Here is a 115058-nt window from a genome sequence, read left to right on the forward strand (position 1 = left end):
TGGTGGGTACATGCCCCTCTCGGTGGGTACATCTATCCTCTGCTAACACGTGCCCCCCTGGGAAACGGTTTTGGTAGGAGCAGCCTCCGGTTTGCTGCTCGTCACGGTTTCCATCAAAGCTGTCTCCTGGGAGTTGGCGTCCCTTTCAGCTCCCCGTGGTGTCGGGGAAAACGCAGCTGGCTTTTTCCTCGAGCGAGGGCGGACGGCATCGTGACGCTACCGCTGCCGGCCAGGGGACCCTGCAGTGGGAAGGCATGAGCCTCTCTGCACAGTACACACGGTCCAGCCTGGCTACGGAGCCCTTAAAAAGAATTAAGTCACCATCAGGTGGGCACCAAAGGCGTTTCTGCCTGTAGGAGGAGGGAGTTTGGTCCTGTGACTCCAGTGCTAACTCCTGCATGAACTGGGACCGGCCCAACTCGGTATCGCTGCGGCAGATCCAGGTTTGATCCGCTGTTTCTCCTGCCCAAACACGCAGGCAGCGGGAAGGGAAGCTACAGGCTCTAAACAAGCAACTTGGGGCATCTGCTCACCCGTTTTGTCACTGATGATGGGGCGTAGGGAAAATTGTGCTTCCACCTAAATGGGAGGATTGTGGCTGGTGGTGGGAGTCAGGTCCCTGCCGGAGACGCGTCTCTATGCATTTCGGGGTGGAGGAAAAGCCCCCGGGGAACTCCCTGCTGCCCCGGGCACTGCTGACCCAGCCTGTGGAGCTCGGCACCGCGCGGTGGCTGCAGGGGCTGGTTCAGGGAGCGGGCAGAGGGCAGGGTCCCAGCCGGCCTTCCACCGAGAGCTTCCCCTACACCCAATCCTCCCGGGACAGAGACTCTGTTCCCATCACGGAACTGGGTTTAATCCTGCAAAAGGACCGTTCTTCTGCGCTGCTCCGAAAGCCCCCGGCCGGGCTGGGCCGGGAGCGCTCGCCTGCTCTGGAATTTTGCATTCCCCACGAGCGGGAGAGGCTCGTCCCTGACATCGCTGGATCCATTATTCAGGATTAATGCCCATTTGCTTGTTGCACCTTCTGTTGCGGAAATAATGCTGCAGCTCTGACTTGCTTCCAGCAGGGCAATGGGGAAAGCAGAGTTAATATTGTGTCAGAGCGGAGAGAAGAGAGGAGCGGTTTTTCTTGGAGGCGGTAATGTATGCAAGGAGCTTGTGTCACCTAAAGCCCATTCAACATCGTGCGTCGCCTTCCTTGCTATTGCGTGTGAATTTAATAAAGTGGCTGTGACTCATTCGCTCTCGGTAGTGGAGCTGACATAAGTAAATACGCAGGCTGTAACCTAGCTGGAGATTTTATACCATCTGTATTTACAACATGAATATTTCAGCAAATTTGACATTTTGGAGACTTCTCTCTTCCAGGTTTAGTGACGACGAGTATCTGGGTCAGGAGTGCTGCAGGTTCACAAGCAGCATCCTGTCAATAATTTAATGCTCCGAGTGCTAAGCAGCGCTAGCAGGACGCGCGCCGGCACTGCAGGGTTTGTTGGCTCATTGAGCCGACACCGCTCTGAAGCAACATAAAAACAGTTTTTGATCTCTTGCTGCTGGCCTCTGCCTGAAAAGCATAAAGCAGGAGGCAACCCTGTGGCAGCTATTCTGCTAATGTCACCGTAATATGGATGCTGTTTTACTGTCACTTTTAAGACGAAAACAGCAATACATGGGGCAGGGTAGCACAAGGCATTTCTCAGCCCTTTTTCTGCTGCCCAGGTATGTGAGCTGCTGCTGCCATGGAGGGACAGGGCACCCGCTGGAACATGCTGCACGGCCACGTCCCCCCATAAACCCGAGGGGCTCGTGCTCGGGCAGCCCCCGCCCTGGCACAAGCGCGGTGGTGTGGGCGAGCAGCCGCCTGGGCTCTCTGCTCCAGGCACTGCCAGGGCCCGAGCTGGCGCTGCCAGGGAGCAGCAGGCCCCCATCCGCCGGGCGCCCCGAGGACCTCACAGGGTTTTGTCTCTGATTAGTTCAGATGGTTTTTACAGACACAGGGTCAGAGTCTGCAGTCACTGTGTCACCGGAGAGGGCGGGCAGGGTGCCCCGAGCATGGCTATAACTGGGGTTCCTTTGGCGGGCTGTCACAGCAACACCTGACAGCTTCTGTCCTGCTGAGAACAGGCGCAGCTCATCACACCTGTGGGACATGACAGTGTTTTCCTGGGGAGCTCCACCTGGAGTGTGGGGCACTAATTGCCCTAATGGCCCTGACTAGCCCCACCTGGGCCCCCCATGCTCCTGCCCTGGGCCCAGGAGCCCATTTAAGCTCAGCTCTGGGCCCCCAGCCCCCCCGAGCTGTGCTGTGTGGGGCTCAGGCCCCACGGGCCCTGTGGTCCAGCCCCTGACCAGCAGACCGGCTGGGCTTTGGCCAGCCCTGTCCCCACAGACCTGCCCAGCAGCCACTGGGCCCAACCTGTGGGTCACCTTCCCGGCGTGGCCTCGGACCTGCCCCATCCCATGGACTTGCCGGGGGGTGTATGGGGGGTGACCATGGCATGGCCAGCCCTGCTCGCATCGCTGCGGTGCCGTGAGGGAGCCGGTGGACAGGGTCCCTGCCTGGCTGCCTCAGCAGAGCCCCAGGACCTCCGCACGCTCGTGCGCTTGCCCATGTGGCTCGCGCTTGCCCAAGCACTTGCAGTGCTGCTGCAGCCCCGAGCTCTGCGCCGTTGCCGGGGGCAGAGGGACCTGCTCCCCACCCAGCCGGGCCCCGGGAAGGGGCTTGTTGATGCCTGTCATGGGCGCGCAGCCGAGGTGCCCATTCCTCCCTTCTCGCAGGGCAGGGTGGCACCAGTGAGAGAAACGGAACAGCCAAGAGATGAAATACGAGAGAAGTTACTGTAATAAATCCCACGAGACAGAGGGAGCAGAGTGTCCTGCAACAAGGTCTCTGACAGAAAAAGAAGAAACTCTGTGAATGGGCTTTCCTCTTAAACTCAGGTGAGGTTTTTCCTCTTTTGTCTCTTATAAAACACTGTTCTTAAAGTATTTACATTGAAAAAATGCACCGCTTTCCATATAAAAGCTATGCTTGGCACAAGCATCCTCTCGGCTAGAAAGGAGCTGGAAGCTTCTCTTTCTAATGTCAGCTCATTATCGCGTTGTTGAGGTGTATTACACCCCCAAAGGAAAGCCGCTCTCCTCTCTGCTGAACCTCCCTTTGGTTAGCAAGGAACTGATGATTTCGGCAGCAGGGGAGCGGTCCCGCCTCAGAAGTGTCTGTGCGCTCAGGATGTGCTTTGAGGGAACTGCAGGCCTGTAATTGTGGAACAAAAACCTTAAAACTTACGTAGGAGTAAAAGCAAAGCTGGAAAGAAAATAAAATGGGATGTCAAATTATGTATTCAAAGAATGGCTTCTCATTAGTGATGCTGGGTGATCTGTAAATTCTCCCATCACACGATACCCGTCCTCTTGTACTTCCCAGAGATGCAGAAATCTCTCTGAGGGAACTGGCTGATGCGCTTCAGTTTGGTTTTGTCTCTCTCCTTGTAAGGATTAAGTGTGTTTTGCTAAAGGGATCCTACAGACGTGATGCTTCAGGTATCACTAAAGCTGGGAGGACATTAAAGCCTCTTCCCTGCTGCCGCTGCCGGCACGGGGCTCTGCCTGTGCTCGTGCTGCAGTGGGGCTCAGCGGAGCTGGAGCTTCTGCTTCGACCGCTGGCCACGACGGGTTTAGGTTTCCCCATGGAGACCCCATTTCTGAGCTCGTACCCCCATTTCTGGTCCTGAGCCTCAGCCGCGAAATTCAGTTGGCAGGATCCTACCTTCGCCTGAGGGTGCTGTGATGCCCTTGGGGGGTGACCTTGTGTTTGGGGACAGCCAGGCGAGGCTGGGGAGGCTCTCACTGCTCCCGCTGGCGCTTCATTAAGGATATTTGGATTGCAGTTTTTCTGATCTCCCAGTGATACTGTAATTGTCCAGTTACGACCGACTTTGGCATCATTATCCACACTGAGTCCTGTCAGACGGATGAGAAACTCGCTGGGGTGCTAATATGCACAAGCTGCAGTAGCCAAGAAGCCAAGCAGGAGTGTCTAATGCTGCCAGCTGGCCTGGGAATTGCGGCGGAGGGAGCCGATGTGCTCTTGCAGGAGGGGACGGGGCCTGCGGTGTTACCCGATGCTGCTGCTCCTGTGCGCGCTGCACAGTGGGACGTGGGGCAGGAACAGGGGGCATTAATTCTCCGGTTGTGGCACTCTAACCAGTATGTTAGTTATTTATTTCTGTTTAAGAGGAGTGAAGGGTGCTGGCTGTGGCCCTGCTTTGGCGAGTTTGAAGACCAGAGCTGTGTTTCTGGGGTCCCGTGTGGCTAAATGGAGAAGGGGCATTAGTAAGTCCTGCAAAGGCAGCTGAACCGTGACCAGCTTCCCAGCACTGCCTGCAAAATGGTCACCTATTAACTTGCTGGCTGGCATTCCTTCATGCAAGCACCCGGTCATCTGAATGCCATTTGCTGCTGGCGTGTCCCTGGGACAGCAGTGTCTGGGCCCAGACAGCTGCTGTCCGAGGATTTTTCCCCCAGGGGCGGCTGTGGCGAGGCGGTGAGTGGGGTCTGCCCACTCCAGCTCCCGCTTCCCTGCCGGCAGCGCCACAGGACGGTGCCCGCCGTGAGTGGGAAAGCAAGGCAAGCCGTAGCGTTTCATCAGAGGAGGCCTGCAAAGAAAACATTATTTCCCCAAATGTGTTCATCATTCAAAATTATTCAAGCAAAGGTTTCCGTCTCACTGTGGCTATTATTCATAATCTGAGGAGCTGGATGTGTGGTGCTCCTTGGTAATTAAGCCGCATGGCGGTCTTTCTGCCCTCTCTTTGGGGGTAGCAGCAGTTGTGCCTCAGTCCTGGGGTGTCTCTGCAGAACAAACAGGGCCGGTCCTGCCTGCAAGGCCTCAAAGCTGGGCTCACGGATTTGGATTTCAGCCTCCTGCCATTAAACGGTGCCACCTCGGGGCAGTGGCTCCCTGTGACCCCAGCAGGTCACAGGATGCTTCGGGCCCTGGTTTCCCTGTGGTGGGAGGGAGCTGGTGAGAGTCCCTCCTCCGGGACCATCTCTGCAGCTGAGGAATGCCTTCAGCTTCCCTATGGGGTGTTAGGGTTCGAGGGACTCACAAAAATTTATTGTGGTTTAGACAATTATTCTGTCACCCAATAAGCCCTCCCCACCCAGGAGAGGGAATTAGGAAAAACCAAGGAAACCTGAGGGTTGAAATATAACCGGATTTACTAAATAATACTAAATAATTAATGTTAATAATACTAAAGAACCAGTATTGATCCTGGTACTAATGTACGATACACAAGGAGTATACCCAGCCCATTCCCGCAGCAGGAGCCGCACACTCCCTGCAGGGACAGCCAATGTGGGACACTGCCAACGCTGCGGCTTTGGGAGGAAGGGAAGGGCTCTGGGCTCCAGCACAGGAGCAAGGAGTTCCCTGGACCGACGCTATCAAGGGAGAGAGAACACTACACAGCAAACTTTCTAATTTATATGGAATGTGCTGTTCATGGTATGAAATAACCCTGTTGGCCAGACTGGGTCAAGTGCCCAGGTCTCGCTCCTCCTCGTCCCTGCACCTGGTGAGCGTGAAAACACTGAGACCTTGAAACCTGCACAGCAGACCTGGCTATAAAGTAAATATTTTCACAAATTCAGACACTAGAGTCTTCTAAAAATGCAGTTTTCCAAAGCATTAGAAGAGACCTTACTGAAAAGTAAAATTACTGAAAGATAAATTAACGCTGTGTTGGTCAATCCAGGACGGGGGTAAGGCTGAACGTCTGCCCTGGCCGGAGCAGTCACCGGGTGCTCGGGCAATCACAATTATCATTAGCAGCGGTCTTGTGTACATCATAACTGAAACAGGGAATGTAATACAAATATGAGGGCTTACCTATACAGCATCAGGGCTATTTAGTAACAACTATGGGGTAGGAAAGTGAACAGGAAATAAATAAAGAAATAGTGCCTTTTGCAGATCGCTTCATCTGTTCCAGAGTGCATCCCTGAAACAACAGCTCAGAGCAATTTTCCACAAAGGCTATTTTAGTAATTTTCCAGGCGTTGCTCACTCGTGTCCTGTGAGTGCGATGCTCCAGGTAGCGAATGCAAACAATATTTTCCAAGTGCTGTGTGGTGGGAATGGAGGAAGTCGGTTGCCAGCCGGAGCTGGGTCCTGGGAATGTGCTTGCAGGGACCAGCAGGAACCAACCTGCGCACGTGGGTAAGTGCCTCCCCTGCCCCACAGCGAGTGTATTTTGGGGTGTCCGATGATCCCCCCCCTTAGGGAGAGGAGTCAGGGCTGGTGGCCCGGGACCCTGCTCGCCTCAACCCCGTGCCCACCGGGCTCTGAACCCACCCAGCGCTGAGGGTGCAGGCATTGTCTAAGAGCGCCTAGCCCCACGGCCATGTGCCCCACAGGGAGGGACTTGCCCTCCTGCAGAGCCTGGCAGAGCAGGGACGCGGTGGCGGCCTCGCCGCTCCTGTTGGGGCTGTTTGACTGCAGCCAGCAGACACAGGCTCCTTCCTTGGGGGCTGCCATTGAGTCACTGACCCCGCAGCCGTCCCTCTAATTCAGGGGCTGGTTAAGCACGTGCTTGAGACTGCTGGTTTTAGTGCTTGGCTGACCCGGGGCTAAGTGAGGAGCTGATAACACTAAATACGGCATTTTTCTTCTGTATGCAGGCTCCCGCGTGAGCTGCTGCCTATCCTCAGGACTCAGCAATAGCTGCTGCAGGAGCTGCAACACCAGCGCAGGGGAGTGAGCCCTCCGTTCTGCTGGGGTCTACCCACCATCAAGGGCTGAGGTGGTGCTCCTGCCCCCGGGACACCTTGTCTGCCAGGTAGGACTGAAGTTGGAACAGAAACAGGGATGAGGACTCATCACTCAGCGAGCAGGGCGTTATTTTCTCCGTGCTGATGTCCCATCTGGATGAGCCATACTCCAGAGTGGGGCCGGGGTCTGCCCAAGCGTGCCCCAGGCCAGGCGGGAGGGACCCAGCCCCAGGCTCCCCCCCAGCACCCACCCACCACTGCGGTCCCAAGCTCCTTATCCCCAGGGTGTGGCCAGTGCCGGCATCGCCTGCAGTGGCAGGAGGGGGACAGGCAGCACCCACCAGTGTGGGGGCCTCAAGGTGGGGTTTGCCACTGTCGGGAAATTTATGAACAATTCATAAATGTGTTTTACAGACAGCTGTTAGTATGTGCTGAGCAATACTCATTCTGTCAAGGAAAACTAGTTACAGGGTTATAGCCAGGCCACTTAAATATTACGACCCATAATATATAAATAGTGGGCCGAGCACTGCTGCTTTGTGCTGTAAAGAGCATGCTGCAATCCGGCACCAGCTGAAGGTGTCTGCAAGCCGTGGGCTCACACAGACACTGGGCACTGCTAAAAACCCCTTTCCACCCCATCCTGGGGTCACGCAGCACGCTCGCTAATGAAGCTGTGGCTGGAGGGGGGTGAGGTGGGCGGTGGGAGAGACTGTGGGGTAGGCAGCAGAGCTGGGAGTTGTGCCACCTGGCTGGGAACAGCCCACGGCCTGCCACATGAGAATTGTGTGCGTTGCCCCAAAACTAAAGATGTGGTGATGCTGTGTGCCACTTCACTCTTCAGCTCAAATTCAGAAATGATGTCTTTTAACCATGGCTGAACGAGCTTCCTCAGCGTGGTGCCCAGACCCAACGGAAAGGGACAGAGGACAGGGTCAGAGCAGACGTGGCAGGGAAGAAACGCGCAGCTCGAGGTGAGGTGGGTGCCTGGTCCCGCCGGTGAGGAGCTGGGCTTGGGCTGCAGCCTGGCTGCCAGTGGGGACGTGCACCGCCCGGTGTCAGACAGCCAAAAATGAGGACTGCAGTAGTAAAATAGTGAGCGATTTTCCCTGCAGGAAATACTACACAGCCTTGCTGAACAAGAACAAAAGATTAAACTCAAAGTAAAATGAAATGCAAAAATGCTGTGAAACCTGGTGGGTGGTCTAGGGGTTTCTGGCTACAGCGAGCTCCCAAAATACCCCCGCATCTCTTCTCAGGATCGTGTTGCTACCTGAAAGGCTTTGGGATCTCTTTATTAAAAAGCAACCCCATGCATCCCAGGAGAAAGCAGGTGCCCACTGTAGAGTTTGCAGGTCTTTAAAAACCTTCCAAGTGCCTTGTTTGCTTTAGTTAAGAACTTACCCCTATTGTAAAAGTGGGGTTTAGTTCTGCTGTTGTTGATCTCCTGGGGCAGGGCTGGGCTCTGGGTAATGCTGAGGACAGGCGGAGGGAAGTTCGGTAACTCTCAGGGTTTCTGGCCACCCCTGCCTGGGTATCGCTAGAGACAAAACCACCCAGAGCCCTCCCAGGGCACACCTGGTCGGCAGCTGCACGCTTCCCACCTTCTCCCTGCCGGGGTCTGTGCTGAGGGACGCTTTGGTGACCGGGGCTGGACGTACAGGGACAGCCACTGCCTTCCCACTCACAGAGGGGCCCGAACTAAAACGTGCACAGGAGATAAGAGGACTCTTTTGTTCCTTTCAGAATAATCAAGATTTAAAACAGAAATATAGAAGGGAAGTTGTAGCTGCAAAGAGACATTTTGATGTGCTAAGTTAGAGGCAGCAGGTTAAACCTACCTCCAAGAAACCTTAACACCAGGCAGCGGCTGAGCCAGTACCTGCAGCCGCTCCAGCAGGAAACTAAACTCTGGGCTGATTTTCCCCTAAAGGCAGGCACGGGGAAAAAGGTAAATGCAGCATTACGTTAAATGTGGCTACAGAGAGAGATGAACTCTCTGTAAAGGATTTCAAACAAACAAGGGCTCGAGCTTACAGTCAGGATGAGGATGCAGGATCCTTCACAGTTGGTCGGAGTGTTTCCCCCTGCAAACTGGGATGTTTTTTGATGGTGAAACCTGACTGGTGGTTGCCCTTGGGAGCCAGGGACCGTGAAGCAGCGTTGGGCCAGTGCCCCCGTATCCAGCAGTGCTGCGCGTCCCCGTCCTGGCACCAGTGCTGCTGCCCAGCGAAGCCGTGCTGCTGCCGTCGGACGGAGCCGGGTAATGCAAACAGAGCAAGTCGTGCACAGCTGACAAACCCGGCTAGCAGGCACGTTTATTGGGAACGGTGTTCTGGAGGATGCAAATGTTGGCGTTCATCCACTCAAGGATGTGTGAGCCCTGTTTGTTCAGCCACAGCTCCGGCGTCGCAGCCAGGACTGACTTAAATTCCTCCTATTCAGCGTCCTGAAAACAAGACACTGGTACGAACTGGACAGCATGTACGTGACTGCAGAACTCGTGAGAAAAGACATGCTCTGAATAAACAGAAGTAAATAAATGCATTTTGGAAAAGATTTATGTAAAATATTCAGAGGAAAACATTATACTTGCAAATACTTATGCTTTTGAGTAACTTTACACTGGTAGATTAACCGACTCCAGTATAGTTATTCATGTACCTAATACCGAGTGTGCAAGTATTTGCTGACGCAGAGCCGTGCTTATGCTCTGGGAGAGAGAACAATGGTGCCTTTTCCTGGCATCCCGACTCTGCCAGGGTTTAAAGGTCCAGGCAGGGAGAAGTGCCCAAGCTGTCCCTGCTCTGTGCAGCCCCCTGGGCGCAGCAGCGGCTCCGGGCGGCTTCTCCGAGGGTAACACTGAGGCAGCAGCTTCACTGTGCTGGGAAGTGACTGTCCCTTTGGAAAAAAATGTTATTGCCGATCGCACCACAGACACGTTGGGATATATCTTTGCAGTGTATCTTAGAATATTTCGTGGATACTAAGCAGCAATTAGAGTCTTCCTTTGGAATCAATTCATTTCCTACCGCTGTGGTAGCAGGGAGGATCTTATTGAAACTCTAGGATTTTTAATATTATTACACTAAAGACTCTCTCAGTATCAGCATCTCCGTGGGGGAGCATTAGCACACTGTAATGTGTAACAACTTCTCCAGTTCAGGAAATCTTGTTGTATTTGTAATAGGGCATTTGGGGCATATATTATGTATGGGACATATATTTCTCATTTCCACCAGGCATCATCTTTCCTTCTCTCTAAATTACTCTCCAAATCAAAAAAAAAATGCATTGTATTCCTTATCACTCAAAATATATATTTATTTTTTTTTTTAATCTTTGGACCCAGCAGCCACTACCAGCCATCAGGGCTGTGTGCGGTGGAAGCCAGAAAGCCTCGGTCAAGCAGCGAGGGAATAGGGCCGTAGTTCAGAATACCCAGTTATTACCCGGTTCAGCAAGCACTGGTCTAACATGCTTTACTAGAGAGAAGCACCAGCCAGGACAGGAGGAAGGTTTACTCCCAGCCCAGGGTTGTCTCCAGGAGTAAGTGGGACACCAGGAATCAGCTGTTGCTCAGTTCAGCCTGGCTAAAGGGAGGTACACGGACAGAGAGTCCAAACAGGATGGAAGAAGCAAACTGTTATCCGGATGGGAAAAGAACAGACTAAACAGAGTTCCTCAAAAGATGACCAAATCTGAGCAAAAAGAAAATCAGGACTTTTTGGGAATTAGTGGTGTAGTTAAAGGCAGGATATCAGACAAGGATTCGCCCAGTAACAGAGATGGACCATCCGTTAAACGTGCCACCTCTTCAGATGATACCTGATTTTGTCAGGGCAAAAGAGAAGTGGGAGGAAATTTGGGTGACATCATCTCTCTACAGAGGCCACATTTCCAGCACAAAGGAAACCGTGGCTCCGAGCAGGCAGCATGTCATGGAAAACAGAGGAAAGCAGCTCAAGGAAAAGACATCCTGCCTGGTCCCTGCCCTGAGGGGACAACTGAGTGATGTCTGATAAGTGCTTTCAGGAGGGCTTTCAACTTGACCAGTGATAAAAACCCCTCCGAGCTGTGCTTCGCTGTCTTTGCTATTGTGAAGTTTGCCACCTTACCTTTGTGGAATCTCTCGCTGCACTTCACACCCACCACTTCTCAGACTAGCCACAAAGGACAGGAGAACAGGTCACTGCCTTCCTCTTTAATTCACCTATAAATTAACATTTTTTCCTCACTCCTTTATTTTATTCTTCACCCCAGGATTTTTTCATTAGCAGCTCCAGCTCCTTCAGTCTTGCATCAAAGGCCATTGATGTTAACCCTTACACCAATCCTGCTGCTCTCCACGTTATGGTTGAGGACCTTCCTTGAGGTAAGGTGCTCAAAACCAAACGCAGGACAGCTGCAGCATTAGTTCGTTTGATTATGGCTACAGGCCATGCTACTGCTCCAGGTTATGCTGTGATTTGCATTATCTGCCAATTTACTAAGCGTGTTCTCAATTTCGTCGCTGGCATGTGGTAATACTGAGCAGCACCAGACCGCTGCAGACCGTCAGGTTAGGCAGGATGTGTTCTGAGCTGCTCGTAGCTTCTGGCTACCTGACCAGCCTGGCAAATGCTGACCTCTCTGGACCATGCTTGTTATTCAGGCCACGGTGAGAGAGAGCATCGCATATCTTACTGAAGTCGAGGTAGCTCCCAAGGCTGCTTATCCCCTAACCCCAGGGACTGTTTACTCAAGAAGAAGAAAACTAGCTTGGTTTGACACCATTTGCCCTTCATCAGCACAGAGCAGCTGCTGCCCATCTCCTAGATGTAGTCTGTTTGCGGAGGAAGACTGAGGTTACGCTGACCACATTACGGTTATTCAGCTCTTTCCACCTGGTACGGCCCATCTCCCAAAGGCTGAAGGACGACAGCTCGCGCGGAGGGAGACCACCAGCCAGGAGAAGCTGCCGAGGAGCTTTCCCCCAAGCAGAGGTCAGTGGATGAATCGTTTTCTCCATGAAGTTTAATTTTCAGTGGCGTGGGGCTCGCTGACCCTGGGGCCCCGAGCCTGCTGGCACCGGCAGGGAGCAGGCCGGGCCAGCTGCCCGGGGGTGCTGGGGTCCAGAGCCCCGCCGAGCCGGGGGTGGGGCCGGGCCGGGCGCGGCGGCGGCCTGCGGGGCCGGTTGCGCCGTGGGCCGTGCCCGGGCGGTGTGAGGCAGCGCCGGTGAGTGGGTGCCCCGTGGGCCGGGGGGGTTGGGGCGGCCGGGGTCGCGGTGCAGGGCGGGCCCTGGGCCCCGCGCGCCGCGCTCCGGCCGCCGGTGGGCGCGGAGCGGCGGGGGCCTGCGCGGCGGCGGCGGGGGAAGCCCGAGCTGCGCCGCTGCGGCCCCAGCCTCGCCGCTCCGCGGGGCCCGGCACGGCGCGCTCCGCCGGGCGAGGGCTGGGCGTGGGGCCGGGCCGCGGCCTGCCCGCCGCTCCCCGCCCCGCTCCGCTCCGCCCGGGCCCGCAGGCCGCTCCCCCGCCGCCGCCGCTCCTCCCGCCGGGCCGCGCCGCGCCGGCCCCGCCGGGCGATGAGGAGCTGCTTCTGCCTGCGACGGGGGAGCCGCGACCCGCCGCCCGCCGCCCGGGCAACAGTTAAGTGTCCCCCGACCCGCCGCGGCCCCTCGGCGCGGCCCGGCCCGGCGCGGCCGCCGCGCTCCCGGGCGGGGGGCCGGGCGCCCGGGGCTTCTGCGGGGCGGCGCGTTCGAGAGCGGGGCCCGGCCCGGCCGCCCCCCCCCTCCGGCCCCGCGGGGACCCGGCGGAGACGCTCGCACGGCCGGGCCCCGGGCGAGGCGGGCGGGCCGGCCGAGACCCCCACCCGCTCGGGCGGCCCAGGGCCCCGCTCTGCGGGCCGGGCAGAGCCCCCTGGGTGCCCGCGGCGGAGGGGCGGCGGGAGCCCCCCGGGCCGGGGCCTGCAGGCGCTCCGCGTCACGGAGGGGCCGCGCTGCCCGCCCGGCGAGCGGGTGTCCGGGCCGGGGTCTGGTCCGGAGCTGCCGGTGCCCCCAGGGAAGGTGGAAGGGCTCTGCTGGGGCTGGCGTCGGTAGCAGGGTCGGCGTCGGTGACCAGCGCTGGGGCAAAGCCCTGGTGACCTTGACGTGCTCAGGAGTCTACTGCAAGATATTAGTGACTGCTTAGAGAAAATAACAAAAACCCTGTGTTTTGCGTGGTCTTTTGCTGCAAGTGCTTACAGCGTGGGCTTAGTTGACTGCCCGCTTTTCTCACCAGTTCTCGGGTTTCTGCATATCTGGAGGTGATAATGTGGACACTCTCCTTGCAGTGCTGGCCGGAGCAGTGATACTGAGCTGCCTGTGTTTTATGTACTCGCCTCTTGTGTTATTGAGGCTTGTGAGCTTTCACTGTGGTTTCTGCAGAGGTTCTCAAAGATCCACCAAGCTTCAGTGTTTTCTCTGCTTTCTCTGAGGTAGGACATTGACAGTTTGGTCATGGCAATGCAAGCAGAGTCCTTTGCTGACACAAGACGGGCTGGGCTTCAGCAGGTGTGCAGCTGGTCAGGCTAAAATGCAGGTTTCTCCATCTTGTGTTTTATTTTAACTGAGTGAGAACGTGCTCACGTATACCTTAGTGGAGTCTGCGCATCATGTGGCAGGCTGGCAGTGTTGTCTCTGTAATTTTTAGCTGAGATAGCCTTACCCAGTAGATTTCCTCACCATATTGGGACAAAGGCTTAGTTTGAGCTTCTGGAGGTGTGAAGTAAAACATACAACGTTTCGGTCTTGTAGGGCGTGCTGCTCTGACAAAGTGAATCCCAGGCTCAAGGGTTCCTGTGGCCACCAGGGACTTATTCACACATGTGCCAAGATAGAAATAACTGAACTGAATGTTATTCAAATTTTGCTGCCCTGGTGCAAGGTCATCTGTCTACAGAAACCTATTTTGGTTTGAAATAGGACACTCTTCACAAATGTGTGTCCATAGTTAGAAGTACTGTGAAGCAGTACAAGTTCTCGATTTTGCTCGTTCCATGACTTAAGTTCCTGTTTCCATGCAGTTTGGTCACAAATTGTAGAGATTCTGCAGCTGATATGGGACAGCTGTCTTGAAGATGGGAACCTGGGTGCAGGGGTGATTCCAGACATACCTTCATTTGGGGCGAAATGTGAAAGTGAAATCCTGCCTGCTTGTGATGGAGGCCTCCAGGGCCCTGACCCTGCATCCTGCCACGATCTCCTGTTTTTCTGATTGAAACTATGTCCTATTCCATGAACAGAAATAGAAAATTGGCTGGGGTTGTGTCCTGTTCCCGGACGCGGTGGGAGGACCGGGCATGCGGAGGAGTACGTCAGTGTAACTTCTAAGCAACCCGCGTTGTGCCAGCAGTACCTACCGCCTTTTCAAAATGATGGAGCGATAACCCGAGCATGTGAGCGAGGGTTTTAGAAGTGTGTCTGCTTTGGTTTGATGGGATTATTTCCTGCAGGGTGCAGGAACTCAGTGAGGTAGTTGATAATTTTTTTCCAGTTTTGCCTTAGCTCATACTTTTCTGCCTGTGGGAAGAGCAAGTCCGTGTCAAAGTGCAGGGCTTCTAGTTGAAGGAAGAAACAATAAGACCATTCTCTCTCCAAGTCACTTGCTATTTAACTTCAGAACTTGACCCGCTTTGCTGGCAGCGTGAAGCTTCTGTGGCAAATACATCATCAGGCCTGATCTGATCATGTACCCACCAGCTCTTGAACTTGCCTAACTTGTTGAAAAGGACCACCGAAAGGGAAAAATACTGTCCAAACTGTCAGTAATACATTTATTTCTGAAAACATGTTCCTTTGCTATATATGTGTCCCAGCCAAAGCCCAGCAGTGTGTGTGGTCAGTCACCTCAGTGGAATACTTGAAACGGACAGTGAAGCCAGCAGAAAAGTATGCCTAGGATAAACTAATAAAAGCGGAGATGAGCTAGTGAGAGAATGGGTGAGAGCGAGTGAAAGGGACGTGAACAGTCAGTTGTGGGGGTGCTGGGAGAAAGGGAGGCGTGTGGCTGCAGGACAGCCCCCTTGGGGGTGATGAGCTCCCCTGGGCTTTGCCGTCTCGGCAGGGTGCGGGACTCGGGGTGCTGAGGCAGCTGCCTGGAGCTGCGTTGCCAGGGCAGCACGGGCCCGTGTTGCACATCTAGGGAGCAGATGCGCTGTGCGGGTTAAAGGAGGTGCTGGAGGACCCAGAGCGGAGCACCAATGAGTGTTGTGTGGTGGGGGATCAAACTGAGACCCTGGCTGGACTGTACGTGTGTGGCTTTGTGACTAAATGTCACTGCCTGCTGCCTGTGCTCTTCTCCCCTGCCCGTACCTGGTGGCTTGCTGTGCAGACTGGCAGCCTCTGGAGTCAGGGATGGCAGGGCAGGACAGTGCCGCTTGGTCTGATGTGTGTAAAAGGCCATCAGCCCGCTGGCTTCAAACTCCCTGGTGCAAAGGCTTCTGGAAGCCTGGTCGGCAGCTCTGCCTGCTGCAGGGCACCCCAGCACTGGTCTCTGCTGCCGCTCCGTGTGCTGCGGCCCGTGGAGCCATCGCTGCTGGGCTGGAGCAGGGGGCCTTGCTGCGCTGCTGAGAGAGCAGGATGGGGGCTGTGCCAGGGGCCTTTTGGGGCCAGTCTGGGTCTGCCACATGAAGCAAGTGGTTCCCCCAAACCCTGGGCGGGAGGAGGCAAAGAAGGTAAAGCAGGGCCTTGGCTGACGGCAGAGGGAAGAAGGCTGTGGGAGAGGCTGGCAGGGTCCCTGAAGGCCTCTGCTGCAGCCGGGCATCAAGATCCTTGAGACCCTTGTGCCTCCTGCCCCATGGCACGGCCGGTTTGAGGGGGCGGGAAGCGGGGAAGCGTTTGTGATAAAGCCAGCAGCGTGGCGGCTGCGTGCCAAGAGCCCGTTCTCTGCATCTCATCCTGCGGCCATCCTGCCCCGCTCTGCCATGTGCTGCTTGGGTCCGGTGCCAGCAGGATGCAGGGTGACTTTCTCTGGTGGAGGCACATCCTTTCCCTGCTGGCTTTGTCCAAGCAGTTCTGAAGCTTCTTCCTGCCCCAGGGCTCGCATCCGGCTTCTCTTTGCTGCCCGGGCGTGCTGGGGGCTGGATGTGGCCCCGCTTGAGAATGACCTCCAGGGAGCATGTTCCCTACTAATGGGAAAAATGTTCTTCTAATTGTTTTGGGCTGTTCCCAGAATAACCCCGCAGTGGGTGGAGTGGCTGAGGCCCTTCTGCAGAGCTCGGCAAAGGCCGCTTAGCACTGGATGGTGAAAGGCCGTCTCCTGGTCAGCTGGTTTGAGTTCTTGGCCACCATGATGTTAGGCGGGTGTATAGGTCAAATGTGTGTCGTTTAAAGAGAACTTTATTAAAATAACAAGCTGCCTAATAGGAGTATTTATAGAATCCTGCTCCTTAATTTAATCAGTTCTTTCAGTGTTTGTTTTATATTTTTAAGTTCAAAGGCGGGATAGAAAAGAAACCAAACTTTGCAGGCACCCTGGGGGAGAAGGGCAATGTAACCGATCGTCTGTATGATTGCCTGGCCTGAGACTCCCCTCTGACCTGTGCAGAGTTCACAAAAACATTTATCGGAGTGCACAAACTGATTGCTGCTGCTCCGTATCTGTTCCAGATGCCTCCTTGGTGCCACCCTCCTGGGCGGAAGCTCCCCTGAGTGGGGCCCAGGCGCGGCAAAGCCGTGCAGTGCGGCAGTGGCCGGGCAGGATGTGCCCACCAGCTCCTTTCCTGGGCGGATGCTCTGCCGGCTGTGGGCATGGTCCGAGCTCTGGGCAGAGGGTGCTGGCTGCGTGGAGCTCGCTGGGCCCTTGCTGTAGCAGGGTGCTGCTGCGGGCCCTGTGCCGGTGCTGCATGGCGTCTCACCCCGTGGCTTCCGCCTCCCGCCCTCCCGAGGCGGAAAGCCCCGTTCTCTGTGCTCGGCTGCTGCCGCCGCCGCCATACAGGGTCTTTGTGTGAGCCGGCACAAAGTGGGGATTGATGCTGTGTCCCCTCCCCCTGCTGCGCTGAGTGGGACCGCAAAGGCCTCCGACAAAGGCACCCTTCTTCCTCCTGCCAGGCCGGGGGTCCCAGCCCAGCAGCACCAGGCCATGGGTAGAGGCACACTCCCCCCCTCCCCTCCCGACCTTGCAGTGGGGCTGGGGACCCCCAGGGCCTTGTCCCAGCTTTCCCCAGGCCAACATTGCTGCTTGGGGTCCTGCTGGGCTTCCCCGCAGCAGGCCCAGTGTGGCCAGCCGGACCATGGGCAGCATTTGGCAGCAGGTCCCCGGCCTGTGTTAATCCCGTCCCTGCCATCGCCACTGCGGAAGAGGAGGGAGTGTTGGGGCTGCCTGGCCACCAGGGCTTTGAGGGGGCTCAGCCCCTCTGCTTCCTCCCCTGAGGTGAGGTGTTGGTGCCATCCCGGCCATCCTTGCCTCTGCAGAGCAGCTGGCACTTAGGGCAGGTTTGGTGGAGGCCAGAGGTGCCGGGGAGGTGGATCTGTTTCCCCTTGGTGCAGCTGTGCTGGAACCTGCTGTGCGGTGCTCTTAGTGTGCTGGGGAGTGTCCTCACTTACCTGGATTTCAGTTCAAAATGGCCTAAGAGAAGCTCCTATCAGCATTCATTATCTCCCAGCTCCTCCCGATGTGTAATAACAAGTCATTGCATTATTGAGAGTGACTTGGAAAAGTTTCAGAAAACGTGCATCTGTATGAAGAACAGATTGTGAGTTCTTCCTTAAATTCACATTATGTTTGCTTGATACTGCGCGTTTAAGGCAATGGGTTCTGGATTATTTGCAAGGTATCTGGCCGAGCCGGTGGAGCAGTGCAGGCAGCGGTGCGAGCTTTTTTGGGCTGTGCCGGTGCCGCTGGCGTTGCTGTGGCAGGGTCCTCGGCTCCTTGCCCGCCCTGAGGACAGGGAGCCCTCTGGGAGGGGAGGGTGAGCCCCTGCGACTCGGTGTGCGCTTCTAGTCATGCTTCGGAGGCTTCAACTGCGTAGGGAGCAAAGTGGGACTGCATTGCTCTGTGCCTGCTGGGTGCTTGTCTAGGTGCCGAAGCAAAGCTCTCTCCTGGGTTTGGTTCACCGGCAATAGTGTTTTCCCCATTACTGGTCACTAGCTTCTGTTGCTTTGGACTCCTCAGGTAGTCTGGCTGTTCGTGTGACATTGTTATTATTTACATAGGGCCCAGACTTGCTCTTTTTTATTGCCTGCAGCACGATGTTTGTTCTGACTGGGCATTGTGAAGTGTAAACCCAGGTCCCACTGGCACCAGCACTCACCTCTGCCTTTTCTAGAAGCAGTAAGTAACAAGCTGTCTACATGGCCTAGAAATGCTGGGGTTTAATTGCTCTGAGGAGGGAATTGAATTAGGTAGCTCTGGTTCACGGCTTGTCTGGCTGCGCAGCAGTGACGCTTGTTTACACAAAGCACTGCCCTTTTATCTCGGGGTGCGTGGGGGGCGGTTTCCTGGGGCATTCCTGCCTGAAAGCCAGAGAAGACTTGCCCTAACTGGCTGCCTCTGCAGGAGACCACATGCTCAGGCAGTGGCACCTTTCCCCGTTCTCCTCCTCAGCGAGTTGTATGAGCAGCTCTCTTGTTCTCTCCTCCTGCTTCCTGCCACAGCATCTCTCCGGAATTAGTTGGTCTTACCTGCTTCTATCCCCCTGTGCATATCCCCCTCCCCTGAAGTACTTGGTGATGGCTCCCTTCTCCTGGAAGATGCTCAGGCTTCTTCAAGGCCTCTGTCTGCTTTGCATCAGAGCATCCCGTGCTGCTTCATCTGTGTTCCCCTGGTGTTGAGGCTCTCTGCAGCAAGTGCGGTTTCGCATACAGCGCCAGATACATCTGTGCTGCTACATGAAAATGGTCTGGTTCAGGAGGGTGCGATGGGACTGACAACTCGCAGGGGAACCCCCAGCGTGTCTAACACCCGCAGTGGATGGGCAACCTCCCAATGAAGGCATTAGGAGCAGATTTCTTGCTGCTTAAAATGGCAGAGCTGCTTCAACCAGCCTGACTCAGGGATGAAATTTGCTCTCTGTTTGGGAGGAAAGGGAATGAGCTTGGGTTTTCCCATCGTTGCTAGATGGAAACCAGCCCATGCTAAGTATCCTGGAAACATCAAAATTAATCTCAGAAGGGGCTGCTGGCCCAAATTCCAAACCTATTGGGCATTGCACAAATGTACCCTCTTATCAAAAGCAAATGAAAGTGCAGAAGGTGTGTCTGGCCTAATCCTCTGTTTGACTTGGCAGTCTGTGGTGTGTCAGCACAGGCACTGTGGCATGCATGTAGGCTCTCGGTGCTCTCTGTCTTCTGCTGCGGTATGCTGCCAAGCAGCCCGTTAATTCTAGTCCTTTCTTTCAGGATCAGTCCATAATGCCTGAAGTGCGAGACCTCTCAGATGCCTTGCCCGACTTGCCAATGGATCCCATCACGGGTGTTGGTGTGGTCGCATCCCGGAACCGAGCACCGACGGGTTATGATGTAGTAAGTAGAGCTGTTTCAGCTGCTGTTGCTAATGCTTTGGTTCTGCACTAATGAGGCTTTACTTCGCTGGGAACAGCATCTCTTCCAGGGAGGGCTTGCCTTCAGATGTGTACTTTAAGAAGTAATTTGATATCCAGCTGCCCACCTCTCAGCCCGCAGCACTTAGTGCTTTCCCTCAGTGGAGGTTTGTGGGTACAATCGTGCTACTTCATCTGTGCCACTCCAGAGGAGTGTAATTACCTGGAGGAGGGGTTTTCAGAAACAGCTGGCCACTGTGGCATGCAAATTTAATAATCCTAGTAACATTCATCCTGGAGGAGTCCTAAGTATTGCACAAATTATATCTCTGAATAAATGGATCCCGCATCAGCTGTTTAATCCCACATATCAGCGCTGCACAATGATGATGAGAAGCTCCAGAGTGGGAAGCAAAGGGTTTTGTATCCAGCTGAAACTGCAAAGATGATTTTGATTGACAGGATGCAAACCTCTAAACTAGGCTTTGGCAGGAGGCTGGGAAACAGGAAAAAGCAGCTGGATACAGCAGAGCTGACTATGTGAATGGATAAAGGGAGGTCACTGTTTAGCAGCTGCTTGTTCCTTGGAATAATTGTGGTGTAACCAACAGCGAGATTTTTCTCCCCATAGACTAGTGTCCCAAACAGTGAAATATCATAAATACTGACCTTGCAGAGCTCTATATAGAAAGATTTGGCCCGTAGTCCATCTGCTCACCTCTCTCTGTATCCTGTTCCAACTGTGTGACATCACATCTTGGTTTTCCAGAGTCACACAGCTTGCGTGGGTGGGAGTGGAAACCAGTTGACCTGGGGCTTTGCTCACACCTTTTCAGCTCTGGATCGTTGCATACCCTGTTCAGTGTGAGAAGGAAGAAAATGGATCAGGCTGAAGTAAGGACATGAGGGAGGGAATTGTGAAAAGGCTCCTTAAAGACCTGGAAGGTTTCTGCATTTACTGCATTTTTCTGAGCGTTGATTACCTGTGTGAGCCAGGCTGTGTAATTAGCTGCTTGGCCTGATAAAGGAGCATGGGACAATGTGAGAGTTGTGATAACAGAATTGCATTCTGCCTAAATGACTGGGCAGAGAGAGCGCTCACCCCAGATAGCCTGTCTGTGGTTTAATAGGGAGCTTCAGCGCTAACGCAGTTTAAACTAAACAAGATAAAAGAGTCTTCCTGTGGCTTAATCCAATTATGGTGGTGTTGTAATAATGCTTGTGAATGTGGGTCGCTCTCTCCTAGGGGGCATGGGGAGGAGGCTGCCTTTCCTCTGGTTCTTCTGCCTTCCTCTCAGTTTACAAGGAGCTTGTAAACTGCATTTGGCTTACCCCAAGCATGGCTTCCACACGCTTACTCCTTCAGCCTCGTGTACAGCAAATCAGCAGTCCGGCTCTGCGCCTGGATGCTGTGAGCTGCGATTGGGGTCCTTTCCATACACGGCACCTGCAGTGATGGGGCCGCTCTGAGTGCCAGCCTCATGCGACAGGGTGTCCTGGTGCCCAAACCCACGGGGCAGTGGCTTACAGGGCTGTGCTCTCCCTGCCTGGGTGTCTGGGAAGGTGGCTCCTCTGCGTGAGTCAGGGCTCTGGAACAGCATGTGTTATGTGGGGTTGCCACTGCCCTGTGACTTCTCTGGAAGCCAGGTGTAAGTTGAATGCCCAGGGAATGTCCTGCTCCGTTTTCCAGGTTCTCATGGAGCCCTGGCGTTCGGCATACCGCCCGGCTGGAGTTGGTGTTGCAGCAGAGCCCAGGGTAGCAGACCTGGGGGAATCTTGGTGAATGGGTCGGAGATCTTCTTCCCCTCAGTAGTTTTTTAATTACTCAGAAACCTCCATTGCCTTTGTGTCTGCTTAGGAAACAGCTACTGATGGTTGTAATGACTAGCCAGGTCTTTTAACAGCTGAAGCACCAAAGACTTGATTTTGCCAAAATGTACAGAGTGTGTCTGAACTTAGATTCCTGAAAATCTGCCCAAACTGGCAAGACTGAGCGCATGGGTGGGGAGGAAAGGGAGGAGAGGTAGGAGGCAGGCAGCCTGGGGTAGGAGAGAGGTGTGGCTGCTGTGCAGTCGCGTTCCTTGCTGTGAGCTGAACACCAGCTCCATGCTGGGGTTTGCTCTGGGGCGAGCGCCGAGCGTGCTGCTCACCCAGGGCCGGCCCCGTGCTCCACCAGTGGGGCAGACCCATGCCATGGGGCAGGTGGTTTAGTGGGTCCGTTTGCCAAAGGCCTGTTCTGCATTAGCAGTAACCCCATACTGACTGCTGCGCAGCAGGTAGATCACCCCACACTTGGAGGGTCACCTTCTTACTGGATGTCACTCCATCGAGTCCATCTGTTTGTGGCACATGCTTGAGGAGTGTCTTCCCCCAGCTCCATGAGGAGAAGGACCATTCCTTGTGCCTGGGGCACTGGGTGCCCAGTGTCGGGTCCTCCATCCCTCACGTTCCTTGCCTGTTTGCCAGGTGAAGGAGGCAGTGAGCCAGGGCTGCACAGCACCCGTCCTGCTGGGCAGGTCTCTGGACCTCTCCAGGTCGGCTCCTTTCCATGTTGCCCCACCGAGGGCACGCTGCCATCCTGTGCTGCTCAGGCTCTGGTTCGAGAGTGGTGGGGATCCTCCTTGCCTGCAGGAGCCCAGCAGATGATGTAAGAAGTTCCTGTTTATATTGCTCTGTTTTCTTTCCGCATGAGTTTTCTGACAAGTTAATGCATGCTTACATTCTGCAGGCTTGGAAAAAGTCTTCAGCAGGATGATGCGGAGGCACAGTGCTCAGGGTTAATTGCTGGGGACATCGCCTGTGACTGTTGCATCTCGACAGAAACAGAAATGGTTTTGCTGGTGTTCCCGCAGGGCCCTGGGGCTGGTGAGCCCTTACCCCCGGCTGCTTTTTGCTCCGGTGCTCCAGGGGCATGGTGCGACCTGCGTGGGGCTGTCGGGGCAGGCAGCTGGGCAGCGACCGGCAGCTCAGCTGGAGGGGCCCGAGCGGCTGCTCGGCAGGGACCCTGTCCCCAAGGGGCAGCGCTTTGGGCCAGGCCTGGCGCTGCCGGGAGCCGAGGACCCGGGTCCTGCCATTGGGTGCCGGCGGTGCCCGGCTCCCACACTGCCCAGGCCAGCCATCGGGCAGAGGCAGGAGCAGGAAGGGGACTGCTGCGTCTCCCTGGAGATGGGTCGGGTGCCTCACTGCTGTGTCTCCCTGCAGAACCATCTTGGGTCTTTTTACTAGATATTTGATGGTTTAGAATGGCAGGGTTGTTCCTAACAGGATGTGTGGTGTGTGTTGGAGTTTTGGGGGTTTTTTCATCGTTAAGTCAGAGTAAAGCAGTGCCAGGCCTCCCTTCCTCTAGAGGGGCAGCAGTGTCAGCGTGGGGGCCTTTCGAAGGTCTCGGCCAGCTGTGATCCAGCTGTGCCCTGGGCAGTGGGTTGTAGAGGAGATGATATCAACTGAAGTGATGTACTTCCACCTCAGAAATTATTTGGTATTGTTGTTAGTAGTGTAAACTTCCTAAAGCTTACAGAGGTTAGATAAAAAGCACACTTGACAGCAACTTGCATAGCACCAATTTTACAGCTGCAGGGTCTATTGCTGCCTGTTGAGTTTTGAGCATCTTTAATGTGGGAACAAAGAAAACAAAACTGACTAACACAAGAAAAACTGAAACATAGAACTCAAATCTTATTAATTAACAAAGTGATTAAATCTGATTGTATTCCCTCAAACTGTTTCTGACAAGGGCTGGAGTTCAAGCTAAGTGTCCCTATATGCTAACAGTTTTTCTAAGCAGTCTGTTTTCTGAATATCTTTTCACTTACCCATAGTGGAGGGAGATGCATGTGGATTTTATATAAACTAACACCTAAGGAAAGTTGAATTCAAGGAATAATAAAGAAACCCACCAAAATCCTTAAAATTTTACTGTTTAAAAATAATGCATGTTTTTTGCAGAAGCCTGACTGCAAAAGCTGTGTGTGCTTGAGCTGAGCAGGGGCTTGTGGACAGCAGTTGCTGAAATGTGAAGAGCAGCCAATGCACTTCGCTTCCTTTGCTGATCAGACCATAAACATGCTTTTCTCTCCCGCACTTTGGATAATTGGAGGGTCTTGTCAGCACACATCTCTTGCTTCCTGTGCCCTGCGCAGGGTCTCTGCTCGACAAAACATGGGTGCAAACAGCAACAACAAATGTCAGCTCTTTGTTATCAGGCTGCTCTGGGGCCGAGGTCTTACTCGACTCAGTAAGATTAGACTTGGAAGAGCTGCAGTGGGGCCGTTTGCCCCCATCTGAGAGGCGTTAGGCAGAAGTTCAGCTGTGCTTCTGCGTAGCTTCAGACCACACTAGTCTTCTGTTGGGAGCCATCAGTCGGGCACTAGTCTGGTGGGGCGATGTTATTTCTGCTACCCTCCTCCTTGTGTTTTCCCTCTTGTTTCCTCTCTTATTCAACAACAAACCTTTTGGAGCAGAGGCTTGTAGAGCTCACACCTTGCAGGGCGAGTGCCCAGCTGCGGACAGAGCAGAGCCTTTTCCCTGGGCGCGGGGCTGCCTCGTGCCCACCGCTTGAGTCAGCTCGAAGGTGAGATCTTCTGCCGCTCTCTTCCTGCTCGTGCCTGCGTCTCTTCAGTGGAGGGCTCAGGGTCTGTTTCCTTTGCCCTCCGTGAGGTGTGCGCCACTGATTCACTCGTGGGGTTGCATTGGAGAGGGACATTCGCAGGGTGCATCCTCGCACATGGCACTGCTGCTCAGTCTGCGCCTGAGCAGGGCTTTCCCCAGCTGCTGGAAGCAGCTTTTGGGCCTGGGAGATGGAATTCCTCAGTGGCTTTTCTGTGAAGAAAATACTGAGACTGGGCAGTTTCTGTGCTTTGTCTACACAGAGCCCTCCTCTTCTCAGCCTGCCCCAGTGTGCCCTCGCGTGTAGGGTGGTAATGAGAGCCTCGATATGCTGACTTTTCCAAACTGTTGTTTAGAGCCTGTAACCAAAGTTGCTGTTGCCTCATTAGAATAGCCTTTGTCAGAGCATCTTTAATCAACGGCCTCCCGAGAGGCAGCTTTTTTAGAACTTCTTTTTATACCTCCTCTTGGAAGTTCTTTGCACTGCACCTCGTGAAGAAACTAATGAGATGCTGTGAGAGTTCGGGCTACCGTTAATTAGAAGAGGTCTGAGGAAGAAGTACTGCACATATATTAACTTTATCTTGGCTCACATGTCTCCTCTCTCCCTCTGTCTCTTCTTTGCAGGTTGCACAAACAGCAGATGGCTTGGATGCTGACCTCTGGAAAGATGGCTTATTTAAATCCAAGGTCACACGATACCTGTGCTTCACGAGATCATTTTCAAAAGAAAATGTAAGTGTGTTTGCTGAGTGCCTGCATGATTTGCATCTGTGCCTGGTATGCTCTTACCCATAAGATGATTCATTTTATGGAGCCAATTATAATTCAAGCAGGCATTTCACTGAATTTGGGTGAGTCAGGAGGCAAACTGCAATGGCTAGGTATTTGCATTTTGTCTATGTTCTTCATGGAAAGAAATTGCTGGCAAAATCGGCAATAAAAGCAGAAGAAAAGGGAATGCTTGCATTTCAGCAACCCCCTCACGACAGCATTTCCTGATACAGCAATGGGCACTTCATGCTCATCCTCCTGACGAGTTTCTAACTCTACCTAGAGAGGCAAATGCTGCAGGTAGTGTTGATGAAGGAAATGTTAGTCTCTGAATCCAGGGGCATCACAGATATTTTCTGTAGGGTTAGCATTTCTTTTTATGTTGTTTTTTGGTGCTGAGTCTTGAGAACTTGCCCATGTTGTGCATTTGCTACCACGCTCTTGTAATCTTCCAGTGTGGCTATTAAGCATAAGTTAATTTCTGATTAGTGGCGCTTGTCTGCCCACATGTTCTGGAGGAGAGGAGGCCATGTGCAGTGAGAGCCTGATGCCTTCTACTGTGTTTTTGGTTGAGGCTAGTGTGAAAACTTCCTCTTTTCTGGAGGAACTATTTAATTCTACAATGAATGCACTCCATCTAGTGGGTAATCCTGCTTTTCGTCGTGTTTTGGTTATTCACAGTGACTCAGTTGTCAGGGTACGGAGATACCACTTTGTACTCGTGCTTTCACCAATGACAAGAACAGAAAAGCAACTGCGACTTCAGAGGCTGATCGTGGGTCCTGACAGGAAAGCCAGGGGCTGCCAATTTGCAGCATTTGACCTTTATTCCATCCGCTTCCCTGCTTGCCTCTAGATTAAAATAAAGCTCCAGAGCTATGGGAAATATCACTTCCTGGGGTGAATGGACAATAATTGTGCTTTTCATCCTGGAGTACCTGCAATAGCAGGAATAATAGCCCCAGAATAGGCAGGGAGGGTATTAAACAGAAAGATTTGTGATGGTTTGAGTATTAAGTTTATCTGTGGCTACCTTAAATGTGAGGTTGTCAGAAATAATTACAGGATAGTAGCAACTGCTGGCTACCAAAGACAATGCAAAAACCCTCCGTGGGTGCCTGTTGGGCTTTTGGCACGAATCCTCTGCTCGGCACGGTTTGGGAATATGTTCCTCATATTGATGAGGAGTGAATTAAAAGGAGTGTGGTGGAGCACTGCCGGTCCCAGCTGCCCAGCAGCCTGGTGTGTGAGCTGTGCTGCGTGTCGCTGCGTCCCGCACGCGGGTTCTTTCAAGCCCTGCATCACTGGCACACTAGACCCACGGGCGCTTCTGGCAGCGCTCCTGGGCAGCAGCCTGCGGGCACCGCTGCCTGTGTTCGGTTCACTGTGTGGTTCACCGTGGGCCATACCCAATGGATAGCAGTGGGCTGATGGGCTGGGAGAAGGAGGGGACCAGACCAGGGGGGAACAGCCTTCTCCCCTTGTGCAGGGAGCAGCATCCTTGTCCCCAGTTAGCCCAGCAAGAGCTTTCCCTCCCCTCCCAGTCCTCTCCAGCCACGCAGGGGCACAATGTGCTGCCTGAGTGGGGACCTCAGTGGGTTAAAAGGCCTTTGTCCTCTCCAGTAGCAGTGACCTCATCCAGGACGGAGAGGCTCCTCTCACCTGGGCACTGATGTGGTGCTGTGCTTTCAGTTGGAAGTTTTACTGCTCAGAGTTTTTTTGTTTTTAACAAAACACTGGGAACTATTTGTCCTAAAGAACACATTGTAGTTAGCAGAGTTAACGCACCTCAGGTTTATAACGGAGACGGTCTGTAGTGTGTCTTTATCAGAATCATCATTCTCAACAGCTTCCAGTATTTGACAGATTATGAGGACGTTGCTGGTGTTTGAGTGTCATGGTGAGAAGACCCAGAGTGGTGCATCTCTCAAACAGGGAGGCTTTGTGCCCTTTTCTCCTGGGTGTGTGGCAGAGCATCGGTGCTGACTCCCCGCGTTTCCGCAGCTAACGAACTTATCAGAGGCATCTCTCCTACCTGTCTGCTGTTGATGGAGGAATGATGGTTGGTTCAGCTGGAAGTTGCACGCTGATGTAACACAGCCAGACAGTTTGGATAAATAAAACACGAAAGATGATTCAGCAGCGACCACTTCTTCTACTATTTGCTGTGCCAGGACCACGTTAACTGATACATTCAGGCTTTGCAGCATCCAGCGTTGCTCGCTCTGAGCTGCCCTGGCCAAAGTGGGGGCTGAGGCATGTGGGGGCTGCCTGGCCTTGGCCACTTTGCACGAGTGGGACAACTCCTTGCCAGGAGGGCGTGAAATGCAGAACCTCCAAAAAATCAACTCAGACCTGATCTCCCCTGCAAATTTAAATATGTTTTAAGATAGTTCAGTGTAATAATCAGAGAGTGGAGGTTTGCCTGAAATACTCTGCCAGATAAAAAACTAAAGGAGATACTTAACAACCAGTAACAGTAAAACACGCTGATGTGGTTTGATGGCTTAGGATGAAATTTTAATTGTTCTGTATTGCATTTCTGTTTATAAAGGCTGTGCAGTAACTACAGTGTTTTTCTTCCATACGTGAATCCAGATTATTGGCAGCAATGCTGGCTTTAACGAGAACTGCAAAGAAAATCTGGTCTCTAAACAATTGTGGAGGCTGTCATTCTGAATTGTGTTTTGAGCTCTTCAAGCCTTGATTAATAGGACGAGGCATCAGTTCAGAATTCATATGGACTCCAAATGAAGTTCTTTGTTCCAAATGGCCTGCTCTTCTGGAGCGTGCCTGCGTTTGGAGCTAGAACCATGTCTATTCAGTACTAATTAGCTAATGCATGTAATAACTTTGGCTGTGTCTGCATGAACCGTCTTCCCGTAATGCTTTCTGCTGTTACTGTCACGGAAATGTCATGTTGCTATTGTAGATGTAAAGTGTGTGAGAACTCAGGTGACCTGCTTAGTGGGTGAGTTGGTGGAGGTAATACTTTGAACTGCCATGTTTTCAAAGAGAGGAATTTGCTTGTGCTTCCGAGGATCCAGAAGTATGGCAGCGGATGAGGTGTGAGAATCTGTAAATGCTGAAAGCTGTCCGGTATCTCCTAGTCAATCATCATGTAGTTCCTGCAGAGAGGACAATTGCAAGTGTTGGCTTGGTACCTCCTTACCATTTTTTAAGTTGGTGGCCAGATACAATGACAAGGTGTCTTGGGGCTCAGCGGGTGAGAAAAGCTGGGTTTGAATTTGGTGAAATTGTCATAGTCACCTATTTATTTTTTCTCTCCAAAGAGTCATTTAGGCAACGTCTTGGTTGATATGAAGCTCATCGATATCAAGGACACTTTACCTGTGGGCTTCATCCCCATCCAGGAGACCATCGATACTCGTAAGCTGGCGTCTGTTCTCCAGTCCCGTGCCTTGGGAGCAGCTGCTCCATGGGTGCCTGTGGGTTGGGTGGTGGAGGGCTGTGTCCCGGGCAGAGGGATGCTCTCAGCCCTGCTGCTCTCTGGGGTTCCGTGTGCATGGCTGGGGGCAGCTCTGGGCTGCAATGAAACAGCAGGGAATGGCTGCGCTTGCTGAGAGAAGGCACAAGTGGAATGTCCAGGGAAAATACCATCCTCATTTCTGTGAGGCAGAAATGGCTTTGCTGCAACATCTAAGCCAGCAGTTCCCAAACAGTGTATTCGGATCCCCTGAGACTCACGGCAGCTGGAGCCAGGTCTGGTGCAGCACTCTGCTGTCAGCAGGCGTGCAGGGCTCTGGGCTTGCGGCATGGAGGAGGCTGGGGACGAGCCCCTGGAGCTGCGTGTGGAAGGGCGGCAGCACACCACGCGCGGGTGCTGAGTCTACAGCTGCTGCTCAAGAGCAGGGCCAGTACCAGGGCTCGTCAGTAATGAAATCCAGCTTAGTTGTGAGTGGAAAGGAGTTATACGAGCCTGCTTTGCAGGGAATAAGTCATCTGGGTCTGCAGCAAATGAGGATGGTTTTTCAGTCACTACTGACCTGGTTCTGATTTGAACCGTGAACTAGAAGTGAGAGGCTCTGCAGCCCGTTTCCCACTCCCCCGGGTCCCCCCCTTTCCCTGCAGAATTCCTGGGCGCGTGTGGTGCAGGGAGGAGTTGTCAGAAAATCCTGCTCGCCCTTGGGAGTGGTGGACACTTACCGTGTCCTGCTGCAATTCTTGTGAAAGTCCTGGTGGAAAGGTGGAATGAAACTTCATAACTAATTTAAAATGCATTGGATTGCGACCCATACAATCTCTAAAGCAGAGGCATTGTCTGTATTAGTGAAGTGGTGCGTATACCTGCCTCTGTTAGGATGAATGAACACATTTCGATTGACTGTTTATAATACGTTTACTTAAAATTAACTCTGGTTAAGCATGTGTAATTAATGAATCCAGCTCCTAAACCAAGTTTGCTACAGACTGCAGACTCTAGCCAAGTGTGGAAGAGACAAACGCAAACAGCCAGCTTTGCGCTTACTGTGAAAGTCAAATAAGAGGCACTGATTTTGTTCGGGGTAAAATTTGTGGTTGTATGTGTTTCCGTGATCTAATCTAAGTGACAGTTGACTTGTAGTAAGTATATTAAATATAGTAATCCTTACTAGGTTTTGACAAAATTTTCAAATGTGGAAGCCTTAAATGCTGGGCTCCTAAAATCAGTTTTAGGCACTTCAGATAAAAGTCCTAGCTTTCCAAAGCAGGAGAAGACTAGACTTCAGGGGTGCAGGTATTTACCATCTCTAAAAAGCAGCACTGTAGCTGCAAAGCTGCATGCACAGATGCTGTATTGTGACACACCTCGCGCTGCCTGTACATTTACTGGTGCTGGTGTGACAGCAGATTTCAGAGGCCGGGATGGATTGCTTTCTCCGACGTGTGGATTACAAAGCAGGAGGAGCCTATAGAGACAGGGCTGCTTGCCATCTGTTGAAGTGAGAGCACATTTTTAAACTGGAGGATATTTTTTCATATTAAACTGATGGGGTTTTATTTTGCAGGCATTTGTTTTGTACTTGTTGGTTGTTTCCAGATTTTCATTCAGTATCTGCACTTTAGATTTTCAGTTTATCAATAGACTTCTGTCGTGCCTTTCAAGTGCCTGCGCTCACAAATAGAAACCTCACCTTGCTCCCCTTGAGACTCTCGCAGACTCTCTAGGGTGAGGTAGAGCAATGGTTTCCAAGCCCCACAAATCTGTCTGTGTGCCAGCACCACCCGTCGTCGTGCGGCTGACCCATAGCTGGATGTGGATTGTATCTGCATGCAGGCAGACAGCGTGCATATGCATGAATTCATTATACAGATAAGCCTGAACTCTGATGGGCTTGAGTTTTTCTTGATGGATAACATGGACGCAAGTGAAATTGCTGTGAGGTGCACAGCAGGAAAGGGCCGTGCAGCAGGTTCACCCACCCTCTGAACACAGGGCAGTGCAGCACACGTGCCCCGTAGGAGGTCCTAGCAATTACTGCTTTGTAAATCTGGTTTATTCCTACAAAGATACCAGGGCAAACACGGCGGGAGTATCATTTCAGTGCTCGCTGAGTCAGGAGAGGTCATTAGCGCTTAATATGCATGCGATTTGGGCAGAGAGCTTTTACTGTTAGCCCCTCTGCACGTCAGTCTGCTTTTCTGCCTGTTCCTCCTCTCGGTTTGGTTGGCTGTTTGGAAGCACTTGGCAGAATAAACTGACCGGTTGTGTCAGCAGCTTCCAGGAATGTTCCTAGAGGTGATGCTTGTGGGAGGAATATTTAGATACGACTATCCAGGCTGGTAAGGCAAACGTTACCTTGGAAAGAGAAAGTGAACGTGAGAAGTACGTGGAAGCGGAAGAATCACCTGCCGTGTCTGTTCTGTGGCGCAGTACGCTGTGGCATACGTGATGTCTTATCTTCTCTGCAGAGGGTAGTAGGGAGTATTGGTTTATCGCAGTGCCTAATAACAAATCTCACACAGTGTGCAGAGAGCTCCTGATAGGAAATTTCTCCAGTCACTGACTGGCACTGCACTGTCTGGTTTGCTGACATATATCTGTTCTTTGGCTCCAGTTCCTGCCATAATTACCTGCCTAATATCTGGAGAGACAATAAATAACACTTATACCCTAATCTTGCATAAAAACCACCCTCTGTCCTGGGTTGTTTTTGCAGAAGAAATAGCTTTCAGAAAGAAGAGGCTGTGCATTAAATTCATCCCTCGAGATTCTACAGAGGCAGCGATCTGCGATATCCGAATCCTGGGTAGATCTAAACAAGCCCCTCCTCAGTACACCTTCATAGGGTAAGTGCCCCTCGCTCCAGAAGCTGTTGTCATGAATTCAGTTGTGCAAAGGCTCGGCACCCTGTTTTTCTGTAATTACGAAGTAGTAGGTTGTAAGAGCTGAAGCTTGTCATTAGAAAAGTCTACATAAGTACAAGTGTTTACTGAGTTTGAGATAGAAATTAACTACCCCCCCCTTTTTTTTTTTCCTCCAATTAGACTGGTTCTCACTAACCAAGGTGTTTGTGAAACACGTCAGTGCTTAATACTTGTGTACTGTGCAGCATTTGCTTGGAGCATTAATGTCTTCTGTGTTGATTGCACAGGGAGTTGAACAACATGGGCATTTGGTACCGGATGGGCAAAGTTCCACGCAACCATGAATCTTCACAGCCTGCAACTCCTCCTTCCCAAGTACCATCTTCGACACCAGCTCCCAACCTGCCGAGGTAAGCTTTCTGCTTTCCAGCCCCTTCTGCCTGGTGCTGTGTGCTGTGTTGTTACTAACCTCACCCATCAGAATCAAGAGCAGGGTACCGCTTCACTAGGAATGATTACATGGCATGAGCTGATAGTGAGGGAGTGTGTTGTTCTTTCAAGTATTTGCCTGCTGGAAGTTCCTTTGGCTGTCGTTGCATAAAGACATATGGGTGAACAAGTCAGAAGAAAGAAAAAGCCCGCAGAGGAAGGGAAACAGCAAACCACACCTTTTCTTTGCTTTGAACTCTGCAGGATGTTGTAGTTTTCAACAAGTACACATGGGTTGTCCCTGGAGGATGGGGCAGAACTGTAGCCAAGTCGATTTCTCTCCTTGACCACAGGGAGGGAGAAGCACTCATGCAGATTTTAATGTATAGGGAGACAAGTTTTGCTTGTTCTTCAGAGTCAGCCCACTCGTGGTGTGAAGTACTGGCCTTGTTTTTTCTTTTCTTGGACCCAACTGACCCTGAGTGTGCAGAGCAGACCGCTCGTCCTGCGGTGACTGACAGGAGCAGCACTTTGGCCAGCGTCTGCCCAAATTGTTTTTCCTGTGTTATAGACAATATTTGTGTGTGTGTGTATTAATGTATGCACTTGTGTGTATACTGGCATGTAACAGTAGTCCTGTATTGACAGCTTACTTGCTGGATTTCTCTGGACAGAGTGGTGTTAAGCAACAGACTAACCCAGACAGAGGTTAAAGTGAGTGCTTTATACTGCTGGCATTTGCGATGAGAGCACAGCATCCAGAGAGACGGGCTCCCACTGCTGAGGCTCGTGGACTGAGCTCTGGGCCGCGCGATTGCCAGGGCACAGCACGCTCTCTATGGGTCCCTTTGGGCTTTTGCTTAATTAAGCGAACATGTATTCTTGCACCAGGCATTTGGTACACTGCAGATACAGTTTACAGGATTACAGTAACTGTTGAGAGCTAGAATTTTGAAGGAGACAGCGGAGAGGAATTCCAAGGGGATTGGTTTGTATACAAAGGGTATTGTATTGTATGGATGGAAAATACTCATGTCCTTTGGAGTCTTGATTTACAGGTCATTTCAGAGAGCGACGCTTTTGAACTGCTGTAAACTGTTCCCGAAAAAGCTATCAGATATCTTTGTAAGGCAGGCGTGTACATTTGAGCCTTCACCTATGACCCAGGCTTAAATCTACTGTCTTGTGGTGGCTCTGTGAACTCTCCAAAGCATTTGGGCGTTTCTCTCACTGAGAGTTTTGCTCGGTCGCCTGCCACGCCACGGCACTCTGCTTGCTGTCCTGTGCTGTCAGGTGTGCTGCAGGCAGAGATGCTGTCTTGCTTCTCAAACACAAATGGAGGCAAAAGAGATGAAAAGCCAGCAGTCTGCTGGAGACTTCAGCCTGTCCCACTGGGACCTGGTACGCTGTTTTGAAGCTCCGCTGGCCATAAGCTACATGCTGGCACAGGCCATGTGAGATCAGAGGAAAAGATGTCTTGATTTTAGGGCACAGATCTTCATTTTCTGTCTGCAAGAAATTCCTGCCTGGGCAGATTTCCACAATAAAGAGAAAAAATTATCATAGCAAGAGAATGTCAATAGCGGTCCTTAATCACTAAGTGCGGAAGGGTCACTTTATGGCTGAGCAGGGAAGGCTGCAGAGCAGCGTCAGAGCTGTTGGGAACGGGGCCAAAATTAGAGCTCAGAGCATCAGCGACAGTCTGAAAAGAAGTGTTTACAAGGCTTATATATTTTATAACCTCTTGTTGTACAGTTTATGGTTTACAATGGCTGCAAGGAAATTGGATCAGTTTTGTTTTACTTGCCAAATAAAGCAAATGTCAAAATAGTCAATATAAAATGTATTCTAATTTGGCTGAGTTAAAACAGCCAGTATGCAGTGGAATAATTGAATGTTACATTAATGCCTCCTAGTAAAAACCACCTGTCTGTAGCCAGCTCCACTCTCATGCCCTGCGCGTGATTTACAGGTAACTTTTACACCACCAGCCTGATCATTCAAAGCATCTTTCATGTCTCTTTTTTTACTCTGATTATTTATTATCCAATATATTTTTTAAGAAATAGAAATGTATATAAAGGTACATCCTGCAAATATTTCATTATTACGGGGAACACATACTGCTTGAGAGCCTTTTCTAATACTTTATCAGCAATGTGGTAAGTTACTCAACACTTAATATTTTGTGGAAGACTGTAGTCACAAGTAACCTCTTATTTTTACATCACCATAGAGAGATGAGATTACGCTGGTAGCCACTTTGTGGTTTTATTCCGTGTGGATATATCCTGACAGGAACAGCAGTGAGTTATTCTGATGCTGCCATGAATGCTAAGAGAAAATCGGTGAGCAGTGCCGAATGGAGAGCGCTATGGAGATTCTGCCGTTAGGCTGTTCTCTTCAGTTGCTGTCTACCACTATAAAATAATTTTAAATCAAGAGTGTATGCTTGGGTGCTCCGGAACAATTGCTAACACTGGATATAAACTAAACCGGTAAAACACACCAGTGAGCTTCTGCACAGCAAAACCTTCCTAAATTGAAGACTTTTTACTGTGGGAGATGCTTATTTCTGCACCAGCCACGTTTTCGCCTCTGCTCCATGATGTCAGTTACTGATGGCAGCGGATGGCGGCACATCAGAGTTGTGTCATGTGTCAGGGGTTTGACCTCCATAGCTTGCTGCACGTCAGCAATGCTGCTTCCGCAGCTCGTGTCGCGGGGTTACGGCTCGCAGTCAGAGCTGCGCAAGGGGAGGCTTTGTTTGATATTCGTGCTGGACTGCATATGTTGTTTTTCAGCCATTTCTTCTCCTTGGTCTTTCCTACTGCAGGCATCTGGCTTATTGGTCTCTCACGGCAGCCCTTGCTCGTCCCGGTGAGGATGGCATGCTGTGCTGTGGAGCACAACCGTGCCATTGTGCAAGGCATCAAGCTGCTTTACTGTCTTTTCTCTCCAAATCCTGCGACAGCTTCTTGGCACTTTTGGCAGCCTGGAGAAATGCACTTGCAGTTTCCCATCCTAGAAGGCTGCTTCTAAAGAACTGCTTTTGTTGACTTGAGTCACCAGTGGGAGTTTAATGTGACTTTCCTCGGTGCCTCTGCTCCGTGTTCAAGGCCTGCGCTCTTGGGTCCTGCGTGGTGACATGGCTTTGGGGAGCAAGAAGGTAATCCTTCCCCAAAAGAGGTGCTAGTAATGGGTAACTCGCCTGGCCCTCTTCATGCTTTTGCTTCACCCAGCCCTTGGATCGGTGGTTGCCAGTGCATGGCTGGACTTGGAGAAAAGTTCATGTCAGGGGCATTTGAGCAGCGTCTTGTGGCTCAGCCCCTGGGTGCCTCAAGCTCTGTTGCAGTAGGCTAGAGCACGGGTTGTGTGTGACGGTCTCCTCTCTCGTGAGTCCAGTTCCAGCCTTTTGGGAGCAGGTCCCTGACTTCTGTGAATGTACCCCGAGCCAACCGCGAACCATTTTGCCTTGTGGCTGCCTACGCGATGGCTTCCGTCACAGCCACGGAGCTTTGTGAGCCCCTGTGGCTTCTGTGGTTGGGGAGTGTGTTTCGCATCCCTTCCCAAGGTGCTGCAGGAGTCTCTACCACCGTCATTCAAACAGCCCTCTCACAATTTGTCAGCTGCAAGCAAGATGTCAGTCAGTACTGCTGAAGTGTGTTTTACAGTGACAGACATAATTGCACTTAACTTTTTGCGTGGATGTTATCAATCTGTGACGGATACTTTGGGAAACGGAGCACTCTGATTGCAGATGATGTGTCACAGGCGTTTAATCTTCCTCTCGGAAAGACTGGGATTCAGTCACAACTTTTACTTGTTGATGTCAGGTTTTGAAAATGTAGATTCGTGCTGACCCCGGGAATCGTTCAGTCATTTAGTTTGCAGGGCTGTCATCGGAAAGGTTAATGGCTTACCAGGGAGAAGGAAGATCTTGCTGCAGTCCGCTTGTATTCATATCATGCGTTAGTGTGGCTGAGCACTCGGTCTCTCCGTTCAGAAGGACAGAACCCCTCTGGTTGCTTTCCTGGGATGCCTGTGGCACTTCTCTATGGCTGTTCTAATTGAGAACCAGAGCGGTGGGGCAGGGGAGAGGGCAGGTGAGCCCCAGCCGCAGGTCTCAGTGGGGCTTGTGGTGCCTGCCGCTGTCTGGGAGGCAGAGCCACGAGTCAACCAGAAAGGCACACGGGTGAGAAAACCGTGTCAGCCCTGAGTGCCGCACCTCCAAGTGTGCCCGGTGCCCAGGAGAGGCGGCAGGGCTGGCAGGACACCTGGCCCGGCCAGGAGAGGCCAGCGGTGCGGGCATGCTGCAGCTCGGGAGGGAGTTGCCGTCCTGGTGGGTGGCAGTCAGGAACGCTGAGTGGCTTGGTCAGGTCTCTGCACATGGAGCTCCTGGTGCAGCCAGGCACGAACTGTCATGGGCACCCGCAGAAGGAGGCAGCGGTTTGCAGAGCCAGATGGAGGATGGGGAGAGGGGTGACCGCTTCCCCGAGAGCCTCATGGCGCTGGTGCCGTGTGGCTCCCGTGCACACAGCCACAGGGACAGCTGGAGCTGGCACAAGCCTGCCGGATCTAAGGGGCACGGTTTTCTCCTGGCTAAACCACGACAGGCAAGCTGGAGCACGGCAGCCGGTCACAGTCGGGGGGAAGCAGGCAAGGCCTCCTGGGTGCAGGGGGTTTGTGTCCAGCCAGGCAGTACAAAATGCCTGCCGTGGGCAGGCGAGAGACTGGGCTGCCGGTGCTGGAGGTGGGGCCCAGCTGGAAAAGGCAGTGGGTGCTCTGTACTGCCCTGGCTGGGGGGGGCCACAGGTGGGGTACTGGCGCCTACGGCAGCACCAGTGTGGCCACAGGGCTGCTCTGTCCCAGAGGAGGTGACAGTCCCTCCGGACTTTGCCTGCAGCAGCTCTGCCCCGGCCCAGGAGCGATGCCCAGGGCCAGCAGCATCGCACCTCTCCCTGCCTCCTGCCCGGTGTCTGGGCTGCGTGCCATGCCAGAGCCGGGACCCCAGCATACGGCTGCTGTGCTTGTAACTCCTGCCTGATCCGCATGGCTAATAAGGTACAGAACCAGCTCGTTTCTGCTGTAGCTCACATCCCTCACAGCTGTGGGTCTGCAGCGTGGCTGGCAGCCGTTCCTCCCCGCACCCTCTCCGACCTCTGAGCGTGGTCAGTCTGTGCCACCAAGTGCTCGGGTCTTGAAATACTGATCTGGCAGGAGTATTGCACCGGGGAAGTGCTGCTCTGGCTTTGATAAGAAGATAGCAACTGCCCTACTTAAACCCCTGAAATAAGAGTAGGATGTGTAAGTTTTCCTCCCGTGCTCCCAATTACCTTTTAAATAGCCATGCTACCCCTCCTTAGAAAAGGGAAATGATTTGCTCCTGGTCCTCAGCTCCCAGTGGAGCTTAATGTTAAGGAATGTAAGAATTTCCTTTCTAGGCAGAGAAGTCTGATTTTTCAAATTGATTTATTAATGGTGTTTGGACTTTGTCGTGTGAGCTTGGAAAGTGATCAGTGTGTGGCTTTTTGCTGGAGGCTGACGATGTGCAATAGGTGGCACCTAATAAAGCAGCTCCACCAGCCCGGTGTGCTGGAGACCTGAACTCTCGCTGACGACCAGCCAGCCTTACTCTGTGCACTGGGTTAATTGAAGGGAAGTGGGAAGCCTTTTACCTTCCCTATTTTTTAAGTAGCAGCAATATTATTTATAAATAACAATCTTAATTTTTTTCTTTAAGACATTTAAAATAGATTTTATGGAGAGTCTGTGGAGGAAGAGGTTCCAGGGTTTCAATGCTTTTCTGCTCTGGCGGGGAACAAAGCCAAGACTTGAGCAGGCTGCCATGGGCTGGAGGCAGACACCGCGGGTAGCCTGATGGCCAGGATGCTTTCGCAGCGTGGTGGGGGTCTACCTTCAAGGCCTTCATCTGAAGCAGATGCTGCCAAGTCAGGAGTACTTTGGGATGGATGTTTCTGGTTTGCCAGTGGGATCTTCTGACAGTCTCATCCTTTCTACCAAATGCACCCTTTTTGGTGGAGTTATGTTTTCTAATTTGTTTCATCAAAAGAGCTCTAAAGTAAAACTACCTTCTGATCTACAACTAATAAAACAGATTCCTTGGCTTGAACGCTCAGATCACTTGTGCAATACAGCACAATATTCCTAGTTTTTAAACTGTGTACCCTACAAGAGGACAAGGATGGTACAAGGGATGGGTTCACATCACAGTAGCTATGGATTAAAAAACCCAATGAGGTTGAAATAATAAGTTAAAGCTTGGAGGAAGTGTTTCCGTAGACCCATTCCAGTGGGCCGGTAAGAAGCACAATTTAAGGATGAAATGTCCGTGATGCGTGTACGCTGTGCAAATCTGAACAGGATGGTTGGAGTGGGTATGGGGTGCTGGCATCCATTTATCCAGGGCCTGTTTCCCATAAGGAATTTGTTATGAAACGGCACTGACCGTATGGCTCGCGTCCAACTCAGCTGGATGAAGACGTGCAAAAATTGGTCACAGTCCAGTATATTTTAGTGGTAGAAAATGATGATTAGGAAAAAATGTTTAAACAATATGAGTGGTTTCCAGGCACAAGAACCCCTTGCAGCAGCCGAGAGAGAGAGACATTAACTGTAGTTAGAAGAAGTTTGATTGATTTAGCTGATTTTGAGGATGCATTGAAAAATTTGTGGAGTGCTCTGAGTGAAGAGGGTTCGATATCCGTAGAGTCATTTTTCTTTATAGAGCCCTGTTCCTGGTATAGTAATATTCCTGGAGGCATATTTTCTTTAGGGTATAGCGTAAGGTCATTAAGCACAAACCGAAGGTATTCATTCACAGAAGCTATATACTCAGTTGTTAAATAAGCCCTGCAGGGAAATTGAGCGTTTTTTCCCTAAAACTTCTGTGTTGTCTGCTATTTAATATGATCTCTGCCACTGTTGATTTGTAATCTGTGCTTTCACCCTGAAGTGCATGTGGTTGTGTTCAGATATTTCCTTCTTTAAATCAATCACTTTCACCATTTTCCAAAACACTTCTTGAGTTTATTGCTTTTAGTAAAGTGTTTGGACTGTCATTATTTATTACTGGCAAAGTGCTGACAACGTGCTCTTCCCAAATGAGTCTTTATGTGGAATATTTGTTTAGCAGGTTTTGCAGGGGGTGTCGCTGCTCCCTGCGAGCTGGGCTGGGCCTGCAGCACCCCGGGGCTGGGGGGGTCCCCGCGCAGCCCCCCCAGGAGGGGCTCCCCTCGCAGGTACGCGTCTCCTCAGATGCGGGAGCCCAGGCTTTGTTGTGCTGATTAATTTGACGGAATTTAAAATCCTAACTGAGGACGCTCGCACCGTGTGTAATTTATCTTTTTGGAGTATTTCTGCTGTTTGGCAATTTTTCCCTACTGCTTCATTATCTGAAAACTCCTGACTCTGGAGAGCGGGGAGTGAAGGATGTGGAAAGCTGCGCTCTTCCCGCTGCAGCCTCCAGAGACGCCGCGATGCTCGTCTCCGACAACCACTTCATAAGCACTTCATGCTTACAGTATGAGGTCTTAGTTCTTTGATGCAGTCCTCTGCCTATAACAATTTAATGGGCTGCAGCTCAGACTTTCAAGCAGCGTAAATTAAACTTGTTGGGGTTTTGCTATTGTTTGGCAGCTGTTCTATCCTGGTTACTTAAGTCCTCTGATCTAAATTAATCCCTGTATAGAGGAAGCTGCAGGAGCTTCGTTCTGCATTAAGCCTTACATTTTGGGTTGCTGGTCTGCAGCAGATCATGCTCCCTTGTTAGCATCGTCGGGGCTTGTTCCGTTCAGCTGGTGATGGCTTTAGTTTTGACAGAAAGCGCAGCATCCTTTTCCTCTGTCGTCGCGGCGGGGTGTTTCGGGAGGGGGATGCGCAGCGCCGTGCTGTGTGGAGTGCGCTGGGTACGTGTGCTGTGGACAGCCCTTCTTCCTTTCTACAGCTGGGAAAATGAAACGGGTAAATCTAAAAGTGGAAAGAATCACTCACTCCCTTTTTCATTCTCTCATGCATTTGGGCTTTTATAAAATCTGAATCTGGCACCACCAGCTCTCATTGATTTTTGGGAAACAGGATATTTTAGTAGCTTGGAATGAGATGAAATGCTTGGTAAGCCCATATGTTGCTTGTTTTAGGGAAAGGGTCAGGAAGGTTTTAGAAAGTATTTAAATATTTGGTTTACACGATTAGAATAGATTGTCTGGAATGAAGTCCATTACCCGAGGTGATTCTTGCCTCACAGTTTTGTTTTTCATTGCAGTTCTTTGGAGTATGAGGTAGGTGTTCTGGCATCGCAATGCCTGAGCACAGTAAAAGTTAAGGGCTGTGAATAAATACTGTCGATGGGATTCTGGCCGCCGCCGCAGCCGTAGGTATCTGCTGTGGTGCTGTCTGCAAGCTGCAGTTTGGAAGATGCATTTGGTAGAGTGAGCAGCTGCTGAGAGTCCTCTGCCTGTCAGTGAAGCTCGGGCAGCTCCTCTCTCGGGAACGGGCTTTTTCCTCCCTCCAGAGGCAATGCGTTCAGGTTGGATTATGTTTCTTGAGAGCTGCAGCCTGATATTAACTTCTTGTAGGCGTGTTTTCAGCTTTCTACAGCTTGGAATTTAATTGTTCCGTCCTCGGTTTTTCATGAGGCGTGATGTTTGCATAAGCCATCGTTGCGGAAGATTTGGTTCTTTTTATCTGAAGGTGTTCCAATGAGACGGCAGTTCTTGCAGCGCTGTTCTTAAATTTGTTTAAAATAAATTGTAGTCATGACAGTGGTACATCAAAGAACAGGACAATTCGTCTGCAGCATGCAGTATGGTTTCTAATATATTTGATTATGTGGGGCAGTTCTTAAAAAGTTTTGCCTGATTTCTCCACTGCACTCATCCAATCCAGTTGGAAAGTGAAAACGTACCGTTCTTTTGGCTGTGCGTTGTTGATATTTTTATATGAATTATGAAGCATCCTTTGATATCTGGCATTTCCCCTTATGATCCTCTGTTACTTTTTATGAGTACTTGCCCCGTAACTTCAAAAGCAGTTCATCACCTTCCTGCAGACAGTTCTTAATAACTGATTTGGAACTGTCGGGCATTCCTGGGCCTGTTTTATGCGAGTTTCTCTCCAAAAACTTTCAAAAAGTGGCCATAATGTGCACAGACCTCAAACTACCTTTGCTGGCGTGTGCAGGATCTCTCTCAGCACGTGCTGCTTCTGTTGCTGTCGTATGTAGACTTGTTCTGTAGATTTAAAGACTAAAAGAAAAACTGAAGTTAAGAGAGTAATTAAATCTGCCCGGTCCTGAACTGTGCTGTTGCCGTTGTTTCATCCTAAATTGCCTGGAAATTATCGTCTGCTGGGGAAAAATATTTTTTTGTATTTAACCCGTGCTGGAACAGGGTGGTTTCAGCATCGGAGGGAGCGGGCAGGAGCCTCTCTGGGGCCGGCGTCCATCTGTCCCTCCCGGCAGCACCAGATCCGCCTTGTTGCTTTCGTCCAGCGGGGAGGCAAAAAGCTGCTTTTTGTGACAGTTCGAAAGGAAAATAATTGGCATGGGGATAGTTAACGTGAGTTGCCATTCCTTAACATTAGAGATTCCACTAAAGTACTAATAATTACTGTTAATATCTTTCAGTGGAAACTTTCAGAGTAAACTAGCACTGGTTGAAGCAGTATTTAACGGCATGCTGCTGGCATGATAAGAATGCAAATAAGCGTTATTAGCCTAATGATTTTGCTGTCGCCATGGCTGTGCAGCAGTAGTGTTGTGAATATGTCATGCAGTACCCGTGAATTTGGAAAGTGTGTCAAAACACAACTTCAATTAGTTTGCTCTAATTATGGCTCTAGAGAGTTCATAACTGTATCACTCCTCATTAAAAGAGATTTTCTTATATGGATTAATACAGCACATAGAGGGATGTTTGAGTGATCTGAGGCAGAGCTGTGCGGAGGGAGGGAGCCCGCAGTGTGGCGGGAGGTGCAGTGGGTCCGGTCCCATCAGCTCCCGGTGCGGGGCAGGGGCTGGGAGAGCCCCCAGAGGGGCAGGCAGGACCGGGCGGCTGCACCAGGACAGCCAGTGGGTGGCTGCTGTGGTGTCCCTCAGGAGAGGGTTTGTCCCTCCACGTGTCAACCTGGCGGATGATTCTGGACAGGCTTTAAAAAAAAAAAAAAAAAAAAAAACAAACCCAAAAAACCAACCAAACAACAAAAGAAAACCCCAGCAAAACCCAAACCAAAACCCTAAAGCTGTAATAGGAACCGGACTTGATGCTGAAATAGAGATCTGGCCTGAAAGCTTTGCTGTGGTAAAGGTCACAGAGCGCAGGTGGGCAGAAGCCTGTGCGGGTTTGGCATCTCCGGAGCAGCCCTGCGGGATGCCAAGTGCCCGTGTACCTTTCCCAGGGTGTTGGTAGTGTCTTTCAAAGACGTCTTTTCCTCTTGCCTGAGCAGGTTCTTGCTTTGCAGAATGGGGAGAAGATTCTTGCGCTCACAGGTGAGCAGTTGGTGAAGGGTTAAAGTAGTAATTGTTTAAATCTTTTAGGCTTTCCTCCCAGTTCTGTGATAATTTGATGAAGAACTTCACCCTAATTAAATATTCAAATTAGGAATAAGTGTCAATATGGCTTCCCATTGCCTGGAATGATGATTAATTGTATTCAAAACTCTAGTGGCCGCTGTAATCTAAACCAAACCGTTGTTCTTGATTATTTCTGCAACACATTTACCATGTTTTTGTTTTAAAATTTAAACTAGTAATTGATTTGCCATATGCCTCAGAGCTGCACATACTTTCACGATATGTGTTTAGGAACTTGGGGACTTTGTAATTGGGATTTTCTTCCTTTTCAATGGCAGCCTTTTTTTTTTTTTTTTTGTCTTCTACAATGCAAAATGATTTGGCTTTCACAACACATAAGGAAAATGCATTATGCAATCAACTTAGTAGGTATAAGTTATATTGATCCTGGACAAAGTTTGCATTAATTTAAAATAAATTAGACTTTGTTTCCCATTTTTCCCTACAACAATGTCATGCTTTTAAAAAAGGGAAGGGCAGAGCTGATCTCCTCCTAGCAGTTGCTGCCCTCCATCCTGTGGTCTTGCAGCTGAATGTTCTCCTTGGAGAGACCCAGCTCTCCTGGGCGCAGCTCGGTGGGAGTGATGAAGTGCCCCTTCGTCCTACCTCGGAGATGGAAAGTGGCCATGGAAGGGGGGACACGGGCTGTCGTGACAAATGCCCTTGTAAACAGCCGCGTTCAGCCCCCCGGGGCTGCCAAGCCGGCGTTGGCAGCGGCTGAGCCGGCACATTCTCCTCGCCAGCCCCAGGAGCGGTCACAGGAGTGCTGGTCTGCTGAGAGCAGGTCTCACGGCGCGTCCCCACATGGGGCACGTGCAATTCCCCTGCTGCAAGGGGATACCTCGGCGTGTCTTCCAGTGTTGATACGTCTGAAATGGAGAGCAAAGAGGATACCCTGTGGAGTTAGGCAGCGAGCTCTGGATACGTCATCTTCTGCCACCGATTTGTGCGTGTGTGGTCACAGTCCCTCGGATGGCGAGCGATTCATTTTAATTACACGCGTGGAACGTGCGCACCGCTTCAGCATATGGCGATCGGGAAGCCTGGTGCCTGTGTGAGCTGCCAGACGCACCAGTGGCGACCGGGGACTTGGGTCAGAAAGCCTTTTGCAGAGGAAGGATTCGTAGCTCTACTGGAAGGCTGCTGCGCGACGGCCCCTTCCTGGCGCTGACGCGGTGCCCGCTGCGAGCCACCCGTGGGACTGTCCCCTCTGGCCGAAGGGACGCTCGTCACCTCTCTCGCAGCCTGGGCTGCAGAAAAGGACTGGCCGGGTGGAAGGGGGTCAGCCTCTCCTGCAGCAGAAGCTGGTAGAAACTTTTAAAGTACTCTGCTCAGAGATGGGCTTTTTATGTAGATCTGCTTTGTTTACTTCCAAACCAATTCCTGCTGTTTTGTTTGGGATGAAGAAAGCAGTCCCCCTTACAAGCAAGAGAAATTCAAAAGTCTTTCTGTTTAGCTGTTTTGGTGCCTCGGAAAGTATTTTTGGATACTGCTATTAAAAAACAAATGAAAAGCATGTAATGCCTACAGGCACTGGTCTTCTGTTTTAAAGTGTGTTCATGACAAACCTGCCTCTGCTCGCAAAGAGACTCATATGGATTGTGTTTTAAACAGCAAACTGTTAGCCAAATTCAAAAATATTTTCACACCATCTTTTTTTGGTTAGAAAGAGCTTTGGGAAGCACAAGCAAACTCAAACTGAGGTTTGCTTTTTCTTATTTTATCCATGCTGTTCACCATCAGCTGCATCACGGTCTAAAAATACATAGTTCTTCACAAAATGTGTGCTGTTTTTAAAGGCAGATAATTTCCAGATGATTTGCTCGATAGATAAAACCTGCTAGCTAAGAACGTGGATTTGATGCTCTGCTGGAGAATGCACAGGGGCTTTCTTGCAGGTAGGGCGTTTGGGGGAGGACACGAGGTTTTCCGGGCAGGAGGGCGATGCCAGGGGTCTGGCCGTGGCCAGTAGCTCTCGCTGGTGGGAAATAGTAGCTGCTGCCTCGGCTCTCGCGCTGCGCTAAGCCCTTCTGTGAAAAGGGAGCATCTTCATTACGTATGGCAATGGGGTCCAGAAGATTAATGACAGTGTTTTATAAAAATTTCACACAGACCTGGGATCAGCGTTAGAAAAATACAGGTTTGAATTAGAAGGGAAAAAGCCTGACTTTCTCATCAAAGCGTGGAAATCTGTGGGCTATCAGTAGCGGTTACTAGCAAAAAGCCTTTTCTCCTGGCAGACTTCTCAGGGGAGCCCCGTGGCTGGCTGGGCACCACGCTGGCCGCGCCGGGGGCACCGTGATGGCGGAGGCAGTGCCATGTCCCCCATGGCCAGCAGCCCCGCTTGAGCTGTCCTGGGCTGTGTCCTGCTGTCAGGGTGCCAGCACTGGCTGGTCCTGTCCTGTCCGTGGGTCTGTCAGGTCCATCTGCGGTGCCAGAGCCTGGCACCGCGTGACTCCAGGTCTGGCAGCTCTGCGTGCAGCCCCGGCTCGGGCCCAGGGCCTGCCAGGAGCGGGGCTCGCTGAGTGCCACATCCCACCCTCCTGCACCGCCTGGTCCTGGGAAGGTCGCCCACCTCATCTTCTAGCCCATGTCCAGGTTTGCCGTGTGCTGGGTTTTGCTTTTAATAGGCTCTGAACCGCTGAAAATAACTTTCAACTTCACTTCCATGAGCTCTGTTTTTTCCTATTCCTAGGAAGGTTTAATGGAAGGTGTAACAAATCTCTCTGCTGCAGGAATGCTGAGCAGGGCGATGGTGGGAGGGAGGCCGTGGGGCTGTAGCTAGAGGTGATGAGTGTAATTTGGCTTCCCTCTGCTCAGGGCTGCATCGGCCCTGCCTCGGGGAGCGCGGGAGCATGCAGCGGGCCCTGGGTGCGTTTGGGCAGGCCTTCGTCATCAAGAGAGTTTCAAAGATCATATTTATGAATGTACTCAGAATTTTTTGGCACAGATAAATGCAGAGCACTTGCTGTTAACGCTCTCTACCTTGAAGGAGGCGCGGCTGAGTCCCACAATGTGTTTGGCCGCGCTCTCGATGCCGTCTGAGGCTGGTGCGGGGGGGATGGCTCTCCCCAGCCACACGCAGGCTGTCCCCGGTGCCGGCTCGCGAGGAGCCTCCGCGTCCCGCCGGAGGGGGATGGCTGCCTTTGTCGCTTCGGATGTTGGCCGAGTCCAGTGTTCAGCGGCGCGGAGGGGGTTTGCGCTGGGGTGTAGACGGTCCTGCTCACAGCTGGACTGAGGAGCCGGTAAAACATCTGAACCAGCCTTGGTTGTAATGGCTGAATCACCGCCTTGGCCTCCTCTTGGTATTTGTTAAAATTGATGTTTGCTGCTTAACCTGGTTGGAACCATCAGGCAAGAGCGAGCTGATGGCAGCAGCATCTTCCACTCTGTAGTAACATCATCTCCGTTTCCCATCTCTCTTCCTTAGACATATCTCACTGACGCTTCCCGCCAGCTTTCGAGGGAAAAGTCACAGCACTCGCCTGGACTTGGAGCACCAGCACTCAAATTTGTATGCCATATCAGGTAAGCTGCGCACGCAATGGTTTCTCTGCTCTTCTGTGTAATCAGAAGTGTAACCAAGCAAAGCAGCCCTGCTCACACAACCAGCCCTGTGTGTGGTACCCATGGAACACACACCCGGCTTTTCCGCGGTGCTGTGTAAATATCGAGAGCAGAAGGGCTGCAGAGAGACCCCAGAAAGTGCCCAGGCACACGTGTTACTGGCAGCAAATGGTACTGATCACCGATCGCAGCCCTTGGGGAGGGATGCTGCTGCCTGCAGAGGTGCTAGAGGAGAGCTGTGATGGAAAGCAACACTGACACAAACTTTCCTCCTCATCTTTTTCATGGTCTCACAGGTGAGTCATAAGAGACGACATCTCTGCCCATTTCACAGGAGGCTTTGTCCTGCTTAGCAAGGATGAGTTTTGTACACACTGCTCTTTGCTACACTCAACAGACACGTTAAAAAAAGATGAGATGTTTACTCTTTCTAATTTCTATATTCTGAATACTGGTACTGCATTAGATTTGCCAGTATTAGGGCAAATTTGAAATTGGATGTTAGGATATGGGGGGGTTCTGTGTTATTTTTAAGAAGCATGCGCTTGCACATGCACGCTTGGTCTCTCTAGCTGCAGCTTTCTCTCTGTTCACCGTTCCAGGCGAGTATACAAGTGCTAGAGCTAGTGATAGTTTCCAGGTGTCATTGTGTAAAAAAAATCTGCCAATGAATATTTTAGCTGTTTTTTATTTTTAACTAGTACTAGTCTGCAGGGAAAATGTGTATTTAACTAGAGCGGTGAGGCTCAAGCCCACTCCTTCGCCCCTGCAGGTACAGGTACTTGTTACTGTGCGTCAGGATGATACAGGGGGTTCAGTTTGGAGCTGGGGTCCCTGTGAGCTGCCCCTGAACAGCTCTGCCCCTCCGGAGCGGGTCCTGCCTTTCTGCAAGGAGGAGCGAGCTAAAAAAGAGCGTAGCCTGGTGCTCTGGGCCCGGGAAGAAATGCCTCTGGGAGTGAGAGACAGGGATGCTTTACAGCCTTGTACCGCATGGAGTCTGTCACTCCTGGGTGTGCCGAGAGCTGTGTGGTCTGGAAGCTACTCATAAACCACAGCAAAAGGGCTTTTGGTTCTGCAAACTAAAGAAAAACGTGAGGTGCAGCTGGGGCACAACAGTGGGTTTCACCTGCCTCTCCTGCTCTGGGGCTGGCTCGTATTCTGGGCTTCAGCCGAGGAGTGCTGGGGTGCAAGAGGGTTTTCCTTAGAATTATTTTTCTTGGAGTAATGTTACACCTGAACAAATATTGTGATAGGCGTGGTAGAATCACACTTAGCCACAGTTTTCTCTTTGTTATGTCATTTTTGCGAGAGGAGAAAAATATTGGCTTTAAACCTGACTCTGTCAAAACCTAATGAAGGTACAGTCCCTTCATCTGGCTGAAGGAGAACTTCAGATTTCAGGACAGCTTGGAAACCCAGAAAAAGCAGCAGTGGATTCAGTGGGCTGTACAATAGATAGTGCTTGTGCATAATCAGGGAAGAGAAGATGGCAAAAATGTGCCATTCACAGGTTCTTGCTATTAATAGTGAGTGACACTTCTAACATGGGAACATGGCATTAATTCATGTACCATAATCAAAGGGTTATTTAAAAGGTAATCTCTGACTGAAACTGCAGCTTCGGGTTCCTAAATAGATGGAATATAACAATTGCATAATTCTTGTCAGTACTCGTTTTCCTCGTTACTCTCCTGCCCTAATAGATTTAGAAATGTAAGGGAAGGCATGCTCTTGCGTTCACGTGAGACAGTCCTGCATGGAGGACGGAAGCTGCGCTTTCTCTCCTGAGAAAGCATCAAATGCACAAACAGCGAGGCAGCAACTCTGCGTGGATGTTACCGAGAACGCTTCCGCTCCGGGGCTTCCCGCAGACGGCCTCTGCTTGCAGTGCAGCCTGGAAAGGTGCCCGTTCTGCAAAGAACCTGAACGCTTTACCAGATACGATAACGATAGGCAAAGCAGAAAACAGGCCTGCAAAACTGGGCATGGCATTAGTCCACATTTGCATGAGCACGTTTCAGTCCAAGTATATAACTTTTTTTTTTCCCCCCAACTGCACATTCTCCTCCAGACACGTTGTTATACAAGCTGTTGTGCATACGTGTGCTGTAATAGCTATTGCAGCTGCGATCCTTTCTGAGGAAAGGGTCTCGTCATATGAAACATCCTGTGCATTGGCAGGGATCTTCATGCGTAACTCCTGACCACTGCTGCCTTTTCAGCAGCTGTGATGAGGTGCTGGGACAATTCCCTTTGCGTGCTTACACGTTGCCGAGGTGGATTAGCCCCCAGACGCGCTGTGGAAACCATTCCGAAGTTTCCTGTTACGTCGGTGCAGTTTGCAGCCAGTCCGTTTTAGCTGCGCCGCAATGCGAGTGCCTCGCTGCAGTGCCATGGCAACGGGAAATTTATTAACGCGCTTCCACTGTCGTCCCTAATTGCTCTGCCGGGAGGTGGTTTGCCGCGGTGGGTCCTGGCTGCAGCGTGCTTTTGCTGCGGGACCTGATGCCGGGGAAGGTGTGCGGCGGCGAGCGGGCAGCGTGGCGGGTGAGGTGACCGGGGCGCCGGCGGGTGCAGGACTCCGCTCCGGCCCTACCGTGTATGGATGAGCCTGCGGGCTCCCTCTCTTGGCTCGCAGCAAAATGGGAGGTTTCCTGGTGCTGGCGCAGGGAAACAAAAGCCGTTACAAGCCGTCTCTTACCTTCCAATTTTGGTACTGCCTCAGTCTGGGGGCACAGGGTGGGCTGTAATGGAGGGGAAAATTAAGAGCTGCACCACGGTCTCGGTTCTCTGTCTGTAGACACCCAAGATTTTCTCAGTAGTCAATGAAAAGGACACTTCCATCTGGGGTATAGCCTATTTATGGAAGGTGAAGTGAATTTTGGCTGTTGGGCCTCCTCTGTATCTCAAAATACACTTTGGCAGAAATCGCCAGATCCCCACTGGAACTGTCCCGTTATTCCTTGGGGTGTGTAATATAATTATTATCACAAAGCTGGAGTCGAGGAAAAAATGGACCTGAAAGTAGTAATTACAGTTTTTAACCAGCCTTTTGTTGTTTCCAGTCTTGGCAATGAAACATTCAAAGTTAGGGAGACTCCTCTTTGCACGGTAAACTAATGAATCAGTCTTTGACAAGGTGCGTATAGGAAACTATTGCCCGGAGCCTGCAGCCCCGTGCCGGGAGCCCACCACGTGCCGCTGCGGCGCAGCGCTGCTGCCTGTGCTGCTGGCATTGCCCCCCGCGCCCAGAGGCTCCCATCCCACCCTGTGCCATGCGCCCGGGACCGAAAGGCAGAATCACTCCTAAGCTGGTGTGCAGAAGGTGTCTGGGTGCTGCCGGGAGCTGACAGGTTTAATGTGCGCGTTGGAACGGGCAGCTGCTGGAAGAAGAATGCCTCACTCCAGACAGACCTGTCGACAGACACTGCTCAGTATTTCACAGCGTAGTCTTTCTTCATGGCCTTCAGCTTAATTAAGATGTTGTTGTGACTACATACTGCCTTCATTTCAGCCTTCAGCATCTTCTGGCTGCATATTGCTTTGGCTTATCAGAGCCACAAGGACAGTGAGGGAGAGAGGGAGCCCTCTCAGGCAGCCACAGATAATAACGTACAGGGAAAATTCCTGAATGAAGTGAAAAATTATTTATAATAATGGTACTCAAATAGAAGGGAAATAAGTCACTCTAAGGGTATATAAATTTTTATGATAGTGTATAAACAGCCATAGCTTGCCTTGTCTCCCATCTATCCCAGCAGAGAATGAGCGCAACATCTAGCATAAAGAAAAATATAATAAGAAAACGAAGAAACGGATGGGAAGAGCTTGGAGGATTGATCACTCGGTGTATTTGTATATCCTGATGTAAAAGGTGCTGCTGACAGGTGGCCAGGTTTCTTCTGTATAAAACCATGTGTGTGCTGTCAGGGCGGTGCGAGCAGCCTTGTTTCGATTGATGAATTGCCTGCTTTCTTGATTAAACCTTCCGTCACTTAAGAAACAAAAAGCCTGTGTTTGGGTGGCAGAGTGGGACATGTCAAAAAAATCTGTCTGCTTTACCTTTGTGCAGATGTTGGGCACAGACTGTAACATGTATTATTAAAATGAATGTGGCATTTACTGTGCATTATTTCTTTCCTGGGAGAAAGGACCTGTAAATTATATGCTAATAATAAGCTTTAACCCTTTCAGAAGCCAAGAGATTTAGGAGTGCAAATACTCCTGCAGGCCCCACTAATTGGATGGGCTCAGATACTGCCGTAGCTCCCCGAAGTTAATAAACAGCGTGTTTCACACCAGTATGCTGGTGCCTCTTGGGCATCCTGTCTCCAATAAGTTTTCTGCTGTGTAAGTGCCACTGAAACGTAAACCTTTCGAATTACAAAATTTTCCATTGAAAGCCCCCTTCAAATTCCGGTTGCAGGCGTGAGCTGTCTGTGCCTGGGGATGAGGCCGGCAGCGTGGCGGCTGCTCCGCCGGCCATGCACGACCTCTTGAGGGGGGACAGTGCTGGCAGAGCCTCCCGTCCCGCACCGGCTCGGGGCTGCGTCTGCGCTTTCAGAATCCTTTTGACCTGCCAGTCTGAGACGTGCCCAGCCCACTCGTCTCAGAGAGAGGATTAGGGATGGAAAAAAGTCCTCGTGCACCTTGCAGGGCACGTGGCAGGGTGTTGGGCTGGAAACTAGTGACCGAGTTTGCAAAATGAGATTGTTACGGTCTCAGCTGTGGTTTCTGGGGTGTCACGGGGTGCTCCAAGGCGCGTCCCTCCCCGCAGCGCAGGCTTTCCCTGCTGAAGTCAGGTGGGCGGCTCTGCTGGCTTCGGTGTGGCACCCTGCGTGCTGCTGGGTAGGATGGCCGTCTTTTGCCCTGAAATTTTACTGTACCCAACTTCCAAGTCGTGTTGCAGGTGGATGTGTTTGTCGGTTGTAGCGTACAAACTTAGGGAATTTGAATATAGGGTAGTTGATAATTGCACCTTCTCTTGACTTGCTCTGACTGTCAAGACAGAAATGGTGTTGCATGGCGCGTACCAGGTACTTCTGCACAGGCCCGTCACGGTGTGCGTACAAAGTAATTAGAGCCTCTCTGTCCCAATTTTGTGTATGAAGCAAGTGTATGAATTTACAGATACTGCTACAGCTGTCGTCTTGTAGTCAGAAACGTAACTTCAGTCATATAATCCTGTTGCGAAGGGTGGTTGTTCTAGCAGCAACTGGGAGATAACAAGGTGATCGCAGTTACCCTTGGGTAGGACGGAGTTTCGTTTTTTTGAACACAAGTGCCAGACCCGAGATGTCACATCCTGGGACGTGTCACACACTTTATCTGCTGGGAAGCAGCGTTCCAGGCTGCAATACCGGCCGGCCGTTTGCTTAGGAGCGACGTGTTTTCAAAGCAGTTATTTGATGCAGGAATGCCTTTATCTATATTTCTTATCTTAAAAGTACTATTTTGTGATTGTCTTTAACCACGTTGTCAACACAGTCGCTTGTGGGAAGTATTTTTCCCAGAGAAACTGGACTGAGCATCAAGGAAGGGAAAGGCAGCCAGGTGCCGCTTGGCGTCAGCTGTCGCGTGTTTGCCAGCTCGCCCTGAAGAAGGATGTTTTTGTGGGCAGCTCTCAGAGGTAGCATGCTGTCTCCAGGGCTCCAGCTTGTTTATTTTGGAACTGTGCACCAATATTTGTTACCTTAAATATTTACCTTAAGGAGGTAACTATTTATTTAAATGTTTATTTATTGTTACATTTCAAATATAAATAATTATTTCTGATATTTAAATATTTATTTTCCTCTTTAAGGCACTTTGTAGAAAGGTCAGAACACCCTTTGTGGTCTGCCGGGGTAGCGGGACGGGTTTGTGCGCGCTCTGCTGGGCCGTGGGTAGTGACTGGGCGCAGGCGAGTGGCGGAAGTCGTGGCCGCGAGGTGGGAGGGTCGGGCTGCAGCTGGGGAGGGAAGCGTTTGCAATCGCTGGTTCCAGTCGGAGTTGGACCCCCTGGGTCACCCAGGGGAGCTTCCCCGCGGGAGAGGGTGCGGGGGTCGGTGCCCCGGCGCCGGTGCGGGAAGAGGGGGATGCTCCTTAGCTCGGGTAGGCAATCCAGCAGGGCTTGGTGTTCATCTGCACTGGTTTGTAACCCAGGTCTCTGGAGGCAGCAGAGAGTAGAAACTGCTGGTAATGATCTGGAAAAACGTCAAAGCCAGTGAATTCCTGAAAAGGAAACGGAGCTGCTGTTCTGTATTGGGTGATGCCGGTCTTGGCAGGGGGCAGCTGTGGTTTCTCTGGGCAGCTTTGTTGAAAGCGTTTGTTTCACACGCTGCTCTTGCGACAGCAGTTTGCTCCCAGATTCCTCCTTCCTTTCCGGAGCTCCTTCCGCGTGTTCAGCGGGGCCGACTGTTCTGCTCCGAGGCCCGGGGGGGCTGGAGGGTGCCCCGGGAGGGTGACCAGAGCCCCCGCTGCGGGGCCAGGCTGGGGGTGCACTTTGTGTTACCCCTGCTCAGCGAGGGACTCTGAGTGCCTCATTGCTTGTACCCCCCTTTTTTTTTTTTCTTGTTTTTACACTTTTTTATTTAATTACAAAAGAAATCTTTCAGAGGTCTTTCTAGATTAAGAAATGGAAGAAAAATTAAGATTTCATTCCATTTCGGTGCCCATATGTCAGCTTCTTTCTTGTTGCAAAATGTCAGGTTATCTGTGCCACAGCTGCCACTTACTTCTCTTCAATGTACATTTCCTTTTAAAAGATACTGTATCTTTTATCTGTATGTAATAAGGACAGACGTTTTAATCAGAGGTTAGTCATTTATTTTTGCAAACTATTGTTTTGCTTCATCATTTTTGCAGATAATTAAATGGTTCACTTGGCACAGTGTGTCTGCTTTATTAAAACAGGTAATTTTGAAAAAAAGGAAGATGCTATTTTTTGGATCACTGCACAAGAATTGCTTTTATCTTCATCTTCCAGCATAGTTTCTGGTGGTTTTGCGATACCCTCCTCTGTTTGAGTGTTTTAGTACATTCCACTCTCTAAAGGGGGAGGCTCTGTGCTACATTTTCCTGTCGATCCCGATTCCCACGTGTGTGTTCTTTGCGCTTCTTAAGAATAGAAGCGGAACTAAATTTATTTTTTGTGACACTGAATTTTAATCAGGATGGTCCAAAAAAACAGACAAGTTGTGACACAAGCTTTATTCTGCATTGAAACCTCTTTACTGAGGCTGAGATTAAAGTCAGCCTGTTCTTTGCCCTATTGCAATTTCCAATTTGGACTAAGAGACCTGGATAATCTTCAAAATATAAAAGGCTCTATTAATATCCAGCAGTTCAGGGAGACTGAAGTCTCCTGTAAAATGCTGCAGCTGCGTATTTCAGGAGGGGAAATGTAAGTGTTACTTAATACTGTATTTAACAAGATTCAAAAAAGTGTATTTCTTATTAAATTAGCTCATCCGTGGTGTGCCGATTCCCTGTGTGCCTGCAGCTGCCGGGTACTGCTGGGTTATCCGTGCTGTGCTCGGGCAGGCTCGGCCCAAACGGTGAAAGATGAAGCCACGAGTCCTCCCGCCCGTGTCGTTTTTCAGACGTGTGATTTTCTGATTAACCTGCTCTTGTCCGAAGTGGCATTCTTTATCTTCATCTCCTCACTGCCGTGTACGTGTACAAGAGCGCGACAGCTCTGGCCGTGGCTCCGTGTTCCCTCGGCTGTCCCGCGAGGCCGGCGTGGCGTGCCTTCTCCCGCTGTACCGCACCACGCATACAGCCTTTGCCCACTTTTCTTGGATCACACGTCACCTTCCGAGGAAGCTGCCGGCTGATCTCTGCTGGGAGGATTCTCTGGCTGCTGCCCCCACGCTGTGAATTATGCATGAGCAGGTGTACGGGCAGGGTCTCTCCCGGCGGCGGCGTGGGTGGTGGCGCAGGCGTTGACGCCGCGCGGCGTGCGGGGCGCAGCCACGGCGAGCGGCTGGAGCGGGGCTGTGTCGAGGGCGGGAGGTGACGCCGGGGGGACCCCGCTGCGGTGCAGCCCCGCCAGGGCAGGGGTGCAGCTCGGTGCTCGTGGCGCTGCTGGCAGGAACCTGCCCACCGCAGGAGGAGCCGGCGGGACGCGTGGCGAGCACAACCTTTGCGGCCGGCTGCGCTGGGTTTGTTTTGCTTTTCGGAGTGCCGTAGTTTAATTTTTTTTAAATAGGAAGCCACTCTGTGGTTTGGATATTTAAACAGTTATTAACCGAATGACAATTAACAGATTGCACAGACAGATTTTCTTTTCAAAACCTCAGAAATTGAGTACAGTTTGCAAAACTATCACGGCATAGTAATGACAATGAATTTTGATTTCCCGGAACTGATATTAGACTCCTTATTAAACTATGTGCATCTGCTTTTAATTTACTCCAAATAATTGGAAAATGCAATGAAGCTTTCCAATTAAAGCACGGCTTTATGCTGTTTAATAATACCCCCATAATATTATAGCTTATGAAGTGACAGGTGAGTTGGTGTATGAATAAAACATAAAGGCAGCAATAAGGGACAGAAAACCGGAGACAGTTGTTGGGGATTTTAAATGCTGGATGTAATTTGCATATATTAATCTCTTCTTTTCAGCCTTATCAGGCGTTCTTCAGTATTTGAAGTTAAAATAGCGTTGACAGGCGGGAGTACGCTTAGTTTTTTCAAGGATTTATTACTTGTATAATTTCTGATCTTTAATAAGCAGATATGACTGATCCTCATAGTTCTATAGAAATCGGTTAATTGTTCCAGATGGCGTGTACTGATTATGCAAAATTACTTTTCACACCATTTTTTTTTTTCTGATGGAGTTTGGAGTAAAATTAAATTTTTTATAGCCTTCTTATCATGCTGTTTTACAGTGGTTTTTGCACAGAAGTTGAATTTAATCTACTATATTACATTGACCAGCAGAGTTATTCTAATGTAGCATTCTGTGATTTGACAAAGAATAATAGAACACATTGCTCATTGTTCGTTACTGTGCTGCTAATAAAAAGGAGTTCTAGTGCAGAAAACCAGGCTGTTATTTATGAAGAATGCTTAATTTGCACAGTTAAAAATGCAAAATTGTTACAATGAGATGTTCTCTCTTTTGAATAGAAGACTTGGGCAGAACAAATGAAAATAGTCTTGTTGCTACAGATTTCATCTAATAAAGAGGGATTTTTTTAAATGACTGGTGTGGCGAGGCTGTATTTTATTGGGAGGAGCAGTCATCCAGGCAGCACGCTCTGACTCCTATCAAGAGGTGTCACTGGTGTTTTCCCTGATTATCGTCATCCGGATATCTCAATGGCATAATTTCATAATTGAAAACATTTATAAAGGTTGTTGGGCTTCATTTATCTAATGAAAAGCTGTTTATACAAAATAAACCACACATAAAGCCCTCTTGCTAATAAGGTTATTGCAATTCGTTTTGGCGATGACTCAGTAGTTGGAGGAGGCGTCCCGCCGCCACCGCGCTCTCCTGGCAGTGCCGCTCTGTGTCCGGGCTGTGCTGTGCCGTGTCCCGGCAGCGGGCGCCCATCCCGCGGGCTTGCCATGGGCAGGGCTTCCTGGAGTAACGGGCATTCACGCACTGCTGCGGGCCCTGGTTAATTTTGATGTCGCGTCCCGTCCCTTGTCGTGCTGTGCTGCCGCCTTCCTCCCGACGGAGCCGTGCGTGAGTTTGTGCCGTCGCCGCTGAGCAGCCGTGCGGTGCAGGGACCTGCGTGTCCCTCGGGCTTCGTCCTGGGGTCTCTGCCGCCATGCTAGGACCTTCACGGAGGGGCTGAAGGGACACGGAGGAGCTGAGTCCAAGACATCTTATGGAACCATAGAATCGTTCCTGGAAGGGACCTTTAAGATCAAGTCCAACTGTCAACCCAACACTGCCAAAACCACCACTAAACCCTCTTACGAATCTTTGCAAAGCAAACCAGTAAGTGTTTAAAAAATGACCTTGTGGTTAATGGAATTAAAATCTCCAATTAAATTAGGAAAGTGGGGATACAGTAAATGGACTTTTATAAAGAGTGCTTATTTTTAACTCAATAGAAAAAAGACAAGTAATTAACTCAGCCATTAAAAAGCTCAAAATTTCTCCCATCTCCTGTGGAACTAGAAAATTGTTTTGTGTATACTCTTATATATATACGAATAATATATATGGAGACAACTAATGGCATAAATCAGAAATGATTAGAAAATATTTGTTCTAATGAAGTAATAATTTGGTAGTAATGCTTTTCATCAGTGTAGCTTAAGGCTACATTAAGTGGACAGACTTTATATGGATTCTCTAATTTTAATCTTCAAAATGCTATCTAATGTCTCATTAAGACTTGCATATAATGTATCTTAAGTACAGTCATTAAATATAGTTTAGGGAGATTTATGTTCAGATATTGCTTAAAGATGTTTTAATAGGCCCATTTACTCTGGTGATATTAATGAGCTCTTAACACATATTAAGCTTCTAAAACTAGTGGTGTTCCTCTCGCAGTGAGCAAAACAACTCGGGGATGGTAAATGAACTGGGTGCTCCAACAAGGCTGGTTTTCAGCCGAGGCCTCGGGCACCCTCTGCCATCGCTTTGGTGCCCTAGGGCTGTGTCCGTGTCCCCGCTGGGCGGCTGCGTGTGCCTCCCGCGTCCCTCCAGCACGCGCTACCTGCGCCCCGCCAAGGTCGGCCAGTCCCGCTCACGGCGCGGCGTCCCCGGGGCTGAGCAGGGGATGCTGGCGCTCGTATAACCGCCTCTGGGGTAGCGCTGCGGGCTGGGAATAGGCCAGACCTGCGATAATATCTGTAACAAGTTACAATAATTTGGTTGTATATCTACTGAAATAAATAAATTTAAACTTTAAGGAAAGAGCTGAATACAGTCGTGCTTTTAGATTAATTCTGCTTTTTGATCATCTGAAGTTAGGATGCAAGAATTATAATTATGATAATAAAAACTGTTCATTCCCCTATTGTCACTTTAGTTCCAACTCGGAAAGTTATTGCAAACAAAATTCTCCAGTTTCATCACTCAGCTCTTCTTAAAAAATCCTTCTGAGTTCAGAGACTTTTATAATTACTAAATTGGTTTGTTAGAAGGAGATAATAGCAAATTTCTTCTTTTCATAATTGGACATTTCTTCCCTGTAGGCTAATGTATGCGCGGCACTTGCATACACAATAAGCTGTGCTTTTGAAAAGCCATAACTAGCTAATAAGTGCCGTGGTGTCATCAGAGAGTAATGGTTTGCTGATTAGCATAATTAATGACAAATGGTGGTGCGGAGCGGGTGGATTGGTTTAGCGGATGATGAATGCGCTGCCGCTGAAGCTGAGCCCTGCCAAGGCGGCCGGGCTGGCCCGGGGCGGCTGTTGGGCGCCAGGGAGGGCTCCTGCCCTGCGCCCACCGCCATGGCACGAGCCGGCTGCCGTCATGGCACAAGCCGGGCGCTGTCGTGGCTCTGCACGGCGGCTGGCACAGGCACGCCATGGCCTGGCCCGGGTAGGGCTCGCAGCTGCTCCCTGCCGCGCACTGGGCTGGGGCTTGGCAGCACCACCGGGAGAGGAGCTGTGCCCGGGTGGGCAACCCCGTGGCCACCAGTGGTCCTTCTCCTCCCAGGGCAGGAGAGAAGCTCCGGGCAGCCGTCCATGCTATGAGACGGGCGCATTTATCTGTGAGTCAATTAATCAGGGCTAATTTGCATTTGCAAATGAGACTGATAAAAATGGGGTTACCTTTTCACCTTTAAGGGGGAGGAGGGATTATTTCTAGGTTGTCTCTTTTTTTAAGTGATAAGCAACTCTTTTACCAATAAGGATGAAAATACTTAATTTGCATTAGCAAAAGAAGCTAATTATTATATAGTTAATTAGCATCTGGAAATGAGGATTATCTTAATTACAAAGCACAATTTCCTTAATAGCTACAAAACTGTAAGTTTGATCTGTGTGGAGATTGGTGACTATTATTATGTAATTAGTGATCATATTAATGGTGCAGTGTATTTAGATATAATTTGCATATGCAAATGAAATTTACCTGATAGAAATATGTGGCTACACTAATGACTCTGAGCACTTAAAAATTAAATTACATTAGGAGAGCTGGATCCCGAGTTGCTGTGCATGGCATGGTGGATCTCCTCCTGCAGAAGAGCCTGTGGCTCTGCGGGGCCATGGCTCCATGGTCCGGCTTAGGGAGACCCCCGGCGTTGGGTGAGAGTCCTCCCCAGACCCCGGCGTTGGGTGAGAGTCCTCCCCAGACCCCGGCGTTGGGCGCCGTCTCCTGCAGACGGCCTTCGCCCTTGCCATGCTGCCATCCTCTCCCGCACTCGCCCTTGCCGTGCTGCTGTCCCCTCCTGCACTGGAGACGTCGGCTCTGGGGCTGCGGCACGGCTCTTCTGGCTGGATGAGTGTTATATCCCTGGATGGTGGGAGCCCACATTCGGTGTGCAGGAGGCGAGGGTGCCATGGCCTTTGTGGCCGTGCTCGTGGTGAGTTTCTGCTTTCCGTTCTCCTTTAGCAGTGCCCGCGGTGTGGAGAGCATGGGGCTTTCAGAACAGCTCATCCGTCTTCATTCCCTTCTTTTACTGGAAGCAAAAAGCTGCCTGTGTGTTTAAGAAAAGTCCTTTAAAATAAAACCTTGTTAAGAGAGGGTGCTGTGCACCTTTATCTCCCCAGGGAGCCCTGTGGGACAGATGGTGGCCCAGTGGACAGCTGGAGGTGACAGTGCTGGTGGTGGGCCAGTTCGCAGCAAGTCGTTGCAAGCGTGAGCGTCTGCTGCTGCCCGGTGCCCTGGCCCTGTCCGGAGAGGATTCCGAGTCGGGGGACCCGCTACCCTCACAGTGACAACCTCCCTGTCCCTGTGGTATGAAATCACCCCTTCGGGGGGGGTCTCAGCAAGGGGAAATCAAAGCTTCCAGGGCCAGAAATTGTAACAAAACGCAGTGTGTTTCTTTAACCTACCCTGCTCCTAACCTGCAGAACTGGAATGACTGAAGTGCAAAACCCACCAGTGCTGGGAGGAAGCAGCCGTTCCCCAACAGGATGTTTCTCTCATCAAGAGGGAGGATTTACAGCCACCGGCCGGGGAACACTGCAGCTATTGTGGGTGCTTCCCGAGATGCTGTTTGCAACAGCTTGCTCCAGCCCCAGTCCTGCCTGCGCCTCCCTGCCTCTGCGGCAGACAGACATTACATGTTTAATGACTTCCAAGGAGTCTGTCTGTCATTACAGCCAGAGCTGAAAGTAATTGAAAAGCGCCTGTGTTTCTCTTCAGCGCGGCGGCCGTGCGCGGGCTGGAGCGGTGCCTCCGCTTCGCCGCCCCGTCCTCCAGCGGGCCCTGCCCCAGCGCTGCCGCAGCCCCGCGCCGGGCCCTGGTTTGTATCTGCTCCGGTATAATTAATTAAGGGTTGTTGCTTGGAAGTAGCACATGCTTAGGTGTGATCTTTGAAGTTTAGTGTGGTGCGGAGACTTCAAAGGGGACATTTTATTAAAAAATAATAAAATCAAGAGCTCCTAAACACTTGCAATTTGAAGAGCTTGTTTGAAGTCTCTCCATGTTCTCTGGTGCTGATACGGCCGCAGCGCTGAGGTACTACTTAGCCGTCACCATGCAGTACTTAACCTTCACTTTATTTAAAAAAGAAAATAATCAAAACCAGGAGTATTTCTCAAGTGTTGTCGTGGCTTGATCTAGCAGTAAAGAACTAATTGTGCCATGTCGTGAGCTATGCAGGAAACAGAGAAAATCAAGGTTGACAATCAAATTAGCAAAAATGAAAATTTAGTCCAGGTCTGGTTTTTTAATCAAGGTCGTTTCAAGATGAACAGGAAAGCTGTAAACCTTTCCCATGGCGGAGGTTTCCTTCCACAGCGCGGGAGGCCCCTGCTCTCCTGCTCCCCGCACCGAGCATCCTGGGGGTCGGTGCTGCCGCCGTCCGCTGCCTGGCCCAGCCCTGGGCACTGGCACGGGGCTGCCGCGGTGCCGCTTCCTCGCTTGCCGCCACAGCTCCCTGGTGCGCGCTGCTGCTCCCCCGGAGCTGGGTGCGCTGCTCGGGGCTGTCTCGTGAGCTCCAGCCTGCGCTGAGGTCTGGAGGAGCTGAGCGAGGGCCGAGGTGGCCGCGGGCTGGCCGGGGGCTGCTGGAGGCAACTCCAGGGCCGGGAGTGCGGGCAGAGCCCACCAGTGCTGCCAGCTGAGCCTACCGCGCCGATCGCTCGAGCGGAGCGTGGGACCGTCCCGGCTGCTCTGGTCTCCTCTCGTCAGCGTGTTCAACTAACAAGGGGCCGCGCAGGGCCAGCAACCCACGGATCCCCTCGGCACAGCCGGCGACGGCAGCCTCTGTGGGAACAGCACAGATGGCGAGCCCGAACGGCAGCGCACTCTGCAATATGTCTGGGAGCCGGCGGCTGCGGCGGGTTTGCCGTGCTGCGGGGGGCTGCTGAGCTGGGGGTGGCTCTGCCTTCCCCTGCCCCTCGCCCGGGGGTCCCCGGCTGTGGGGCTGCTCTGAGTCCCTCTGAAAAGGGACCAGAGAGGAGCCAGAGGAAACGAGGTCAATGTCTTAATGTTTGGGTACTTTTCTTTTTTAAAGAAAGAAGTGTGTGCGTTTTGGGGGCGGTGTCTGCAGCCAAGGAGCGCAGCCCGGGGCGGTCGCAGCGATCCCCATCGCAGCCGGCTTGGCAGGAGCTCGCGGGAGAGTTTGCTTTTGTTTTCCCCCTGAGGTTTTGCTATCATTAGTGATTTGGAAAGGCAGAGTGGTGGTGTTCCATCTGGGACTCGTGCACGGTAGCACAGAGAGCACACACACATGTTTACTATTCAGACTGCTATTTAAATGACTGTGTACAGAAATACAGAAGTAGGAGGCTTAGCTCTACATTATGGAGAGTGCGGTTTATTTTGAAAAGCTTGCGTCCTTCCCTTGATGCGTTGCAGACTGTTGTAAAACATTTTTTCCATACTTCTGAATGACTTCCCCCTGTACTGAGGTCACACAACGTGCCGGGTTGATGTCCCGTGCTGTCTGGCAGGCGCAGGTGTGGAGGCTGGGGTGTGCCGAGCTCATGCCGGGCGCGCGGCAGGCGCTGGTGTGTGCACGCGGGGTCGAGGTGGCCATGGCGGGCAGAGGCTGGGATGGGGCATGAAGGGCGATGTCCTGGTCCCTGCCTGGCCAGCGCGGTGCTGGCCCACCAGCTCCCCATGGCTGGTCAGCCAACCCAGCGCGGGTCCTGGCGTGTCGCTGGCGGGAGCAGCCGCGATGGGCGGGCGGGTGTTAGACCCGGCAGCCCCCGTGCCCTGCGAGGGCTTAGGAAGTCCCTGTCCTGTTCCTCGGAAGGCCACCAGCCTAGTGCTGTCACCCCGCGTTCACAGTCGCGATTGCAGAGAGCGGGTGTCCCCCAGGGCAGAGCCATCTCCGTGTGCTGTGGGGTGACTCTGCGGCTGAGCCACAGCCTCGCCCCACGCAGGGCACTGCTTCTGGTGGCAAGAGCTGTCTCTTGCCCTCCTCGCCCTGAGGACAGGGCCACACGTGGGCTGTGCCTTCTCCCTCAGGTGGCACTGGTGTTCGAGGGGCCCTCCCTTGAGCCGGGGTGCCCACCCTAGGCCAGGCTGGGTGCTGGGGGCAGCATCCCCAGGCAGGACGGGGGCTCGCGTGTCCCTCTGGTTTAACCCTGCCTTCCCCTGGTGGGTGCATGCAGCCACCCGGTCCCAGCGCTGCCGTGCCCACGTTCCCTACCAGCCCCTGGTGAAGACCCACTTCCAAGTTCCCCTGGTGTCATTTAGCTGAAAATTAGGTTTTCTCTAAACGGGTGAGCTTTGCTGGCTTTATGGTATCGCTGTAGGCTGGTTTATGAGATATTCATCTTGGTAAAACATAAACGCTCTGCTAGTGTTTCAGGTCTGGGGAAAATCTGAAGACTTTTGCAGTATTACAGAAAGCTTGCTCCGAAATCTAAGATCATTTAAGTTTTAAAGGTGGCAATAGTACAGTCAGTGTTGGGCTTTTTTTGTTGGTTTGGATTCGCAATGCTTAGTTTTCAAAGTCGTGCAGGAAAGTGTTTTGCAAGGGATTTATTTATTTAAATATTTTTAATATCAGCAGTTGAAAATTCAAGTGTAAAAGGCCATGCAAAAATAGCAATAAAGAACTCCAAAGCTATAAAAGCTTATGGTGAGAATTTAAATGCAGAAACAGCTGTTATTTCCTTGGGAGTTGAGGTGTATAAACTCTTCCATGGCTGTGTATCCCCACAATAGTGGTGTGAAGAATTAGCGCTCACTGCAGTGTGCAAACTGAACCCGCCGAGCACTGAGGCAGCTATTCATCTATACCCAGGAGCTAAATATGACAATGTTAGCATTTTTCATTTCCCTGACGTTACCATTAATAAAGCAATGATCCAAAAGAAGCTTTGCTGAGTCTGTTCTTTATGCTTCCATCACTCACGACTAGATAATTTCACACAGGATCGTTTTTAAATTAAATGACGATAAAAGCGCTCTGCTGTCCTGTGTTCACTAGTTCATAGAAGTCTATCAAGTCATTAATGTGTCACGACAAACTGCTAGTTGGATACAAGAGTAATTAATTATTTGCATAAATAACAGGTTGAACTTGGGGCTTTGAACCGCAATGACACGCGCGTCACATCGCGGACATCTCGGAACCTCTTGCGGAGAGTTTGGGAGGGGTGAGGCCGGGCGCGCAGTCGCATCCTCGCCCGCTGCCGACGGGCAGCAGCTTGGCTTGAGTTTTGATGCTTTTTGTCTTCCTAAGTTCTTCGTTAATGGCTGTTTCAAGAAAGCATCTGATCATTGGAGATTTCAATGAACAATTATACAGATTTTCATAATCACCATTAATCACCACATATTTTTCAAGATAATTACAGCAATTATTATTTAGATTCCTCTTTTATGTGCGCATTGTAGAAAAGAACAAGTGCTTATTACCCTGGGTAGTGTAGAGAACTACAGGCTGAAGTTCTTTGTCATCCAGAAAGTCATTATGTTAGCTGATGCTGCCTGTGAAAGTTCGTCAGCATGTTTAAATTAGGGTAGCATTGGCAGGTCTGATTATTTAAATCTGGTAGCTTTGCTAAAAATATAGTTATTCAAGAAAGATGAATTACTAATTTGACAACTGAGATTTAGTTGGAGTCTACAGCACAGAAGGCAGGATCTATCGTGTGCTTAGAGGAGGGTGACAGTACTTTTTCAGATTAAAGAGAGAATCTCTAAGCAAGCTAACAAGTTGTATTTATAGAGCTCAGTTTGGTGGCCTGCCCTTTAAAGGCTGAGAGTAAGGCTTGGTAAATTATCAAGAAATAGCCACCGGTTAAAAGTTGGTCATGGTTTTTGGTGGTCCCGCCCTGACCAAGGGGGTGGCTCCGGTGCCCTTTTGGGTGCCCTTCATCCTGCCGTCAGGGATTCACGGGGACACTGGTCTTCAGGGTTTGGTTTTAGGACGGTGGCTCTGGCCACTGGCACCTTTTGACTCTTTTATTTAATTGCAGTGACTGAGCTAATTGGATGGGACCCTCAGGGAGGAGCTGCTCCTGGGAAACAGCAAACGGCCTTTGAAAACATCTTTCTTTCTGAAATGCTATTTTATTTTGTTCTGCTTTGAGGGAGAAGCGCACGGGCATCTCCCTAGTCTGGTGTGGGTGCTGTGGGTGTAGTTGCACAGGGAGGACCGGCTGCCTCCTGGACTCACCAAGGCGCCGGTGGAGGAGGTGGTGGCCCTGCTGGCCCTGCCGCTGGCCCTGCTCAGAGCCACGGAGGGCAAGAGCAGCTTTGCCGACCTGTGCAAGGAGGCTTTAAGTGAAGCGTGCAAGGTGCAAACGGTTGATAGGTCTTTAAAAATAGTTTAAAGTTACAGCCTTTTGAAGGTGTTGAAACCACGGTGGGTCAATGCGTGAGCTCAGTCACGTGGTGGTATGAGTAACGCTGCTGGTGGTGATGCTGTAGAAACGGGACCTTGCCCACCTTCTTTGTTCTGAATGAGCACACGTTGCCTTTGGAAGGAGAGCTGTATTTTGACGTTCACCAGCACCGATTCTTTTTATCTCTCTGTGTTACCGTCTGCTGGTCTCCAACGTGGTGCAAATGGACGTGGAGGAGCCTTCAGTGGCTTTTGGCCAGACTGAAACAAGAACTGCAGCTCCAGGCCAAAGCCTGGCTGGTGAGTCTTGCTGCCGCCCATGGAAATGGTAACACCGGGCAGAATCTCAGCACAGTGCTCGGCTCATCAGAGGCTGCCAGCAATGCTTCAAAGGAAGGGGGAAAAAAAAAAAGGAAAAAGAGAGGAATCAGAGGCTGCTGCTGATGTTTATTTACAGCACAACATCAGAACAAGGGACATGGAATTAAAAGCCTCCTACAGTTCTGGTTTCATTTAATTTTATTATGAAATTAACTGGCTGCTGTAAACGGCAGTCGTGTATTGTGTCGCGGTGCACAGTGGGAGTGATGGCACCCGCCGCCAGGCCCCGGTGCTGGACACCCCAGCGGACTGCAGGCAGCGCTGGGAGCTCATTCCTGCCTGGCCCTGGAGACGGCTTCCTGCGGGAACTGCCTTCCCTCTGCTGCACCTCCCGGTGAGTGGGTGTGCCGTGGGGGCCTGCTTGCAAGGGCTTAACCCACACGAGCTCCGAGCGCGAGCTTGCACGTGTGCGGCCCCATCAGGGCAGCATCGCTGCTCGTGCGGCACGGCCGTTCTCCTCCTGGGAAACAGAGACGTAGGCCCTGTGCGGGGAGAGGCGTCTGCCGGGGCTGGGCCTGCGCTGCCGAACCGGCGGTGACGGGGCCGGGGCTGCGCGGGAGCTGTGCGCTGTAGGGCACCCGGAGGGACCAGCTGTAGCCTGGCCCTGGGAGAGCGCGTGGCGGCGGGGCAGGGGTGCGCAGCGCCGAGCCTCCCCTCTGACATCGCTGCCAAAATGCGTCGCTGCGGCTGGGGGTTGTGCAGACAACCTGGTGCATGGGGCCCTTGCGAAGCACGCTCTCGTCCGCAAGATAGAAAAGCTAACATGATCGGGAGGTGGTTCAACGCTGTGCTGGAACAAATTGTCCCTGCATTTGTCGATATTCTTGGATTTGGATTTACACTCCTAAAAGGAAGCTGAGTCCCTCACCCTTGAAGTCCTTGTGAACATGAAAAATCCCTTCTCAGGCAGGAGCACCTTGGAACCTCTCTCCTCCCAGGGCAGCACCTCTGAGGGCAAGGTGTGGACGCGGGGGTGTCCTTCCTGCGTAGCCTTTGCTTTGTCCGGGGCCATTGTTCAGCCGGGAAGCAGAGGTGAGGGGCGAGCGTCCGCTCCCTGCCTGTCCCAGGGGTCCCCGCCGTCGGCCTGCAGCCCCTCACGCGCCCAAGCAGCTCCTGCCCGGGCTGGCACCACAGCCGCCGGAGCCCAGCCGCGGCGGGGGGGACGGGGCAGTGGGACTGCCGCGCTCCCAAGGCTTCGGGGGCGGCCAGCGGTGGCCGCCTGCCACTGTATTTCTGTAAAGTTTCCTGAATTGTGGTGGGTATTTAAATCCTCATGACTCCCGGTGCCTGGCTGTGAAAAGAGCTGGTGAATGAGCGTGTTGTTTCCCGATTTCTCCCTTTAATGTATTTTACCAGCAGCCCAGTGACGGGCCTGACACGCCGGCTCCTCTGCACGCTCGCGCGCGTTGGGAGTGCAGCATTAATAACACACTTCCATGCATCATGCCATTTTTAAGCATGATCGTTATGATAAAGGGCATATACTTAATTACAGGCCTGCTTAATTACAGCTCTGTTGAAGCTCGTTTGTTTAGGAGAGTGCTAATTGCGCTGCTGAGCCTTTGGCACACCCTGCTTTCATCTGCTGCTGCGCTCGGCGGTTGCGAGCTGCGGCAGGGCTGGAGCGCGCGAGGACGCGGGGCCGGGGGCCGGAGGGAGCAGTCCGGCGGGGGAACGGGCACGCGCTTATCGCGCCTTAGTCTTTAAATTACTTTACAAAAGCCGGCGTGCGACTGATCAAAGCAGGTTTCTGTCGGGATAACAAACGCAGATGGTCTTTCAGGTTCAAAACTTCCTGGGTTTGGTGATGCTGCTTTTCATCTGTTTCCTTTTGTTTCAAGTAGTGCTGTGGCTGCCACATAGCACCTTTGATAATGAAATGACTCTAGTGGAGGGGGGAGTTAAGTCAAAAATATACAAAGCAAATGTAAAATGCCAAGGATTCTTAAATAACTGTTGTTAAATCACTAACCTGGTAACTCACTGGTGCTGAGGGAAGTTACAAAGAGCAAGCAGAGAAACGCTGGGTTCACGGGGGCAGACGCTTTGTGAAAGAAAACCCTATTTGAGGATTACTTGGGGGCATTTCAGGGCTTAAGTTTGCTCTAGTTTGAAGTTTTGATTTCTTTCAGAGCTGCATTTTAAAGACTTAAAATGTTAAAGGTGTAACTGAAATAAAGCAGGTGTATTTGGGGCTGCGCTCTGCCTCAGAAATGTGCCCTTTTCAGTCGTGTGTAGGAATTGCTGAGTTACACGTTTTAAAAGTAAGTGTCTCGCTTGTACTGACACGTCTTGTGGGAGGCTTCTGTGCAGTTTGCGAGGTGGCGATAGCAAGACAGAAACACCACACGTCGTTGCACTATCTAAGAAGAATACACAAGACAGTATAAAGGCAAACAATCCCCTTCGTGTCGTTAAGGCTGTGCTACAGAGAGAGCTTGGCACAGTGACACGAGGCTGTGCCATCGGCTCCTTGGGTCTGCCCTCGCTCTCTGCTGGTTTCCGTCCCCCAGCTGCGATTCGCAGGTGTTTGAGCTCCGCAGGTCACTGAGAGCTCGTGCTGGCAGCAGCCAGGCCAGGGGGTGCTGGGCCCCAGGTGCTGGGCTTCGTTCTGCCTGGGCCGTCGTACGTCTGCTTTGGGGAGGCACAAGTCGCCTGAGCCAGGCGTGTTCCGTGTCCTCTTGCTCAGACGCTGCCGAGTTCGCTCCGATGGTTCTTTGTGGCAGTGGGGGAGAGATGTCTGTCCTCTTGAACCATTTGTATTTGGTTTTGGTTTCAAATACTGTCCTGGCTTGGCAGCTGAACCAAAGTGGAAGACTCAAAATAGAGACCATGAAATTGTATATGGATAGAGCTGGGAGGGGTCACTGAATTCCTGATTTGGTAGGGACTGGCCCAGCTGTGTCTCGAACAGAGGGAAATCAGTGGCAGGGCAGAGGCAGGAAAAGGCTGGCAGGAACTCTGCGAGCTATCAGTCATGTGTCAGTGCCATGAATGCTTGATCTGTCACTGGGAATGTGGGAAGTTGCATGTCAGAAGTCAGCTGGAAATGTGACGTGTCTGCTCATTTTGTCCCTTTCAGCAATGGACGGAGTGCCTTTTATGATTTCGGAGAAGTTTGCCTGTGCTCCTGAAGGGGTGAGTTGCCTTGTTCTCCCAGGGTCTGATATCCATCTTTTCATGGAGAACGATCACAAAGCCTCAACACAAATTGCCTGCTTCTGGGAGCTTTTCTTTTGTGGGGCCTAATATATACCCAGTGCTTGAGATGCCCCACAGTTGCACTTCGCAACACTTTCGCATAGGGTGGGAATGGCTTTTGCCAGATCTCTTCTAAAACTGAATTCTCCCAGGAGGTGAAGGCTTATCACCATCAGAAATAGGAATGGCAGTGGGACCCTGCGGCGCTGGAGGCGTTTCTCATTTCTTAGCATCGATTGTAACGAAAGCTGCAAATGTGCAGCTCTCCTAGATTTAACCTGCAGTGGAGATGCCGTAGTGGGCTCAGCTTTCCCACTTTGCTTTTGCCCGCCAGAAGTTGAAGGCATTGGTCACGGCGTGGTGCTACCTGGCGCTGCTCACTGCGTCCTGTCTGCTCGGTGCCCAGCGCTGCGGGGCCAGCAGAGGGTGTCACCCACGGCCTGGGCACGGCAGGTTTGCTCAGCCGAAGTGGAAACCCCGGTACCAATTCAGGGTGACTTTTGAGCGTCACTGGCCCAGCACTAATTTGAATTGGTGATCCAGAGCTCAAAGGCTCAGCATCCCATTACCAGTTCCCTAATCCATATGATCCTAAAATACTATCTCTTTAAAAATCAGTTTACAAGAAGCTGTTACAGCAAACACCGAGCCATCAGCTGTATCTAATTTTTCACATTGTGCTCCCGCTTTGTGCTTTCTTCTTCCTGCTGACACAACCTGCGTGTGCAGCCGGACGCGGTTTTTCACAACCATTGCTTTCTGAAAGGGTTGTTTATGGGCCACTATTCCCAGAAAGCTGGAGTCCCTGCTGCGAGGACAAATGCAGAGAGATTAGATTGTGCTAATGCTCCCCTCGGATCCTTTAGACACCATTGCCACCATATGGTCAGTTTGGTTGGGGCTTCCCGCAGCCGGCGCCGCTCACACCTCTGTGCTGCGGCCCTACGCAATCCATGGAGTGATGCAAAGCGCGTTGCAGTAACAGCCGCCCTGCGGCAGGGAGATGGCTGAAGATCTACCTGTGCAAAGCCACACTGCGATGAGTGTCAGCTGTCCCCGCTGAGGGAGAAAGGCGTTAGAGCTGTTATCCCTAACCCGCCTTCTGCTGCTCCACTCTCGTGGTGGCCTGAGAAACAGGATTACGCATGTGTTTACAGATGGTGCCTCGAAATCTCTGGTGGTGGAGTATTTGCTGACTTCAAACAAAACAAAACCAAACCAAAACAAACTCTAAATTTGACTTTTTTTTTTTTTTTCTTCCTTGCCAGATGCAGCCAGTTGATCTCTTGGGCATCACAATCAAAACCCTTGCAGAAATTGAAAAGGAGGTAGGTACCCAGCCAGGCACTAAGCAAAAGTCTCATGGGAGCTGTGTTCACTCTGTTGTAAGATCCCTTCCCCTGTGGAAAAGGCCGCTCTTGTCGTTCCCAAGTCATTGCTGGTGGGTAAAGTCAACGCCGAGTCAAACAGTAAGCTCAGAATTAGGGATGTCCTCTGTGATCTGCACTGGGTGAAGATGCTTTAGGCGTTTAAACTAATGGCAAAGTCTGCTGCCCTCTGTTTAATTCCAGATGTCTTTATCATGTAACCTTTCGTTCTCATTTATTAACAAAACACGTTGCGCACAGGACGCTGTTTGTGTTAGGTTGGCTCTTGTATCTCAGGGAAGCAAATGAACTTGATTAAGCAATGTCAGGTAAACTACCTCATCATTTCTCAGTTTGATGGTGCTGGTAACTTGTTCCCAGGAAAAACAGGTGGCGCTTTCAGTGAGTGTGAGTTTCCAGGAGCTCAGGGAGGAGACAGCCATCAAACTGAGGATGGTCTCGTGTTCCTGAGGGAGCATTTTGGCACGTGCATGACTTGGGTGGCGTGGTGCTCTCAGCTGAAGTCTCGGACCAGGATGAAAATTGTCTCAGCAGCACGTGCTGCTTCGGGGACCATCAGTCCCAAACATCTTCTCTTGTGCCAACCAGCTGGGTTAAAGGTGAAGGGTAAGAAGATGGCATTGCAAAACTTGCTGACTCCTCACGGCTTCACTACTTTTTGATTCTGCTTGTGAGTCCAGTTTCCTGAATCCATCCTTCTCCTGCCTGGAAGTTTTGTCTGAGTGCCAAAAGAAGGTGTTTGTTTGCCAGGGCTTTCCAGGCACCCGCTGGGCCAGGGCAGCAGCCACAGCGTCTCTGAAGATGCTGCCCCATGCGGACGGTAGCTGGCAGAAGCCTCTGCTGCCTCGGGCACTGCAGTCCTGTCGTGTGACTTCTGTTGGGGACTGTCTGCGTCTGTCGCAAGGGCATTGAGTGCTGGGAGCAGGGGGTTCTTGGGGCTAGTGGCTCCTGCGTGTGCCTGCCGCCTTCCCCAGAGCTGGCCGCGGGGCAGCTAGTCCCTTTCACTGAAGGGGAAGCAAAGTGGCGTTGGATTTGCTTCTGCAGCCCTCTGCGTGCCGCCTCGCGCGGGGAGAGGTCCCGGCAGCTCAGGGCGCTGCCCGGAGGGGTGGGCTGTGCAGCCCTGTCCCTGTCCCTCGCAGGCCTGTGGAGCGCGGGGACACCAGCACCAGTGGCGTTGGTGTGGCCTTGGGAGAAGTTGATACCTGCTGGCTGTCCCCGCACCCTCCTGTTCCAATACAGGCTGTGTGCGTTTCAGAGTAATGAAAAGTATAATTATGCAGCCCATATTCCTTGATGAAGCATCTTGTCTGCACATAGATAGCTACGCATATAAATATTGTGAATTTCTGCATGGCTTTATTTCCCTTGCAAGCAATAGCACCGTTACAGCAAATCTTCTGGATTTCCAAAGCAGCGAGAACATTTTCCCTGGAGCTAGATGCCTTGCAAAAACTATTCCCAAAGAATTCCAAGAGTTATTGTTCTCTGACGCCACATTTGCAGATGCGTGCACCCATCCTCCACGCTGCGAGGTGAGCCGAAGGAAGGGACTCCATCCTTTCAGGAAAGCTGATGGGAGTAGGCGCAAATCCCGTACTGCGCGCTCAGGCTGCTGCTGGAGTCACACCTCGCCACGCCGGGGTGCACGGCCGGGCCCGGGGAGCGCGTGAAGGGGAGGATGAAGAGAGGGTGAACCCAGCGGGCAACGGTGGGTTTACACTGAGGGCACCGTTTGCCCGCAGCTCTTCGGGTGGACGCGGGGCGGAGAGGAGCAGAGCCCCAGCAGCGCCGCTCTGGCTCTCCCCGCGGGGCTGCAGGGGTTTCTCCTCGCTGGTCCTGCCTGTCCTGGTGTGGGGATGTCACCGAGCGGCAGGCGGTGCAGGTGGCACCGGTTGTGGCCCCGGTGGCAGCGGGTGCGGCAGTGCCGCGTGGCTGTCGGCAGCGCGGACGGCCGTCAGCCACCATGTGCCTCCCGCGCTGGCGGGGCAGCGAGTGCCCCCCGTCCTCAGCTTGGCGTTGAGCGAAAAGTCTGGAGAGAGTCTAATTAGCAAAGTGAGCATCTAATATTAATCATTCCTTTTAAACTGACAAGGAAGGCAGTTCATTTAACCACTTAATCGCTACAAGTTTTCATGGGCTGCTCTTTGCAAATATATTTAATGAAGAAGTTGTAAATCTAAAAGAGCTTAAAATTTTAATTTTATGCAGAAATATTTTTCCTTGTTCTCATGTTTGTAGTCAATTCTCCAGAGCGTAGTCACATGAAATGTTCTTTAAATGAACATATTTGCTAACTGGCATGATTTCAGTTTTTAAAACATTGGTTCCAGCAATTAGGCATTTTTTTCAGTTCCCAAATGACTAGAGAAATTCGTCTTGATTATAATTGCTCTTAGCCACGCATATCTAATTTGTGTCTTTTTAAGTGTTAATTAGTAAACAGTTTGAGCTGACATCTTTATGTGTTTGTGTGTTGAAAAATGAGGCTTATTGCTTATTTAGCTTGGGGCTGGCGCTGCTGGCTGTGACATCATGACATTGAGGTAAAATTAATGAAGACGCGTTTGCCGTTAAAGCCGGGTTTGCGGAAGATGCTCCGGGACAGCGGCACCGCCGGCACGCGGCGCGGCGGCAGCTCGCGGTGTCGCGCGGCGCGGCGGCAGCTCGCGGGGCGCCGGTCCCGCCGGGGGGCGCGGGGGCACGCGCCGCGGTCCGCGCGCGCCCTCTGCCGGCCCCGCGCCCCCCTGCAGCCCCCGCGTGCCCCCCCCCCCCCCTCAGCGTGTCCCCCCCCGCAGCGCGTCCCCGCTCCGCCCGGGGTCGGTTCGGCGGGTGCCGGGTCCCTGCGGTCGGGGGCAGCCCGGCGCCTCGGTGGGGACGGCGGCGGTGGCCGGGCTCACTAGAACGGCTGCTGGGCACCCCGAACCGGGACGGCAAGGAGGCTTCGGCACTGAAGCAGAGGTGGCCAAGGCCACGTCCGCTGGCAGCCGGCTGGAGCAGCAGGGCCAGCTCTGCACAGAGCCCTCCCGCAGCTCCGAGCGGTCATGGCGCCCTGGACAAGCTGGTGGCAGCCCTGGCACAGCCAGCCCACCCGGCACCGTGGCCCTGTCCCCACGCAGTGGCCAGGGTCAGGCACCAGCAAAGTTGCTGAGTGTGGGGCCACCTCGCTGGCAGCATGTCCCCTGCCCCAGGCTGGCTGGCAAGGAGTGGTGGGTGACAAACGGGCCTGGCCCAAGGGAAGAGGGCGATGTCTCGGTGACATCCCAGGAGCCACAAACAGGACACTGGGAGATGTGGGGGAGGATGGTCCGTTTCAGAGCTGTTACAGTGGATGTGCCGGCGCCGTGTGCCACTCCTGCCCAAGCAGCCCCGGCGCATCACTCCGCTTCGGCCGCACCGCCCGCCATGGGAAAGCCACTGCGGCCCCGGTCTCTCCTGGGGCTGCCGGGGCATGGCAAGGGGCCACAGCAGCGTCCAGGGTGGCCTGGGGCTGTCGGGGTGCGGCCCGATGCGTGCCACGAGATGGCACTGCTACGGCACGCTCCACGCGCACTGCGGCGCCAGGCCTGCACCAGCCGGCGGCAGGGATGTCCCTTGGGCTGCAGGGATGTCCCTCGGCGGCAGGGATGTCCCTCGACGGCAGGGATGTCCCTCGGCTGCAGGGATGTCCCGTGGGCTGCAGCAGCGTCTAGCCAGCTGCAGTGATGTCTGTGGGGCGCAGGGTATATAGGTGTTTTCATCCACCTTGCCAAACCGAAAATGTTAATTATGACGGTACCAGGTTGGGTAAATCAGGCCTGCAAAGGGGAACCTTGGTGCTTTACGCGCAGGATGAGAGTGGTCACGTTTGTGTTAACACTGGGTTTAGGGGCGGGGGATGGATCCTACCCCGGACGGTTACTGACGTGGGGTCGGCTGGTGCCGCGGGCTCGTCCAGCACGGCCCTGGTGGGGCAGGGGGACGAGATCGCAGCTCAGGCTGCTGCCAGGCACAATTCCTACCTCATTCTTCTGCTTGCTCTTGGGCATGGGCCAGGGAACGTGTCTGCATGGCCGGGGCTGCTGTCGGGCAGTGCCCCACGGTTCCCCCTCTCTCTCGCTTTCCCCACAGTACGACTACAGCTTCCGGACGGAGCAGAGCGCAGCCGCCCGCCTGCCGCCCAGCCCCACCAGGTGCCCACCGGTCCCGCAGTCCTGAGAGGGGCCGCCGGCGCTGGAGCAGGCGTGTGTGTGCATACTACTGAGCGGGACGCGGCGCCGGGGCCGTCCCGGCAGACCTGCGCTTGTCCGGCCATCGCCGCCCGCCCTGCGCTGCACCACCTCCTCCTGCACACGCCGCTCCACGCCCTGGGACTGCGCAACCCTTCGGCAGCTGCCCCCACCCTCCCTTGCTGCTGTGGATGCCTCTCCACGTGAGTACGTGACCGAGACCCTGACGGCAGCCCCTCAGCTGTCCCCACTTCGTAACCCCTGCTGCAGGACAGTCACAAAAACCAGAGCTGTAACAAACTCTTGCCAACAGCAAGCTGCGAACTCACGGACCATCAAGAAATGCTCAGAAGCGAGCCCTAAAAATAAGGAAAAGATACAGCTGGTTAATCCCCAAGCCCCCGGGCATACTTCCGAGCTGGCGTGGAGCTGCCGATGGGGTCTCCACACCTCGTGGGGGGAGGCCCCTGCGGTGCTCGATCCAGCGGGCAGCACCGAGCCGTGGCGGATGCCCCGTCTGCCTCCGCCGAGGTCCGGGCATGCAGCAGCTCCACTGCGGCCAGGCTCACCCTCGGACTGTGATCGCTTGTTTCTGCTGTCGGGGCCGGGGCCGCTCACTCAGACCTGCCTGGGGCCCTCTCTCGACCCGGGCACTGGCAGGGCAGAGGGCGCAGAGAGCACAGGCTGTGCTGCAGCTCCTGCGGTGAAGCACCTCCGCTTTGCACAGGGTGTCCATGTGCCCGTCAGCACCTAGAGCGACAAACGGCCCGTGTTTCTTTCTGGGCTGGGTGCTGGCAATGCCCCGCTGAGCCCCTGGCCGCAGCTGCCGGCGGAGCTGGGGCCTTGCTGACAGGGTGGATGCTGTCACCTGCCCGTCGCTGTGGACAGTTTTCCAATATTTGCCCCGCTGGCTGCTAAAACAAGAGATGTGCCTGTTCCCTGCACGCTGCCGGGAAGCACTGAACTCTGACGTAGTGCAGGAGAGCGGGATGCATTAAACCCTGACCTCCGCCTCCTTGTGATCGCTGACCTTAGCTCGCTCCCGAGCCAAATGCATGTCTTGGAGAAGTCTGTTGCTGTAATAAGTTATTTAGAAGTGCCCATCTGACTCTGTGCTGCTTTTTCAAGTCTCTGCTGTAGAACAAAGCTACATCATGGCAGCAAAATGGCAATTTTTAAGTAAGTGTTAAAACGTACAACTTTTTATATTGTAAAATACTGATTACCTAACCCTATTGAAATGCAATTGCCATAGTAACAAATAACAGTATTGTCGCTCTCAGTCTGGGTCATACGTGTGCCCTGACCCGCTTTGCACTGCTTTTGATTGATCTTGCGTTTTCTAGTTGGACAGAATGGTGACTAACGGTAGGTTTTGTACTGTCAGCTTGTATTTTTTATTTGTACATATGTAAAATATTTCTTGTCCAAAGATCCATTTCTGGTCTTAAGGCACCATATCGTATTCCTGGGATAATGAGCACAAAATACCGTAACATTCAGGACAGACTGATTCCAAGTCTTTGCTTCAACTTCTTCCAATCAGGTAAATCATTTTCTAAAGCTGCCTCTGTAAAGCAAGGCCGTGTGATTGGAAAGCAGAAGCCGATTTGGTTGCAGGTGTGTCGTATATGGGCAAAAGAATTAAAGCTCTGCCATTTGCACCAGCTCCGGAGGTTTGGGTGACCCCCTGGAAGTGCTCGTTTACTCGGAGGTTGCAGCACCGTTTTTAGTTCGTATTTATCCTGCAGGAAAGCAAAGCCAGACCTCGCTGCCAAGCTTCACAAAGGCGAGATTGATGATGCCGACATCGACAAATGAACACACCATGGCAGCCTGGTCATTCGGCTCAGGTTCACTTGAAGTTCAAATCCACTCCATGCTGTAGTACTATGCCCATCTCATCCATCTTTTGTCTTTCTATTTTTCTGCTTGTAATTTGTTGTGTAGTTTTCCATGGCATCCTTCTCCTGTGGCTTAGCGGACGCTGCAGGTAGGCAGACGCCGTCCGCAGCGGTGCCTCCTCATCGCTTGGGGATGAAGGGCTGCAGAGAGCTGCCCTTGCCTGTTGCTGGCGGTGGAGGAGCCAGGGCCGCGGGCTGGTGCAGGGCAGCCAGCGCAGAGTCTGCAGAGCCCCGGAGGCAGTTCCTGCGGGGACGGCTGCCAGGAGCCCCTCCTTGAGCCGCGTCTTCCCACGCCGAGGGCAGGGCTGGAGCTCGGCAGGAGCGGGGTCGGATGGCTGCTGAGCCCTGTGTCCAGTGGGGCACCCCTGGGTATGTACACCCCTGGGTACAGGAGTGTAGCTTTGAGTCCCTTCCTGGGAGATTTAGCTTAGAGGGCATCGGTAGCTGAAATCGGTGCTTTAGTATTTATAGCAACAGTCACATTTGTTCAGCCTTCTTGGAGGTGGTGAGCTCAGCTTTCTCCTCAGTTACCTACAAGAAACACTGGATGGCTCAAAACACTGCGGCTGCGACAGCATCTAAGAAATCTTCAGGAGATATTTGTATAGTTGGTTCTTACCTTCCTTCTCTTACACTGGCCTAGCAAAGCTGCGTCAGGGGTGCGTCTGCAAAGAAACTTGGGATTGGTTTGATCCTCACAGTGTGTTTCTGCACTGCGGCACTGCAAGGATACCCTGCACTGGACAGTGCAAATGCAGTTCTTGTGGTACAAACGTGACAGAGGTTTTGAGCAGGGAGCTACCGCTGCCGAGAGCCAGCCAAGCTCTCGGACCCGCTGACCGAAGGCTGGAAAACTGGGCATTTCCAAAGGGGAGAGCTTCCAAGCGCGGCGAGACACAGTGCAGGGTGGTTGACTCTGTGTGTCATCTTCTCAGTCCACGGATTATTGAAAGCTTTTTTATTGCACCTCTGAATTCCCAAGATCTTGGGCATCAGGTCAGCATTTCCACAGGCAGGTTTTATTTGCAGTTCCATAACTTTTGTACCCACAGCAGCTCATTGCAAGGCTGGTCCTTGCGTCCTCGCAGCAAGCCCTCCCCGCCGGCATGTGCCATTGCCAGTACCAGCATCTCTGCATCTTCCTCCCTCCCTGTCCAAAAGGCGACTGTGGTAGCATTGGCCTGGGCAATAAATATTCAGGGAGCCTGATGTTGGTGTCTGGCTGCGGAGGAGCCTTCTGGAGCCTAAGGGGAGGGATGAGTCACTGGAAAGCAGCAGAAGTGGATTTGCAGAGCTTTGCCAGATGTGCTTGGCTACCTTGCCTCTGTTTCTAGAACAAAACTAGTCTCTAGGTAGCTTAATCTTGTGGCTGATGGAGAAATTAGTTTGCCAAATTAGCGTATGTCTGCAACAGAGACAGAAAAGCAGCAGTGAGGGGTTTGCTTACTGTAAAATACACCTTCTGATGTGAATTAATAGTGACATGCTGCCTCCTGGATTTCTCACGGCAGGAGCAGGTAGCGTGCCAAGATGAGTCGTGGGCCATCCAGGCCAGGCTGTGCTGTCTGATGTGTTAACGATGGAAAGGCAAGAAATTAGTCCAGAAAGTAATGTAGAGTGTGAACTTTGTGATAAAATTCAAGTGTGGACAGACGTAGCAGGTGCCTTCCCTGTGGGAGCATCTCATAGCTGTAGTTACGTAGGAATAAACTTTGTCAAACTTCTTTCCTTTGACTGTCCCTGCGTTTGCCCACGGTGTTGTAGGCGAGGATCCCCCGCGCCTCCTGTGTAGTAGAGGTTGTTGGTAGTCTGTAGCTTTGGGCTTGTTTGGTTTCACACCCGCCCCTGCCCCCCGTGGTTTCCTGAGCTCCTCGGCCTGAACGCGCGGGGCCGGGGGGAGTCCTGGCGTGGGCATGGCGCGGGCCAGTGGGACGCTGTGGGAGGGTGAGCGGCACGGGTCTGGCACCTTCTGTGGTGGGGCCCTGAACACCTCCTTGGGGGAGGGAAAATGGGGTGCGGTGCCTTTGGAGCTGGCAGGTCCCACGTTTGCCTTCACCTCCCCGCTGCCCTCGGGCGAGACGGGGTCTGTCCCCAGACCTGACCACCGGCCGCTCTGGCCGGGGTGGCACTGGGGACGTCCCGTGGGTGCTGGCGGAGCCGCTCACCAAGAGCCGTTCTCACTCCCCCTGAAGGGCACGCGCGTCTCGCTGCGTTCAAATAATTACCTCAGCCTTCGAGCCTTGACGAACAGCCGGGAACCTCTGCCAGCAGCGGGGCAGGCGAGCGCCGTCGGTGTTACCCGGAGCCATGGAGCTCTGGCAGTGGGGCAGCCGGGGGTGCTCCTCTGCTGATAAACACGCTCAGTAAGGTGCTGCTCAATTCATTCAGTACAGGGAAACCAAACAGTTTGGATATTCTGGTCGTTTATTGTGAAATTGTTTCCTAACAGCAACAGTTTTAAATGTCATCATGCAAATGGAAGAGAAACCTTTTATGCAGTTGCAAAATGTTTTTCTAAGATGCTATGCATTTTGTTGGGTTATTGAAAGTGAATTTACTGTGCATTAATCTTATGAATGTTACTACGTTTTATATTTATTTTAGATGACCCTCCTGTATTTTACAAAGGGAAGTTTCATTGTGTGATAACTTAGTCTGTATTCTTAATATAATTTGTTAAATAAAACTTGGTTTAATCAGTTTATTCCACGTGCTTTGTGTTTTAAATTTGGAGTTTGAGAAGTTGAAAACGCTCCAGCTCTGACTTGCAGGAGTGGAAAGGATCATCCCTTGGGACTAGCCGCTCCTTTCCCTCTGCATCATCGTTGCATTGACTTCTTCAGATCCCAAACCTGGACGTTTTGAAAGTAGTTAAAAACATCAGGAGGAATGAAACAGGAGTCAGTGCTTGCTCTGAACTGAGCCGCCCTGGAGCGGTTGTAGCTGTGGCACCTGCTGGGATTACAGGTCTGCGTGGTGCAGGTGATGCTTCTGACCGTGAGCTCGGGCTTCAGCGGGCATCGGGCCGAGTACCCCGACAGGCGCTCGAGGAACGAGAACAGTGCGGGGTCGGCCTGACACACTGCCAAGGTATGATACCATGTTTGTGGCCTGGTGGGTGTTTCCAGTGGTGTCCTGCAGAGGGGAGCATCCTTCCCGTCTCCTGTCCGCTTCTGGAAGAAAATCACACGTGTCAGTCCTCGGACTGGAGAGTCTCAGGAAAGAAGAGGGGTTGCGGGTGCCTTAGTGTGAGACTCACTCACAAGGTGCTTTTTCCTTTCCCACAGCTGAGCAGGTTCCTTCTGCTTCTGCCTGGGAGATTTTCTGAGCAGTTTTGGTGGGACATGAGGGCCAAGACCGGGGACGCCTTTTCCTCCGCTCTCAAGCTGCCTGGGAAGGTGAAGGATACTGCAAAAGGTGGGACCCAATTGCAGGCACAGGAGGAATAAAGGAGCAGGAGCAGAGGCGTCATTGGAGGCGGGCCAGGGGCTGGGAAGCCCCCAGGGAGCTGGGGACACGGTGGCTGCCCGCAGTGCTGGCTGCTCTCAGCCAACCAAAGCCACCGTCTGGATCTGAAGGGCCACCTTCAGAGGTGATGGCACCGTCCCCTGGAGGTGATTGGCTTTTGGCTGTGGTTTTTTTTGTCCTTGGGAATTAGATAAAAAAAGCCCTGGAAAATCTGTCCCAAATGTCTCTCAAAAGGTGTGCTGCAAAGTCAGAAGACAGAAGTCAAAATAGCTCAGCTTTGGCGTTTTCTGGAGCGTAAGGGACCACACGTGACATCTACATCGCCACGCAGGCCATGTCCCAAATACATGTGGCAACAAGTGTGTCACTACAGTAAATGACGGCAACGTCGGTGAAACAACTTGTTTATCCTCTATAAAGATTAACAACTTTAGTCACTCATAATTATCAACTGCAAAATTGTGTGTAATTATGAGGAGTCAAGTTCAAGTCATGGAGTCAGCCTCGAAGCTTGGCAACGCCAGCGCGGGCTTGACTCGTCAGCACGAGCTTTCTTTGAACTAAATGTTTTTAACGTGCGTGTGCTTGTGTGTGGCCAGTCCTTCCCCCGTCGTTTCTGTACGGACGTGCCAGGGACCTCCCTGCTGCCGCGCAGGACAGGGCCGGCTCTCGCCAGGAGCTCCGGCGTTGCAGCCGAAGCAGCAATGGACCGCTGCAGCCACATGCTGCAGTGACAGCAGCGTGCAGTGGGTGACAGCAGCGTGCAGTGGGTGACAGCAGCGTGCAGCTTGCGTGGGGCTGCACGATACCTCACCACAGCCCGCTGTCCCCCAGGTCCCTGCCCGCTGCCTGCTCTGCTGCACGGTGAGCTGGCAGCGGGCAGGGCTCTCTCTCTCGGGCAGGGGTCTCTCAGATGGGGCTCTCTCGGATGGGGCTCTCTCTTGGGCAGGGCTCTTTGCCTGGAGGCCACTGCAGCCGCCGCTCTCTGGTGCAGCGTTTCGGCTGGGAGCTGGCGCAGGGGGATGGAGGCTGCGCCAGGGCCGGGGGGAGCGTTTCTGCAGGCTGAGAGCCCAGCTCAGGGCTCCGCAGTCTTGGTTTATGCAAATATTATAAACTGGGATTCTGCAGAAATAAACAGGGTTTTGTAGTCAATGCTGAATTACGGCTGTGTTTACGAGATGGAAGTTAAGGTGGGAGTGCGGGTTGCAGGGCAGGTGCCGTGCTTTTGTGACTAACAGTCTGTGTGGCGTGTCCCGGCTTTGCTCGCGTTCGGCCGCGCACTGAGCGCTCTACGGGCACCGCAGGGACGCTGCCGGGACGGGCCTCGGCTCCAGCGATGGGACATGGTGCCTGGTGTCCATGCGGTGACAGAGGGTGAAGTCCCTTCGGACGCCTCCCAGCAGTGGGGAGATGCCTGATTACCTGAGGCAAAACCTGGCAAAAGAAATACCTGGCGCAGGACCGTGCTGGCGGCAGTGAGGGCCGCGCTGGGCTCGGGGCAGAGCCCTCTCCGCCGGCTCGGCAGGCGGCTGCGGGGCCGGCGTCGCTGCAGGCAGGCAGGTACCCGGTACCCGTGCGGCCGCGGCAGTGAGCCCCTGCCGAGGAAACGGACTTCTCAACTAGGGAGAGGCTAATAGCACACCACTAACGCTGAAAATTGTTATTCTTTGTGCTAAATTTTTCTTCTGAACTTGACCCGAGCTGGTGGTGCACAATACGACCTCTGGCATCTTCTCTCACCCCAGCCAATATTTCTGTCTCGCTTATTTTGAGTGGTCTTTGAATTAAAGGAGATTAATACCCCAGTTCCCGACATTCTCTTCAGGCACTTGTTTTTATAACCTCCTTTTGAAAGCAAGTACCACTGTTCCACCAAAAACTAAGAAACTGCATCTTGGAGCTGCTGTGGGAGCCGTCACCGGCACCTGATTGAATGTCCCGGCCGGGGAGGAGGTGGCGCGGGGGGGACATAAACCAGAGTGGGCTTGTCCTGCGCACAGGCTCGCGCCTCCCCGTGTCGGTGTGCGGCGCGCAGGCACGTGAGCTGCCTCGGAGCCATCGCTGAGCGGGTGACGCCTGCGGACATCAAAGCCACTTCTGCCAAACTAGCTGTTGCCACTGGACGTGGGCCCTGTCCCGTGGCACGGGAATCCGCTGCTTGGAAATGGGGCCGAGCTTCCAGGCACTGTGGGGAGGACCCTCATCCCCCAGCCCTTGGTTTTGCTTGTGGCTGGACCCAGGACCACTCTCCTACGGCAGGAGCTGCCCTTCCTCCCGCTGCTGTGACGGCACTCCTCCCCCGCCAGGCCTCTGGCATCCCTCTGCTCTTGAAATACTCCAGGCTCGACCGAAATCCCAGTATTTCTGCCCAGCCTCTGATCTTTGCATTTCCTAATTCAGCTGCTCAGAATTTGGGGGTAATTATTGAATGTTAAAAAAACCCAATAATTCTGCACCAAATCTCTCTGCCGTTTCTGCAGCGTTTCTTCTGAAACAGCTGTAATCTGCAGAGCTGCTGTTCCCGGTGGTGAGGAGCTGGAAGGGGGTCCCCGTGAGGAGCAGCAGCGATGCTCGGAGCCTGGGGAAGTGCCAGCCTCCTCCCCCTTCCCTGCCCCCCCCCTCCGGACGTTGTGCCACGCTCTGGTGGGGGGTGTTCTGCTCACAGCCCAAAGCTGGAGCGTGGGCACGGGGTTCAAAAGCACAAATTGGTGGAGATGATAAAAGCAGACAGAAAGCAAACCCCGAGCCTCGCCTGCAGCATCCCTCAGTGCCATCGGAGGCCAAGCCAGTGCCTGAACAGCATTTCTTTGGTTGTGAAAACAGAAATCTCCATCCATTGAACCATCTTTCCCCCCTCAGCTAGAACAGTATTCTCTGACATTTCAGTTTCTTCTGCCTTTGTCCCCTGTTGGACAAACTGAATTTAGATTTGCCTGCAAAGGGGTTTGTGATGCCGAGCGAAGAGCACAGCTGGTGCCGAGAGGGGCCATCGCCATCGCCCTGCGCAGGGTCCCAGCCGGTGCTCGACCCACGGGGCCATCGGCTCCTCCGGGCACTTGGCGTTCGCTCAGTACGGCCCCTCCGTGTGGCACCTCCGGTCCCGGGTACCTGCAGGGCTGCGGGGACCCACCCGCCCGGGCCTCTGGGGGGGCGCGGGGTGAGACCGGAGTGGGTTTACATTGACCATCATCCACGGAATTTGTTTTCTGGGGAAAATTTCTAATTCTGCTCTGCTTAGTGCTCCCGGCACCGAGAGCAGCCATTTGTCTCCGGCGAGGTGTCTCCTGGCCGTTCCTGCCCCACAGAAATCGCAGAATCATGGAAATCCTCCGTCTCTGGGGAAGCAGCAGGCGCGAGGGCTGGTCGGAGGCAGCCGCGGCCCCTGCGGCGCGGGACGGGCCTGTGGGGCTTTGTGTGACTCCGGCTTCGGTGCTGTTTGTTTTCTTTTCTCCTCTCCCTCCCACAGCTTTAAAAATTAACTTGCCTGGGGAGTTTCCCAAAATCTTTTCCTTTCTCTGCAATGATGGATAAGCCATGTAACTGATTGTCATGGCCCTGGAGAGGATAAACATCATCTGCAATTTAAAATAAAACCTCCTCACTTCTTGGTTAATAAGTGTTGAAAGAAGCATAAATAGAACTAACACAGGATTTCCATGACTAACAAGATGACCACATCAGTGAATGTTGTTTGGGGTTAAAAATGACTCAGCTTTTGCTTCCCCAGGGTAAGATGTTTTATCCCGGCGCAGGAAAGGCTGCCAACGGCACTTTGAAGGTCTGGCAAACTCGGCGTAGCCGGGATTGTGAACTGGGAAGTGTTTGAATGCATAGTTAAAAAAAAAAAAAAAAAAGTCCTCAACTCCGCTCCATGTGTGCAGATTTCTCGAAGATAAAGGAGCCCACAGCTTTATCCAGCTTGTGCTGACTCTTTTCTTTTCAAAAGCCTTTTCAGATGTTTTCACTTTTCTGCTTGCTTTGTTGAAAGATGTAAAAATTTAAGACAACCACAAAGTAAACATTTCAAAACTTTCTATTCTGAAAATTAGTGACATTTTCAAAATCCCTTGAATTCCATTTCTGCACTGTCAGAAACAAAGATGTTTGGGGGTTTTTTGATTGACAAATTTTTCAGGCAGGTTTTTGTTTATCAATAACCTTTCTTTTATTTTCCAATGAAAATAGATTTATTATTCGGTAGAAACACTAGATAAGTAGATGTCTTGTCAAAATAAAGCAGGTTTTCTTTATTAGAGTGAAATAGTAATGAACTCATCTGCTTCCAATATTTATAAAGAGTAGGGAAGGCCATTAATTCTACTGCTTGTGAATAAAACCATCTGTGATTTCTTTCCATTTGATGTGTTTTGGTTTTAATATACATTTTTCACAAATAAGTGCAGGGATTTTTTGTGAAAATGTCACATTCAGAATCTCATAAAGAAGGAACGCAAAGAGGGGGAAACGAAATGTTTTGTTAGCTAAGTAATTTCTCACCTTGCACAGAGAATAAAATTCATGCCAACTTTAACACATTAGGCGACAGAATTACATGTTCAGCTCTAATGCAATCCATGACATGTAACAAGGCAAATAGAGTATGTTTGGAAGTTTGTTTTCCTTTGGGAATCACACAGTACATTTACCCTAATCTGTCCTGACACTTGAATTATAACATTATGAGCTTCTTCAGGGAAGCAAAACGGTAGATACCTCTTCTTAAAGCAAAGCAGAAGTTAATAAAATGGGTGACGTGTCAAGGAGAAAAAGCCCGATCAAACCGTAGTGCAATTCTCCGGAGGAAACGGGTTCTAGGCTGGGGTTTTTTTTTCCACCAGAAATGCTGCAAGTCTCATGACGTACTTCTACTGAGGGTGAAATTTGACCTCTAGAATTTTGCTCGATTAAACCAAAAACTGCGAGAATACCCCAAGTGGGACCACTTTGTAGTTTGACTTGTGAGTGTTGGATCTTAAATTAAACTGAGTATTCATCCAGCTGCTCCGCCACATTTTATTTTACGGTCTTCCCCCCCCCAGCTCCTACGACGGAGGCCGGGCTGAGCCGCCGCCTGCCCGCGCTGTACCTGGGCAGGGATGGGCACCCTCAGCTCGCCAGGAGACGCTGCTGATAAAACCGTCCAAACCGAACGCCAGGTAATCCTCTGCGAGGGGCTTTTATGGGAATAGGCCTTTAAATGCTGTACGCTCAGCTGAGTCTATCTCAGAGAGATTAGTTCTAGTTATATATTTTAAGGCCCCGGTTTAACATCCATCGTTCCGCAGGACCGAAGCAGATCCTCGGGGGCTCCACCAAAACGAACGCAAGGGAAGAAACCTGCAATCAAATAACGTGTGTCCTCACCCAAAGTCCGGAACTCCCGGTGCTTCGGAGCGGGCCGGGCAGAACCGATGCCGGGCAGAACCGATGCTGGGTGGCTTCACGCGCAGGCGGAGCGGGGACCCGCCGGCCACGCTGCCTGAGGCTGCCACTGCCACTGCCCCCACCACCGTCCCCGCCCCACGCTGCCCGCGCTCGGAGCTGCCCTGTGCCCGTGCATGGTGGTGGCAGCGGGAGGCACTTGTCCCCGGTAGCAGCCAGGTGAAGCCTCGGGGCGCGAGCCCCGCGGGAAGGAGAGGCAATGGGGTTTGGCGGGTGCAGTGTGAAGCCCCGGGGATTACGCTGACGATTCACGCAGTGATTGTCAGCTGACTCTGAACAAACTGTTCACCGCGGGACTCTGCCCCGGATCCCGGTGCTCCCCGAGGCACAGAGCCCCCGGCCGGCGGCAGCAGTGCCTGGCTCGGGATTCCGGCCCCCCGGCATCGCCTGAGGCTGCCGGGCCCTGCTCAGCAAAGACAGGAGCAGGCGGGAGGCTTTGAGCAGCCTGGTCTAGCGGGAGGTGTCCCTGCCCGTGGCAGGGGCGTTGGAACTAGAGCATCTTTAAGGTCCCTTCCAACCTGAACCACTCTGTGACTCTGCGAGAGCGCCGTGCTCGCCTCTGGGCAGTTCCACTCCTCTGTCAGACAGGCGAGTCTGCCCACTGGTTTGCTTAGGGTTTATAGTTTTATGATTTAAAATAATCTGACATGGAACAATAAAGATACTAATTGCCCAGAACAGTTTTTTGACCAAATGGAACTGCACTGTCAGCTGAGCAAAGAGGCAAAATCTTATTTTCAACCTTAAGAAGTTTTACCAGATAGTTTCCAAGAGCAGGTTGTGCCTTAGATTAGGGCAGGTTTGGGTGGGTTTGCGGCAGGTTTGGCACCACTGTTCAGTGCAAAGGGAGGGTGACGGACGCGCCGCAGCCAGCGGAGACGCCGAGGCTGAGGAGGGACACGATTTCTCGGGGAGGACCCCGACCCTCTGTGCGTCTCCCCGCCTTTGGCAGAGAGCACCACAAGTGGCGGGTTTGGATGGTAACAGGGAAAATTCGTACTGGATATTAAGAAAACTTCCTAAAGGGGGAAGAGGCGAGGCCTGGGGGGCCGTGTTCTCCGTCACTGAGTCTCTGCTCACCCTCGTTGGGAGCGGCAGAGGCGAAGCCGAACGCCCGCGGGGAGGGGGCGCAGCACGGCCCCCCCGCTCTGGGAGCACACCAGTGGGCTGTTCCCACGGCCACGGCAAAGGGTTGGGATTTGGGTTGTTTGGGTTTGCTGGAAGCTGGGGGAGGGCGCCTACAAAGTCACCGAAGTGTCAAGAAAACAGGGAGCCCGAGAAGCTGATGTGCCGTAAGGTCATTTCAGGTCACTTCCCTGCCAGGGAAACGCTCCCAGCGGGAGTGTCTGAACAGAGTCCTGCTTCAAAAACCAGGCAAGAAGCCCGTTATTGCCGTTCCCTGTGGCATGTCCTGCAGGAGCACCCGAGGGCTTGGTGGGGATGCGTTAGGCAAAAAGCAGAGGGCATCGGGTGGGCGAGGGGGAGGAGAGGGGACGGTAACTGCAGCTGGGCAGACCTTCTCCCACACTGCCTGCCTAGTCCCGACCCGGGGATGTGGGGATGCTCCGGGCACTGGATGCACGGCAAGACGCACTGCGCGAGGACCTGGCGACAGCACACCGACACTTGCTGCTAAATTGGACTCGTTTCTGGAACAACACTTTTCTTACCTGTATAAAAAGTCCCATGTACATAATTCCCTTCCACCCCCAGATCACAAACAGTCTGAGTCGCCCTCGGCCACACGGCACAGAACCCGCGGGACAGAACCCACGGGACAGAACCCACGACACCACCGCCCCCGCCTCCCCCAGCAGCGGCACCGGGCAGGACATGGGCAGGACGGGAGCCGGCGTGGCGCGGTGGCACAGCCACCCGATGGCATCCGCCGCGGTGGGACGCCGCTGGAAAACGCCCTGCCCACAGCAGGGCTGAGCCGCAGGAAATTGTGATGAGCAAGGGAAGCAGCAAATGGGCTCCACCACATTTTTATTCGATGGTGACTAACAAGTTCACCATTGAGTGGGGCAAAGCCATCGCACCCGTGAATTGGGCCACACTGCCGGCAAAATCAAGTACAAACTTTGGGGTTACGTGAGAATGAGTTTGTTCCACGAGCACGGGACATAATGGAGGGGGTTTCCAGCGACTGACGTTTGTTTGAATTATACAAAGATTTTTTGCTCTTCCCACCTACACCTAAAACTTTTCCCACAGTCTCCCGGTGGTGACCTGTCGCAGTCGGCAGAAGCCAGTCGATGGACTCAAAGCCCTTAATGCAAACTTTTTGCCTGTTCTAACTCTAAATTCCTTTTTCTGCCCAAATGCCTACTTATATGAAACTTTTAGGAACTTAATTATCCTTGAGACTTCTACCTCTCTGTGAAATCTGGTTTAAATCAGTAAAGAAAAGAGTTCAAAGTTATTGGGCAGGACAGGCAGACAGACAAGCACACAGGGATCACAGGAACCTTGTTTTCCTAGGAAACTAGATTAAAAAAATCCCGCGGCAGTTGCCAGCCCCATCGGTGGCACCCCCTCGGCCTCGCACGGGACGATGCGCAGGGTGGGGGCGCGGGGCAGGCACCCCTCCCCGGGCGAACGCGCCCCGAAACGGGGAACAAACCCGGCTCCTCCATCCGGGGCTGGCGGCGGTAACTGCGGGGCAGCAGCGATTCTCAGCCTGTCTGCTTTTCCCAGCTGGGTGCAGATTCATGACATCCCTGCACTCTCTGGCATGCAAACCTGCACCTAATTTCTTCTGAAAAGGGCCCTGAGGAAGTCAGCAGATGTTATTATTAAAGCATTGAGTATCAGCAGCTCCTGAGATATTGTCAGTCCGTTAATGAGCTGATCAAACTGGGGAAAGCAAGGGGTTTCCCAACTTCTTATTAAGGAAAATAAGACCTCCAAGGTTAAAAGCCTTCTTTTAAACTGCACCAGGTTTATAGGTTGCAAAATGTTCTTTAATCAGTTTATTCTTAGAAGGCCCTAACAGTCCAGGCCCAGGAGTAGGCGTTACCTTAAATAGTCCCTGTAAGGAAACATTGCAGCTCTATCGCAGTAGTGTTTAACAGCGTTTTTGCTTGCTAAGTAACCTCCTTAACAAGCCGGTTCTGTGCAGGTTCTGTGATTCTTTTGTGAATACTTGGTACATCACTGCCAGCAGCTCTGTCCAGAGGCTTCTGCTGATTTGTGGATTATTATTTTTTGCTGTTTGAAAGTTAAACTGATTTTCCTATCAATTCATTTGTATTCTCGGTTTGGCAAACCTTAAATCTCCGCTGTCTCCCAAGGCTGCAGGAGGCACAAGATGCACAAGTAAGCAAGAAATGACCCAGAATCAAAAGTCTGCCTGCAGCTCTCCTGTGCGCTAGCTCCCTCTGAGCCTATTTCTGGGCCTGGGGATGCACTGGAGACCCTTCTCCTAAAAGCAATGGCTAGTGGGGATCCCACTTTGTTGTTTTTGTTCTTAATCCCACCCTATCTGGAAGTTTCCATGGGGTTTTTCACCTGCGGGAATGTTTAGAATTTGGACAACAGTGCAAATGAGATTAGAGTAAATTGGTAACAGCTAAAAGTTTAGGAAAATCATTTATTATTTCAGCAGTTCAGCAGAGGAGCACGGCATGCCTTACCGGTGCCTTACCACTAACAGCGCCGGAGGCAGGTCCAAGACCTGGCTGGGATAAACCGAGACAAACCCTTGTCTTGGGGAGCTTCATTATATCCAAAATGCAATTAGGTGAACAGCTACAGAGGAATGAGCAGAAAAAGAGAATACAGAGAAGGCTCCTTTTAATCCTCTCCATCTGCCCCTTGGTGCAAGTATGAAAGAAAACAACACGGCGGATCCCCACCGAAGCGCCTGCCATCCCGACCTGCCCTGGCCGCGGGGAGCCCACCCCATGCCCGCAGCAGAGGCTCGGCTCCAGGTGCTCATCAACACTTCCTCATCGCTGTGGGTCACTGAGCTCCACATCCATGTCGTGATTTATTTTAGCACAGACATATTTATACCATCTGATAAGCGGTGACTGCTATAAATATGTCTGTGCACTCCCTTTTGCTATGCACCACTGAGGAAGGGGCATGTTGTGATAAATTGACCCTGAAATATAGTGTAAGTACATGATTTTAAAGACAGAAAGGATCAGGTCAGTTTGGTGTCTCTCTGTTGTGGTTCAATTAGTTATTTTTAAAGGCACTTGCTGAACTGTGGCTTCCGGGGAACATTTCTGACATTACATATATTTTTAATCCTAACACATGTCACTTGGTGAAACTTTATGGACACTAATAAACAAACAGGCCCTGAACTATGTCTCGGCATCAAAGCAGCGCTATTCTTTTCCTGCTTTCCCAGCCCTCGGCACCTTCCCCGGTGGCAGCAGCGATGGCTGGGCGTTGCACAGGCAGCACCATGGTGGCAGCGGTGGCCGGGTGTTGCACAGGCCGTGCCACGGTGGCAGCGGTGGCCAGGCGATGCGCAGGCCGTGCCATGGCACAGCGGTGGCCGGGAGTTGCGCGGGCCGTGCCGCGGTGGCAGTGGTGGCCAGGCGATGCACAGCCCATGCCATGGCGGCAGCGCTGCTCCTGCTGCCGGACTCCATCTGCCCCATGATGGGGAGAAGCTGTGTCAGCGCTCGCCCTGGGGACCTCCTGCTTCCTCAGCAGGGGGAGCAGCGTCCCGTGGGCAGCAAAGACCCGAGTCACCAGCATTTCTCCATCCCGTGCCCTGAGACCCTCAAGTAACCCACAGACGGCCTTTCTAACCAAGAGCATTGCACACGTGTTTGTGGTCAGCAAGTGCCCTTTCTCTCTCCTGGGTCATTTCTGATGGCTTCACATGATAATGTGTAACAGAGAAATAATAAACCTGAAAAAATTGAGTAGGAAAACAAGCCCAACGATCTAAAGCCGGGTCTGCTCGTGAAGGAGGATGAAGGGCAGCGACCACCAGGCACCCAGGAGCCCCCTGAAGCCCCTGTGACCACACGCACAGAAGTGCCCCAGGTGCGACGGCGCTGAGAGGAGGGCCCTGAGGCGGGCTGTGCTCCGGGGGACAGCTGGGGGGGCCCCTTCTCATCAGCTCTTCCAGGTGTGAGCCAATTAGTGGCCATTTGCAGAATGGCTGCATCAGAGTTGCTGCTGGCTGCATCTTCTTCCAAACTGTGAGTACCAGCTATATTTTTTCATCTTTCAGAGGAAGTTTGTAATTAGGTTGGAATTCTCCAGGAAGAGGCAAAGGCCGTGCTGGTTTGGGTTAGATTATTTTGTTAAATCTCAAGGAAAAACTGTTCTTCATTAAAGAATGTGTGTTGGCTTCCTGAGAAACGGCTGAAGATGTTTCGCCTTTCTGGTACCCACTCTCATGCATTTCTAAACTTAAATTTCTCTTCTATTTAAATATTTAAAGCTTGTCTTTCTTCTTGGTTTCACAAAGCTCGAACTGAACCGTAGAGGTGGTGCTGCGGGAGCAGAAGCCGGGTCAGCCCTGGTTGCCGGGCCTTGCCTGAGTAGCCCAGGGAGGTTGTCAAAGGAGTGTTAGAAGGAGAAGGCTCTTTTCCCAAGGAATTTTGGGTGGCTGATTGCCCCTATGCAGGGCAGAGCAAGAAACCTCGGTAGGTGAATTGGGTAGGGTAAAGTGAGCTTCACTGCTTCACGTGTTTGAGCCTTTTCCCTGCACACAGTTGTTTGCTTGGTTCGTGCCTGAATTGCGTTTGAAGTAGGTGATGCTTCTGGGTGTCCTGGACAAATTGTTTAACTCTTCAGATATATTTTATTTTATAAAATGTCTTTCAACTTCAGCAGTGTTCCTCATACGTTTCATTTGGGTGGGAGAACCCCACCTGGCTCTTCAAATACCAGGAAGGTGGATGAGCTGCGTGTGTGCGTGTTTGTGTTGTGTATAGCACAAGTTTGCCATTTCTGTGTTGGGCTGTGCAAAGCAAGCCAAGGGAGGTGGTTCTTCGCTCAGGGTGTCATTATACGGTGAATTGCATCACCACGGGTTGTGAGGAGAGCTGGGAGGGAAGTTCATGGAGGGCTGCTGGACACAGAAACCCCCCGTGGCTCAGGAAACTCCTTGCCACAGGGTGTCAGAGGAGCATCCACGGGATGCACCGCTCTGCTTCAGGCGTTTGCTCCTGGCCAGTGTCAGAGTGTTGATCGGACAACTCTTGCTTTGACCTCTGGTGCTTCCTTTCATGGTTTCCATTAACGGGTCACAGACTGGAGGTGGAAAGTTTTCCTGCAAACTTTGCATCTCTAAAGATGCAGAGCAGGAGAGAACAGCGGGAATGTTGTTATTGCTGTGAGCATGGAAACGTCCTCCCTGTGTCTGGCCGGAAGACAGACCCCAGTGCACGGCGAGGCCGTCACCCTGCCTTGGTGCTGCCCGCCCTGTGGGTGCCGTTGGAGCTTCCCGGTGGCTCTGGGGGCGGGAGGGGAGCGGGCGCCGCCGCCGGGGCTGGGCACCTCTGCTGGGGGCACCGGCGCGGGCGCTGCCCTGTGCCCCATGAAATGGTGCAGTGGTGAAGGCTCCAGACATGGATTCATTACATGTTTTTTCGCCCAAACTAAATCCGCAAGGATTAAAGTGGCAATTCCGCACTCTTCTGGTAGAACACAGTACCCCGCGTCTCGATGGTTGTGTGTATGTTGGTTAGGTCACCACAACTGTAGAAAACACGTAAGCGCTTCACGTAACCAGAAAGGACACCAGATACAGGCCTGTTTCTGTATTCACAGGATTATTTTGGAAGAGGGAATTTTATGATTTAGAAAAAAGAAATGTATCAAGATGCAGATTATTTTTTTTCTTATCATAATACCAAAAGGAAACTAGGCAACTTTTGGCAAATTAGAAACAGGCTTGAGTATTAGACTTTACATTGATGGTACTCGGGTATTAATCCATTAAAGTAATCAAAAGAGCTTAAATAAGAATCTGAAGGCTGCAATATATATGTCAATGAACAAGCTGTAAAACTTCCTGAAAAGGTGATTTCAAAGCCATATTGCCCAAGCTTGGCAAATTGCATATTTAATTATTTTGTCAGTCCCTCTTTCTACTCTAATCTTTTGGTGAAATACCTTTAGACATATGAAATCAGTTAAGATAATTAGGGTATGATGGAATTAGGTGTTACTTGATTTTTAAGAAAGATACCATCCTCTGCCTTGGTATAAAATGTGTGCAGACCCCAAAAGCTAGGCTGTATTGTAATGTTTTCTTTTCTATAAAGATCAAAGGTCTCCAGCCCCTTTCAAGATGTTTGCAGAATTTGTTTCCTAATTATCCCACATTTACTTATTTGTGTGCTGGGACATCAGAGTTAACTCTTTGATTGTAAAGATGAGATGGAACCTTCATCCAGATGACTGCAGGCCAGCAAAAGCCTTGCATCTCTAAATTGTTTTTTAGATTACCTGGCTTCTCTAATTCCAATGTTCTGGTGCAGTTTAAGGCATGGCAGATGAGGTGTTGTGTTTGCTTTATTTAATACCCCAGTCCTCTACAGCAAAGATTTGTTTTTCCTCAGTAAGAGTTTACACCTTCATTAATATCCTTTACAAGTTTACATGCTCTTCGTAAGCAATAGTAAACTATTTAGTCTTTGATTTGTCTGGGAGTTGGAACTGTTTTCACCAAATCTTTATGATCTTTCCATGATGTGGAGCCTGAGTTTCTTCAGGAGAAATTTCTATAAAAGTTTTGAAATTAGAATTTTTTGGCTCACTTCATTGACTTTATTTTCCCCCCATCTAGAGAGATGTAAAAGACTGACAGGACACACCAGAAATGTGAAAACAGGCTGTAAGGTTTGCAGTTTCAGTTGTGAAGTTACAAAAATAAAGTTGATTAGAATAGCATGAAATCTATAAAATAAAAAGTAAAACGTTTATAGGGGAAGTCTAATATGAAACATTTTTAAACAATGTGTTTTATTTACTTTTTATACATTTCCTTTCTCATATTCTTTTGAACTTTTTTGAATCTTCTCATATGTTTCCTAATTACATTTGCCTCTACGACTCCTGTCTCTATTTTTTCCTTAGTGCTGAGGGGGCTGACTGTTTTTTCTTGTTTTGGTTTTGTTGGGTTGGGTTTTTTTTTCTTTGAAAAATTAAGATGCTGCGTCAAGCTTTTCTGAGGGAATATTTGAAACAGCAGCCACCGGGATTCGGAGCTCTCACTCTCGGGGCAGCCCCGCGCGATGCGGGGTTGAGGTATTGAGCCGAGGAAGCGCGTCCGCCCGCTCGGAGCTGCGACGGGCAGAGCCGGGACCTGGCAGCATCTCTAAATCCTCTCTCTTTGAAGATGATCATTCCTACGATTTGACCCCTTTAAAAAGCGGCTCGGCCGGAGCCCCAGGAAACGCCAGTTGCTGCTCTCGCCCCGTCCCGCACCCACCGCTGACCCCCCCTGCCTTCCTCCCGCTCCAGCGGCACCCTCTGAAATCCAGGGAGGGAAAGGAGGGGGGCTTGAGCCGGGCAGCCGGCAGCATTGGGGGTCTGTCTCTCCAGAAACCATGGGAAGCCACTCGTAGGGGCAGCTCCTTGTTTCCACCCACAAACTCGCGCCTTGGCCAGGGTTTTGCAGAGGGGCTGGTGGCACTGACACCCCCCGCCTGTGTCACAGGGTGCTCCCGGGGACCCATGCTCGGGTCCGGCTGCCCGCTCCTCTTGACGTGCTCCATGCGGGAGAGGGTTTCCCTGCCGGATGGGCTCCAGCAGCCCACGGCACGCACGATGCCCACTGGGGACGCTCGCCCTGTGCCCATGGCCAGCACAGTCCCCGGCACGGCACCACCTGGGGATGCCGCCAACAGCTGCTCAAGTGGATGGAAATACTTGTATGGCCATTTTGGGGGAAAAATTACTCAAATGCTGCCTACTGAGAAGTATAAGCTTATTTTCCTTTTATCGTTGAGTCTTACTGGCCTATTTGTGGTTCAACACACCTCGCCAGGCCTTGGCACAGGACACGGCTCATGCTGGGCAGGGCTTGCTGGAAGCCTGCGAAGAGGAGGAAGGCAGTGAGCGAGCTCTGCCGCTCGCCACGCTGTGCTCCAGCTCCTGCCTGAGGGGGACGGGGGTCCTTCTCTGTGTCACTGTCTCTTGTTGTGCCCAGAGTGAGCACCCACTGATCGTGAACATGGTCCTGGGAGTCATTCTCTCCTCTCTTCCATCAGGGTTGGGAACTGCAGGGTCCCCCCAGCATCCCCCTGCTCCACCCGCAGCCCCTACCAGTCATCATCTCCAGGATGGGCTGGGACAGGGATGTGTGTCTCAGCTGCCCCTTCCCCAGCCCCGTTGCCAACGCTGGCGGGTTTTCCTGGCTAAAAGCCGAGAAAAGCTGCCTTTTGGCTCTCCCCACTTGGCCTGGCTGAGCCTGGGGGACAGGGCAGCGCAGGCGGGATGGGAGCGATGCCCGCGCGTGTTGGGGTGTGGGGGAGCAGCCTCCTGCTCCTGCCCGTGGCCCCGTCCCCGGCATCGCCCACTGCAGGAGACCCCACATCCCCTGGGCACCCCCGCAGCGTCCCCCGCGCCCCGGGACTCCCCCGCCTCTGCTGCCCCACGCAGCGTGTTCCAAGCCCTCGCAGATGCCGCGCGTGATCCATCGTCCCCCTTGGGCCTGTGTCCCCCGCGGGGGTCAGAGCCCGGGGCCGGCTCTGCAGAGCGTGCAGCCCCCCCGGGGTTCCTGGGCTGCCCGACAGTGACTTATGCCTTTAAATGCGTTCCTGATTTTTGCAGCACGATTTATTTCTTTGCCATCTTAGCTCAGGTGTGAGGTTACTTATTGTTTCTTTTTCCTCTGCCTTTTAAATTCAGGGAGATTTTCTTCAGAATTCACCATCTTAGTCTTTGGTCTTAAATTTTTTTATGCAGTCTTTTTTTCCCTATTATTTATTCACACAAGACTCTAAATTTGTCTCTTTCCCTCACTTGATAAGAACAGTTTTCTTATAACTCAGTAATGAGTAAATTTACATTTTCCCTCCCCAAGAAGTCAGGATTCATTTTAGTATATTCATTTGTTGTTATTCTTGACTTCAGTAACGTCACAGCTGAGTTTTTACATTATATAGCCAGTTCAGGAAGGTGTCAGTGAAAAGTAAATAACTTTTTTAATTAAACACACACCTAAAATACTTCTCAGATTCTTACAGACTTCTAATGAGCTTAAACAAATATTTCAGGTGATGCTTTGGACTATCAAGTGTATGTCCTTCTGTCTGGGCTAGTCAAAACATTTAAATTCTTAATCTGGCATATAGTTACAGTTGTCAAAAATGCCCGAATGTGAAATGTAAAAGCATCTTAGGTGTTTTAGTGACAGTCCCGTTAAAGGGACTCCTACACGCTTGGGTAAAAATTTTAAGTAAAGTTGGATTTTCAAGCGTCACGGGAGCTTGCGACACAGTTTGCCCTGCGCTTCCCCCAGGGGCGCGTGGAGCGACCGAGCCACTGCCCTCAGCAAAGCTGCGCCTGGGGCCCTGGGCAGCCTCAGCCCAAGGCCTTTGGTCCACTCTTACCCCAAAGATTTCTAACCTGAGCCACTCAGGATCTCCAGAACCATTTTATTTGGCTTCTAGCTGCAACTTTGCCTTGATATCCCTTCACTGGGAAGTAGTATTTAGAAAGACAAAAAAAAAAGGGGGAGGGGGGCAGAGGAAGGAAATACACAGAGGTTTTACTGAACAACTTCTTGTAAGTTCTGGACTTTGTAACTAAACTTAGAAATCCCTCAAAGTTACAGACTCTGTTGTATTGCCTCAACTGGCGACACAGAACATTAACCCCCGACTTTTCTGCAAACGTCGTCCTTTAGATGTACCCACCGCGTTCCCCTGGGAGGGGCAGCAGCTCTGGGCTCGCAGGTATTGCGAGTGCTCCGACAGAACGCGGGGAGTCGGCAAAGCAATTCCTTGAACAACAAAGAGCTTCGACACGTGTACGCAGTGCTGCTGCTAGAGGGGGGTTCTCTTGAAATGCAGTTTTCATTCCCATTAATTACTGTGAGGAGCGAAATAGCCCTCTGCAGTAGGCGTCCATGGAAAACTATAGATACATCTTTGTTCAAATGGCTTTTAAAACTAAACTTTCAAAATTAAACACGTAAGGCAAAGCTATCCATATTGAAATACCTAAGGTATGTTATTAATGGTAAGAATTATGCTGAACTTTCTTTATACTTAATTCTAAACAGATTAATAAAATATATTAATTCCATGAAGAGTCTTACACAGATAACTTCCTGCAAAAGAAAAGGAATATCTGCCATGCATTATTTTCCCTGTCCTTTAGAGTGTGTTGAATCAATTGTAGTTTGCGCTGCAATTTTAGCCGAAACGGCAGTAAATATATTTGAATATATATTAAATTCACCTAGCATTTATTTGTTAAGCTGGTTAAACACAACTGTAAAAATGCAAGCGTTTACCTTGCCGTGCTCAGAGGCAGCGGACGCCCGCGGAGGCGAGGCGCGGTGATGTCTATGTGCAGTCGGAGAAGCCCGTGGAGGATTAGGGTGTGCGAAGTCTCCCCTCAGACAGGTGCACAAACACTTCCCCCTTTTAGGTGCTACCTGCTCTTTACTGGACGTTTATTACAAGTCAATGCAATTTCGCAAAGCACCTGCATGCAATAAAAACCTATTACATGTGTGAGGCCTTAAGGAAATTAACGGTTCCTCCCTAGGGATGCATATTTTGTTAAGATGTTTATTACAGATGAAGTGGTCCTGGGGTAAAACATTAACAAGTTGTAGAGTGATAAAAGGAATTTTATCATTTCTCAGTGACATAAATAGGAAGAAACCTTTAACTAAATCTATAAAATTCCTGTTTCCTAATGAATTTGCTTTAACTATTTATTAACTGGATGGACTTGTTCAGGCCATGACTTGTTTTTCTTCTTCCTTACTCCCTCCCCATTCCCCAAATACCCGAGCAGAAGCAGTCCAGGGTATTGTCTGTTAACTGACGTGAGCTCTGGTACCCAGAAAATAAATTCTATCTCGATATCAGTTTTTTAAAAATCATTAATTTTCCCTTGTGAGTTTAAGGCAGAGCCATAAAACTCAGCTCACTCTTGTAATACTGATTTTAAAATTAAATATAACCTTTAAATTCTGTATTATTATAACAATGCTAACTCATACCGCTTAAATTACATGTGATGTTTTAGGGTTCAGTCCAGCAATTTATTTTTGGTTACCATTGCAAATGCAAATTCTTTTTTTAACACCGTATTAACCGAGCTTGTCTGTGCACCATTATTAGAGATGAAAGCCCAGAATACTGGCTTTGGCCTAAGAATGCTCAATCTAATTGAATTATATGAATGCAGTTAAATGTCTACTTCAGAAAGGCTATATTCACTTTCAAGATTAGTTACTCCAAGAGTTAATGGGCTATTTAAACAACATAGTCCAAGAGCCAAACACAGGTGGGCTGTGTTAATAACTTTATTTAAACCGTTTTTTCCCCTTTTGAGAGGCACAAGCCATCCATTAATGCATTCATTAGAGTTTATGGCATAGTTCTGCTTTTCTCCTAATGACACTATCCAGACTCAAACTTGCTCAGCTAATTTAGCCCAGCTGCCCTTTGCCTCTCAGCAACAGGTCTCTTGTTCTTCGGTCATACAGGCTGAAGTGTCGCAATGATTAGTTTTTGGTCATGCTGCTCTTTGCAATGTTGTTTTCTGTATTCTCTGCATCAGAATTGACTTTTCCGTCAGATTTTTTGCTGAAAAGTTTGGGTGAAGCCGCCGTTGGAAAGGGCATGGCAGCGCAGAGGCATCACCGCGCGCGCTGCAGCCCCTGCATTCCAATGTGATTGAACATAGTGGTTTATTACTTTACTCTGACCAAACAAGCTCACAGGTTTTAATATCCAGCTCTGCTGAAAGTATTTGTGGCAGTTCCCTGCAACTGCGGCATCTAAGCTTTGCCTTGACTTTTCGGTTTTAAATCCGATCCAAAAATGGTTTTTACTGATGTCACTACAGTTGTAAAATATAACTGAGGACAGAAGTGCCTGTTTCTTCCAGTAGCTACAATGCAGGTAACCTGTGCGTGTTTAGTAATGAATTCCCCGGGTACTAATGAACATCGCAATGAATAAGAATGACCAATGCGTCACCGGGAAATTAACAGCCAGGCTGGGCTCAACTCTGCACTGTCAGCTGCTGACCTTGCAGCGTTTATTTTGGAATATCTTATCCGTTTGGGTTTGCACATCTGATGTTCCTGGGGCTTCTGTGTTAGCTGTTGGCTTCCAGTCCAAAATACCGCCTCTGCCCCCTGCAAAGAGTGGAACCCGTCTTGACCAGTGTGAGATACGGGACTGGCCCCCGTCCTGCTCGGGGACGATCGGTGCCATCGAACTCGCACGACCACAGGGATGACTGCTGGTAGGCGCTCACGAACAGATACATTTGCAGGAAATAACGGCTTAGAACATTTCTATGCCTAGAGATAGCAACATAACTTTAGTGGGAGTACGGTATGCTGCAGATGTATCGTGTGTTTCTACTTTCTCCTGTATCACCTGTAGGAGTAATTCCTACTGATTCCCACTGCAGAATCTCTACACTTGCAAACCGCAGTGTAAGGCATTTTGTTTTATTAACCTGTAAAGAGGCATGTGTGCCCCTGACGCCGTGTAAACAATAATAATTATACATGTTGTCTATTAGATTGCTTGATGCAGGACCTGGTCCTGAGCTGTGGGTTCTGCGGTGGCTGCTGCGCGTTGCAGGTTGAGCGGGGGCTGCGCAGGCTGGAGGTGGGCTCTGGCTGGCCGGACACCGCAGTAGCCCCATCCCAAGAGGCTTTGGGCTCGCTTATGGTTCATCTGACCTTGGCATCATCACCGTGCGTCGCAGGCAGCACGTGGCTCCTTCCCAAAGCAGAGGTGCTCTTGGGCCTCGCCGTAGTCTCCCAAGAGGGAGAGGGACGGGTTCATCCTTGGTGACACCTTGCCGGGCTTGGGGCTGCGCTGCCCGGGGTCGGGCAGGGCTTCCAGGGCAGCAGCCACCCAAAAGGAGTAAGAGTGTGAACTGGACTGGTGCCTCAAACCGGCCCAGTTCACAGGCAGCACTGGGACATGTGCAAGGCGTTGTCTAGGACCAGCGCATGAGGGAAGGATGCTAACACTTGTGCTTCGGTGGATGAGGCGAGGAGGGGACTTTGTTCATGGTAACTAAAGCTAAAGGCCAATGTAGAACAGCAGAGACCAGAGAAATCTGTGCCAGGTCCCCTCGAGTTCTCCATTTTGTGCTCGCCCACCTCTCTCCATCTGCTGTTGCACCAAATAGCTCTTCTGAGACAGGTGAGTGCCTGAAGGCCAAGCATCTCCTGCCATGAATAAGTTTAAATGGCTGGTGGGAGAAGGCCTGCACAGGGCAGGGGAGGGCAGGAAACGGGGCATCAAAGAACACCACGAAGCTCAAGAGCTGCGTGGTGGTGCTCCTGTCCGCATCCATCCGCTTCCACGAAGCCTCACGCCCAGGAATAGAGGTCTCCCCAGCTGTGCTAAATGCAAAATAAGTGGCAGGGTATTTTATTTTTCTCATTCCTTTGTCCATCCCAAGAGAGACAGAAATATTTTCACTTGTGGTGAGAGGGGCTGAGACCCTTCAGTGAGCCAGGCTGCTCAGGCAGATCACTAATCCGGCACGACCTGCTTCCCAAGAAGAGCTGCTCGGGCGCAGACTCCGTAGCCCAGCAGCCTGGGAGCTGGACACCTCGGCCCATCCTGCCGCGTGTGGGAGCAGGGAGCGGGTCTGCGGGGGCAGAGCTGGCTCACAGGGCCGTTCCTGCTCCGTGCTGCTGACGGAGTGAGCTCCTGCGCAGGGGATGCGTCCCCGTGGACCCTCGCGAGCCAGGACCCCTGTGCTGCTTGATGCACCACAGACCTGCTGCCTCCAGCCAGGCACCCAGCACGGGCCATGGCGGGGTCCTGCTGGAACCCGTGAGAGCCTAAAGCCCCCCCGTAAGTTGTGTCTGGTTCCTGATGGCGGGTGGTGCGCTGTGGTGACGCACCTCGCGGTGTGTTGGAGCTGCAAGCTGTGAGGGGAGGAGGAGGGAGACGAGGTTTGAACGTGCATAAATCTCCCCACACGCTGCTCATCTATCGCAACCTGTGCACCTGCCCGGGAAGGGAACCTTACCCTAAACACAACGGAATTGAACATTTTCCACGTATCTTCGTTTTGGGTGGTCTTAGCTTTTGTCTCTGATTTACCGTGATTTTTACTTTTTATTCTGGGGAGTGATTTCGTGTTGCTCACCCCTCGTTCACGATCCCTCTTCACCCCGGGTGCGGGGGCTGCGCGGGGGACGCCCGCGGCGTGGCAGGGGCGGGAAGGGGAAGGTTTGGGGAAAGAAACGGCAACTCCGTGTCTCCTTCGCGCAGCAGCTGGGGCGGGGGGGGGCGGCGGCAGGCGTTTTCCTGCGGGGCTCCTGTCGCCGGCGTGTGCTGGCGGGGTGCTGGGGGGTCCGTGGGACCCGGGGCCGGCAGCGGGCCCCCCCCCCCCCCGCCCCGCCCACAGCAGCGCGGGGCCGGCGTGTCCCGCAGCGGCCGCCAGGGGGCGCGGCGGGGCCGGGCGGGCGCGGGGTCTCCGGCAGGGGGCGCTGCAGCGCGGCCGGCAGGCGGCGGAGGGGGCGGCGGCGGCGGCGGACCCCCGACGGGCCGGGTCGGAACGGGCAGCTGTGGCCCTGCCGGCCCCTGGCGCCCGGCCAGGCTCGCCCCCGGCGGAGGGCAGGGACCCGCACCCCGCGATGGCCGCCGCGGCAAGGCAGCGGCCAGCGCCGTCCGTGTCACGGCAGCCCCCGGTAGCGAAGGCAGTGCCCCCGGGCACGGGGAGAGCCGGTCCCCTGGTGGTCTGTCAGCCGTGAGTTCTCCGTAACGGGCTCCGTACCTTCTGCCCGGCGGGAGCTGGGAGATGTTTCCCCGTTCGGTGCCTGGTGCCAGTGCCTTTATCGCTCCCCGGAGCTCGCCTGGCCCCGGGAGCAGCGTCGCGGCGCTGGTGCTGCTGCGATGCAAAACAACTGAGAGCAATCGCAGCCCAACTCCGGTTTTGTCACCCTGCCCGGTTAATGAGTTTGTCCCTGTGCTGGGGTCCCTGTTCCTCACAATGAGAGAGAGAGTGTAGAATGCAACACCCTTTCAAAACCGCTGTGAGCTGTGCCAGGACAGGTGACACTGTCAGCTGAGGGGACAGGTGAGAGCTATGAATTTCTCGAGCGACAGTGGTCAAGGTCTTAGTGGCAGACAGCCCAGGAAGGTGCTTCTAAAGCTGCTTTTACAACAGCAGTGCAAGTACTATTCAGAAATCAGAAATCATTTTATAATGAGCAGCAGGGACAGAGTTAGGCTTGAATCAGCTTCATCGTGCGGCTCTTCCTGCAGCCGGAGAGGGCAAACGAATGTCCTGTGTGACCCACCGCCTGGGACGGCCTTTCCAAGCTGCCTTCCACAGACAGCACTGGGCTGTGAGCATCCCTCCTCGCCAGCCACGTCTGTCTGGCAAAGTTTAACTGTAGTTCACTGTACACTTGCAGAATGAACTCCAGCAGGTCAGAGATAAAAATAAAAGATAAATACCATGCCAGGGTTGCTTGCTTTCTTCAGCTGCGAGGCAACGTGGTCTAGAGCAAAGCAGAGGCAGTTGGCACTGGAAGGTCTGTTCCTCGCTAAATTCTGCTTGTAAATGTTTGTTATCCCCAGATCAAAAAGTGTATGAGGCCAAAGCATTGTTATTTACTGTTACCATTATGCTATTTTAATATTTTGGGTAATACTGGCGCAGCTGAGCACACGCTGTGGAGCACAGCCCGTGCCGTGGTGCTCAGTGGCAGGAGGGGGGTCCCCACAGATGGCACCTCCACTGCCCGGTGCCTGCCCGCTCCACGGCTGATGGCGGGGCAGGGGGGAGCGAGCACGGCGGGAGGCTCGGGAGGCTCACAGATGGATTTGTGCCCTTTTAAAATGTTCATGAATGAAATTAAGTGCTGCACTTCACTAGACACTGTGCAGACAGTCATGTCCTCATGTTAATCAATATTCCTGAGGTCAGACGTGCTGTCTGGTATGCCGGCCTGGCAGCGGGCCCGCCTGCTCCCCTGCTCCAGGGCTGCTCTGACGCCTGTTGGCTTCCAGGAGGGAGCAGGCGAGGTCTCCAGTGCAGGACACCAGCATGCGGCGATGCGAGGAGTCTGATGAGGTTTCCAGCAGCGAGAAATGAGGAGCCAGGCAAAGTCACCTTAGCAAGCACTCATCTGCTGTCCCGCTGCTGGAAATTCCTGCTGGCCCCAGCACCTGTTTCCCGAGCCCCTTGCTTACGTACAGCCGGGCACTGCTCCCTCCTAGGCAGGAATAAGGGGGCTCCGGGCGTGCCCTGACCACAGAGGTCGGCGGCAGAAAGGGACCAGCAACCCCAAGGAGAAGTGCAAGGTGGCAGAACCAGCGTGATGCATTTTGTGTCGCTTCGCCTCCTCTGCAAAACCTATGTGTTGCTGACCTCGTGCCTAAACCATCTGCATCCTCCGTGCAGCCATCAGAGCAGCCAGCCCCGTCCCTTTGCGTGACACACACTTCTCTCCACCACAGCGTAGCAAGGAGCGTCGCGCTCTGAGGGGTGGAGATGGAATCACAGAAGCCCCTGTGAAGGGAGTCCAAGCAGCAGAGCAGAGGGACAATATTAAGTCACTGAATAAAGTGCACCGTTCCACTGCAGCCAGGAGCGCAGAACGGAGCGCTCAGGGTGGGATCTGCTCCGGCTTTGTCCCGGCGAGTGCAGGGACGTGCCCGGTGCTGGCACAGCCCATTGTGCGGAGCTGTGCCGCAGCTCACCTCGGTAGGCACGGGGCAATGGGCAGGAGTGGGATTCTCTGCTTGTGGGCGTTTATCTCAGCAGCGGATGTAAAGACAACTTGTAGTGTACCGCGGGAGCCCAAGGAGTCCCGTGGCAGCACTGTTTGAGGAAAAAGCATTGAATGACAATTATAGATGATTACATTTTTCTTAGCCTCTGTGCAAGAATCGCATGCTATGGGCTGTGAGCATCATTATGAGGGACTGCCAGTAATCCCTTTCCCTTTTTCATGGCTGCTTCTTTTGATGACTTTTGTCAGACTTTTATGTAGGCATGTGAGTTCCCTATGTTTTCTGCAATACTGTAATGATTAATTAACACTCTCGGCAGCTTTGAATGTGAAATCTCACTCTGCAGAAAGGGGAGTTGGGTCCAACAGGCACCTACTATATATCTGGATGAATTGGAGCAGGATGTTGGAATTGTAACATCTTGTGACCCTAACGCTTTCATCTGCAGTGGCAGTGAAAGAGTTAATGCATTAGTTAAAAAGATTTTTAGCATGGGTCTGAACTGAGGCTGACAATCCATTATTCATAACTCCTCAGAAACCTGTAGCCTAATTCTTTTCTCTTTCTTTCGTGATTTACAGAATATTACAACAACTGTAAGCACTTTGCAGTTGGATTTTTATTGCATACTCCGAAGTGAAGAATTATGATTCGGGATTCACGATGAGCAAATGTGTTCTGGTGTTTGTACATCCTTTTCATCTTCTCTGCCCCCATCTATCGCTTGCCCCTGCTCGGAGCAGGGAACCTCTGCCGGAGCGGGTGCTGCCGGAGCAGCCTTGCCCTCGCGCCCGTGCGAGGTGAGATGCCGCCGGCCCGTCGGCAGCAGGACGTGGTGTCCCCTCTGCCCAGGGCCAGCCGGCTCCGGCACGGATGGCAGCTCCGTGCAGAGCCCACAGGCAGGCGGGGTGGGGGGGGCTGCGAGGCCCCTCAGCAGTGCTGGGACGAAGGGGAAGCGCTACCGTGGGTCCGGCACGGGAGTTTTCGCAGTTGTGCCCATTTTGCCCTTGCAGTGGATCCTGAACACCAGATCAGGCCCGGGCAGTGGTGGAGGCGAGCCTTGGGTGCAGCCACCACTTGAGCTGCTTAAGGTGAAAGTCCTGCTCTCACCAAGAGACATTTTGGGACTGGTTGGAGGCTGACAAGCTCCCTCTCCTGCAGCACCTGTGCTGGGGGTGCTGCCAGCATCCTGCCCCACGCCTGTCACTTCTTCAAGGAGCTGATCAGAGCAGAAGGTAATTGGCAAGAAATCGCAGTTACAATTCAGAAACAGCTCCCTCCAAGGAGGTTTGCAGGCACGTTTGAGGGCTGCTGCGGCAAAGATGTAGTTAAGGGGTGGTCCATCATCCAAAAAGCATTTGGGTGCCTTTGCTGCACCTCTCCTTGGCTCTGGAAGGACAACTGCAACGAGAGATAATTTTTCATTATGGACAAGAGAATTATGAGGTACAAACGAGTGCGCACAAGAAGATTAATAAATTACTTGGGATTAGCTTCAGTGATGGGTAGATCTGCTGTGTGCAGCGTTAGCCTGGCAGGACAGACAGGATCCTGTGCAGTGTTTGTCACAGATCAGAAACACTAGGCCTTTGACAGATGCCACGTAGATCTTCATTTCCAAATTCACCCATCTGAGAAACATCTGTGTGCTTAGGCTGGCAAATCTCAAGGAATGCTCTGCCAAGCAGTCCGCTTCCGCTTTTATAGCTCCGTAATCCCCGCTTGGGACTCCTCCTCTGAAAGGAACAGAAGAGTGTGCAGCTCCTCAGGAAAACTGCGTAGGTCCAGGAGAAGTCTGCGAGGAAAAGATTCATGGCATGATCAAAAAGCACCCAGGCCTTTTACAGACAGGGCTCAATAGGTGCTTTAAACAGTCATAAATAACAGCGAGGAGGAGGGGAGCAGATTAAAGAGCCGAGATCTGCGCAGCCCCGCTGCTTGCTCGCTGCTCCCGCGCAGCAGCACGGCCCCGGCGTCTCGTGGGGTCACACACACGCAGAGCCATCACCCAGCACTGGCACGACACGGGTTCTGTAGCTGTCCCTGTTCGTCATGGCAAATCAGGGGGCTTCAGGGCTCAGCTTTGGCGTCTGATGCTCAGAGACTGCGGTATTTTCCCTGGAAATCCACCCCAAGGTCCGCTCCCTTGCAGAATTCTCAGCGGTTTGCTGACCCCAGGCATGACACAACTGCTTTGTAAACAGAGCTGTTAGCAAGTGCCTGGCCCCTGGATTGTCATCCTGCCCCGCAAAAGTAAACACTCACCTGAAGTACAGAAACCATGGGGAACGCTGTCTTGCGTGCGCCAAATCCTGGTTCCAGCTAGCCCGGCTTGCTCAGCCCAGTGCGTGACATCCCAAGGCAGAACATCCCACTGATGAGGCTCTGCTGGTGGGACACACGTGCCTGCAGCCCGCTGCACCCTCATTTGCACTGTTTGCAAATTGCTGTTTTATTATTTTGGGGAGAAATCTCCCTGCTTCTTTTGCTGATAAGTAGAGAGAAAGGTAAGGGACAGGAGAAAATGGGGGCAGAGAACCAGTGTGGGAAAGCTACGCTCGCCCAGTATGCAGCATCAGTCTGTCCAGGGTATCCCTGAGGAAGGACCATGTGGATACAGCACTGATGCGTTTTTTGCTGGTTTTGTGTCAGTTTGATTCAGTTTTCTTCAGCAATGTTTATGCTGCTGAGAGGTTGGACTCGGATGCCCTCCTGCCAGCAGGACGACCATACAGATAGGCGCTCAAAAATGTCACAGGGGCATTAAGTATCTAACACTGCTTTGCTCTTAATCCCGCTCTTCCCCGCGTGCTCTCCCTTTGCCATTAAACTGCACCAAGGAACCCACTTCAGCTTTATACGGCTTCTCTCTGCATATGGTCCCGGCCTGCCAGGCAGAGCCCCGCGCTGAAATCCGGTTTTCCCTGCGGTTTGGCGAGCACAGCATTCTCACCAGCAAGCACGGACCACGACAGCGCTGGGAGCCCCAGCCTGTCTCCGAGCTGGGCCTCTCCCGTCGGGAGCCGACGGACATGCACCCCTGCAAGCTCTGCCTGCGGAGTCTGGGGCAGAATGCAGGGGGTAAACTCTTCCTGGCCGTAAACGATTCAAAAAGCTAACAGCACAGTGAGCGCCAGCGCAGGGCAGCCAGCAGCACTCGGGGGAAGCCAGGAGAGGTGGCAGGAGGCTTTGTCTGAGCACACGTGCTGGGACCGACCTTGTGCCCTCGCGGGGGAAGAGATGGGAATGGAGAGAGGACTCGCTCCTCCAGCGCTTGAGCTGTGAGAAAAGCGCAGAGACAGGGAAGGAACACGATGGAAAGGAAGAGGAGGGCTGTAGCTGGACAGACCCAACCGAGCTGCCTCCTGGCCGCTCTGGTAATGGCATTCTCCATGCAGGAGGGATTTTGAGATCTCGGCAGCTGTTTCACTAACGCTAGAAGCACCCGTCTGTGGAGGTATCCAGTCCTTACTGGTGTGCGGGGCTGGGGGAGACCAGCTCTCGCTGTGTGCAGCTCAGTGCATCATGAAGTAGTATAACCCTCTAAAGCCTGCGCTTGCTGCACTTGTCACACAAAACCATGCTTCCAGGCAGGAAAGCACTTGATGGGCTGATAAATCCTTGGCAACAAGAAACTCTTGTTTGTCTTGGTTGCAGGCAAGTGAGGGGAGCTGGGTGATGGGAGCCACAGCCTGCGGGGCTCCGGGGAGGAGGCAGCAGCGGAGGAGCCCAGCAGCGCCTGGCAGAGCGAGAGAGGACAGCCGAGGGGACAGTGGCTGTACCTGCCGTGAGCTCTGCAGTAGCTGTCTTGCCCGGAGAGACTGGCCTGGGTCCCTGCTCCAGCCATCAGCGCCACCAGGGACCTGCCAGGGCAGGAGCACGCAGGGCTGCTGAGGAGCGGAGGGGATGGATGGGTGTGCAGGGAACAGGGCTCCTTTTCCCCATGCAGAGGTGATTCCTCGTGTGTCCGTCCTTGTGTGGAATGAAATGTAGTTGCACAAATGGAGAGAGAGCTGAAGTTTCCATGGGTGCTTTTTGTTAAACGGTAATTATGCAGCTCTGCAGGACACACGGATGGACAAACGTGCCAGCGAAACACCCAGCAGCAGCCTGGATGCGTGTGAGCAAACTGTGCGTGAAGGGCGCAGGCGGGAGAGGGAGGTTTTGCCGTGCGTGCCAGGGGAGTTACTTATCTAACCTAGGCACATTTTCCAAGCTGCCTCTAATTTTGGCACGTAGCGTTTTGGGACTACGAAAGATCTTCTTGGACCCCCGTTCCCCGTGATGCTAGCAGCACCGCAGCCTTTGGGCGAGAGCACCCAGACAGCTGCTGGGCTGGGGGCGTTTGCTGTTTCCAAAGAGCAAGGGCAGCTCTCGACATCCCGCTCTCCAGCAGCGGTGGGGCTCTGGCTCCCAGGGTGGACGCTGGCCCCGTCTGGCCATGGCACAGCCCCTTGGGCCAGGGGGCGGCGCTTGGCTGGAGGGTGCAGGGAAGCGGCGTGGGCGAAGGCGCGGGTATCGCTTGCCATGTGTTCTAGAGCCGGTCTGTCGTCGTTCCCCGTGTCCCCACTTTTCTCCCTCTGCTTCGCAGCCTGTGGATGAATTCCCTCAACACCGCATCTCCTCCTGTGACTTTTTGCCTCCACCCCTTTGGAGCCGCTGGCTCCTGGGCTCGTTATAAAACAAGGCCCATTTCCCCAGGGGACTTTGAATTTGGAGCAATTCCGGGAAGTCTCTGGATTTTCCGTACGCAATCTGCAGCAGTCACTAGGGGGGGTTTTGTGCTCTTGTTTTTTGTTTTATTTTGAGAGAAACCTTTGGAGAAGTATTAATAGCCTAGGGGCTGCCCCAATTTTTTCCATTTGTGCAGGCAAAAGAATATTGATGGGGAGGGGCAGAGACACCCACAGCACCCTCAGGGCTAAAGATCTTTCATAGGAAATTGTTGTTTTCAGACAGATGAAAGCAGATCCCTTTCATTTTTTGTAAGTGCACGCAAGGAAAAAAAAAAAAAAAGCGCAGTTCAGGTGTGCTAATGTTATCCCCTTGGATCCAGGCTCTGTCTTGGTGGAGCTTGCTCTCAGCTAGTCTAAAAATCAGATGTAAAAAACGAATAGTAGAAGAAATTTTGGCTTTTAAAAAAGTGTCCCCTGAAGGTGGGTCCGGCAGGTTGTCAGCATGGCAAGGCTGCAGCGGTCCCGGCAGGGAGCGGCAAGGACACGGCAGCAGGTTACAGTGGGGTCTGGCACCTCTGAGGGAGAGCGGCTGCGCAGCTCCGGCTCGGCCGGTGCGGTGGCCAGAGCCCACGGCCCCACGCCCGCCCTGGCAGCCCTCGGCCTGGGCACCTCGGCCACGGCACTGGGAAACCTCACCCAATCCCCTGCCACATCTGCGCGTCCGCTCCGTGCTCTTTTTTCCCTCCTGCCCACAAGGGAGGCAGTGTGTTTTCTTAACATTTGAGGGCATGATTTATAAACAACCATTAATGCGCCTTTTAACCTTTTTTTTTCATTGTTTAAATTTCAAATTTTTTGGATGCAAACTCTTTAAATCAGTTCAATATGCTCTGAAGGGCTTTGCTAGAATTCGCGTTGAATTGCTTCCAAATGGAAACACTTACAACACGAAAAAAAGCACGTCAGTGATTTTAATTGACTCTCCACTGTGCATGTAGTCTTAAATAATTGAAGTGTTTCCAATACTTATAGATGCCTCGATTTGGCAGTGATTTGGGTATAGGCATACAAAAAAGGCAGAATATAGAAGTGCTATACCTAGGGCTTCACAAGGGATTCGCTCTGGATTTAATTGGGATTCCTGTAAAGCTATGCAGAACTTTGGCAATGAAACGGGAAACCAGGTGAGCTCTTGGTGAACCTGTGTGAGTTTTGGTACGACCTGAGTGGCTTTGAGGTTTTGGATGGAAACCAGGCAAAATTCCCTGAGTTCACCTGACCGTTCTTTTCAATTTGGGGGCTTATTTTTAGCTTGGTGCACAAAACCAAAACTGAAGGCTCTGGATTTCCTTGTTGGGAGCCTTTTTGAATGAGGCAGATTGAAACCGGTCATTTGAGGATTGGGCTCTTCCTCCCTGGAGGACCTGTGATGTTCTCTGCTGGCTCGAGCTGCCCCAGGGTTGTCTTCTGCCCTGTCACAACAGGCTGGTGAGGGATTTCTTCACTGTCGTGTGCCAGCTCAGCACAAGCTTGAGCTTTGGTTGTGAACAAGAAAAAGTCATCTCCAAGAAAACGGAAAATTCACACCTAAAGACCATAAAATGGCCAGATTTGCTCCCATGAAGTTTTACTGAAGTGAATTCCTCTTAATCCATCTAATATAAAATTTCATAGGTGTGATTTTTGCGGTTGCAATGGTACTGGAATGAGAGAGACACGGTATCTTGTACAGAAGCTGCTTTCTCGTGCAGTGAAGGTGCCCGTCCAGCGCCATCTCAGCAGGACGGGTGTCTCTCCCCTTGCTCCCCCTGGGCTGGCTCAGCAGGACCCTTCCCCGGGCATGGGGGGCTCCTCTGCCACCCCCGCACCATCCACACGCACGCACCGCTCGGCCGTGCCCACGGAGCGCTGGGGCGCGTGCGATGGGGAGGAGAGACCGCCCTGCTGCCGGAGCAGGATGGGCTGCAGCGGGGGAGGCTTTTGGGGGCGGATGGCTCCCCTGCCCCACTCGGGGCAGCCGGCAGCTCCAGGGCATGGCAGGAGAGGGCAGACCCCATGTGCCAGAGGAAACACCTGGCGAGGGCTTCGTGTGCCGGCTCCCTACTCCTGAATCAGCTTTTCACCCTCTTTCCATCCTGTGCCATTGACGGGCGTGGGATTGTCACACGCTGGCGGGGACTGCAAGGACCACGATGGCGTGTGTAGGGGGTGGCGGGGCTCAGAGACAGGAGTGGATGCTCTACAGCAGAGGATGCTCTGTGCTAGGAATGAAACCGCGTCAGACTCAGCCAAAACCTCCCATCTAACCGTTTGCCATAATAAATGAAGTTCTTGGGTTTTTAAGAGCGTCATGTTACATTCAAGTAATATGGTGTAGAAAAATAAATTTTGTCATAGGGCTTTCTTACTACAAAATTTGTATTAAGAATTAATCTCTCATTTTAAAAATAAGTAGAAAAACCTTCATTTTTCCCACTGTATTTTTACTTGTTTTCTTCTTTTTGGATTCTTAGTAGGGGAAGAGAAATTTAGAAAAAGGAAGTGGAAAGAGGACTCTGTCTCATTTCTTTCCTTTTCCCTGAGGAAAACTGGGGGGACGCACACCGTTTTTCTGTCGTTTCCTTGCTTTTAAAAATTAGAGAAATAGCAGCTATGCTTGCATCTATTTTCTCTTATTCAAGGCCATTACACTAGAGTGGAAAGGGAGAACTGTAAAAGCGAGATTGGATGCAAGAAAATGCAAAACATAAATGGCTGCAGCATTTTAAGCAAAGCTGGTTGTTTATTTCACTTACAGTAATGTTTTGTTAAAATCTGAATGTTTTGTTTCAGTAACTTTAATATAATGATACAATGTTTTAACATGTCAAAAAAAAAAAAGAAAAATAAACTAGTAAACCAAAGTTTCAACAACTTCTACCTGGCTTGCAGAGCTAGGAGGCCGAATACACCAAACGCACCGAAAGAAGACAAAACTGGAATAAAACATTCATCTTTAGTAGTAAGAGTGATTAAGCTTTTCTGCAGATAAGCAAAGGCAGGGCAAACGCTGCCTTCTGTGGAGGTTTTAACTCCGGACAAGGCACAGGTGCGCCCGGTGCAAGCACTCCTTAGCCAGATCAATGCAGAAATCAGCAACAGCGAAAGCTCAAGCTGGATAGTCCAGATCGTCTTTTCTGAGGATAAAACATATGAAAATGTAGAGGCCGAGGGTTTTTTCTCTTCTGCACACTAAAAATTCCTGTGTCAGATTTTAACGTATGAAACTTCACAGACTTAGCTTCATTGTTCATGTTTGAAGCCCAACTGAAATACTTTCCAAAAATCCGCTTTCCCATAAGACAGGGTGGTCTCCAACGTCCCCGTCCCTGCTCGCAGAAGCTGCCGTCGTGCTGCGGCGTGGCCCCGTGCCGGGGCAGGAGGGATGGAGAGAGGATGGGTTCTGGCTGCGTGTCGGTGCCAGCAAAGCCGGGGGCTGCGGGGGGCAGCCAGGGGTGTTCGGCTCCTGTGGGGGCAACCATGCGGCTACCGGAGCAAATCCTCAAACTGTGCTTTCCTGGTAGCTTAAGCATTTCAGTTACATTCCAGCAGGATGTGAAACGCGTCTCACTTTTTTTTCTGCTTGTGTTTATTAGATATTCCTCTGACCTTTCTTATTTTCCCCAAAGAAGGAAGCTGTGGTTTAGTAGTACAAACACTGCGAGCACGCTAAAGAAATGCCAAAAACATTCAAAACACATGTATGATCCCGTGTTAGTTTAGGCTCAGTTTGAAACATGTCAGGATGCTGCTCAGGGCAGTACTGGGTCTACGTGTAATCTTCTCCAGTTTTACTCCTGCACACTAAGTTTAATGAAAACCTCCTGAAGTCCCCGTGCCTGGCGCTCCGAGGCTGGGGGGACGCACCCCGCGGGTTTCTCCGGCCTCTTGCTGCTCTCAGGAGCAGCGGGTGTCAGTCTGGGACACAGGGCGGTCTCCCCGCTCTCTCACCAACCCACCGCTCGGCGGCTGTGGCGGTGTTGGGGTTCATTAGCTGGAGGCTTGTCCGTGGGAAGGGCCCGGCCACTCCTGCCATGGCGTTACTGGGGTGACAGGCAAGGCCTGGCTGGGAATCCCAGAGCTGGGTCTGTCCTCATAGAATCACGGAATGGTTTGGGTTGGAAGGGACCTTAAAGCCCATCCAGTCCCACCCCCTGCCCTGGGCAGGGACACCTCCCACCAGCTCAGGTTGCTCCAAGCCCCGTCCAACCTGGCCTTGAACCCCTCCAGGGATGGGGCAGCCACAGCTTCTCTGGGCGACCTGGGCCAGGGGCTCACCACCCTCACAGCAAACAATTTGTTCCTTAGATCCACTCTAAATCTCCCCTTTTTTACCTTAAAACCACTGTTTCTTGTCCCATGGCTCCCCTCCCTGATCCAGAGTCCCTCCCCAGCTTTCCTGGAGCCCCTTGAGGGACTGGAAGGGGCTGGAAGGTCTCCCCGGAGCCTTCTCTTCTCCAGGCTGAACCCCCCCAGCTCTCTCAGCCTGTCCCCACAGCAGAGGGGCTCCAGCCCTCCCAGCATCTCCGGGGCCTCCTCTGGCCCCGCTCCAACAGCTCCGTGTCCTTCTGCTGGTGGTGCCCCAGCACTGGAGGCAGCACTGCAGGGGGGTCTCCCCCGAGCGGAGCTGAGGGGCAGAACCCCCCCCTCGCCCTGCTGCCCACGCTGCTGGGGATGCAGCCCAGGCTGCGGGGGGTTCTGGGCTGCCAGCGCACATTGCCGGGGCGTGTTGAGCTTCTCACCCACCAACACCACCAAGTCCTTCTCAGCAGGGCCACACTCCAGCCATTATCTGCCCAACCTGTATCTGTGGGGGTCACCCTCTTCCCCCTCTGCACCACAACAGCACCCATAGCATGCAGTGGCCCTTTGGGCATCCTAGCTTTTGTTTTCACTCCATTTTCTCTCATTCATCAGCACTGGAGACAGGCCCAGGCCAACTCGGCTGCAGGTGCTGGAGTTTGCCCAAGTGATGTTGCCAATTCTGTGATAATTGGCCATGTTTGTGATGCCTCATTTACTTCTGTCACGAGAGCAGCTCCTTGACCAGAGTGGGGGTATCTAGTGTGACTGAGGAAAACTGAGAGGGGAAAAGGGGTTGATAAAAGTGGAAGCCTGAATTGGTATTAGAAGGAACCCAATAGAAAATTTTGTGTGTTATTCCTTTGTTTAAAAAGACTGCTTTTTATCTTACTGTATCTGTTCCTTTGATTTTAAAAACCTCTGATGTGAAATCCAGATTCCAGGCCAAATTCTGCCTGTCTCAACTATTTAATATCACTTTTTTTTTTTCCCAATAGATTTCTAGTATGGATAAAATTAGCAAAGTTTGGCTTTTAAAGCATGTTTACTACACAAAACCGTCCAGTCCTCAATGGCATAGTAATTTCCCTCTTATCTTATTGTGGCACATCTCACATCTGGGTTTAGCATCCCACAACCAGACTGTATCTTCAGATTTCAAACAGTTTCACCAATGCCATCAGAACCCAAATGACCAGGCAGCAGAGGGGTTTGACCCAGCGTTAACAGACTAAAATGTTTCTTTCTTGGATACAAAATGTGTGTTATTTTGACAGCAGGAACTATCCATTTCTAGAGTGTGCACAGTCTGCATAACAGCATGAAACAAAGGCATCCTATAGATCTTCCATCGTTTCTTGCTGGAAAGGACACGATACTGGGCATGCTACGCCATAGCAGAACATGCACATACGTATATTTTCCAGACCAAAGTCCAAGACATCACCTGCTCCCGCAGCAATTATTTCATTAGATTTCACGGTACATTGGCACAAGTTGTTCAATCTTTTCATGTCCGCAAACCAAACAATCAGAAAAGCGTGTGGGCAGAGCAGCTCATCCCCTGGCATGCAAACTATGCACACGGGGGGAAGATGCAGAGGGAAAAGAAAAAAGCTGGAATTTCCAGTGAGTGCGAGTCATGCCGCCCAGAGCACGTCTGGCAGGATGAGGGCTAATGAAGCGCAGAGCAGGCAGCCGCACTTTCTGGGGCTCAGAGTAACCCCGTCCCCTTACCCAAACACTGGCTGCACACCATCATCTGAGGCGACATCAGCAGGGCACCCCAAGCAGAAAAAATGGGGGGGTTTGCTGCTTTTATTTCCCGTTGTTCCCTGTGATGCTGTGCATTTTCCCCCTCCCCAGCCTCCAGGTCAGACCCTAACGAGGTCTGGGGTGGCTAACGGGCACGCTTCACTCAGGCTGGGGCAGCGTCGACAAAACCAGTTGAAGATGCTAACCTCTCTGCAGTCTGGCATGACAAAATATGGACAAATAAAGACAAACTTTCTTTCAAGCCTCCGAAGGGAACCGCTGGCTGAGCTGAGAACGTCCCGCAGGCAGCGTGGCAGAAGGCCGTGTCTGTGCAGGCTCCCCGCCGCCGGAGGGACCCCCCGGTCCCCAGCTCCCCGGGCAGGGGGGAGGCAGCAGAGGGGCAGCCCAAAGCTTTGCTGTCCCAGCTGCTGGTCCTGCCCTCGGTGATCTGCCCGTTCCCTGTCACTGCCCCCTCTACAAGTAGCTTTTTCCTACAACTTAATTGTCTTCATCCTGCCTCCTGGGCCCTGAGCTTCAAGAGCAGAGGAACAGTCTGAGTTTGGCCAGGAATTAATAGATATTAAAGCATCTCCGCTCTAGCTGCTGACATGTTTCCAACCTGGAATAATTAGGAAATATCAAGCATCTTGGAAAGCAGTTGACTCCCATTAGATTTCCAGCCTGATCTCTGAGCCAGAGGAATCAGATAAGACATGGTGATGTTGGGGAATGCTTATACAAACCAGACTCGCCCTTCTTGCATGCTGTATACATGAATGCGTTACACGCACCGATGTTTCAGTAGACATCTCAATAAGTAGCCTCCAATGTATAAAGTAATTAAATCCTCTTCATCTCCCTGTTAAATCCTTCCTGTGTTTTTCTCCTTTGCGCTAGTACCTCTCTTCCTGAGCTTCCCGCGCTGTAGGATTTCTGAGTGATCGCAGTCCCTCGTGCCTGTGCGGTGGGACTGGCTGCACAAGCGTGACCATCTCCGCGTCCCCGTGTCACGGCCCTGCTCTGCCCTTCTGTAGTTCTGGCTGACTCTGGGCAAGGGGCCGAGAGGTGGCAGGTAGGGCTGTGACCCTGCTAGTCCCCGAGTGCTGAAGGACCCCGGGGCTGTGTGCTGGGTGCTGTACCTGTGCTCTGTACCTACCTGTGCTCTGCGTGCTGTACCAGTGCTCTGTGTGCCGCATCCCTGCGCTGCGTCAGCCCGAGAGGCGGTAGCAGTGGCGGGCGGCCGCTAAGCTGTGACTGAGGTCATTTGCCAGGTTCCGGGTAACACTAGTTAGTGGCCAGCGCACACTGCAGATGCTCACCTGCTTGCTTGGTGCTAGTTAGATGGTGAGACCCACCACGCAGCCTTGGTAGAAGGCTGAGCACCCCCAGCGAGGGGCAGCTTGTGGCTGGAACCCCCCGAGCTTGGGCCAATCCCCTCGTCCTTCCTTGCGCTGTGCAGCCCGAGACACGGACGCGAGGAGGCGGCTCGGTCCCTCCCCAGGCCAGCGCAGTGTACCTGGAGGCAGCCCATCACCGTTCTCACACCTTGCAGGTCCTGACAAGAAAAACAAGTGTTTTGAGGTTTCTCTCTGTGTCGCGCATATAGGACATTTGCGTCATGTAATTAATTGTCCCCACAGTGCAAATATCCAAGAGGAAATAAATAGTTTTAAAGGTGCATAACGTCTGGGAAGCGTGCACGGTGCTCTGATCTCGGGGGAGCAGCTCCATTTCCTGAATGCATTTTGAACCTACCACTTCTGACAGATCTCGGTGTTTCTCCAAGCCATTTGCCCATCAGTTACAGAACCCACTTCAAGCCCGAAATAAGGTTACCAATGTTTTCTAGTATTTTTTTTATTAACCACCTCCACCATCTTGTAATTTAAAGCACCTGTCCATTTAAATTTTCCTTCTGACCTACTAAATAACCCTGCATGATACATACAATGAAACTAATGGCTTTTGGATGATGTTGTTGAAAACTAGCTTATGAAAAGTGAGTTGAACGAACCACACTGCAGGAAATCCTTTTCATACCCCCTGGAAAACTGAGCTGGAACACCTTTCTGGTTCAACGTACGGGGCTGAATTCTTAAACAATTATCACTCACTTTGCACTTGAAAAATGAGGACTGTCTTGTGATTTCTCAGCGTTGTTGGTGTCGCTGTGCAGCCCTTTCTGTGGCATTTTGTGAGAAATGCCAGAGGCTTTGCACACCCAGGTGCGTGGCGAAACCAAGAGCACTTGCCCACCGAAGACAGCGCCGTGCAGAGAGACCGTCCTCTGCCTTCTGCTTCACTTACTCCTGTTCTTACAAAAACAGAGCGCTTTGGTTTTTTTCAAGGAGTGTAGTGAGTAGATTTTCTTCCAGCTAGAGCAAAAGCAGCTCCATGCTTTCACTCCAATTACCGCTCCAGTTTCTGTGAATCCTCTCAGCACAAGCCTGGCAAGGTCACGGGAAGGGCGCGGGGTGCTGGGTGCCACGGCGCGTCATTATGCTGTGCCGGGTGTCTTCCCATAAGGGATCTGGAGGGCTCGGGAAGCTGGGAACACCAGTGCCGGCACAGACCGAGCGGGAGGCAGAATTACGGACCCGTCCCAGCCAGGGGTGCTGCCTCCGGGCGCACAGAGGGCTCCGACCTCGCTCTCCGCAGCGCTGCCCGTGCCGATGCTGGCAAGGCCTTCGGTTCCTCACAGCTGATGGCCATGTCCACCCTGGCTGTGGGTGATGGGACCTTGCCGGCTCGTCCTCTTGCATGTGTCGCCATGCAGGGTCAGACACTGGAAGCAGCCCTTCCCGGGAGCGCTGGGCATCGCTGCGCGTTGACTGCTGACGCTGCTGATGCTGCTGCAGCGGCTTCCCGAGTGCAGCGTGGCTGTGAGCTGCTGTGGGGGCAAGTGGTGACACCTCACCAGTGACCGATTTACAGGGGCAGGATTCCCGTACAGCTACGGACAG

At 52.0% G+C, this 115058-nt stretch overlaps 1 protein-coding gene and 1 long non-coding RNA gene across 8 annotated transcripts; both read left to right on the plus strand.

Moving 5' to 3' along the window:
• The first annotated feature begins 11707 nt into the window (after positions 1-11707).
• MVB12B (multivesicular body subunit 12B) lies at positions 11708-72739 on the plus strand. 7 transcript variants are annotated; one of them, XM_054220205.1, is made up of 11 exons: positions 11708-11762; positions 17977-18062; positions 19130-19252; positions 24502-24609; positions 27942-28038; positions 30810-30939; positions 31245-31367; positions 45408-45505; positions 66892-66947; positions 68279-68338; positions 72506-72739. In XM_054220205.1, exons 3-11 carry the CDS (start codon positions 19142-19144, stop codon positions 72590-72592), a joined length of 870 nt encoding a protein of 289 aa, XP_054076180.1. In that variant the 5' UTR covers positions 11708-11762; positions 17977-18062; positions 19130-19141; the 3' UTR covers positions 72593-72739. The 7 variants fall into 7 exon arrangements, with proteins under 7 accessions (XP_054076180.1, XP_054076181.1, XP_054076179.1 ...); XM_054220204.1 differs by lacking the exon at positions 11708-11762 and adding an exon at positions 11907-11994; XM_054220202.1 differs by lacking the exon at positions 11708-11762 and adding an exon at positions 12270-12400.
• Positions 72740-83029: 10290 nt separating this feature from the next.
• Positions 83030-84095, plus strand: LOC128917354 (uncharacterized). The gene is made up of 2 exons (XR_008469260.1): positions 83030-83131; positions 83261-84095. It is a non-coding gene; the product is annotated as an uncharacterized LOC128917354 (long non-coding RNA).
• The last annotated feature ends 30963 nt before the right edge of the window (positions 84096-115058 follow it).

This window comes from Rissa tridactyla, chromosome 14 (assembly GCF_028500815.1).
Source record: "Rissa tridactyla isolate bRisTri1 chromosome 14, bRisTri1.patW.cur.20221130, whole genome shotgun sequence".
NCBI lineage: Eukaryota > Metazoa > Chordata > Aves > Charadriiformes > Laridae > Rissa > Rissa tridactyla.

Bases quoted from the DNA above. Each gene is read 5' to 3' on its own strand.
- MVB12B (XM_054220201.1), top strand. From the start codon at position 12,338: ATGAGGAGCTGCTTCTGCCTGCGACGGGGGAGCCGCGACCCGCCGCCC. The intron at 19,253-24,501 runs GTAAGTAGAGCT...TCTTCTTTGCAG, and splicing joins CACCGACGGGTTATGATGTA to GTTGCACAAACAGCAGATGG. The intron at 30,940-31,244 runs GTAAGTGCCCCT...TTGATTGCACAG, and splicing joins CCTCAGTACACCTTCATAGG to GGAGTTGAACAACATGGGCA.